At 39.7% G+C, this 140,732-nt stretch overlaps 6 protein-coding genes and 2 long non-coding RNA genes across 9 annotated transcripts; 4 read left to right on the top strand and 4 right to left on the bottom strand.

The window, feature by feature from the left end:
• The first annotated feature begins 19,692 nt into the window (after positions 1-19,692).
• Positions 19,693-41,953, top strand: LOC124269595. The gene is made up of 5 exons (XM_046704617.1): positions 19,693-21,049; positions 40,585-40,670; positions 41,168-41,258; positions 41,438-41,663; positions 41,882-41,953. The coding sequence occupies exons 1-5, from the start codon at positions 19,693-19,695 to the stop codon at positions 41,907-41,909; spliced, it is 1,788 nt and encodes a 595-aa protein (XP_046560573.1). The 3' UTR covers positions 41,910-41,953.
• Positions 41,954-46,679: 4,726 nt separating this feature from the next.
• Positions 46,680-51,496, top strand: LOC124269591. Its single transcript, XR_006896548.1, has 3 exons — positions 46,680-46,784; positions 48,136-48,138; positions 51,485-51,496. It is a non-coding gene; the product is annotated as an uncharacterized LOC124269591 (long non-coding RNA).
• A 10,773-nt stretch (positions 51,497-62,269) lies between these two features.
• Positions 62,270-69,038, bottom strand: LOC124269594 (uncharacterized serine-rich protein C215.13-like). Its single transcript, XM_046704616.1, has 6 exons — positions 68,966-69,038; positions 68,663-68,695; positions 67,834-68,160; positions 63,838-64,365; positions 63,383-63,458; positions 62,270-62,444 (listed from the first exon to the last, which is right to left on the bottom strand). Exons 1-6 carry the CDS (start codon positions 69,036-69,038, stop codon positions 62,270-62,272), a joined length of 1,212 nt encoding a protein of 403 aa, XP_046560572.1.
• Positions 69,039-73,591: 4,553 nt separating this feature from the next.
• LOC124269597 (perlucin-like protein) lies at positions 73,592-83,292 on the bottom strand. 2 transcript variants are annotated; one of them, XM_046704625.1, is made up of 8 exons: positions 83,022-83,291; positions 80,289-80,630; positions 79,694-79,787; positions 77,600-79,071; positions 75,310-75,395; positions 74,910-75,000; positions 73,911-74,133; positions 73,592-73,733 (listed from the first exon to the last, which is right to left on the bottom strand). In XM_046704625.1, the coding sequence occupies exons 4-8, from the start codon at positions 77,727-77,729 to the stop codon at positions 73,712-73,714; spliced, it is 552 nt and encodes a 183-aa protein (XP_046560581.1). In that variant the 5' UTR covers positions 77,730-79,071; positions 79,694-79,787; positions 80,289-80,630; positions 83,022-83,291; the 3' UTR covers positions 73,592-73,711. The 2 variants fall into 2 exon arrangements, 1 of the variants encoding a protein (XP_046560581.1); XR_006896549.1 differs by lacking the exons at positions 73,592-73,733; positions 73,911-74,133; positions 74,910-75,000; positions 75,310-75,395 and adding an exon at positions 77,057-77,481 and having other exon boundaries at positions 77,513-79,071; positions 83,022-83,292.
• Positions 83,293-87,463: 4,171 nt separating this feature from the next.
• LOC124269598 (perlucin-like) lies at positions 87,464-91,721 on the bottom strand. Its single transcript, XM_046704626.1, has 5 exons — positions 91,643-91,721; positions 90,661-90,746; positions 89,889-89,979; positions 88,994-89,213; positions 87,464-87,533 (listed from the first exon to the last, which is right to left on the bottom strand). Exons 1-5 carry the CDS (start codon positions 91,713-91,715, stop codon positions 87,515-87,517), a joined length of 489 nt encoding a protein of 162 aa, XP_046560582.1. The 5' UTR covers positions 91,716-91,721; the 3' UTR covers positions 87,464-87,514.
• Positions 91,722-92,709: 988 nt separating this feature from the next.
• LOC124269593 (perlucin-like) lies at positions 92,710-95,538 on the top strand. The gene is made up of 5 exons (XM_046704615.1): positions 92,710-92,762; positions 93,333-93,339; positions 93,831-93,921; positions 94,359-94,578; positions 95,449-95,538. Exons 1-5 carry the CDS (start codon positions 92,710-92,712, stop codon positions 95,474-95,476), a joined length of 399 nt encoding a protein of 132 aa, XP_046560571.1. The 3' UTR covers positions 95,477-95,538.
• A 1,918-nt stretch (positions 95,539-97,456) lies between these two features.
• Positions 97,457-102,799, bottom strand: LOC124269592. Its single transcript, XM_046704613.1, has 8 exons — positions 102,739-102,799; positions 101,694-101,788; positions 101,330-101,386; positions 100,774-100,903; positions 100,090-100,193; positions 99,871-99,930; positions 98,896-99,193; positions 97,457-97,494 (listed from the first exon to the last, which is right to left on the bottom strand). Exons 1-8 carry the CDS (start codon positions 102,794-102,796, stop codon positions 97,457-97,459), a joined length of 840 nt encoding a protein of 279 aa, XP_046560569.1. The 5' UTR covers positions 102,797-102,799.
• Positions 102,800-105,624: 2,825 nt separating this feature from the next.
• LOC124269590 lies at positions 105,625-106,263 on the top strand. Its single transcript, XR_006896547.1, has 2 exons — positions 105,625-105,773; positions 105,948-106,263. It is a non-coding gene; the product is annotated as an uncharacterized LOC124269590 (long non-coding RNA).
• The last annotated feature ends 34,469 nt before the right edge of the window (positions 106,264-140,732 follow it).

Below are 140,732 nucleotides of genomic sequence, written 5' to 3'. Positions count from 1 at the left end.
TATGGTGCTGAATTCGAGGAAATCTAATGGGTGCTTCTAAAATGGTATGGGATTTTCAGACTTCGGCAGTTCGAAACTATGCAGTGAACTAGTTACAAGGGTTCTCTCTTACGTTGTTTTGAACTGAAAGTGTATTAGTTTCTTAAACGTATTTGGTCAGTAAAAACAATGTGTTTAAAATTACAGAATTTATAGAAAACCGCATTAAAGCGTGGGACAATTATTTCGGATTACCCAGATGGGCACGTGGTTCCTAATTTACTACAACTATGTTCATTGGTCATTTGAAATTAGCAAAGTACAAAGATTCTAAGTATCATTGGCTGGAGGTTCATTTTGAGTAATCCAAAATTAGTAATATAGAGAGAAATTTCACCTGAGAGAGACATATTTAGACTGATTATACGTTTTTAGGCGCTTCTATGCTCTCCAACCAATAAATACAAATTTTTCATATACATCGCATATTAGTTAGGGGAGGCTGGAAACTTTTGAGACAATTCCCCACGTATGTGTTAGAAATACATTCACGTTGGACAATGATAAGGGTTTGGTTCTAAAACATGTTCACAGCTGTGACTAATAGCAAACCAATCTTATTTGAGAGGCATTTTAGAACTTAGTATAGATGCACAGTATGGAAAACAGCTTCTTTATATCGTGATGCACTCTTCCACAGGGCCCAATCAACTGTATAAACCTCTCCTGCCTAAACTACCATATCCTTTGATTTGTACACCTGTGAATTTCACTAATGTTCCTTGTGTGAGCTCACTGGTTTATCAACTTACTGTCTAACCAATCATTATCCCCCGCAAACCTGCTCTTTGCTTCCGGTTTCGGTACGATGGTGTAAGCTGCAGTGTGGCATGTTGTTTTGTTAGAATACTCCAGAACGGCATAATAGGCATATAGTGGTGGTTGTTGAGATTTGTGAACTACTACTTTAGTTATATTTACGCCTCGCCCTGTCTGCCAACATCATGAGGCCTCGTGTACACTGAACCGTCAACAATCGCAAAATCAAAGTACATCTGCTTCACCGAAATATCAAGACTCTCTGGTTGAGCTAATAGCCTAGACTCTGGTGACCCAACATTTTAGACGTGTGATGCAACTGCATTGCAAAACAAACCGTACAGTCGTTCGTCTCTGCAAACCTTGTTTGGCGTGGCATTCAACATATACTTGAACATTATGCTTCTTGTTTCTGTTACATTTTTGTGTTATACCTTAGCACGATTTTAAAGGAGGACTCACAAACCTTTCATCCCAGCAATTCCCCAAACCGCAAAATCGTTACTTCCGACTTCTGACGTCTCATGCGTTTCCACGACAAACAGGTCCGACCACCTGGCCGCATTATGTGTTGGTGCTCTTTTCCGAGCGAAACTTACTGGAAACCGGTTTGTTATTTCTTCGCCACGCTCTAAGCATACATAGAGTAGGTCTGGTGATCTGGTGCCTTTAGAAGCCTTTGGATGCCTTAATGAAATATTTTGGGAAGGGCATATCCATGGCAACAAGCATGACCCCGACCGAAATTCAGTTGGTACTTTTTCCGGAGCAGAACATTCAAAACCGTTTGATACTCTCACCAAACTCTGGAACATGGGTAGCCTGTTGGTGAGCTATGGTGCTCTCTGTGGTAGTTTCAGATTTCTGAATAACATAAAACCAAGTAAGCCTACGGGCAACCAAGTTTGACCTTGGACTGAAATTACTGTTGGTGCTTCTTTCCTGAGCAGAACTTCTTCATTACAGTTCATCGTTTCTTTCACCAAACTTGGTACATATAAAGGTCTGCTGGATTTCTGAGTAAAATAACTTTTGCATTTCCATGGCAAACAAGTTTGACATTGACTGGAACTGGTGGTAGTGTTCTTTCCGGAGCAAAAGTTAAAACCTTCTCCAAACTCTCTTTCCCATTTTCTTCTTGTTTTAATTATTGTTTTACTTTTGTTCCATATCGTTATAAACATAGAAAGGCAAACTGAAGCCAGATTCCAGAAGAAACTAAGAGGCAGAGCCCCAAAAGGGTCAGATGATAAAAATCAAAATTATATAACAGAAATATGGATCACTTGAGGACATGGACGTGTCCGAAAGCACGTCCATTCTAGGGTTAATATAGCTTTGTCGCCCTTTGAACAAGGTGTGCGGGTAGATCCCCTATTAATCCGCACTTAAAAGATAGGTCTATCTAAACGTATCGTGCAGTGGAACTGTATAGGACTACGGACACAATTTAATGAAATGTCACGGCTATTAATGCAGGATTTAACACCATCAGTGTTCTGTCTGCAAGAGACGTATCTGAAACAACAGACAGACAATTTTAGCTAACGTCAGTTTGAAGCCTATAATTATTTTTCACCTTCCAGGTGATAGAGGCTACTCGAGGTTCTACTATCCTTATACGACAGGATGTTATTCTTACAGTTCTATTACACTTAACACTAATCTCCAAGTTGCATTGCGACTTCCTTACTTACTGGGTGTAGCATTTATATTATGTTTCTCTGTATATTCTGCCTTCCTCGGCATCTTCAGTAGACTGATCGCCCAATCACTCTATGATCAACTTCCAGGGAAACCATGTGTTATTATGGGTGACCCAACGGTCACAACCCACTCTGGGGCAGCTACCAACACTAACACTAAAGGCAAAATACTTGAAGATTTCATTCCAATAATGACCTGTGCATATTTAATGATGATTCAAGCACCCATCTGCAATCTGGCACTTTTTTCTTCACCGGGACGGCGTCTCTGCAGATTCCTAGCTTCCTACATAAATTCTGATTGGTTTGTTCATAATGACCTGGCACTCCATGAAGGGCCACCTCCTCGTGGTGGGTTGCTGGGTAACGCTAAGCGCTCCTTCAACCCTGGCGCTGGCCAGGTGGACCCGGGGGATATTTGGTCCACCAACCCGTTTGCCGTGGCTTGCGCCCTGTGTCGGTGGAGGAAGGGGGAGTCTCTGGTGGTTGAGGCACCGGGTTCCAGGAAAAGTGTTCCTTTGCCCAGCACACCACTTCGCCCCTCACTTCAAATCTTAGACAGCGGCATAGAACGGGCCCGGTTCTACCAATCGGCCGGGTCATGCCGAGCCCCGTGCATGTTACTTCTGTTTCGCACAACATGGATATTTCTAAAGTGCCTGCCATGGCCCTGGTCAATTCACTCTACAAGACCCGCAAATGTACATATTGATTCTACATAGAACAAAACGCACCGACTCCAGAGTCTTAATGCCCGCAGCCGCTGATGGCTCATGGCCCAATCTCGGGTGACTTATTGATCTCGAACTGATACCTCTGCCGGAGCACATCATCCCAGCATCCTTGGTGCTGCTAGTTGGATACCCAATCGCATATGCCATTGTCTTTAATGACACTCCGTGCAGGGTGGGGAGCCGGGACGATGAACCCTTATTAACTTCTACCATGATACCCAAAACAACTCAAACGCAATTTATGATGACAGCACATCTTCTCAAAAACAAATCTGACCATTGGTCTCGATTTTTGGTTATTTCTTATCCTCGGATGATGGTCCATTGAAATTAGAGGCACCCGTGAAGGGGCCACCTCCTCGTGGTGGGTGCTGCATCACGCTAAGGCCCTTCAACCCCCAGCAGCCAGGACCCGGGGATATTAGGTCCACCAACCCGTTTGCCCTGGCTTGCAAGCCTGTGTCCGGTGGAGGACGGGATTCTGGTGGTTGAGGGCAGCGGGCTCCAGGAACATGCCTTCGCTGCTTTATCACCACTTCGACCCTTACTCAATCTAGACGGGTGGATTGAATTGGCCCGGTTCAACCACTGGCTGGTCACCTCCAAGCCCTGTGCATGGAGTATATATTTATCTTTGTAATTGCACAAATTCTGATTTGGAATTGTTTCAATTTTTGGTCTTGGCTCTCGCTGTTTCATTTAATATTTTTTAGATTTTGGAAATTTGATCTTATGACCTTTGCCTAGAGTCTTATGCCCAGAAGGCGGTGGCTCATAAGGCCAATCTAGTGGATTAATTATTTATAATTCTTCTGCTGGAGTATATCATCTGAGTATCCTTTGGTGCTGCAAGTCGGAAGCCCACTTGTTTTTAGCATTGTCCTTGTGATGATACTCTATGGTGTGGTGGGAGCTCAGATGATGAACCAAATTAAACTAACTATGGACTACATAACCCCCTTTAAAAGAAACAAACGTCGAAACCTTGACAGTACTGATGATGAACCACGACTGTCCCACGTCAATCGAATATTTGCTACGATTTCTTCGTGATCGAGACTCTTGACAAGTCACCCATAAAATTAAACCTTTTTGCCGTATCAAAAGGTATAGTATGGTATCGTGCAGGTGACGTAAAGAATGTCAAAAGATTGCGTTCAGGTTCTTTCTTGTAGAATGTAACAGTGGAAACAGCAATCAACCAACCTGTTGTCAAATCGAGTTGTTTGTTGGAGTTCAGTTTCCGTTACTCCATACAGAACTTTGAATACGAGCAAGGGATTGTCGAGAGATCGAGATCGATTGTTTACTGATATGACTGAACTTGACATCGTATCAGAAATGAAAAGAGTTGTGTTAAGGCGTGACTTTCTGTTAAAAGATTTACAACCCGGATTCACTTTGAAACAAAACCTGCACTAACACGCATCTCTTCCACTTTTCTTCTCCAGTCATTCCAAGATCAGTTAAGAGCAGGATATTGCAATATTAGTGTTGATACCTATATTCCAAATCCATTGAGATGTTTTCAAGTGCCAACAGTACGGCCAGGGTAAATAATACCTGCACAAACGCTGTAACATGTGCCCATTGTAGTGAGAAAACCCATGTTACTGAGGACTGCACTACCAACATTAAAATGCACGAACTGCTCTTGGAACACATTCATCTTTTCTAAACAATGTTGCTCTGGAAGCAACAAATGGAAATTAACAACATTAAATTCACAGAATATCAGTTTTGCTGATGCTAAGAAACTTGTTGTTCCAATAACAGGACCCAACTGCATCGTATGCCTCAGTTACGAGAACACCCTCTGTACTCAGCCACAAAGCAACTAATACTGTGTCCACGTCATCAATACTGTGCCAAACTGCTCTAACATGGGTGGATACAGCTAACCCTGAAGTATACTCCCAACCAGTCCACACTCAGACTGCTGAATCACCCCTCAAGTTCAGTCTCAATCATCTACACAGGAACAATCATCATCGTTGCAGCAGACTCCTACAGTCCATACCAAAATCATCAATGTCAAAAAAATGGGAAACATCAGTCCAAAGGTAAAATCAAAACTAGTAATGATTCGCACAAATGCCAAAGTGACAGAGCCCAAAGGTTCGAAATGACAAAAAACCAACTGTTTAACAAGTTTGGATCATTAGAGACATAGATGTGTCCGAAAACATCCAAATTAGCACACCTGGCTCGTCTGCTTATCAAAGGAAAGCAAAGGGTAGATCCCCGATAAAACCCACCGAAGAAATAGGTTCTTCACATATTATTCAGTGGAACTGCAGATATCTCGAAGACCAATCTTCATGAACTCCAGCTATTAGTCCAGGATTTAACGCCATCAGCATTCTGTCTGCAAGAGACGTATCTGAAACAGACAGATAATTTTAACTTCACGTCAGTTTGGAAGCCTATAATTATTTTTTCCTCCTCCAGGTGATAGACTGACTGACTGACTGAGTTTAGGCTTCTTTACGCCGCTTTTAGCAATATTCCAGCAATATCACGGCGGGGACACCAGAAATGGGCTTAACACATTGTGCCCATGTGGGGAATCGAACCCGGGTCTTCGGTGTGACGAGCCAACGCTTTAACCACTAGGCTACCCCACCGCCATCCAGGTGATAGAGAGCCACTGAGGTTCTACTATCCTTATACGACAGAATGTTATTCACAAGCCCTGTTACTCTTTAACACTAATCTCCAAGCTGTTGCAGTGCGACTTACTCTGGGTAGCATTTACGTTATGCTCTCTGTATATTCCGCCGTCATCGACACTCCATCTGACTGATCTTCAATCACTCTATGATCAACTCCTGAAGCCATGTGTTATCATGGGTGACCTAAACAGTCACAATCCACTCTGGGGCAGTACTAACATTAATACTAAAGGTAAATAATTGAAGACTTCTTTATTTCCAATAATGACCTGTGCATATTTAATGATGATTCAAGCACCTATCACCATCCTGCAACTGGCACTTTATTCCTCTCTGGATTTGTTCTTGTAGATTCTAACCTCCTGAATGAATTTTGATCCATTACAATGTAAAATGTTCTCGTCACGATATGGCTGAAATATTGCCGATGTGACGTTACATATTAACTCACTCACTCACTCATAATGATCTTAGTGGAAGTGACCACTTCCCAACTATCCTTTCAGAAATAACTCTATCTGATTCTCCTTCGTACACAAGATGGAACTTTCGAAGGCTAACTGGTCTTCATTTCAAACTAACTGTAAATCGAAACTGCGACCTGATTGTTTCAGTGAATATAACTGATCCTATTCAAACCTTTTTCTGATGTTTTAAATGAAATAGCTGATGAGTGTATACCCAAGTCCTCTACGACTCCACATGTACGACAACCATGGTTTAATACAGATTGTGACAAGCCAGAAAGCGAGGAAAAGGCAGAACGTTATTTCCGCCATCATCCAACTGTCCACTAACTTAAATGGAAATTTAAAATACTCAATGCAAAGGCGCGTCGTACCTTTAAACAAAAAACAAACAACAATCTTGGAGAAATTATGTCTCCAAAATTAATTCGCGCACGCCAATGTCTAAGGTTTGGGAACATGGTTCAGCCGAATAAAAGGCAAAGGTTCAAATCAGCTGCACACCATCTTAAAGATGGTGATAACTTTTCTGATAACTGATAAATCTGACATTGCAAATAAAATTGGCGAAACCCTTGCCAAAAATTCATCATCGGCAAATTATGTCCCTGAGTTTCAGAGATATCGCAAAACAAAAGGAAAAGACAAAACTTAATTTCGAATCAAATAACGGTGAAGATTATAATGAAGTGTTTTAATTACATGAGCTACATACTGCTCTTGAGCAAAGCTCTCATGACACTGCAACGCAAGCGATAACAATATCACATTACCAGCTACTGAAACACTTACCGGAACCATGTCTGATGACACTTTTAGATATATTTGAACCAAATAGGGACGTCTGAGAATTTCCCTTCATGGCGTAATGCCATTTGTAGTCCCAATACCAAAACCCGGCAAGGACCTACAAGATCCCGGTCCAATAACAAGAACGATCTCTCTTTAACTAGCTGTGTTTGTAAAACCATGGAACGTATGGTGAATAATAGACTAACTTGGTATCTTGAAACCAATAACCCTATAAACCAATATTCAATGTGGTTTCAGGAAAAATCGTAGTACCATTGATCATTTGGTACGCTTCTTGGAACTTTGTTAAGAATCGCTATAGTAAGTAAACAACATGCCACATCAATTTTCTTTGATCTTGAGAAAGCTTATGATACGACCTGGAAGCATGGCATTTTGAGGATTTATACGACTTTGGTTTGAGAGGCCGTTTGCTTCTTTTATATCACGAAGCTTTTGAAAGACAGACAATTTCAAGTCCGAGTGGGTTCAACCCTGTCTGATCATTACAATCAAGATCAGGGTGTCCCTCAAGGCATTATTTTGTCTGTCACTTATATAGTATCAAGATTTCAACAGTTTATCCAAGGTTTTGGGAACGATTCCATTGATGGATCACTTTTGTGGATGATTTTAATATTTCTTTGTCGGTAAAAATATGCATTACTATTGAACGGCCATTGCAGTTGTGTTTAAATAAAATAAATAAATGGTGTCTTGAAAACGGTTTTAAATTTTCCAAATCCAAAACTAATTGTCTACACTTTTGTACAAAATATAAACCGCATAAAGATCCTGAACTATCTTTAAATGGCACTCCCATCAAAGTTGTTAAGGAGGGTCTAATCTTCGACTCCCATTTAACCTTTTTGCCGCATATTAAATCATTTAAAGCCAAATGCCTGAAGGCACTTGATTTGTTGAAAGTTGTTTCCAACTCAAAGTGGGAAGGGGATCAAGCTACCCTGCTCCACCTATATCGATCATTGGTCCGCTCGAAGCTTGATTATGGCTCCATCGTATATGGTGGAGCTCTGCAGCAACTTAAAACTTCTTGATTCTGTCCACCACCAAGGCCTAAGACTTTGTCTTGGGACCTTTAGAACCTCTCCTATTGATAGTCTATATGTTGAAACAGATGAGCTCTTCTTACACAACGTCGGATGTAGATTTTCTCTCTTACAATACATTGCGAAACTATATTCTAGCGAGTCTAACCGCTTCATTTAACTGTGTCTTTCATCCCGTCTATGATGATTTATACAATAAAAACCTTCTCTTTGTTCCGCCTTCTTGGGCACAGAATTAAGCCATTCCTGTCCGCTGCCGGCTTTGAGCTGGGAAATATAGCTCCTTCCCCGACTTCTTTTCTTCTCCTCCTTGGCAACTGGTTAGGCCTGAAGTTGACCTTATCACTTTGACACAGTTTAAGAAATCTGGAAACTAATGAATTACAATATAAACAAGAATATAATCAACTAAAAAGCTAAATATAATACACACAAATCCTTATTTACAGATGGGTCCAAGGACGGTGGTGTGGTGTCATGTGCCACGCCTATTGGATCTGTGAACAATATCTTTCTAGAATACCAGATAACAGCTCCATTTTTTACAGCAGAAGCAAACACCATATTAACGGCTCTTAAATATATTCAAAGACATCCCAAACATAAACAATATATCATCTTTCTGACTCTCTTTTCTTGTCTTCAGGCTATTAAAAATCTTTCTTTGTAAGCATCCACTTTTGTTAGAAATTATTGAATTGTATATGAACCTTGCTACTGGCCAATGCGACATCGTCTTTGTTGGTTACCCAGCCACGTTGGCATTTCTGGGAACACAATGGCTGATCTTGCTGCTAAGGCAGCACTCAACAAATCTGTGACACCACTTCTTATCCCTTACTCTGATTACAAAAGCTTGCATTGGAACTTACATCCGTGATCTGATGCAGAAGAAGTGGGACGCTCAAGTAGGTATTAATAAACTACATGAAATAAAACCTTATATTGGTTACACTCACTTGGGTTGTCAGTCCAGATTTGAAGAGGTCATTATGCGACGATGTCAAATTGGCCATACAAGTATACTTCACAACTACTTGTTGAAGGTGAAGATCCTCCGTTTAGTATCCCTTGTGATGAGAAAGTCACAGTCAAGCATCTCCCGCTTGACTGTGTTCGAATTCTCCCATCATAAGGGATAAATATTTTAATTTTAAAACTGTTAAGGATCTTTTTAACACTGTTCATGTTCATTTAATTCTTGGTTTTAAAAGTTGATTTGATCACTGATTTTTTGATTAATATGCTCTGTAAGTAGATGTATTTTAATGATTGGTAGTTTAGATTGTTAACTTAGATTGTTAGTGGCTGTGCCCTCAAAGGGGAGTTGACGTAGCGTAAAATCATTGTCCTCCTGAGAGGGTACGTAAGTCCCAAAACATTTCAAGTAAATTTCAGCCTACCAGGTAGTACCATCGTAGTATTTTTGTCATTTTAATGTATGGCTAAATCTCAGTATAAACGCCAATGGCTGAAGGGATGGTGTAAATCGAGCTAGGGTCCATGCAGGTAGCAAAAGTAATGTAAGCCCCCATGGGCCTTAGTATGGTGATCTACCTTCAGTTGTTGGCGATCTATATCCCATTTTTACATTGTATTGTCTTCTTTAATTGGAATATTTTAGCTTTGTTCGCTAGTTTTATATTGATATCTGTGATTATCTAGTATTTTGACTGTCCTTCGTCGGCAGGTTTTTATAATAACTATATATATTCTATTACAATGTCAAATGTTCTCGTCACGATATGGCTGAAATATTGCCGATGTGACGTTAAATAATAACTCACTCACTCACTCATTGAAATTGAATCCGTTTGCTCTATCAAAAGCGATTTATGGTATCGCTGGTGATGTTGTGTCTATGAAAAGGATGCGATCTGGCTGTATCTTACTAGAATGTAAATCAGCCTTTCAATCAGCTACACTATTGGCTGTCAAACATCTTGTTTCCGTTTCAGTTACTGTGTCACCACACAAAACTCTCAATAGTTCCAAGGAGGCATTGTCAGAGATAGAGAACGTTGTCTTGCAGACATGTCTGAGGATGAGATAGCTTCTGAACTGAACGACTAGGGTGTAACGTTTGTAAAACGTTTTACAAGCAGGCAGAATGGTCAAACTATTAAGTTGAATACTTATCTGTTTACCTTTGCTGTTCCAGTTCCACCACCATCCATCAAAGCAGGTTACTGTAATATCGGTGTAGACAAGTACATACCAAACCCACTTCGGTGTTACTCATGTCAAAAGTTTGGTCATAGTGCCCAATCATGTACCAATAGCAAGAAATGTCACCGTTGTGGAGAACCTGCGCATGACACTTTAGACTGCCCAAACAGTCCTAAATGTGCTAATTGTTCTGGGGACCACGCTGCTTCATCAAAATCCTGCCCAATCTGGCAACTACAACATTAGATTGTTAAACTGAAGCATGAAAAAAAGAGGCTAAAGGCTTGGTAACATCTGCTAACACTCAAACGGCATCTGTATCATACTCTGCAGTAGTTAACCGTCAGCCTACTAAGACTGTTAAATCAGTAGAGTGCCAGACCGATATCACCTGGGTGAAGACTGAGAAATATTCAATACGTGAAACGCAAACTGTTGCATCTACGCAAACAAAATCACCATCGCGTCAACAATCTCGTTCACCATCACCTGTAATAGTAAATGCCAGCAAGTCAGACAACTATTCCAAAAATCGATCGAGTACCGAAAGGTCAACGGGATCCGGTACAAATATTCAACAAATATCAACTTCTGGAGGATATGGATGTAACTCCACACCACCGTGTGCGTCACAATAGTCATTCGCCACGGCCCAGGAACAGATCCCCTGTACTACCACCTAATATAACATGAGTCAGGGTAATACACTTATCCAGTGGAACTGCAGAGGACTTAGATCCAATTCAACTGAGCTACAATTACTAGTACAAGATTTTCAGCCATCAATTTTCTGTCTCCAAGAAACATACCTTAAACAGACAGATACATTTGACTTACGTCAATACAATTGTCATCATTCCTTTTCACCCCCGGTTGGCACAGCCAATGGAGGCTCCTCTGTCTTAGTGAGGCAGGGCATAATACACAGCCCTGTTCAACTTACTACGAATCTTCAGGCTGTTGCAGTCCGACTAACCTTACACATTGCATTTACTGTATGCTCTTTGTATATCCCTCCATCTTCAAACCCCCAGAAATCTGAACTTCAGCCTCTATATGACCAGCTCCCTCAGCCCTGCATACTCATGGGAGATTTGAATGGACATAATCCTTTATGGGGAGGTAATGGTATTAATACCAAGGGTAAAGTATTGGAGGATTTCATTTCTGACAATAGTTTTTGCATTTTTAATGATGGTACTCATACATATTTACACCCTGCAACGGGTAGCTATTCTGCCTTGGACCTTACACTCACAGATGCGACCCTTCTACATGAATTTTCGTGGTCAGTTCATGATGATTTATGGAAGTGACCACTCACCTACATTTCTAACAGTAAATAACCCGCCTGACGTTCCACCCTTATCAAGGTGGATTTTTCAAAGGCTAACTGGTCTCACTTCAGTTCATTATGTACTGAGAAATTGAAACATGAAAAGTTCCAGAATATTGCTGACCCCATTCAGTTGTTTTCAGATGAACTGAACGCTATAGCTACCGATTCCATTCCTAAGTCCTCTGCAAATCCACACATTCGTAAGCCATGGTTTGATGGCGACTGCAAACGGGCTAGAAAAGCGGAAAAAGGCAGAGCGTATTTCCGCAAGCATCCAACTGTACACAATTTGAATAACGTTAAGGTAACCAGAGATAAAGCTCGTCGTACCTTTAAACAAAATAAACGTCAATCTTGGAGAACCTATGTCTCCAAAATTAATTCCCGCACACCTATGTCTAAGGTGTGGAATATGGTCCAAAGGATCAAAGGCAAAGGTTCTAAACAGAGTGTTAAACATATTAAGGATGGTGATCACTTTCTAACTGATAAATCTGATATTGCAAACAAACTTGGCGAAACCCTTGCTCAACATTCATCTTCATCAAACTATCTTCCCGAATTTCAGAAATATCAGAAAACTGAGGAAAAGACAAAACATAATTTCCAATCAAATAACGGTGAAGATTATAACGAAGTATTTTTCAATACATGAGCTACAAGCTTGCTCTTGGGCAGGCTCATGCTACTGCAAATAGGTGATGATAATATACATATCAGCTCCTGAAACATTTACCTGCATCATGTCTTGATGTGCTTTTTAGATATTTTTGATGAAATTTGGACTTCAGGAAATTCCCTCCTTCTTGGCGAAATGCCATTGTTGTTCCTATACCAAAGCCTGGCAAATATCATTCAGATCCGTCTAATTATCGACCGATATCTCTAACTAGCTGTGCCTGTAAAACTATGGAACGTATGGTAAATAATAGATTAACTTGGTATCTTGAAACCAATAACTCATTACTAATATTCGATGTGGTTTCAGGAAAAATCGAAGTACCATTGATCATTTGGTACGTTTAGAATCCTTTGTTAAAAATGTTATAGTAAATAAACGACATGCTGTATCAATTTTTTTTTATCTTTAGAAAGCTTATTATGATACGACCTGGAAGCATGGCATTTTGAAGGATTTACATGATTTTGGTTTGAGAGACCGTTTGCCTCTTTATATATCACAGTTTATAAAGACAGACAATTTCAAGTCAGAGTGGGTTCAACCCTGTCTGATCATTGCAATCAGGATCAGGGTGTCCAACAAGGCAGTATTTAATCTGTCACACTGTTTAGCACCAAGATCAATAGTTTATTAACGGTTTTAAATGATTCCATTGATGGATCATTATTTGTGGATGATTTTAATATTTCTTGTCGTGGTAAATATATGCACGGCACTGCAGTTGTGTTTAATATATGCACACTACAAAATAAATAAATGGTGTCTTGAAAACGGCTTTAAATTTTCTAAATCCAAAACTAATTGTATACATTTTTGTAGAAAATATAAGCCTCGTAAGGACCCAGAACTATCTTTAAATGGCCACTCCCATCAAAGTTGTCAAGGATACCAGAGTTGTTTCGATTTTCGATTCCCATTTAACATTCCTGACACATATTAAATCCCTAAAAGCTAAATGCCTGAAGGCACTCGATTTGTTAAAGGTTGTCTCCAATTCAAAGTGGGGATCAAACTACCCTCCTTCACTTATATAGATCATTGGTGCGATCTAAACTTGATTATGGCTCGATCGTACATGGCGGAGCCTGCAAAAGCAACCTTAAACTACTTGATTCTGTTCACCACAAAGTCTAAGACTTTGTCTTGGATCATTTAGAACTTCTCCTGGTGATAGTCTCTATGTCGAAGCAACGCCGTATAAAATTATCTTTACAATATAATACCAACCTATATATATTCTAACAAGTCTAACCCTGCATTTAACTGTGTCTTCAGTCCTCTTTATGAGGATTTGTATAACAAAAAGTCGTCTCTTGGTCCGCCTCTTGTACGCAGAATTAAACCATTTCTTTCTGCTGCCGGCATTGAGCTGGAGAATATATTTCCTTCTCGTCTTCTTTCTTCTCCTAAGACACATAGCTTGTCACCCTCAATGAAGGTAAGGGGTAGATCTCCTGTCCATCCGCCAAAGAAATAATGTCTTCAACCATAATGCAAAGGAACTGTAGAGGACTCCGGAATAATTGAAACGATTTAAAGTTATTAAACCAAGATTTTAAACCGTCAGCGTTCTGCATCCAAGAAACCTACCTGAATCAGACAGATAACTTTGGCTTGCGTCAGTTCCATACATATCACAGTTTTCTCCTCCAGGTGATAGAGGTTCTGGTGGATAATCAATCCTGGTGAGGAACAATATTATCCATAGCTTAGTTCCACTTAAAACAAATCTTCAAGTCGTTGCAGTTCGACTTGCATTACAGGTTGCTTTTACTGTATGCTCTTTGTATATTTCGCCTTCATTGGCTGACCAACTAACTGGTCTGCAAGCTCTTTATGATCAACTACCTAAACCCTGTATAATCATGGGTGATTTAAATGGCCATAACCCGCTCTGGGGTGGCATTAATACAAACACCAAAGGTAAATTACTTGAGGAGTTTATTTATGGCATTTATAATGACGGCTCAAATACGTATTTACATCCTGACACAGGAACATATCCAGCTCTTGATTTGTCTATTACTGACTCCAACCTATTGAGTGAATTTGAATGGTCAGTCCACCATGATCTCTGTGGTAGTGACCATTTCCCAACAATACTAAATCCCGTGAATCCATCTGATGTTCCTCTATCATCGAGATGAAATTCTAAAAAGGCTAACTGGCCTTTATATAAAATTCTCTGTGCTGACAAACTAAAACCTGAAGCTTTTAATGATATTCCCGATGCTGTAAGGATCTGGTTTGATTTATTATTTCAAGTGATCCCATTTGGGCGCAGAGCATTTAAAACTAAAGGGCAGATAATTACAGGTGATTAAAGGGCAGATAATTACAGGTGCTTTGTCACATGTTTCGAAGGTCTCGTGGCGACATGCATGGTCGCCAGGCAAGTTAGTATGTTCGTCTTCGCGAGAGCGCATATAAAACGGTAAGAAAACATTATGAATTGATATGTTTGCAATGATTTGGTAATCATATAAGTTATTGTAAGTAAATGAATGAAAACTATGCAGTCCGTAATACGTTATGACTAAGTTATGTACTGTTGTAAACAACTGGCATTACTGCTGTATGTGAATCTAAGTTAGTTTTGTTTATTGTTACAGTCAATCACATTTCAAGTCAACACAATCAACCAATCTTCTAAGAATAAAGATATGACGTCGCTCTCTCATAATCATCGTTCGTTCGTTCGTTCGTTAGTTATAATACATTGACGTTTTATGCATCGCTGGATAACACCACTTCGCTCGTGTTGCACGTGCTACAGTTCGACCGCCTGTGAGAGACGTTCTCTACCCACCTCGTCTGTTGCTGTTACCCCCAACTACATCGCAACCGCATTAGTATATGCACTTTAATTAAAGTTGTGTTGGATATTGTGACTTTGATTTGAGTTTTGTGTCAATTTGACTTTGCAAGTATGTCTGAGAGGGACAATTAGTCACATTGGAGTACACATACTGTAGATTCAAGAGTTAGGACAATGACTAATAAAGGACTTTTGTATACATTGGATACCAAGACTAAAAACTTAAAAGTTTTGAAATCGCAATTGCTGAAGACACAAAGTAAAATTGTTTCTTCCATGTCAGACATTACTAATTATGAAGGAGTTAGAACGCAGTACACTCAGTGGATGATAAACCTTGAAGATTTCATGAAGCAAAATGATGACTTTAGTGGTTGTGCTTATTCATCTATGGAGGTTCCCTCACAATATCTAGACATGCTTACAGACTTTAATGATGATGTTAAGGCATTTCAGCTGTTTAAGGAGACAGTTGATGGTTGGATTCAGGGTAGTGAAGAACAACGTCAGAAGAATGCTAAAGAAAGTGACAAATGCATGAGTAAGTCAAATAAAAGTTCATCTCGTTCTTCATCAACCAAATCGTCAGTGTCTGCTGCAAGACTAAAGGAGCAACAGTTAAAGGCCGAGTTACTTGCCAAGGCTGCTGTATTGGAACAGAAAGAAGCTTTGGAAAAGGAAAAATTAAAGTTGAAAATGAAAGAAGAAAGGTTAGCCCTGCATACAGAAATGGCTATTTCTGATGCAAGAAGTAAAGCACTTGCTGATTTCGAAAAGGAGTTTTGTGCTTCTTCTCGTGCTACAAATGTGACAGACATTAAAGAGGATATTGATGATAAAGTTGCTGATAGCAGTCCTCTTATGACACATGATGCAAAGAAGGAACTACTTGAAGATTTTCTCAATGATTCCCAGGGATTTGAAACCCAGACACAAGATGTGAAGAAGGTCGTTCTTGACTTCATTAATGATTCTCAGGCAGTTGATAATACTGCTGCCTTGCATGGAGGAATTAGAAAGAACAGTTCCATTCGGCGCAAGGAGAGAGATACAAGAAGTGATATACTTACCCTTGGTGAATCTCGGGTTGCTGGTGGGGACAGGCCCATGCGTTACCCGGACAATAGAAAGAGTGATAATGTTTCTGACATTCTTACTTCTGTTGTACATCACTTAAGTAAACCTGTGCCAGCGATTAGTGTCTTTAATGGCAATCCCATGGACTATCAAAAGTTTATTAGACAATTCAAGACCAAAGTTCTGAACAATACATCTGATCCTGATGAATGTATGACTTATTTAGAGCAATTTACATCCGGTGAAGCCAAGAAAATTGTGAGCAGCTATATGTGTTTAGATGCCCATAAAGGGTTTCCAGCTGCCATGCATGATCTAGAGGAAAAGTATGGTGATGAAAATGTTGTAGTTAACTCCTTTATAAGCAAAGCACTTAATTGGCCTGTTATCAGAGCAGATTGTCCCAAGGGTTTAGAGGATTATGCTGTGTTTTTTGAATGAATGCAACAATGCGGTGGGTACTTCTGGTGTTTTGAACAATATTGATAACATTAGAAGGATCATTGCTAAAGTACCTTACACATACCAAGAAAGGTTCAGGTCTCATGCTCAGACATTGAGTGATTCTGGTAAGTCACTAGGGTTTAAGGATGTAGTTTATTTCATGAGAAAGGAAGCTAGAAAAGCCAATGACCCAGTATTTGGGAAGGAAGCTCTGAATAGTTTGCAGCCTAGACCCCCACACAAGCAAGGGAAGGGTAAGGGTACTTTGTCAAAGTTAAGCTTTGCTACAGATGTTCGGTCATCAGCCAAGACTGATACTGAGGGGCCAATCAAAGGGAAGTGTTTCTATTGTGAAGGTAAAGGTCATCGTGTGATAAACTGTGAGAAATTTGCCGCATTGTCTTATCCTAGTAAGTGGGCATTGGTTATGGATAAAAGGTTGTGTTTCAGATGTTTAGAGCCTGGTCACGTGAGCAAGGACTGCCGTGGTAATATTGTTTGTTCTGTGTGTCAAGGTCGTCACAACACTAACTTCCATATGGAGCATCCTCCATCCCAAAGTCAACAGTTCATTCAAAGTGTTACAAGTGCATCAAACTCCTGCTTTTCGTTGGATACAGGGGTCGGTCAGAAATCTGAAGTGTGCACAATGGTAATTGTCCCAGTCCAAGTGAAGATGAGAAACAGTTCTCACTGTGTGGAGACATACGCATTTTTGGATCCTGGTAGTAGCTCCACTTTCTGCACTGAATCTCTAATGATGAAATTGGGAGTCTCTGGTAAGCACATGAAAGTGAACATTACAAGTATGGGAGAACCTCGTACTATTAACACGTGTGCATTAACTGGTCTACAGGTGTTTAATCTCGCTATGGACAATAATGTTGACTTACCCAAAGTGTTTACTGTGGACAGGTTACCAGTTAGCAAGGTACATATACCAACTGCTGCTGATACTGCGAAATGGTCTCACCTTAAGGATTTATATATTCCTGAAATAAATGCAGACATTGAACTTTTGATCGGCAACAACGTTGCAGATGCATATTCTCCCATGGAGGTGATCGTGGGACCACAGCATACACCACATGCTACGAAGACAAGACTTGGATGGGCTGTTTGGAACCTCACTCGTCCAGGTAATCCTTCCTGTAGTGAAGCTCAAGAGTGCATGATGAACAGAACAGAAGTGACTGCTCTACAAGAATTTGAAAGCTTATATGAACTGAATCGAATGGTGAGACATTCTTTCAACGCAGACTTCCCCGAGAGATTAATTGATGATGAAAGACAGTACTCTCAAGAGGACAAACTTTTCATGAAGAAAATTGATGCCTCAATAACACTTCAGGATGGACATTACAATATTGCTTTACCATTTAGGAATTCGGAAGTTGTTTTCCCAAACAACTATAGTTCAGCTCACCGCCTCCTGCTGAGATTGAAGAAAAGATTGGAAGCTGATGACAAGTTCAAGAAAGAATATACCGATTTTATGGAAAACCTTTTCCAGCAAGGTTATGCAGAAACCATTCCAAGTGAAGAGGAAGAACCAGACGATGGCTCTGTATGGTATATTCCACATCATGGAGTCTTCCACCCTCAAAAAAACAAGATAAGAGTTGTCTTCAATTGTGCATTTGTGTACAATGGTGTCAGTTTGAATCAGCAATTACTCTCTGGGCCTGACCTGACAAATAGTTTACTTGGAGTTCTAATGAAGTTTAGGCAAGAACAATGTCCAGTTATGGGAGACATAGTAAGCATGTTTTATCAAGTTCGAGTGATGAAGAGGCACTGGAATTACCAACGTTTCCTGTGGTGGCCACACGGAGACTGCACCCAAGAGCCTATCAAGTGTCGCATGAAAGTTCACATGTTTGGAGCCACATCCTCCCCAAGCTGTGCTAATGCTGCACTGCTCCAGACAGCGAAGGATAATGAAGCAGACTTCAGCCCAAGCGTTTCTGATGCCATTAGAAACAACTTCTATGTGGATGACTGCCTCTCATCTCTACCCACTGTTGTAGAAGCTGCAGAACAAGTTCATGAAGTGACTGAAATGTGTAACAAAGGAGGATTCAACTTGAAAAAGTGGATTTCTAATCGCAGTGATGTCTTGGATGATGTACCCCTCCAAAATAGAGGTGAAGCAGCTAAGGACTTCAACCTGGAAGAAATAAAGGGTGAACGTGTCATGGAGAGGGCCTTGGGTGTTAAGTGGAAAGTTCAGGAGGATATGCTAGGATTTCAAGTGAAAATCAAGAACCAGGGACTTACAAGGAGGATGGTTTTGTCAGTGGTTAGTTCTGTATATGATCCGCTGGGACTTGGATCTCCATTTATCCTTAAAGCAAAGATTCTACTCCAGGACATATGTCGTTGTGGTATCGGATGGGATGAAGAGATCACAGGAACTCAACTCAAGTCATGGCAACAGTGGTTAACGGATCTTCCTCGATTGGAGAATCTATGTATTCCAAGATGTTACAAGTCAGATGACTTTGGAACAGTACAGGATTGTCAACTTCATGTGTTTGCAGACGCCAGTGAACTGGGATATGGTGTTGTTGCATACTTCAGACTTGTAAATGAAAAGGGAGACATCCACTGTGCTTTCGTTTTGTCTAAAGCTAGGGTTACACCACTGAAGAAGATCTCCATTCCAAGACTAGAACTAACTGCAGCATGTGTTGCTGTACGTCTCTCTCTCATGATACAGAAACAGGTCCAGTACAAAATAGATCAGGTGATCTATTGGACAGACAGCATGACAGTTCTCCGATACCTGGCCAATGAAAAAAACACGCTTCAAGACCTTTGTAGCAAATAGGATTGCTGTAATCCGAGACGGCTCAGACATAGACCATTGGAATTATTTATCTATCAAAGAGAATCCTGCAGATCCAGCTTCTAGAGGAATGGATATGAAAGACTTTCTGGATTATACACCTACCTGGTTTCAAGGACCTTCCTTTTTATCGAAACCTGAAACAGAGTGGCCAGACGTTGAAGTTGAAGAACTACCAGAAGATGACCCTGAAATAAAAACTGTGAACACAACTTTATTGCAAAACCCTGTGGAAAGTCCTCTGAGCAAGCTCATCAGCTATTGCTCTTCATGGATAAAGTTGAAAAAGTTTGTTGGATACTACCTTCTCTTCTTCAGTTATCTGAAAGTGAAAACAAGTCAAAAGAAGTTGACTGAGACAGAGGTTATTCGTGAAACAAAGCTTGATGTACAGATTTTACAGAAATCTGAAAAGGTGATACTTACCCAAGTTCAACATTCTTGCTTTCAAGAATTGTTTGATGCCCTGGAAAACCAACGTCCAACATGTGTAAGCAAACCCATTAGGAAGCTTGATCCGATCATTGTTGACGGTTTGATCCGTGTTGGCGGAAGACTAAGTCGGTCAAGTCTGGACTTTGAAGCAAAGTACCCTGTACTCCTACCTAAAGAGTCTCGTGTCACTGACCTCATCGTGCGGGATGCTCATGAAGCTGTTGGTCATTTAGGAAAGGCTGCTATGACAACAAATCTGAGACAGAAGTACTGGATCTTAGGACTTGGTTACCTTATCAAGAACATTACTTCAAAGTGTGTTATCTGCAGATCGTACATGGCACAGCAAAGGGATCAAAAGATGGCTGACCTGCCATTGGACAGAGTATCTTGTGATGAAGCACCATTCATGAGAGTCGGAGTGGACTTCTTTGGTCCATTTGCAGCTAAACGAGGACGTAGCAATGTCAAACGTTATGGAGTGGTTTTTACCTGTTTGGCATCAAGAGCCATTCATCTTGAAGTTGCATCTCAGCTCGACACATCATCATGCATCAATGCAATTCGTCGGTTTATTGCAAGACGTGGGTGTCCCAAAAAGATCTGGTCTGACAATGGTACCAACTTTATCGGAAGCAAACGAGAACTTAATGAAGCGGTAGAGTCTTGGAATCTTCATCAAATACAACAGGAGATGCTACAGAAGGGCATAATGTGGGAGTTTAATCCGCCCATGGGTTCTCACTTCGGAGGAGCTTGGGAAAGAATGATAAGAACTGTCAGGAAGATCATGTACTCCCTGCTTCGTTCACAAGTTATTAAGTTGGATGATGAAGGAATTCATACACTCTTCTGTGAAATTGAATCTATTGTGAACAACAGACCAATCACAACAGTTTCAAGTGACATCAATGACTTGTCTCCTCTGACGCCCAACCACATTCTCCTACTTCGTAGTGGAGAAAAACTGCCTCCAGGACTGTACTCGGAGAGTGACTGCTACACACGCCGAAGGTGGAGACAGATACAGTACATCGCGAATGTTTTCTGGAAAAGATGGTCACAAGAGTATCTAACATCCTTGCAAGAACGTCAGAAATGGTTAAGTCCTCGTCGCAATGTTGCTGTTAACGACATCGTCTTGATTAAAGACAATCTACCAAGAAATTCATGGAGTCTTGGACGTGTTATCAATGTACTTGCAGACAAGAGAGGGTTTGTGCGTACAGTGGAAGTAAAAACGACAACTTCTACATTGACAAGACCCATAGATAAGTTGTGTGTCATCCTCGAGGCTGGGAATGAGTTTGAGTGAACTGGATATTGAGTAGGTATATATCTAGTCAGAAGTGAAAGTTGGTAAATAGTGCTCAATAGTTGTTAAAGGAGGTTCGTTATCCTTTACAGGAAATATAGTTTAGTTTTGGTTTGGTAATTGTTTCATTTATTTCCACAATTAAGGGGTCGGAATGTAAGGATCTGGTTTGATTTATTATTTCAAGTGATCTCATTTGGGCGCAGAGCATTTAAAACTAAAGGGCAGATAATTACAGGTGATTAAAGGGCAGATAATTACAGGTGCTTTGTCACATGTTTCGAAGGTCTCGTGGCGACATGCATGGTCGCCAGGCAAGTTAGTATGTTCGTCTTCGTGAGAGCGCATATAAAACGGTAAGAAAACATTATGAATTGATATGTTTGCAATGATTTGGTAATCATATAAGTTATTGTAAGTAAATGAATGAAAACTATGCAGTCCGTAATACGTTATGACTAAGTTATGTACTGTTGTAAACAATTGGCATTACTGCTGTATGTGAATCTAAGTTAGTTTTGTTTATTGTTACAGTCAATCACATTTCAAGTCAACACAATCAACCAATCTTCTAAGAATAAAGATATGACGTCGCTCTCTCATAATCATCGTTCGTTCGTTCGTTCGTTAGTTATAATAGATGCCCTGAATCATGTTTAGAGACGGTCTTACATATGTTTTATGACATTTGGACATCTGGAAAATTTCCTTCCTCATGGCGTGATGCTATTATTGTTCCCATACCTAAACCTGGACGGGAGCATACAGATCCCTCAAATTTTAGACCAATTTCACTGACTACCTGCGTTTGCAAAACCATGGAACGCATGATCAACAATCGACTAGTTTGGTACTTGGAAACCAATAACCTTATAACTACTATACAATGTGGTTTCCGTAGTACCATCGATCATTTAGTGCGTTTAGAATCTTTTGTGAAAAATGCCATAATTAATAAACAGCATGCAGTGTCGATCTTTTTCGATTTAGAAAAAGCATACGATACGACATGGAAACATGGGATTTTAAAAGATTAACATGCCTTTGGATTACGAGGCCGTTTGCCCCAATTTATATCCAACTTTTTAAATGACAGGCAATTTCAAGTCCGAGTGGGTTCAACCCTGTCTGACCATTACAATCAGGATCAGGGTGTCTGTAACATTGTTTAGTATCAAGATCAACAGTTTATTAAACGTTTCACATGATTCAATTGATGGATCACTTTTTGTGGATGATTTTAATATTTCTTGTCGTGGTACAAATATGCATACCATTGAACGGCAAATGCAGATGTGTTTAAACAAAATAAATAAATGGTGTCTTGAAAACGGCTTTAAATTTTCTAAATCCAAAACTAATTGTATACGTTTCCGCCGTAAATACAAACCGCATAAAGACCCTGAACTATCTCTAAATGGCACACCCATCAAAGTTGTGAAGGAGGCCAAGTTCTTGGGTGTTATTTTCGATTCACATTTCACCTTTCTGCCTCATATTAAATCCCTTAAAGCTAAATGCCTAAAGGCACTTGATCTGTGCAAAGTTGTTTCCAACTCAAAGTGGGGAGAGGACGAAACTACTCTCCTACACTTATACAGATCACTCATCCGTTCTAAACTAGATTACGGCTCCATCGTATATGGTGGAGCCTGCAAAGGCAACCTAAAACTATTAGATTCTGTGCACCACCAAGGTCTAAGGCTTTGTCTTGGGCCTTTCAGAACTTCGCCTGTTGACAGTCGCTATGTTGAGGCCGATGAGCCATCTCTTAACCAACGACGTATCAAATTATCTTTACAGTATCTCACTAAACTATACCCAAATAAGTCTAACCCTAAATATAATTGTGTCTTCAATCCTCTCTATGAGGATTTGTACAACAAAAAGCCACCTCTTGGGCTAAGTATTTATACCATTCATTTATGCTGCCGGCATTGGGCTCGAAAATATAGCTCCTTCCCGCTTTCTTTTTTCTCCACCTTGGCAATTGGTAAGACCAGAAGTTGACCTAACACTGACAACGTTTAAAAAACCCGAAAAAGTAAATATGATACATACAAATCCTTATTTACCGATGGGTCCAAGGATGGTGGCGCAGTGGCTTGTGCCACTGTCATTTGGTCCAGAACTATCTCTTGAAGATTACCAGGCGACAGTTCTATTTTCACAGCTGAAGCAAAGCCATATTAACAGCGCTTGAATATATTTATAAACATCCTAAATATAAACAACATATCATTTTTTCAGATTCTCTTTCTTGTCTTCAGGCTATAAAAAATCTTTCTTGTAAACATCTACCTGTATTAGAAATTATTGAATTATATAATGATCTTGCTACTGGCCAATGCGACATCGTCGTTTGTTGGTTACCCAGCCACGTTGGCATTTCTGGGAACACAATGGCCGATCTTGCTGCCAGGGCAGCACTCAATAAATCTGTGACACCACTTCTTATCCCGTATTCAGATTACAAAGCTAGCATTAGGACTTACATCTGTGATCTGATGCAGAAGAAGTGGGACACCCAAGTAGGTATCAATAAATTACGTGAAATAAAACCCTATATTGGTTACACCTGCTTGGGTTGTCAGTCCAGATTTCAAGAGGTCATCATGAGTAGTTGTGATGAAAGAATCACAGCCAAGCATGTCCTGCTTGACTGTATTGATTTTTCCATTACAAGGGATAAGTATTTCAATGTCAAAACAGTTAAGGATCTTTTTAATGTCAATTATCATTTAATCATTGAATTTTTAAAGGATATAGAATTATTAGATAAATTTTGATAAATGGTCTGTAAATAGATAAATATTTTATTATTGGTAGTTTAGATTAATAACTGCGATTGTTAGTGTCTGTACTATCAAAGTATTGTAAAACTATTGTCCTCCTGAGAGGGTAAGTAAGTCCCAAAACATCCAATGTAAGTTTATATCTACTTTATAATCGTAGAATATATGTTCTTGTGGCTTGAGTATCCAAATTGCTAATAGCTGAAGGGATGGTGTAATTCCAACTAAGGTCCATGCAGGAAGCAAATATACTCTAAGTCCCCATGGTCCCTAGTATGGTGATCTACCTTCAGTCGTTGGCAATCTATAGCCCGTTTTTATATTGTATTGTCAACTATAGTTAAACAGCTGTTTAAGATTTAATTACTAGTTTTAATTTCGTCTCTGTGATTAGCTAGCTATGTTACTGTCCTTCGTAGACAGGTTTTTTATTACTTACTATGTATACCAATTAATTGTTCTCGTCACAATATGGCTGCAATATTGCCGATGTGACGATAAATTTTAACTCTCTCACTCTTTCTTCTCCTCCTTGGCAATTGATCAGACCAGCAGTTGACTTAACATTTACCACTGAGAAACTAATGAGAAACTAATGAGTTACAGTATAAACAAGAATTTATTCAATTGAGAAATAAATAAAATACATATAAATCATTATTTACAGATGGGTCAAAGGATGGTGGCGCAGTGGCTTGTGCCACTGTCATTGGATCCAGAACAATATCTTCTCGATTACCAGATAACAGCTATATTTTTACAGCAGAAGCAAACGCCATTTTAACAGCCTTAAAATATATTCAAAAACACCCTAAATACAAACAATATATAATCCATTCAGATTCTCTTTCTTGCCTTCAGGCTATTAAAAATCTTTCTTGTAAACATCCACTTTTAATTCAAATTGTTGAATTATATAATGATTTTGCTACTGGCCAATGCGACATCGTCATTTGTTGGTTACCCAGCCACTTTGGCATTTCTGGGAACACAATGGCCGATCTTGCTGCCAAGGCAGCACTCAATAAATCTGTGACACCACTTCGTATTCCATACTCTGATTACAAAGCTAGTATTATAACCTACATCCGTGATCTGATGCAAAAGAAGTGGGACACCCAAGTAGGTATCAATAAATGAAATAAACCCTATATCGGTTACACCTACTTGGGTTGTCAGTCCAGATTTGAAGAGGTCATCATACGACGAGGTCGTATTGGCCACACAAGATATACTCATGCATACCTATTGGAAGGCGAGGATCCTCCGTTTTGTATCCCATGTGATGAGAGAACCACGGTGAAGCATGTCTTGCCGGACTGTGTTGAAGTCTCCATCATAAAGGATAAATATTTCAATATCAAAACAGTAAAGGACCTTTTCAATAATGTTAATTATCATTTAATCTTTGATTTTTTAAAAGAGATAGATTTGTTAAATGAATTTTGATATATGCTTTGTTAAAATGAATTTTGATACATGTTATTTTAAATTTCGGCTGAATCTTCCGACCATCGCCAGTGGCTTAAGGGATGGTGTAAATCGAACTAGGGTCCGTGCAGGTAGCAAAAGTAATGTAAGTCCCCATCACCACACAAAATGATTGTATTACCCAAATTTACTAACGTCAGGAAATACTGGTTTCATCCGGCCGCCACATGAACAACGTTTGAAATCTACGTATCATCGGGCCGCCAGAGTTACACACGTTTAAAGGGGGGTTAAATTGAACGAACATTCAACTCTGCATTTACATGTATTTCACAGGTGTGTAAATCTGGCCATTGTTTTCATGTGTTTCATGTAACATATATAAATGCTGTGATTGTAGGACATGCATTTCAATACCTTTGAAAACTCGTATGACCAGGGCTAGGCTTGTCATATATTTAGTACATGCGTAAATGGTTGGAAATGGGTAAATATAGTGTTACAAGATTAGAACTGCTTTAACATATATTTCAATGGTGCTGTAATGTAACCGTCACACAGGGTTTGTTAGCGCGTCCGACCACGCCATAATGTACTGAGATAATGAGAAACACATGGTGAAGTGATACCCATGACTGAGCACCACTAACAACATGCGTGTCTTTATTGACACAGACATGGTGTCTGTTTAAAAGGTTCAAATATCGAGTTTATGGGCCAGAGCGATATGTATGTTAGGGACTGTGTATGTGTGCGAGGGAGAGGGTGTGGCATGGGGTAGGCCTAGGGTGGGTCGGTGGTGTTGGGGTACTGATAAGTCTTTCTGACCAGTAGGTAATATGGTTTATACTTTTTGTAATGGAAATTACATAACAGTTTAAGTAACTGACCTTAGGTACACTTCTTATATATGCTATACAAGGAGACACTGCTAATTACAATAAAGCACAGACAGATGTGTTCACACAGACATGAACCGGTAGGTCCCTAATTTTAGTGCTCACTTGTATGATTTATCCGACTATTCATTATTGAACAAATTTCATTATCTATACTTTCATAAAAGATGATTACAATGTATTAATGATTCCCGGTGTAAATTACTGTTGTAAATGTGTGAACATGGACATACTTGGTATGACCTCTTTTTGATTCGGAATACAGGTATTATCCCATACGGACGTTTTCTCAAATTTCAGTTACCCGACGGAATATACTGTAGACATATTTTGTTTCCATCTCTTGGGTAGACTATAGAAAATTGTAGTGATTGCAATTAGATCATAATTTTCATAATAGACCTTTTTTGTTCCATCTCTTGGGTAGACTATAGAAAATTGTAGTGATTGCAATTAGCTCATAACTAAGCAGTTTCGATAATTATTGAAATCTTACTACCTGACAGCATTATGTTGCTCATGCGTTTTCTTTTTAGCTTTTGCTTTTGGATGTCTAATTTGTTATACATTTGGGTATCTTAATATCATGGAATATAATGTGTACTTATTATGAAATCTATCAAAGTACCGAAACGTATTATCTGTATGCTTTACTGTTAATGGGTGAAACTGTTAAAAGTACATGCGTACAGAATATCCACGAAATAGAAACTGAAAATTACTAAATAAATGGAAAAGTAAATTGATATTCCTCTATTTATTTATATTCCTCTTTTCAAATTATCAGTGTGCAGATCACGTCACTAACATAAAAACTGAAGGGTATATAGAAACAAAACTGGGGTCAATCTTGAATGTGTAATAAATGTACCAATGTATATTCTTTAACAGTATCAAGGAATGATGGGGGTACGCTCGTGCTAAAAATGTTCGCCTGTCAGGTCAAAAACCGGTGTTTGATTCCTGACATAGGCACATTAAGACTGAAAATATATTATTTTGATAAAAGGCAAACATCTTAATTTCAACTGAAAAAAGAGGCGAAGTAATTTGGAAGATTTACAGACTAACAACATCTATATTGGGGCTACAGGTGCAGGAAGCATCTTCAATTATAAAATCACATTTCACAAACATCAGATAAAGGTTTAAATGACAAGCATATTTATTGGTATCTTGCCCAGCTCTGTCCTCCCTCAATGCAGTATAACCAGAGTGCTGTGGTCACTACCTCAGGTGGCCAAATTCAGCCATCCCCTTACTTTCCAGTATTTTCTTACAGACATATATATGGGAAACACGTGCAAAGTATCATTCAGCTGAGATTATCCTTCCAAAACATCATATGTACAACAATCACTTATCGTTATGTGTAACCAAAGCATTACAAAAAGGCAATATTTCTAGACAGCATAACATCAGCTTTGGCCGGAGTTCCAAATAATTTGACGCCGAAAGCCTGTCAGTTAACGCAAAGGAAATAACCCATGTGTTTTAAAATGATGCCTTATTCATAGTCACAATGAAGTGTAGGTTGTCGTGCATTTTCTAGTCTGTCTCACAGTCCCTGAACCTCATTATTTCCCCTACTGCCAAGCCCTCTCTGCAATGCTAAAGCCTTAATTGAAGCAAGTCTAGATCTCCTCAGGTCCAGGGTCTGTTAACATCTGCAAGAAACTTTCGGGGTCGGGTTACAAAGTAAACATATCTAACTGCCACGGCTAGCCGGACTTAATCTCGTGTCTCCCTGAGGCTCCTTTTCAATTTAAATGGGTTTGTTTGTTACGATCAAAATAATATATATTCAGACACTAAGCGTTAGTCTATGTATTTTCCAATATGATTGAAATACTAATATTTACCAAATAAAATTCTAAAGGAGCCTTTCTTCAAACAGTGACTTAATGCCATACATAGCTAGACTTGCTTGGATGATAGACTTCATATAAGGCATCATCGATATTTCACAAACATGGTACAGGACCCTTAGCCTCATTAGCTTATTGCCTCACCACTTGCGAATTAAGCGTTGGCAGATGTAAATGTTACTGGAGATGTTGGTCCCGCCAGCTGTGAGTGTTTGGTATGGCACTTCATAACCCGAACCCTGCAGTGAGTTTTTCTAAAGACGGAAGGGGAAAAATATATTTAAGTGACTATGATACAGACTGGGAAAAGATATGGAAAACCAAAAATGTGGACAACAAACCATTGTTTTGGTCTTTTAATTGTAAATATGATTCAAATAGCTTAACCTAGATTTCGCTTTCCTCCGAATGTACGTTTGGTGGAAATTATTCATTTAACCCGAGACAAGGACGAATGTTTATATATAATTTAAAAAAATGTAACAGGACTAGTATCCATTTTGTCTTTTGTCTTCAACCCGTCAGAACTAGATTAACAACTATTCGTTGATATGAACATATTTTACAGAATAAAAGTTCAAAATAAAAAAATATATAATATAATGAAAAGGAGCCCTGAGACTTTCTCCTGAAGCTGTGGAAATCTAGACTTGCCACATTTTGTAGACTTGCGTGGGCTTGGATATAGTTGCTTCAGGGTCTGTATGCGAGACAACGCCCCAACATACGCTCAGTCACATGTGTCTCCGGGTCACGGAGAATCAGTGGTTTGAGGCCCGTATTGCAATTCTCGTGCGTTTGCCAGGCGCGTAGCAAACCATTGTTTTTCGACTTATATTTAGGTGGTATTGAGGGCATGCCCAACTTTCATTTTTTTATGAGGCCTGAAGAGTTATCGTTTGACGTTTGATGATTTTAATAGCTTCAAAATATTGTGGAAAAACTTCCGCCTGGATCCCCTGTTAAATTTCATTTTAGTCAAATCATATCACCTGAATATATAATCCTCATCTGATAAGGACGAGTTTTAACTTGTTTTGTTAGACATTATCTACTTCTAAAAGTGCCACTCAAAGAAAGTTTTCCTCATCATTAAAATTTAGGGGGGGGGGGGGGTTACGGACGGATGTCTTACCACCATGGAAATTGAAATGTGATTTCCTCATATACAAATATGTTTGGACATCGTTTACACATGTCTGATACAATACCATACATCGAGTATTTGGTGTTTTTTTTCTAAAATAAATGATTAACAAATGAAAAATAAACAACTGCATTTCAGTGATGATTCACATATAATCATGACTGTAACAAAACATCCTCATACATGTCGATGGAAAAACAATCATCACTGAAAGTTATGATGTGAAGAATAACCTGTTTACTGTACATGGTAATGCTTTAATCAAAGAATACTTTAGTCAGTACGATTCGTAGAGGTATTTCTATTTTTTTAGTGGAACGTGTTTGCAGGTATTTTTGGCAAAAATTAGAAGAAAAAATATATTTTAGCAAAGATCATGTGTAAGCTCGAGCTGTTTTTTTATAATTGTAGCTACGCCCCTGATTGCATGTGTGTTGTAGACGCGGCATGGACGCCTTGTAACATCACTGTTTGATTATGATTCACAAACATATGCCCATGATATGGTTGGAATCGTGCCACGGATTAGCATATATTTATCATGAAAACAGGTTTTTATGTAAGGATCTTGAAACTCGCTTTTACAAAGGCCTATAGGTTTGATCACAATACATTTCGTGTTACAGCTTCTCTTTTAAATAACATGCTCATGTCAAAACTGATTTAAATTATAATAGCAGATTAAAGAATAACACAATAAATAGTATGCCAAATTATCGTTACCATGACAACCCTGTGATATTTCACCTTATCTAAGAGAGTAATGCAGATGATACTGTCGGCCGTAAATTTTGATAAGTTGCTTCATCGCTGTCAATAAACACTGGTTATTTATACAATTATATGTGTGATCAAAGGCCATATGATAGATTATGTGGTCTCTGGAGTGATGGAGGAGAACTTGCGTCGCTAGTTTTCCAGATAATCTGAACACATGTATGTACCGTGAAACAGGCAGATACCTTTAGAAGAAAGTGTTTGCCCTACCTGTAACAACGATGTCCCATGTCTATAAAAGGGATACAATGAGGGGATGAATGCCATGTACTTTTATCTTGGCCCGTTTATGATGATACGTACTGCGATCTTTCACAATAATCCCTCTGGCTATCAGATTGAAGGTACGTTTTAAACATAACCGGTATTTCTATTAATGTATTTATAAAGTTCTTCGAACGTTCCCCATATACGTCCGTCATATACATCGCGCACGACCCTTTTCTCTTTTGATCTCCTCAAACGACTGTTACAAGTTCGAAGAATCCTGGTCAAAGTAGAAACGTCTTAAGACTATTCCATACATTTCTGTAACTTACACATTGTACCCTAAATGGGTAGAGCTTTCGTTCGGGGTAATATCAGAAGGAAAACAATACAGTTATTTCCAATGTTGTAGAAAGATCTCCACTTACTTAGGAAAACACTGAGATATTGATATTTTCAGCCCCAGTCAGATCTGAACTTGAACATGCGATGTCTGCGTTTGTGTCAGACTAAAGGCCTATAAGATGTTTAGCAACACTGGGGCGTAATAGCCATAGATCTTCTCCAAACAAGGGAATATACATCTTGTGAGAATGACTTCTCCGACAGGAAAATTTACAGCAATGCGACATCACAATTACTTACGTGATATTTACTCGCAATCTGAGTTATGGATCGTCAATTTAAACAGGACAATATGGACGAATTTCAGAAAAGGCACGGAGATCCAACATGCCTATGATATACTCAGAGAACTCACGCGCCTGTCCTATCCGGTCATAATCGCTACTCGATAAAACAATTTTTCATTTCATATCTCACAGAAAATATAATTTGATATGGCATTGTTTGTTATCGTATACTTTCGCGTTAGTGAAACAAACTTTGAAGTTTATGTATGGCGTTATTACAGCAAAGGCTGAGCGAATGGAGAAATAACATTGTTCAGGCACTGTGAGACTATTAAGAAGGTCACACGCAGTGCAATAAGATTCCAGTTATGTACTGCCAAAAAATATTTTACTGTAGCTGAACAGACTTACGAAATTACGAGTTGGTTCGTGTAGCATATTTGGCTGTGCCCCAAGAGAGACAAAGTGCTATTCTATTGGGGCAGCTAGTGACACTTGCGAGGACAAAGGAACAACGCATCGCCCTTTGTTCACCACTGAACCTTTCAATCCCTCGAAACATGTACCTCACAAGATTTGCCAACTCCACAGACATGGCGTAACTGATACTGGTAGCAAGAGCGAGTGCAGCTTAATAAGGCGCGTTAGCTTGCGTAATACTGCTTTCTTTGTCAGGCTCGTTGGTGATAAGAATATTGAGGTCATGTGAACGTTGATTTCAAACGTACTAAAATGTGTGAAAGTGAAATTACATGAACCAAGTAGTTCACATGATGGAAACATATGATCATCTTGCTTGAGTACAGGTAACATGAAGGTGTATGAACCTTTCATATACATACCCCTGAAATCCGGTATGATACATACATATCTAAGGTGTGTAAACATTTGCAAATTTGAAAATTTACATGTGTTTCCCCACCTAAGTAAATTCACATGTTTCCAACCCGAAGAAACTTAGAACGAAATCGGAAATTTCAGCACCCATTGAAATTCAAAGGAATGCATTGGAAATACTGTATGATCATGTATTTACCGGGGTATCTGTTTTGCAATTCATATTTGGAAATCCCTGACAATCCGGTCAGGGCATACATGAACGAGGTACTTGTGCATACGAAAATGTACGATGAGCATATGTTTCAAAGGTATAGATTCATATGAAATGTATGCCCGAAGATAGAAAAAATCTGAAAACATACGTAAATCCGGTCATGGCATGTATTTTCTACTGTATTTACGTTTATTTCAATGGTTTACTATCCGGTTTTTGGTGCTGCGCATGGTTCCTAGTATGGTGATCTATCTTCAGTTGTTGGCGATCTATAGCCTGTGTTTTATACTGTATTGTCTTCTTTAATTGGAATGTTTTAGCTTTATATTCATATCTGTGATTCTCTAGTATTTTTACTGTCCATCGTCGACAGGTTTTATCTTCAAAATGTTTTACCTTTTCACTGTATAAATTGTTTTCGACACGATATGGCTGAGATATTGCCGATGTAACGTTAAATCTTAACTCAATCACTCACTTTGTTCCATTTAGTATATATTTTTCTCCACCTTATGTTACATTCTTCCTTGACAATGGTACAAGAATCTGTATCGCTGTACTCACGAAATAAAGAAAGTATCCATAAAGTTTGTCTCTAAAGCGTTATTCTTCGTACATATAAACCCAAGTTCCTCAATGCCAAAACAGCAAATAAGCAAAGCTATCAATATTTAAATACTCAGCTAGTGGAGAAGATTGTAGCAAACTATTATCAATCCATGAGCGTTATTTTGCTCTCATGATACAGTTGTGGTGTAGTGCGCTAGGGCGTCCGCCCGGAGAATGGAAGGTCGCGGGTTCGATCCCCGGCTGCGTCATACCAAAAGGCGTTAAAATATGGTACTTGTTGGTCACTGCCTGGCGCTTGGCATTAATGGGTACAACAAGGACTGGTCGGTGCGGAGTCAGTATGATATCTCTGAGTGGGGTATTCATGCTTAACTGCGGCGTGGTGTCTCAGTGAGCTATGACTATAAAACCAGCTTAAGTCTGGGCGATTACAAGCAGCCACAGATGCACACGCATGCACGTCGTCATATGAGCGAAATATTCTTAAGTACGAGGTTAAGCCCCATTTCACCTCCTCACATCATGATGCAGTTATACTTAAATGATCAGCTGCTCACAGACGTATGGCACCCATGAAGGGCCACCTCCTCGTGGTGGGTGCTGGGTCACGCTAAGCGCCCTTCAACCCCCGTTGTGGACCCGGGGGGATATTAGGTCCACCAACCTGTTGGCCGTGGGTTGTGCCCCTGTGTCGGTGGAGGACGGGAGGCTGGTGGTTGAGGGCACTGGGGCCAGGAACAGTGTTCCTTTGCCCAACACACCACTTCGCCCCTTACTTCACCTAGACGGATGGTTGAACTGGCCCGGTTCAACCAATCGGCTGGTCACGCCAAGCCCTGTGTGTACTACAATTGTGAATTGTAACACAAAATGTTGGGATTTATGTAATGATATTTTTAAGTCTTGGCCAATTTTTGATCTCATAATTTCAAATACACTATTTCATGTATGTTTTTGCCTAGAGTCGTATGCCCAGAAGGCGGTGGCTCATGGGCCAATCTGGTGGAGGAATAAATCTTTTACTTCCTTCTGCTGGAGTATATCATCCGAGTATCCTTGGTGCTGCAAGTTGGAAACCCACTTGTTTTAGCATTGTCTTCATGATACTCCATGGTGGGTGGGGAGCTCGGATGATGAACCCTTAAACACTAACCATGGCTACCGAAACCCCTATTACCAAAAAGAAACGTCCTCTTGACACAGATCCTGAGGTTAATGACCAACGGCCGACCACGTCTATTGAATACTGGCCACGTTTTATAGTGCTTGAGACTGTTGACAAGACTCCTTTAAAACTGAACCCTTTTGCTGTTTCAAAAGGCATACAAGGCATTGCAGGTGATGTCAAACAGGTCAAACGTTTACGGGCAGGTTCTCTACTTGTTGAATGCAGTAAGAGACATCAGGCAAACAACCTTCTGTCAACTAAATCTTTTGTCGGCATTCCCGTATCAGTCTCGGCTCACCGCACGCTTAACACCAGCAAGGGTATTGTGAGAGACCGAGACCGACTGTTTGCTGATATGCTAGAAATTGACATTGCATCAGAGATGAAGGAACAAGGTGTGCTCTACGTGAAACGTTTCACTGTCCGAAAAAACAATGAGATCCAACAAACGAACACCTATTTGTTTTCATTCTCCACTCCAACCGCTCCTACTTCCATAAAGGCTGGTTACTGTCAAATCAAAGTGGATACGTACATTCCGAATCCACTGAGATGTTTCAAGTGCCAGAAATATGGCCATGGTGTCAATACTTGCACATTGTCTGTTGTGTGTGCTCACTGTGGTGAGAAGACACACACGACAGAAGATTGTGCAAGTAATTATAAGAAATGCACAAATTGTTCTGGAGACCATTCCTCTTTCTCTAAAGAGTGCCCAATTTGGAAGCTACAGATGGAGATCAATAAGATCAAATTCACTCAAAATATTAGTTTTGCCGAAGCCAAACAGCTTGTCCAAAGATCTGAATTAAAAGAAACGTATGCCTCCAAAACCAGGACTCCATCTGAGGCAACACTTAAAGTAACTACATCATCATCAAGCTGCCAAACAAATTTGACTTGGGTGAAAACCACTTCTCCACAGATTCTCTCCACTGCAGTATCAATTCAAACAGTAGAATCACTTCCTGACAGGTCCGACAGTCAACCAGAGCCAGGGCCAGATCATGATCATGGTACATCGTCTCAGTCTACCACTCACTCTCAATCGCAAGCTCATGTACATCACATTGCTAAAGGGAAGAATAAATCTAAGCCTGATTATTCGAAAAAACAAAGTGGCAGAACCCCAAAAGGGTCTGAAAACAAAATTAACCTTTACAACAAATATGGATCACTTGAGGACATGGACGTGTCCGAAAATGTCCATTCTAGGGCACAAAGCTTGTCGCCCTCCAAAACAGTGCGGGGTAGATCCCCAATAAATCCCCCCAAAAGATAGTTTATTCGAACAACATCGTACAGTGGAATTGCAGAGGACTACGGCATAATTATAATGAATTACTGTTATTAGTCCAGGATTGTATGCCGTCAGCATTCTGTTTGCAGGAGACTTATTTAAAGCAGACAGATCCTTTTGACCTACGTTATTTCAATGCTTATCATTCTTTCTCACCTCCGGGTGACAGGGCCACTGGAGGTTCTTCAATCCTAGTCAAACAGAATGTTATCCATAGCCCTATTACACTTACTTCTAATCTTCAAGCAGTTGCAGTGCGACTCACTTTACACGTTGCATTCACATTATGTTCTTTGTATATCTCACCATCTTCAGTCATTCAGAAGACTGATCTTCAAAATTTATATGACCAACTCCCAAAACCGTGTATCATTATGGGAGATTTAAATGGCCACAACCCGCTCTGGGGTGGTACAACAACTAATGCTAAAGGTAAACTATTAGAAGACTTTTGTTCAGACAATGATTTATGCATATATAATGACGCTTCTAGCACATATTTACATCCTTATTCAGGAACTTATTCAGCTCTTGATTTATCGATTACTACCTCAGACTTACTGAATGAATTAGAGAGGTCAGTCCACGACGACCTGTGTGGAAGTGACCATTTCCCAACAATTCTAAAACCCGTGAATTCATCTGATGTTCCTCCATCATCAAGATGGAACTTTAAGAAGGCTAACTGGCCTTTATATGAAACTTTCTGTGCTGACATACTCAAACCAGAACTTTTTCATGATCTTCCTGATGCCATCAACTGTTTTTCAGATGAGCTCAGACACATAGCTGACAAGTGTATCCCCAAATCCTCTGCAGTTCCTCATGTACGTAAACCATGGTTTAACGCTGAATGCAAACAAGCTCGCAAGGCACGAAAGAAAGCTGAACATTATTTCCGTCGCCATCCTATGGTCCACAATTTAAACAAATTTAGAATTTTAAACGCCAAAGCACGGCGTACTTTTAAACAAAATAAACGCCAATCTAAACTATGTCTCAAACATCAATTCGCGCACGCCAATATCAAAGGTGTGGAACATGATTCAGAAAATAAAAGGTAAGGGCTCTAAATCTAGCATTAAGCATCTAAAAAGTGGAGATGAATTATTAACTGATACATCTGACATAGGAAATAAACTTGGAGAAACTTTGGCCAAACATTCTTCCTCCTCTAACTATGTACCTGAATTCCAGAAATATCAAAGACAGCAGGAATTTTTTTTATTTATTTCAATTCAGACAATGGGGAAGACTACAATGAAACGTTTTCGATACATGAGCTTCATACTGCTCTTGACCAAGCTCACGATACTGCTTCAGGAGCTGATGGTATACATTATCAACTCCTGAAGCACTTGCCTGAATCATGTTTAGAGACGCTCCTATCTATTTTTGATGACATTTGGACATCTGGACAATTTCCTTCGTCGTGGCGCGATGCTATAATTGTGCCCATCCCTAAACCTGGACGTGATCATACTGATCCTTCCAATTATAGGCCAATTTCATTAACTAGCTGTGTTTGCAAGACCATGGAACGCATGATAAATAATCGACTTGTTTGGTACTTGGAAACCAATAACCTTCTTACTAATATCCAATGTGGTTTCCGTAAAAACCGTAGTACCATCGATCATTTAGTGCGCTTAGAATCTTTTGTGAAAAATGCCATCATCAATAAACAACATGCAGTGTCGATCTTTTTCGATTTAGAAAAAGCATACGACACAACATGGAAACATGGGATTTTAAAAGATTTACATGACTTTGGATTACGAGGCCGTTTGCCTCAATTTATATCCAACTTTTTAAATGACAGGCAATTTCAAGTCCGAGTGGGTTCAACCCTGTCTGACCATTATAATCAGGATCAGGGAGTCCCGCAAGGCAGTATTTTGTCTGTAACACTGTTTAGCATCAAGATTAACAGTTTATCCAAAGTTTTAAACGATTCAATTGATGGATCACTTTTTGTGGATGATTTTAATATTTCTTGTCGCGGTAAGAATATGCATACTATTGAACGGCAAATGCAGCTGTGTTTAAATAAAATACATAAATGGTGTCTTGAAAACGGCTTTAAATTTTCTAAATCCAAAACTAATTGTATACATTTTTGTAGAAAATATAAACCGCATAAAGACCCGGAACTGTTTCTCAATGGCACTCCCATCAAAGTTGTAAAGGAGGCCAAGTTCTTGGGTTTAATTTTTGACTCGCATCTAACGTTTCTTCCCCATATCAATTCCCTAAAAACTAAATGCTTGAAGGCACTTGACTTGTTGAAAGTCGTTTCCAATTCTAAGTGGGGAGGGGATCAAGCTACCCTTCTACTATTATATCGATCATTGGTACGTTCCAAACTTGATTATGGCTCCATCGTTTATGGTGGAGCCTGCAACAGTAATCTCAAACTTTTAGATTCTGTCGACCACCAAGGTCTAAGACTATGTCTTGGTTCCTTTAGAACTTCACCTGTTGACAGCCTCTACGTCGAGGCTGATGAGCCATCTCTTACACAACGCCGTATAAAATTAACTTTACAGTATATTACAAAACTTTATTCCAATGAGTCAAACCCTGCATATAACTGTGTCTTTAATCCACTATATGAAGATCTGTATAACAAGAAGCCTTCTCTTGTTCCGCCTCTTGGTATAAGAGTGAAACCTTTTCTTTCTGCTGCTGGCATTGAGCTAGAACATATAGCTCCTTCCCGTTTTCTTTCTTCTCCGCCTTGGCAATTGGTTTGAGCCACAAGCTGACCTAACATTAACTACATTTAAAAAATCAAAACAAATGAATTACAGTATAAACAAGAATTTAGTCAATTAAGAAATAAATATACTACATACAAATCCTTATTTACAGATGGGTCCAAGGATGGTGGCGCAGTGGCATGTGCCACTGTCGTTGATCCCGAACAATATCTTCTAGAATACCGGATAACAGCTCTATATTTACAGCAGAAGCAAACGCCATCTTAACAGCTCTTAAATATATTAATAAACACCGTAAATATAAACAATATATCATCTTTTCAGATTCTCTTTCGTGTCTTCAGGCTATTAAAAATCTTTCTTGCAAACATCCACTTTTATTAGAAATTATTGAATTGTACAATGAACTTGCTACTGGCCAATGCGACATCGTCTTTTGTTCGTTACCCAGCCACGTTGGAATTTCTGGGAACACGATGGCTGATATTGCTGCTAAGGCAGCCCTCAACAAATCTGTGACACCACTTCTTATCCCATACTCTGATTATAAAGCCAGCATTAGAACATACATCCGCGATCTAATGCAAAAGAAGTGGGACACCCAAGTAGGTATTAATAAATTACATGCAATAAAACCCTACATTGGTTACACCTACTTGGGTTGTCAGTCCAGATTTGAGGAGGTCATTATGCGATGATGTCGCATTGGCCATACCAGATATACTCATGAATATTTATTGAAAGGCGAAGATCCTCCGTTTTGTATCCCTTGTGATGAAAGGATCACAGTCAAGCATGTCTTGCTTGACTGCATTGAATATTCCATCACAAGGGATATCTATTTCACATCCAAAATTCTGAAGGATCTTTTTAATAATGTCAGTCCTCATTTAATTATTGCATTTTAAAAAAAAATAGATTTGTTGACTGATTTGTAAATAGTGAAATATTTTATTATTGGTAGTTTATATTAGTAACTGAGATTGTTAGTGGCTGTACCCTCAAAGGGGGTTGACGTAGCGTAAAATTATTGTCCTCCTGAGGGGGTACGTAAGTCCCAAAACTTTCAAAGTCAATTTAAGAGTACCAGGTTTTTAATCGTAGCATTCTTGTAATTGTAATTGTAGCTAACTTTCCTTACAATCGCCAGCGGCTGAAGGGATGGTGTAAATCCAACTAGGGTCCGTGCAGGTAGCCAAGGTACTGTAAGTCCCCATGGTCCCTAGTTTGGTGATCTACCTTCTGGTGTTGGCGATCTATAGCCCATTTTTACATTGTATTGTCTTCTTTCATTGGAATATTTTAGCTTTGTTTGCTAGTTTTATATTTTCATATCTGTGATTATCTAGTATTTTTACTGTCCTTCGTCGGCAGGTTTTTATAATATCTATATATATATTCTATTTCTTACTGTCAAATGTTCTCGTCACGATATGGCTGAAATATTGCCGATGTGACGTTAAATATTAACTCACTCACTCACTCTCACTCACTCACAGACGTAACCTTTACCGAACCTTACTTTGAAACTTTTCTGCTAATGTGTTGGTGAATATGGATATGATGTACTTTCCATTCTTCCTTGTGTGATATTGTAGTTGTTTCAAAACATGACGTTCTTGAAAGGCACCTCGTGAAGGAGTACGAATTAGCTCTGAAATGACGTATAAAGAATAAAAAGAAGTTGTTATCCATAAAAACGTGTCATGTATTCATGTACCAAAACATGAAAGTGATTATACCCATCCCTCAAATTATCGACCCTTGTCAAAACCAAATACATGAACATGATAAAGGTAATCGCAAACATTCAGTGTCTGTTTCGTAAACATTAAAGTATGCAACAAACAATTTATTCTTCACACCACGTTTCAGAGCTAATGATTATTGTCTTCGTCTTACACTGATACACCGATAATCCCATAAGCTTCGTATTTACATTGTTACCTCTGTACATTAATCCTATTCAATTGGATTCGTGATTATATTATTATCTTTGTACATGTCAAGGTTTGAAGCAGTCATTCTGTCATAATGGCGTATTGGCCACACATGTATATTTACTTAAAAGTTCATCACCAGAAACAGAAGCAAAAGAAGCATCTCCTGTCTGACTAGCATTCGTAGAGTCCCCAAGGTCTAGCTTTTGTTGTTGATCGTTACCCGATGTTGATAATGCCTTCTTAGAAAATGTCATGAGTATTCTTACAAAATAGTGTTAACAATTAGGTATAATTCATGTAGTTTATTGACAGGTTTGATAACCCAAATTTGTGTAGCATGCTATTATGACTGGTATGACTTGTGTCATTTCGATAATGGCTGAAATACCGCTCATGTGCCTATAGATCTTTACTCATTTGCTAGAAAGCTAGCCTGGCCTATTTAAGAAGCTGAGCCAGACAATGCTGTTTTACTTTCTTAGTACTTCTGATCTATCAAACTAATTAATGTTATGATAGAACTGTAATTTGTATAATATTTTAGAGTTGTTTGATCCGTGTGTTTTAACTGATGTTTGTTTGTTTTTGCGATTTCTGTTGTTAGTTGTTAGTAATTAGTTCAATGTGGATATAAACACGAAACAATAGTGTAAGGCTGATATTGGTCACGCTATGCATTGAATATGCTTTATTCTCAGGCAACTGTTGTCCAAATGCATGGATCCGATATGGTAATTCTTGTTACATGTTTATTGGCACCAAGGAGACATGGATGGAGGCATCTGTGAGTATCATGATCCGTTTTACTTGTACAATTTTTGTACACAAACAAGAACAAGAACAAAAATAAACATTTTTAATACCTGATTACCTAAAGATAGAATATATGTTCTAGAAACTATGGTTTATGAATGTGAGAAAAAATATCTTAAATGTTGATCATTTGAGGTTATCTCATGGGTTTTAAATGTTCCCGGCCAAAAGGGACGAAGTTTGACTTGATATCCATGACATATAATTTAACTAACTAAAACTGTGGTTATGCGTCATGGATTGTTGCCATTCTTACAAACACGTTTCGCATTAATGGTTGAACGTAGTTGTTATGTGCCGCCTAGTGTAGTTTGTGGATTGTGAGCACAACAACCTGACGAAATATACTGTGTACTGCGAACCGCTAAGGAGATCCTATTCATGACGCACAGTGAGTGTTGCATTCTTTAAGTCGTATATATCAAAATATAGTTGTGCGATTTGTATTAAAAGATTCATTCATTTCAGCAACAATGTGTCGTGCGTGGAGCTCATCTTGCAACTATTGAGACGGCCGACGAAAACGCTTTCATAACTGGTTATCTGAAGGTGTTTGGCGGTAATAATAAACGAGCACATACATACATGTAAAAACAATATTTTAAGTTAGCATTTCTTAGATGAGACTGACTGCATATTCAAGCCCAATTTCAATCACACAAACTGCTGTAATCTATTATTTCAAACTAATACCAACGGTTCAATGTTTACCTGATGGATTTCTTTTGACACACGCAGATATTGGTGCTTACATGGTTACCTGGGTAGGTGGCAACGACATGGAGATAGAGGGGATATGGAAGTGGTCCGCGAGTGGGGAACGTGTGACATACACCGACTGGGAACCCAAGGAGCCAGAAGGCTGCGCAACCTGTGGGGACTGTATGGTCATATGGCCCAACTACAACTATAAATGGGGAGATTATCCATGCCACAATCAAGCAAATTTCATCTGCGAAAAACAGTATGATTTATCAAGATACTTCTCTTTCTGAGATTGTTGTGACAAAACACACTAATTTTAATTATTTGGTATGCATGGACTTTCAGATAGCATGGGATATATGTTAAAGATGAGTCCTGATATTTCTTTTTGCTAAAACCCTTTATCTGCACAAGATATATATTGTAGAGACTTAAATTCACAGTCATATAATTACTTATTATACCTTTCATTTTCAGAATAACAGACGGAAGCCTTGTTGGATAAGCAAAATATATCTAAAATAAATAAAAGCAAATATTCCAAAAGTGCCAATTTGTTTGTTGGATCTAACATAAAAACCATCTATCAAATGTTGTGACAGTGACCATACTTTGAAATATTTCGCGGTGACAAAATGACACATGGCATACACATTTGGATGCAAGACACAGATGAAAAGAAACTGTGCAGAAATGCATTCAATACCTCAGTAAGAATTTCCTGAAAAACCCCACCTACCGATAATTACGCAATGTCAATATAACGTACAACTGGCGGAATTATTGAAACAGATCATGAACACCAAGACCATACAGAATACAGAATACAGAATACAAAATTTTATTTCAGTAACAGGCCTCCGGCCCAAAATACATGTACATAAATTGATGATAAGTGGAGCACATATATATTTCATTTAGATTTGTGTTTCTTGTCAACAAAGTATAAAAATAGACATACATCCTTGATAATATTAACGTTTTTACTCTGTAATATTGATATAAAATTAATAATTGATGGACATTTACTAAAATATTTTGATATGTACTTATTTCTGATATGAGAATATGCATCACAGATATAAAACACATGCCATTCATCTTCAACAACGAAGATACCATTTAATTTACAAAACAGGCAATGCCTTTCATTATATGCAACATCAGTGTATCTGCCCGTTTCAACTGCTAGTTTAAAATTACAGCACCGAAATCGGGCATAAATAGTTTTTAAATATTGAGGGATATCATTATTTATCAAGTAGCTCTCAACATTTAACAAAGATTTGAATTGCTTATAGTAAAGACATTTAAAGTAACTGTCCAAAGATGAATGCCAAGATTGAAATAAATTATCATGTAGTCTCTGTTTAAATGATTCCATAAATATTTTGTGATCACCAATTTTCTGACTTATCCAAACAAATCAAAACCAAATTGAAAAAGAATATTTTTAATTCTAGTTGCCCATGAATTTCGTCCTACCCTGTCTAAAGATAATAGCATAAAATAACATTGTTTTGGTAATCTATAGTCAGGCATGTTTAGAAGTCTGCACCAGTATTTCACTGCATTGGTTGTATAAGTAAACTGTAAAGGCACTCTTCCACATTCACCCAAGACCATATTGTTACTTGTGGATTTTCCAAGTTTCAAGACATATTTACAGAATTTAATATGGACAGATTCAATAGTATTACAGTAGGATGTGCCCCAGATTTCAGACCCATAACAGAGAATGGGTGATATCATACAATCAAAGATTTTAAATAAATCTGTGCAATTAATGATGCCAAGTTTCCTTTGGAAATTTTTAACCGAGAATATTGCCTTACTAGCTTGTGATGCAAGGCAAGATGTAGCTTTACTCCAGGATAATTTATAAAATTAGGAGTGAACATAATTCCAAGGTACTTGTAAAAGGATACAGTTTCAATAACATTGCCATTATATAACCAATTTTCATATGAGGCAGGGGACCACCATTTCTAAAAACAATAATTTTAGTTTTCTTTAGATTCACGCTCATACCAGTTTGCTCACAAAATTTACCAAGTAGATTGATATTTTTTAGCAGCTGTGCACAGGCGTCAGCTATTGCTGACACATCATCAGCAAACATGAGAGAGCAGAGATTGCTAACAGAAGAAGAAACTGTAATACCTTGACCTCCTTCTAACTCCATAAGACTGCATAGCTTATTTATGAAGATTATAAAAATCTGAGGGCTCGAAACACAGGCTTGGCGAGTACCGATTTTACAATAAAAACTATTTGATACACCCTTAGATGTCCTGACTGAAGCCGATAAAGAACTATACATAGAAGTTAAAAGCATAAGAAATTTACCTCGTATACCAGCTTCATAAAGTGACTTTAGAAGAACATCATGCCTTAGAGTATCAAAAGCCTTGTCAAAATCTACAAAGAGACAATAAAATCTACCCCCTTTTTTGCTAATATATTTTTGAATTAACGACTGCAATGAAAAAATTTGGTCAATTGTTGAATAATCAGCCCTGAAACCAGACTGTGATTCACTGATAATATCATGAACTCACACCATCGCTGGAGGCAGCAATTAAGAATTGACATAAACACTTTACTAGTAGAATCTATGAGAGAAATTCCTCTGTAATTATTAGTATCATCTCTACAACCAGACTTGTGAACAGGACAAATAATGCTTTTACCCCAACAAGATGGAAATTTACCACTATCAAGAATATGATTAAAAAGCTGAGTAAGATATGGCACAATGAGATGACTAGAAGCCTTTAAGAATTCAGCAGCAACACCATCTGACCCTGGAGATTTATTATTAGCAGAATTAACTATCTGACGTGAAACCTCCTGTTGAGTAATAGGACCATCAAGCCCTTCTGATCTCCAAGACCATACATACAGTTATATACTTTAACATAACGTTTCTAATACTAGTTATGTCATAAAAAGATTTGGGAATATATTACAACCTGTCGTGATGCTTGATAGAATATTATATGACGTCCAGCGATCTTACAGGAACAATTTCACACATTTTCGACAATATTTTGACCTATATTATACATATTGGGGAATATGCACTCAATTTAGCTTCCACCTGCTGCAATAAAAGACTTATTATCCATTACGACTTGCCTGAAATCGATAATTGAAACTTCGAGGCAAACAGATTCTACTCAAAGAACACTTACCATGTATGGATTGTAAACAATTCCTCCGAACATCGAAAGCTATCGCACGCGGTGTTGTGGGTGTTTCCCAAACTGGTTTTCGTCACAAGTTGCGCGTATGTTTTTGCACCAGACAGTAGCGTCACTTTGTCTTGACTCCAAAGGAGTTATAGGATATTCGTAAAGAGCGCTGCAAGGGTTTCGCTTGAAATAATTTCAGCGGGTAGTGGGGCGCGAGAATGCAACGTTGCATTTATTCATTCGAACTGTTTAATTTAATATTTTAATCCGCATATGTATCTTGTAAAATAAATTATGTGGTAGCTTTCCTTATGACCGATAGTCAGTACTATTGAGAGAAATGCATTATTTTACAGAAGTGTGGTGTGAAGTAGTGCCTTTAAATTACCATGAGTGGGTGGATGGGGTTCGGGTGGGTAAAATGATGAGGACAGTTGAGATTAAAATCTGGCAAACATTCATCCATTCTACAAGGCATAGTGTGTATAGGTTCCCCAATGGTGATTTGAGGTACTATTTCCTATTTCTGCTGTCGCATGTTCAGCCAAAGAAGTTTGCGTCCCATGACGTTGACGCGCACGTCTTCCTTATATGGTAGACACGTGTACGTCTCTCAAGGAAGACTAACTTCAGTCAGGACTGAAACATAATAAGCCAAAATGTCCCAAATTTAGGGTTTGTGTGTACCATTATCGTCTGTTGGAAAAAGGTCGAGTTGTAGCCGGCAGCACAAATATGGTCGGAGAACATTCAGATGAAGTGCGTGAAGACAACGCCCAGCTGTCGGGATCCCAATATTCGAAACGATCTTGTTAGGAAAGAACCGTTTTCGAAACTGTCTCAAATCTATCGGAGATCGTACAAAGCTGTGATGTCTGTTATACAAATGAGACCAACACTAGTTGTCATGTTAATACCAGTCCATTATATGGAAACTTAAAAGGTTATTGTGAAGAAAATAGTTCTTTGATGATACGTTTAAAAATTAATCAATTATCGTTCACATCCTCAATAAAGGAAACTGAATGTTGGACAATGTTAACTCCTGTCGACACTTTTAACTCAAACGAGTATGGGAACCCGTACCTTCACTTGAAAATGAGTTAAGCATACGCTCAGCACAAACATACTGACACATGTGTGTCCTTGTTCAATGAATAACACACGTACACATACACGGCCAGGTTCACGGAGTCTGAATTGAGATATTCTGAATTGAGATGTTCTGAGCTATAAAATATCACGGTCGCTATTACAGCCTGCCAATAGCTTCCGCCTTTTTTTCCTTCCCAAAATAACGTAAACGCTTATTCAGGAAGAGATTCAGACAGAAAGTATGCTTCAAGTTATCGACTTCATAGTTCATCGTTATCGCGATATCAACATTTCTCTTGTGAATCGTCTATCCCAAATATTGATTTTGAAAAACACAAACTTTAAAGAAAAAATATGATTTGCCAGTTGAGCTCCAGTTTTCTTGAGTATCACAATCTGATACAATACCTACAGCACAAACAGTGGCAACACACTGAGTCATTTCATCCTCAAATATTGCTTGCAACAACTATTTACCAAGAGTCATTTGTGAAATGGACATGTACTGAATGCATAAATGCTTAGTCAGCCTTCTAATACATAAAATCGAATTATCGTTTATGTCACCTCACCATGAAACGCCCACGAACGATAAATGTATGGCCAAATTCCTCGGCACACAGCCACCCGCAACGGCCATTGCTGACTTTAGGCGCTTCACATCGACTGGTGGGCGGTCTGTTTCATTTCGTCATGATAAAATCAGTTTTTAAAAAATTGATTAATATTTTCTTGTTTTCTAAACTTTCGGTGTAATTGGTTTTGAACAAAAACATTATAAATGTTACATCACCGACAGGGTAAATCGGAACTATTATGGCAAGGGCGGAAAACTAACAACTCTACATGCATTGTGAAGCCGAAAAGCTATTGCAATCTTATTTGTATAATTATATTACTGAATTCGCCGGAACTGACTATATGGTACGATTACATAACTTACGATTACATAATCCTTAGAAAATAGTAATTGTCATATTTATTATTCCCCCGCCACGAAGTGAGGGGGATACAGGTTTGAGCTCCTCTGTCCGTCCGAGATGATGGGGACAGATTTTCTCAGAAACTGTTATAGACAGGGAAACCAAGTTTGGCATGTGTTTTCAGGATACACAAACCTTTAACAGAGTTTGAAAACGATAACCGTCTTACGATTCTTTGTTCAGTGCTGGGATCAAGAAATAGACCTCGACTAAATGAATTCACTCAAAATAAGTATATATTTTGGACATTAAAACAACACATCATTTGTTTTACAAATAAGAGCAAAATTGAAGAGCTTTCAAACCTTTCCTTGTACCAATTGTTTTACATCGTTTGACGTATGCCAACCGGAGACACTTAACCGATGTGGAACAGAATGGACATCAACTCTGACAGTCAACCATCGATAGATTTTACACTTATATCTGATATCACAGGGTACAGAACTTATAATATTCATGCTTCCTGTTTAACTTATTATACTTGTTACCATTATAAGATTGTACCTATGACTGTCATATTACTGAGAATATTTCTGTGTAAATGTTCATTACAAGGTAAAAGTGCCGCATATTTTTCTATTTTCCATAGTTTTTCCATGATATTTTCGCACTGAAAGTACTGTTACCTTGCGCCTGGAGAGCCTAAGGTCGCGGTTCGATCCCCGACCGCGTCATACCAAAAGACGTTAAAATATGGTACTTGTTTGTCCCTGCCTGGCGCTCGGAATTAATGGGTACAACAAGGACTGGTCGGCTCGGAGTCAGTATAATGTGTCTGAGTGGGTATTCATGCTTCACTGCGGCCTGGTATCTCAGTGGGCTAGCACTATAAAACCAGCTTCAGTCTGGGCTAGTGCTAGCAGCCGCACATACACATACACGCACACGCACATTCTCAAGCACGACGTTAAACCCAATTTCACCTCACCTCACCTGTTACTTTGCATAAGCACGTTTTGTTCTCTACATACCATCACCTCATCCATGTTCGTTTAGCTATGCCGCTTCCATTAGTTGTCGTAAAACATCTCATTAAGTAACACTAGTGACGCCACGCCTTCGGATAGCTATATGGTTGCACAGAATACTCATATCCTCTTTTTATATTTATAGTTTCGTTTATCATTTATATTAGATAATTCCAATAATATTTTCTCTCTTGACAGACACCGTCATTAGACACATCCTCCGTAGAAGGTTCAACGGAACACCTCATAGTGATGTGTTTTACCCATACTAGTATGCACAGATTAAATGCACCCATCTGTGAGACAAGAAGAAGATAATTAAGTAATTATGGAGTGACAACACTCAAAACTCGATTTTTTTATTCATGATTTCACATTTGGTTTTAATCTTTGAGTCTTCAGTCTCATGGGATTCTATACTCCCTTTTGGTCTGTACACACATTGAATCCACACCCAACTTGTGAACCTCAGTTGTCACTAAAAGACGGTGAGTCATGGATGTCAGCGTCTTTATTTTGGGGGACACGATGTTTTGTAGTATCTTCGTTCTCCTTCATCCGGTGAATGAATCGAATAAGAGGCAGATACGAGTTCGTATGCAACAACAACAACAACACTGATAAGATAACATCAATGGAAGCCGGTGTAGTTCATTGCGTTGCTCGGTAATGACTGATTGGTGCATATCTAGAACATATCAACAACATTATATTTCATCACATATGGTGTGGTTTTCAGAAGAGTCCCCTGGGACTTTATGTATTACAGATGAAAATTACAATTGAACCAGGTGTGGACGCGTAAATATATTTTTGAGAATAATTTGCAGTTCGTCAATTGGCCCATAAAATGTGAACTACAGAATTCTTTCCACAATGATGGCCCTTCCCGATCCATTTGATCATATAGAGACCCATCTTGAAATACAACATTTGTCTCTCCCAAATGTAGCCATCGTCTCCTGTAAATCAAGGTTTGAATCAGTTTGCACCTAACTGAGAATGTGTGTGTGTGTTTGTTTGTTTTTTGTGTGTGTGTGAGGGAGAGAGAGAGAGAGAGAGAGAGAGAGAGAGAGAGATTTACGGTTGAAATTCTTATTCGGCAAAATTCTATTTAAATGTATGTGTTGTACACATTTTCAGAATCCTGAAAGAAGGGTTTGATTAATATCTGGTTTCGCTCAATACGTCACTTGAGCGCGTCTACGTTAGATTTACTTCCAGTTTTGTATTCATAATTGTGATATTCTAGCTGTTTTGCTATCCTTCGTTGACGGGCTTTTTATGATTTATTACATGTATAAGTAGTGAATTTAAAACATGTTTTAGTCACGATATGGCTGAAATACTGCCCATGTCACTGAAAAGTTGAACTCACTCATTCACACACAATGATCAAATCGATGAGTGTCCGATGATTTTGTAAGTTAAGCCCCAGGAGCTTATTTCACGTGATACAAAACCTATGAATTCAGCCCAGGTGTCAAGGCTTATATTCTCTATAATAGAGGTTATACCACCTAGTAATGTCACATGTTTCCAAATGAATCATTAAACTGTTTAGATTATAATGCATCAACCCATGACGATCCGGGTTAGAATTGGTCTTCAGCAACACATGCTTGTCATTAGAGGCTACCGTGATTGGGTGGTCAGTCTCGCAGACTTGCAGTTGGTTGACACAATCGTTTCATCGTATCCGAATTGCGAAGATTGCCTCGCATGATTTTGATCACTCGAAAATTTACATACCCTTATCATACAGCAGTACTGCTGGTGAGTGCGGTGTTAAACAACAAACATGCAAACCCTATGCATCAAAATACCTTTGCATAGAAATTATTCAAGGGCATTTACTCGTGCAGCCCTGCTGTAGGTTTAAGCGGGTTTCCATCTGCGCGTAGTGCTTAGTGCATAGTGCATAGTGCACAACAACACTTTATAGTAAAATAGTAATTGCCGTTTCCATGCGTTTCCATATCACGCAGCTATACGGAGGCCGGAAGTACTGACTCCCAAGGGGTTTTCCTAATATCACGTGGTTTTCATTGCACACAGTTGCAAAATGCCAAAGAATTCGTTACACGAGATACTTCTTGAACAATTAATTGAAGTGTTCTCCTGAGTCTCAGGAGTTCATGCACCCACTACCGGTCATTTCGTTTTTTTTGTTTGTTTTGGCTTATTTTTTATTTATTTTATTTTTTTTGGGTGGGGGTGGTTCAAATAACAGTACAGTATGCCTGTAATACTCACATCCTATTCTTCCTCTGTTATGTCTGTTAGTTCGCTTGCTTTTTTCAAGAAACATGGTGGCATTGTAGACAGCAGTTGTGATCAGTACGAAACGGAATAGAAAGGTGAGTGAGTGAGTTAACATTTTGTGTCACATCGGCAGCATGTCAGCCATATCGTGACTAAATCAAGTTACATACTAATAATAATTATGGGTAAAGTATAAAAAGTCTGTCAACAAAGGACAGTGAAACAACTAGAATATCACATATATAAATGTAAAACTAGTGATTAAATCTAAAACATTTTAACTATAGAGGACAACACAATGTAAAAATGGGCTATAGATCGCTAACAACTGAAGGTAGATCACCACACTAGGGACCATGGGGACTTACGGTACATTTGCTTCCTGCATGGGCCCAGGCTGGATTTACATCATCCCTTCAGACGTTAGCAATGTACATGTAGACAAATCTAGCCATACATTTAAAGCGACACATATTCTACGATTAAAATAGTGGAGAGTTTGAATGTTTATGGACTTACGTGAACCCCCTCAGGAGGACAATATTTTTACAGTACTTTAACCTCCTTTGAGGCTACAGCCACTAACAATCTGAGTTATTAATTTAAACTTCCATGAAATATTTATCTATTTACATATCATTTAACAAATCTAATTCTTTTTAAAATGCAATAATTAAATGAGAACTTATATCATTGAAAAGGTCCTTCATAGTTCGTGATTTGAAATGGGTATCCCTTGTGATGGAATATTCAACACAGTCAAGGAAATAGAAGGGTGATTATATATATACACGTACACGTCGAATTGGACGCTAAGCACACGTAATACGTCCTACGCATCATGCTATTAAGCAGACAATACATACACATGGAAACCTAGCTGTAATTGTAATTTATGTTACAGTAGTGTCTAGGATTGATCTAGATTGAGGATAACGCACTGACAAGTGCCATGGATTCTGTGTATTTTGGTGTACATGTCATTTATGTACAGGATGCAAACAAGAGAGCGGCAAACATTCTAAACAGGGATTTTGGTTTGGAATGGAACAAAATACGCTTCAAGTTTAGGGGTTTCTTTTTGTTTTTTGTTGTTGTTTTTTCTGTTATCTACATGTATATGTATTTTCTACATGTCTCATTTTGTTGTAGAGACATCTGTTGGCTTGGATACTTTTTATAGCGGTATATGCACTGATCATTGTTGAATACGCCTGAAACGAACTTGATGTCGTCAACCCCCTCTCCTTTTATATAGTGCTAAGACCCCGACAGTGACAATAATAAACCTCGATGCCATTTTTGTGTTATAAGAACTCGTGACCAGGTGAAAGTTGGTGTCACGTGACCAAGAACCAGGACAATCGATAAGCTGTTTATAGATTTCGTTTCATTCGCCGGGGCAAAATGAGATTGTGCTTCTTATTTCTCATTGTGCTGGTGTCCACCACTGTCCAAAGTGATGGCAAGTGCTGGGATGTGGGAGGATATATTGGTTAAAGGATCAACTGACAAAGACGAAACTTAAGTGACTTGAAATTTGTCAACAATACACATGAATGTATCTAGTATGTATATTCATTATCTCTATTGTATTATCTAGTGTAGTGGTTAGAGCGTCCGTCCGGAGAGCGGATCCCCGACCGCGTCATACCAAATGACGTTAAAATATTGTACTTGTTGGTCCCTGCCTGGCGCTCGGCATTAATGGGTACAACAAGGTCTGGTCGGCTCGGAGTCAGTATAATATGTCTGAGTGGGGTATTCAGGCTTCACTGCGGCATGGTATCTCAGTGGGCTAGCACTATAAAACCAGCTTAAGTCTGGGCTAGTACAAGCAGCCGCACATACACATGCATCCACGTCGTCATATGAGCGAAATATTCTCAAGCACGACGTTAAACCCAATTTCACCCCACCTCACCTAATGCATTATCTAGACCTCACCTCACCTAATGTATTATCTATCTATCTCGCCATACTAACCTGATTAGGACATATTTTGTGTAAAATATTTTGTTCATATATTTGTTCTGTTTTGGATGTAGAAACAGATGTACTGGCATAATCAAGGCAATCATGATCTCTTGAGGAAATGCTTTCGCGTAGAAATGATGAAAGGTTACTATGTATTATTTTACATGCACCGTCAGAATTGCAGCCACCCGTTCCATTGTCAGTTTAGAAATAGATGTATTCACACAATCAAAACAACTATCTATTTTCTCCTGAATGCGTATGGCTGCTGAAACGTTACCATCATCAACTTGTTTGAATGAGAGTATGCTTGTACATTGCACCGTCAAAACTGCAGCCGATGGGTACTGAGAAACAATTGCCATAAAACTGGAGAAGCGAAACATGCACACAAAAATTATATGTAGTACGTATCGAAGTGAGATCATCAATCGCTTACCCTTTTCCTGTGTCTAGTATCTATCCTAATATGCTAAGCTGTTTCACAAAAAGACACAGGGTCGCCATATTATCCATTTCATGGTTACTTAATTTCATAACTCATTTTCCCCAGGATGTTTTTCAGACGGATGGATCCAGTATAGCAATTCCTGCTACTTTTTTTGTCGCAGCCAAAGCAACGTGGCAGAGGGCATCTATAGGTATAGCATGATAACCATAGAAAACAGAGTAATAACAGTCGATCTATGCATACGGTACGCATGCGATTACTACTATTGTCCTTGTTGTCAGCAAATTAGCAATATTCCAACTATACTACGGTGGTACATAATCAAAGCAGTGGTTGACAGCAATAAAACGACAATTGCAGAAACACAATCATAGGTTTCACACAATGTATTCTCGAAATCCTCACCAGGGGACTCTTACCCCATACAGGGGAAAAGAATGTTTGCGCAGGGGGCACAATTGCAAGAATCCCCAACTTGGATGTTCCCATAGATCATGACGTAAAATACATCACATTATGTGTAACTGACGGCACTGAGTTCCGTAGGCACATGGAAATCCTCACACAATTATTAATCCATTTCAGCAAATGTGTGCAGCACATGGTGCATTGTTAGCAGCTATTGACACTGCCACTGAGAATACATTCAGAAGAGGCTTCCTATGGATGTTCGTAGGTGAATAACCAGTCCTTAACAATAAAATATTAGAAAAGATAACAAACCGCAATTTACAGTTCACAGGCGTATCTTGCAGTCACAAAAGCGCCCCACGTATACGAAAGTATTGCCATTTAATATGTGTCGTTAATTTGAAGGGGATTGCAATCAAGCTTGATGAACATGTTCTTGGGATGTGTGTCATATCCAACCTGGATCGGGGGGTACAGATGCGCAGGTGGAAGGAATGTGGAGATGGTATCCCAGTGGAGAAACGATGACCTATTCTGACTGGGACTTGGGCGAGCCGGCTGGTTGACCTGCCTGTGGTGACTGCCTGGTTATATGGCCCGGCTACAAATATCGCAGGGGAAATTACCCTTGTGAACAGCAGGAGAACGAAGGTGACTATATGAGTGATTGAGTTTAGTTTTACGCTGCACTATTCCAGCTATATGGCGGCGGTCTGTAAATAATCGAGACTGGACCAGACAATCTAGTGATCAACATCATGAGCAATGCATGCATATATACCTTTTTAAAAAAGACTTTCTGAACCATTGCCAAACACCGACGTTTTATTACAAGCATGTTCTTCAAACTCTAAACGCCACTATGACTTCCCTCAACTTCCCTTTTCATAGTTTTACCTTCGTACTACTGGATATTTGTATGTCTGGACAGTTCTGAAGTAAATGAAAATAATGACATTAATACCCGCTGAATTACATTTGGCAACATCATCGGATAAATCCTCAAAGACAAACGCAAATGGGACAGCATCCTTGTCCATCGATAGTTATCAGTGTTAGTTATTTAGCTTCTGTTTGATATATCTACCAAGTCTTGTAGGAAGATATTGAACGGTTTCCGAGTTGTGCTCGGAAAACGAAGCTCACCCCTCTCTTTTGAGACTAAGACTAACCACGAGGCTACCCCTCCGCCCCAGACTTAAACAGCCTTTATATGGCACAAATGTGTACTTGCAGCCATGTACCTACTGAACTGAAAATATAACATATGACTTCCAAAATACACAGGTACAGATGTTCTTGATTTCAAACAATACAGGGTACTTGATACCACCCTCACATACTGTCTAAGAAATGAACGTGTATTACAAACACGATGGTTAGACACGCAAACTCGTGACACATGTTTCAACATTTTGTAAATAAGTAAAGTTAAATTTTATCGTCAATATGTTTTCTCTGAACTTACGAGATATATAACTCCAGCAAGGTGGCTGTATAAAGCTTCATGACGATAGATGCATTCGTAAAATGTACAATAACTAACCAGCATCCGGGTTAGACAACGGGACCCATCTCATTCTCTCTGTCTCAAACAACCACATAACATTCCATAAGCCCTACAGCCCAGTACCCCTACAATTAGTTATCAAACAACGTTTGACTCTCGGAGAATATTACCCATGAAATATCGATAGCTTTAAGTCCTTATGTATATGAATGAAGAGCTGCAAGCCAATCGTTTGATCAGGATAGTTGAGTAATTGATAGAATTTGCTGAAACAGTCGATGCCAAAATAGTTCTACAGAAATTAGCACTTGGCAAATAGAATTAAAATCATTTTTTTCTTAAGTTTGTAAATACCTCCATTTTTTATTCATTTTCAGAACACATTGTGTACAGTGTGAGCATGTTCTTGTGAAAAGTATTACTGCATAATGCATTTGACAGTCTTTATCTACACTTAATTATTGTATTACTCTTGATCTCCTTTCAAAGAAAGTAATTTCGGCTCTCTGCAACTCATGGCCCGGGAATTAAATCGAACAGACAACGTGTAAATACGACACATATCAGACACATATCAGTTATTTTATTGTACCACTGTATGGATATTTACTCTGAGACGTCACCATTCAGATACAGAAGCCATCATATGGTTTCGATTATGCACTAACCAGAACATATCCTGAAAAACTCCATTTGAATTTGTAATAATTTCGATGAAAACGACAACAAATGAATCTTTCTGCATTTTACGCTTCGAAATATAAACAGTATCACAAATATATTGTTCACACTCCGTGAAAAGTCTAGGCAATGTCCTCGTTTGAGTTCATATTTAGATGCTGTTCAACTAACCAGAAACCATACACAGTGTTGGCCTGACAAACGGAAATAGCCTTCCTTGCAATGTTAGATCTTTGGTGTTTTCCCATCTCACATCTCAGGTCACTGCACGAATTACATAATCACTGTTAGATGTGATATTAAATGTTATGTTCTTCAGTAAGTTCTCTCCAACACAGTCAGTGCACATGGACATCTAAAATTATTAAAATGATTCCTTTCTTGTGTATTCTTCCTTGGAAAAGATTTTTTGATTCAGGAGTAAAGCGTCAATCTCGTCCTTGAGAAGTCTGTGTGGCATGCTACAAATTAGTAATTCCATGGTCGTTCATATTGCTGTGGGCGATTGATAGTTTCCTCACTCGTCTTTGTTTCCTAAAACATTGGCATATCATAACAAGCGACGTGCAATTCACCCAGTACACCTTACGTATCATAACTGATTATGCTAAATCGTAATGTAAATACAAACAAACAACAATAAACAAACAAATTTCGATGAGAATGAGTTGCTGCTGTGAAAACAAATTTTGAATACAATGCAAGCCACTCATATAGGAGTGTTCTATGGAATTCATCAGCCTTGTGACCAAGAACACAAATTATTGTAAACTGTGTGAATGCATATGTTAACAAGTATCATTAAAGTTTTCCTGGCAAATTTTGCATGACTACTTTTTATCGATTTTATTCTGTACTTATTACAATTCTCCAGGGTCCCTAGTATGGTGATATACCTTCAGTTGTTGGCAATCTATAGCCGGTTTTTATATTGTATTGTCATATAAAAGTAACATATTTTAGATTTAATTACTAGTTTTACATACATCTGTGATATTCTAGTTGTTTTACTGTCCTTCGTCGGCAGTTTTTTTTTTTAATATACATATATTTCATTTCAATATCGAATGTTCTCATCACGGTATGGCTGAAATATTGCCGATGTGTCGTTAAATATTAACTCACTCACTCACTACAAATCTCCAGATCTCTGATACATGTAAAAACAACATCTATGAGAATATATTCAATATTGTCGTTAACGGAGTTTAGACGCCGTTACCGCGACAGTAAATGCTCACACTTACCTGCAGTAAACAACAAGCGCTATAAGTATTATCGCCATCACGACAACAGCAAATATAACGACCACGATGAAGCTGACTAAAACAAAAAGCAAAGGTATTGTGTAAAATGATATGGATGCAATACAAGAAGAATATCTATACATAATTGTATAAACAGTGGACATACTGACAAGGTACTGTTGCAAATACCCGCATTTTTGGTCTTATTGACAAGCTATATAGGCTACAAAGGCAACACCCATATTTACACTTTGTGTCGTTTTAACAGACACTTCCAATATTTTGTAATGCGAGGTATAATATTTGCGCATAATTGCGGATTGTCACATAATTGTACATGATGAAGATGCCATATATAATAGTTTGTTTCAATCCCTTTCCGATATACAAATGAGAGTATTGACGCAATATCGAGTCCATAAGGAACTTCTGTAAAGAGCTGATTGTCAACAAGTTTTGATATGTTGGATTAAAATATTTTCCCAAAGGAAAAATAGTTACTCCATGGAAATTAGTTAACAATATGACTGACTGACTGACTGACGTTGGTTTATGCCGCTTTTAGCAATATTCCAGCAACATCACGGCGGGGGCTTCACACATTGTACCCATGTGGGGATTCGAACCCGGGTCTTCGGCGTGACGAGCCAACGCTTTCACCACTAGGCTACCGCACCGCCCCTATTAACAATATGAATACCAAAGAGAACTTCCACAGCTTCTTGTTTCAAAATGAGAATACCAAATAGACCTCGGTGTTGCAGGCAGAACTTCAACTATACAAACATAGCTGTCCAACAGCACATCCTGGCTCGTTGGTTGCAAGAGGAAGAGTGTATCATAATTCTTACCAACAAATCCTGATATAGCAGGGTCTTTCCTAGTATTGTCGTTGTGAGGAGCCGGTGCATCTGCTTTCAGTTTCCCTCGTGTACAGGTCAATCCCATTGATCCTAGTGGAAATGTATAATTAGTCCGTGTAATGTTCCACTGTACATATTTCTTGGACACAAATCGTATGGATAAAGAATGTGTTTCATGTGGAAGAAAACCTCACTGACAATTAGTGTTATTATGTTGCCCTCACTTGCTGCACAGTACATCATGAAAACATTCTACACAACTGGAAGAGCATGTGTTGAAGATGTTGAGTATGACGAGGAATTGAAGGATGGATGCAACCGGACGAGCAGAAAAAAATAACATGTATTTGGGAAAATATATGATAATATATAATATAATACTATATAATAATCAGCAGCAGTGGTCTGCCGAAACAGATTCACTGGGCGCAAAAGGCGAAATAGTGGAGACGATATATAAATGGACTGATGCCCATCAGTGGTGACACCAAGGAAAGCATGTGTTGCTCTATCGGACTGTTGTCTTCTTTTATTAACGTAACGTAAATGTTCCTGTCAAATGAAACTTAGTAGACGTCGACGTAGACGTTCTTGGCTGAACCAGCGATTATACGACAAACAAGGACAGCTAAACGTCTGCACATCACTGGTTTTCATTCACAATTAACTGTTCGGAAGCACAAAGAGAATGGGTGACCTCTTTGCATCTATGCCTGTTTGGATGGTTGATTTAATAGAAATCAATTCTTGAATCTTTCTGGCCTAACGTTGTTGAGTATTCAAGAAACAGTGAGTGGGTGAGTTTAGTTTTACGCAGCTTTTTGCATTATTCCAGCGGGGACAACAGAAATGGGCTATACACATTGGACCATGTGGTGTGACAAGCCAACGCTTTAACCACTATGCTACGCTACCGCCCTTATTCAAGAATCAAGCAAAGTAACTTTCAAAACAATTATACCTATCTGAAATGAATAAAAATATTTTTTTAAATAAATAATAATAATAATTTCAAAACAATGATTACAAGGACGACATTGTCCCAGATGCAGTAACATCAAGTATATGATGATGGATGACCCGAAAGTGGTTATTCTGGACGTGACTATTGGCATAGTGGTTGAGCTAGGTCATGTGTATTTTGTGATCTCACAATCATATAACCTTTAAATGAAACATACAACTTTATGGATGACAACTTCCTTTTTATTCCGTTGGGCGGCGTTTCGATGTAGATTTTTACATCGTTCTCGTTATCACTTTTAGCTTGATAACGATGTAAGAATCTATATCAAAACGTCGCTCAACGGAATAAACAAGAAGTTGGCATCCATAAAGTTGTATGTTTTATTTGTTGACTCACTAACTTCTAGAATGCCGATCAAACAACCATATTACCAACTTCAATCACATAATCTCTGTAAACTCACCGTCCGTTGTTGTTTGCACCACCATCACACAAAAGTCGGCTATAACATCAGGGGAAGGTTTAAAAAACGAAATGAAGGCTGTCTGTCCGGGTTCGATCCTCCCTGCTACGGTTGGCGGTGACTTGTCTGCACAGTTGTACATGTGATCGATCGGAGGTGAGAAATACAGGGTAGCGTCACAGGACTTGTCGACTTCGTGAACTGATAATTCGAGATCAATTGCCGCACCATGTGCCGTAAGTTGACACACACAGTTTCCTTCATACTTGAAACCTCTAGCAGTGTTCAGATAGAAGATTTCTCCACTGACAAAGTTTTTTTCACATATATGAACAACTGAAATTGAAGAAGTACTGTTAATTGAGGTGTCCACAAAACACGCGTAGATATTACATGCTGTACCATCGTATATTTCTTACCAATTTAGGGTGTCTTCCTGTCGATGATTTCTGATTTTAAAAATTGAACCCAATTTATAATTACAACTATATGATAATGATGAGTTTATGAATTATTATCGTATGGTGATGACCAGGTGATTGCCAAGAGAAGTGCGTATCCTGCCCACCTGTGGCGCCCGTCACAAACACACGTAAAGGCAGGTCAAGTGTTAACACTTAATTACTATACGAATGCGATGATATACTGCATATGAAATACATTCATGGTCATTGGACACATTCATTCACCGTTTTAACCTAATGTCATCTTCTTCGTTAAAATGTATTGCGATATTTTGCTATTTACATGTACCTGGATAATTGGGAACTATATACATACCATTCTCTTCAACTTCCGATGGACAAATATTTTCTGCAAACAACAGATAGTATTAATTTATGTCGTAAGCCTCTGTCCCACTGTATGTGTGTTCAAGCGAAGAAAGTTGTCGCTGACTAAATTTTTGAAAATAATATTTTTCCGCCCAATTTGTATTGATACCACTTGTGCACCGTGTTTGCTTAAATTTGACTGAGGTAATCCCTACTATAAATATTTTGCAATTTCGTAACATGTTTAGAAGAATTATTAGATTAACTGACACAGTGCCATCAAATGCTACTTTAATTTTCACATGTGCATACGTTTGAGGTGTTCCTATAGGTATATTTATTCGAGGACTAGTGACATGAACACATGTTATTGTCTTTATTACAGCTATATGTGCTAAACCACACAATCAAGTGATTGACTTCATGGTCATCGATCAACGGAAGGGATATACGATGATATACAGAGAATGGACAAAAGTATTGAGACAAAACGGACGTCGTATATCATTGGGTAGTGATATTCCATTGGGGCATTATTTTAGGTTCCATCGAGTACTAGTAATAATGATGTTTTCATGTCATGGTGCGATTGAAAGATGTCGCCTCGGAAGTAAACATAGCTCTCGACAGCTGATCGTAATGGGTCGCCGGAGAGAAGAATTGACGGTCAGCTTTAAATATGCCATCATGAATTTAAGCGTAACTTAGATGTTTGAAACAATAAGACATCGTCAGAAGATTGAATGTACCAAAATCAACTGTATCGCATGTGTTGAAGCGATATTTCTTACAAAAAGAAAAACATTCACCGAAATGACCTTATCGGAAAAGATGCGACTGATTAAAAGTATTCGCGAGAACAGAAGATGAGTTCCAGGTGACATGACTATAACAAAATAAATGAATATAGGAATGCTGTTGATGATGCCAAAACTAAAACTGTCAGTCGAACTTTAAAATCTGATGGCCATTCTCGACGAGTTGTAAAGCAGAAAATTGTTGTTCTGGAGATTATTCGAGAAAAAATGTGTCTCAAAGTGTTTTGCAAAAAATACATTGGACTGTTGAAACTAACTGGAAAACATTCAAATTGTCATCAGTAATGACAACAGATTTGTTGCATGGCGAAAAAGAAATGAATGGTGTGTGCCATAGTGCGTGTTTCCTCTAGCTCACATAAGGAAGGTTTGATGATGTAGAAAATTTATTGTATTTCACACTTTTGTACTGGAGCACTTGTTAGCGTGGATGACATCATGCATGTTGAGAAATATATTGACATCCTTGATGCCAATCTTATGGCCTGTTTGGGCAAGACACTTCCAAAATGTTTCAATACGACAACGCACCTGTTCATCGGACTCGGATCGTGAAAGTCTTTGTGGAAAAAGAAGGATTTCACGTCTTGGACTGACCTGGGCAAAATCCAAATCTAAATATTATCGAAAATGTCTGGGGTAAACTCAAACGTTCTGTTCATAAAGAAGGTGTCAGTTAATCAACTGTTGACGCACTGTTCCGTGCAGTTTGCATGACCTGGTAAAATTTACCTCTGGGATATGAACAAAGCCTATATTCATCGATTCCAGCCCTCTTACAAGGAAAGTCGAGAGATATATCATCAAGTATAAGGTAGGTGCAACTAACACATATAACTTAAAATCATTTTTTATTTAGAAACACTCCGAACAGAAAAATACGGCCGTAACCATTTTGGCCCAATACGTTTGTCCAGTTTTTGTACATCAACCCATATCAGCAAATTAATTCGACTTTGGGGGTCACGGAAATTCTGACCGGCATTTTCTTTGGTCAAATCAAGATATCAATACTGATTCAAAGTAAATGCATGAGGCCTAGTTTCTGCGTCGATTGCAGATATTTTAATTTCTAGCAACAGATAAACATAATCAAACTCCTTACCTTTTGTTCGATAAAAACATGGTAAACTTAAAAACAGAATGATTCCGAAGGTGTTATCCATCTTTCAGAGAAAAAGGGTGCCCTCTTTCAGTCTGGAGTGAATCTGACATTACCGGGCCATTGGATATAACATCGTGCACTGAGGATTAACCCGAGGCCATGTTCTTGCAGTTAAAGTTACATTAACATGCCTATAGCAATAAAAGCCTCAACTATTTATTACTCTTCCAGTCAGCAGTACTGAAGATGCGTGCGAGTATTATCTCTGTATTGAACAATGTCCGGAAAGCACAGATATCTTCAGACATCTACATTCAAAGATCAATGACATATGTTCAACACAATCCCACACAGTCTTTCTATGTGTAGCATATAATGTCTCCACATTTATTGACTGGGATTACTGCATGTAAGTCCAATTGATTTTCCTCATCTTACACGGTGACTTTTAATATCGATGGTATTAGGTCATTCACATGAAGCAATATGTTCAGAATAGAAGTGCATATATTTTGGCATTTTCTTTGAAATATACTAGTGTATATACATCATCGGATTTCATTGTTGGAACCACGTTAACACATACAAAGGGCAAGGTTAGTTTTATGTCCATGTGGAGCGGTGAGGTAACGATGTGGGTAAAGAGTTCGCTCATCACATCGAAGGCTCGGTCTCGGGTACAATGTGTGAAGTCCATTTCTGATGTCGTCCGCTGTGATATTGTTGGAATATTCCTCAAAATAGCGTAAACCCTAACTAATTCACCGAATATATGTCCATGTACTAAATTCCCCTCACCAGTCTCAAAGTCCATCTGTCTCAATAAGTCACGCGTGTATCGTTATGGAAACCATTTTCGACTTGTCCATCGCACTTAACTCAAACATTTATTTAGATGTTACATCATGTGTATACCGCTGGTATCCAGTTTACTAGGAAACTGTTCTGTAGCGCTGAGGAGACTATGGTAGCTGCAATCAAAACAAAACATTAGATGTCCATCAACGCTTTGAACTATAGATGTTGTCCTATACAAATGTATCTTCGGACTGGATTTAAGTCTGGGAAGTTTCCTGGAGTTTCTTATCTCAAGAGGAAGTCCACTCGATTGGTCCAGCAGCCTGAAAGGACCGACTGCCGAATGTTTTAGCCAATGTCACAACCGTCCTGACCATACACTCGTCTGATGACCTGAGACATTTTGTTGGTGGATATTTCTGGACAACATCTGCTGAGTAGACTGCTGTTTTGTTGATGAGTGCCCTGCACATCAATGCATATAGTTTGTCCTATGCGGGTAGTACAGTCTTTGATGTTGAGTTGCAATTCGTCTTGTCATATTGAGCAAATAGAATTTCTGTTTCAGTAAGTGTGCTGTCATCCAAAACTTTATGTCACTGATGACATTTGTAAGTATTTCACAAGCAGATACTGACGACGACTGAGAGGGTTTGAACGCAAGTATATGTTGGTATTGTCCGAGTACAGATGAAACTGGATACTGTTTGATCGGGCTGTTTCTCTAGTGATGTTGTAAATGGAATTGGACATAAGACAGAACCTTGTGGAACTCCATAAGGATGATAAATGCTATGCTATACATCGCATGTTACCATGCTGGCTTCAGCATATTGCTGCGTTCTGCTCATACTGGAAGACGTATTTTGATATTTAACAATCATTGAAATATATTGCTGCATTCAGCATAGTTCTTCTATGTTGCTCTTATTAGCTATACAGTAGTATGTCCATTGGGAAGATCCTGTGCCGACCGAATCTTTTCTAGTCTTGATTTATCCCTGAAAATGAAAACGACAACACAAATAAGCTTTGTGTTTGTGAATCTCAATAAAGGATTTTAAATGGATATCAAAATGTCACAGACAAATCTTGTCTGCACACCCTTTCAATATGTTAGACAATACAGTGTACATTACATCACGAGCAGTCATGTTTGAATTTCCCTTCAATGAAGTTAAAAGTGGAATTGGATCATGAATCAAGACCTGTGTGTAAGTGACACAGTAGGTGACTTTTGACCACCGGGGAATAACTAAAGTCGTTATACAGTTGTTGTGAAGTGAACGTATGCCTGTGTTTTAAGTTCAGTATTTAACGGCGTGATTGCCCATTCTTACGACATAAATACGAACCTCGGGACACGTGACATGTTATGCTATGTTCCAATTTGAATCCCTTACCTGCAGTAAGTAAAAAGTCCAAACAATATGATCACGACCACGGCTGCTGCAAAGACTCCAACAACGACAAAGCTCACTAAAATTGTAAACAGAAGAGACAAAGAGCACTTTCATAACAATGAAACCCAAAAATATCATTATTTTTCTCATGCCATAGATATATTTTGGTATTACTTAACGCCCCTGATCCAGGCCTTTCAAATACTAATAGTTGATCTCACATATAATTGGGATAATGGGATGCTTGATGGGCATTTGTTATGTTGGTATAGTGAGTTAAAATACCTGTACAAGTCAACTGAAAAACAGAACAAAAGTGTTTTCAAAGATATAGTCCCTATATGATGAGGCGTGTCGTTTTGTGTGTCAGTGAATTGTTTGTGTTGAATATATAAATGGTGAGATGTAACGTTAAGGGAAGACATGTTTCAACGGCATGAGACACCGATACGTACCTACAATAACGGACTGAGGAGTGTCCGCATTATTAGCACCTGTGCGACCAGACGATGTTATGTTTTGGTTTTCGCCTGAGGAAACTTTGCTCTCAGTCACAGTATTGTCTGGACTTTCACTAGATGCATCTTTGCTTTCAGTCGCTGTATCATCTGGACTTGCAGGGGACTGGTCTTTGCTCTCAGTCACAGAATTGTCTGGACTTTCACTAGATGCATCTTTGCTTTCAGTCGCGGTATCATCTGGACTTGCAGGGGACTGGTCTTTGCTCTCAGTCACAGTATTGTCTGGACTTTCACTAGATGCATCTTTGCTTTCAGTCACTGTATTATCTGGACTTGCAGTTGATGAACCTGTGCTTTCATTGACTATATTTTCTGGACTTGTGGTTGATGGGCCTTCGCTCACAGTAACAGACGTATCCGAAGTGGTGACTACGTTACTATTTCCGTTGCTTGTCGAGGACGTTGTTGTAGGGGAAGTGGTTGTTTCGAATGTGCCAGTGGAGCAGGCCACATTAAGGGATCCTGGTAGAAAATACATACATTTAGACTTGAAAACAGGCAGCGCTACTCACAACTTACGCTCACTGAGTACATGTTTGTCAGCTAGACATAGCGCTTATGTTATCTTGTAAATCTTGGAACGCTAGGCATGCACACCATATACTTCCAACTGCTCTCAGTTCATGAACGTTAATACCAGGAGGAAGTCATAACATGACAAAACGTATTAACGTATTCAATGGTGCGTTTTGAATACGACTAGAATGACTTTCATATTCGTCAGGTTTCATGGAGAAGTGGAGAAGTATTTTTTTGAGCCAGATGCGATATGAATGGATGGATAAAATGCGCCCTTTTCACATTCACATTAAACAAGAAGAAGAAATACTATGTTCGACTGATCAGGGCTAATCTCAAAGTCATGGTTTTATTATGGAGGTACCAACAATTATTCCACATAGTCAAAGAAAACCTTTGTTATTTGGAAAAAAGTACCCCAGTAGCGCCTTCTTTGTGACAACACTGATCAAATTATAGCACGGGTTCCTATGGAATAGGTTACAGGATACACGTGGCTACAACTCCGATAGGTTGACAAATAGTATGATACCAATGGCAATGCCTAGAGTGAGTGAGTGAGTGAGTTTAGTGTTACTCCGCACTCAGCAATATTCCAGCTATATGGTGGCAGTCTGTAAATAATCGAGTCTGGACCAGACAATCCAGTGATCAACAGCATGAGGGCAATGCCTAGAATGGATTAGAATATTCATTTCAGTACCATTTCGTTAGTCACTTTGAGTTATGCCTTAGAAATACGTATACCTATCTTATGCATAACCTGGAGAAGTAGTCATTATGTCATTGTTGCATGTTGTGGTAGGAAGTTGATCCCTTAATGTATCGTTATGAGTGGTCCATTTTGGAAATTGGAAACTTCAAAATGAATGGTCACACCGATACTGAGTAGTTCTTAGCGAGTACCCGCATTTCTTAGTTCGTACGAATAAACAAATGGATTCAACACTGTAATTATTCACATATAACCATTCAGCAAAATGTATATTGGAGACGGTCTCGTAAGTATGTCTTTTGTGCCTAATCCATTTGTTTATTCGCATTAAATGTGTTTAAATCAAAATCAAAATCAGTGTACATTTCTAGACCTCTTTCGGACATCTAAAATTTCAAAATATATACATCGTATTTGCGTTTGTGTTAATACTATATCAAAGACCTTAAGCTGTTCTCCGCATAACGTTTATAAATTTGATAATAATTGATCCAAACGTTTTCATTTCTAGTCTTCATTAACATGTCAGAGACACATCATATAGTTTAATAGATTTATATCAATCGTGCATTCAAATAGAACTCATAATTCCAAATTACGAATTAAGCAATGCAGGTTTGGGCACTTTCCAATCCAAAACGCTTTGGATCATTTCACACAGGAAGGCATATTTATAGTAATCACTATTTAAGCCCAATCTCACCATTCGTACCATAACATATCAATAACATAGATAAGACAGATTTGGAATGATATTAGATGATAATAACGTACACTCTACGAACACAAGTGTCACGAAAGTCCATTTAGTTATTACCGTGGTGACAACAAAAGTTGACTTAAAAAACGTTTCTTAAAATAATATAGCAAACCTCCATCTCCTGGATCAGGCTGGCATGGGTTCCCTGAAAATAAAACAAAAAATATTACAATATATAAGTTAAATATGGAATCAGGCTGATTGATGTTATTGCTATACCTACCCTATCACTTGCAGAATATGGTTCCATCATAGATATGCTACTTTGTGCCTTTGATTTACTTTGTTTTAACTTAATGACTCAATTGACCAGTCACTCCTCCTTTCATATGTCTACAATCGATTCAGGTTCAAAGTGATATGTTACAGTCAGATTATGAATCAGCCATTTCGCTATTGGCATAGCCTTGGAGGTGTCAATCAAATTGGATGCAAATGTGCTTGATAACGATTGCCAATGTTCGTGATGCACGAAACAAATCGCTAAAACGAATGTTGTGGCCTCGTCTCTCGGAAACACGAAACACATGTCTTAGTCGGATATATGGGAAAGATCGTGCGAAAAATCAGTATAAATTGCCTGTCCAACACTGCAATATCACTGCACATAAAGTCACAAAGAGAGAATGCCATGGTTAACCCAGGAAGAAAGATAACGAGCAGTAGGGATAGTTGAATGGCTAACCCTCTTAGCTATTTCACGAAATGACTGAAATTTTTAGTCTGTAACAGATATACAAGGTAAGCGATTTTTCACCCCGCATAGCAATATTCCATCGGCGTTCTGTAAATAATCGAGTCTGGACCAGACAACCCAGTGATCAACACCATGAGCTTCGATCTACGAAACTGGGATACGATGACAAGTGTCAAATAAGTCACCTGGCCTGATCACCCGATCCCGTTTGTCGCCTCTTACGAAAAAGCATGGGTTTACTGAAGACCAATTCTAACCGGATCTTCACGGGCGTCAAGGTAGATGTAATAACGGCCATATAATTACCTATACTCGTGGTCAGAGATGAAGTCACTGCAGGAGGAGGAGTTATTGTCGTTGTGGCAATGGTGGTGGTAGGTTTCAGCGTCCCCTGTGTGCACACTACGTTTAAAGATCCAGCTGAAACAACGACGACGTAATTACCTTTACCTTTGTAAGAATATGAATATGCGTTACTTACTAATTACCCTAATATGAACTTACAGTCTAATCTGAAAGTGGATTTTATAAGTCACCTGCACGTTTACATGCTGAGAATGCTGGAAGATTGTAAGTGAAAAATATACATATAGTTGGGGACTTTTCGTTTTAAAAACAACACGAACATGGGTTCAATGTTGATTTAATTTCAGTAGTATAGCTATAGGTCAAATAACCTCATATATAAACTCAAATATTTTCCTTTGACGTATTATAGGCAACTTCAGACAATGATACCTCTTTACATGATGATCAACGATTGTTTCGTTGTGCAAACAGATGCTATTTACTCGTACATGTGCTCCTCTGTAAATGTGCTCCCTGGTCACGGTAATTTAGAACAGGAATCAGTACGAATAACACATATAGTGACGATATGTGACAAACGTAAGCTTGTGAGGAAACTGAGTGAGTGAGTTAGTTTTACGTCGCACACAGCAATATTCCAGCTATATAGCGGCGGTCTGTAAATAATCGAGTCTGGACCAGACAATCAAGTGAACAACATTATGAGCAACGATCTATGCACTTAGGATACGATGACATATATCATCCAAGTCAGCGAGCCTGACCACCCGATCCTATTAGTCGCCTTTAAGACAAGCATGGGTTTCTGAAGATCAATTCTAACCTGGATCATCACGGGTTTTAAAAAAAAAGTCTGAACGTAATTGGTATGTGAGGAAGCCGATGGTACATTCGTCACCCAATGTATTCAGCTACGGCACAGAAGCTCACCTGTTGATGTCTGCACTAAATGAACACAGAAATCAGCCACGTCAGAATTCTTGGTGAGAGATATAAAGAGTATCTGTCCTGACCCGATCCGTCCTGTAGTTGTTGAAGGTGTTTTGTCTACACAGTTGTAGGTGTGATCAATGGGTGGGGGGACATATAGGGTAGCATCACAGTCTGTATGCACCCCTTGCACTGATAACTGGAAGTCAACAGCGCCACCCTGCGCCCTGAGTGTACATGTACAACTGCCTTGATAGTCGACGGCCTTAATAGTGTCCAGATAGATGGATGTTCCAGAGGCAAAGCTGCTCTCACACACATGCACAACTGAAGCACAATATACACAAATGAGTACTGCTTTGTCGGAACACGTCACTAAATAGTACAGTGTTCTTTTAATAACTGTGCAACAATTGTCAGCTTTCATCATCTTTTCAATAAATTAGGAACAATGTTCATTTAACACTTAATTGGTGATTAGTTTCATATTAGAGCACGTGTATTTGAAGTATTATCTGCATGAGTCAAGGTAATCAACATTATGCAATAATCTAAATTATATAATGAGTACACGTGGCAGTTATCTTGGTCATATTAATTGAAACGTATCAGTGAGGTATACGTTCAGTATGAGATGACATCACAACCTAATTTTGTTGACGTCATATTTACTACAGTCAACAGTGTATAAAGCACCACTGTATTGACAACATATGGATGGGTTATATAACGCTACACTGACACTGTGGCACTAGTCTTTATATATTAAACATATGGATTACATACATTACTTTTAATATCACGGAATATCAGGAACATGTACACTTACCTTTTTCTCCAGCTGAGGTTGGACATATGTTTTCTGCAATCCAAATGAATTATCAGGTTAGACACATTACTACGTTTATCACTTTTTATCCTACACTTCACTATTTAGATTACCAAATATTTAAACCACTGATGGAAAGTTGTTTATTCATAAGAAAACTATTGGTAGACGGGTGGTTACAGCGTTCGCTCGTCATGCAGGTCTGGGTTTGATTATCTACACAGGTACTACGTTTGAAGCCCATAAACAGGGTGTAACAACATAGATAACTGCAGCCATTACAAATGAACGCACTAAACTTACCTTGTGTCAAATATGAATTTGGCAAAATAAGCAAGATGACAATCCTGATACCGATGTTAAACCAGACGTCCATCTTTGGTTGGTAAGAGTCTTTCGCGTTCCTTTCTGATATCGAGGGTGTTCACAGTAATAGTAAATAGTAGCAGTAGTACTGGTAGCAGCAGCAGCAGCAGTAGTCGTAGTCGTAGTAGTAGTAGTAGCTATTGTTATAGCTAGTGATATCCTGGCACAGTGTATAACATAACAGTTAACATTGACATTGACACAAATATATGTCCATTGGAATGGCAATATGTCCCCTAATAAGCCATCATCCGTCAGCTAAGTACTCTACACGGCTATTGGGTTTAAGTGTCATATGCGTGGGATCGTTCAATGTACACCTTGAAGCGCGTTGACAGACAGCTGAAATGGCGTACTCATCGGTTCTAAGTTGACAATAAAAAGGCTAACAATTGCTGGATATTGACGTCTATTTGTCATTCACAAATGTTATTGACTTTTAATCATAATAACCCTTACAATGTCATCATTATGCAAGATTTTCCTAACAGTAAACTGAATGAAGACTTTTCTTCTCGAAGCTTTTGTGTACTTTTATGCGCCATATGGTAGGCGTATTGGCATTTTGTTGTAACATATAGTAGTCAATTAGCTATTATTTAGACATCATTTATATTAAAGTAATGGGATGTGGTGAGAAAAAGATTCACGCCCCTTCATAGGAAGTCATTCGTACGTTCCCAGGTAGAACACGAGATTGTGGATCGGTCAGTTCGTGACGATAAATACATATAAAGCAATGATTTGTGAGTTTAGATGGCTTATAGTATACCACCATCTCCAGGGAGATCGGAAAACCGAATCACCAAGACTTTATCCCAGTCCCAGTCACACAATGAAACTAATTTGATTCGGAAAAAACATCAGTTGCAAGGCTTTCTGAAATATATGGGCATAGTCGAAACAGTTGAGAAAGATGACTAAAACAGTTTGGCATGATGGTGGAGAGGCGAGATGGGTTTCATTGATCGTGTATTGATCCCATGATTAGCTCTGGTTATGTTACTTCAATGTTGAGACGCCCAAGACCAACATTATATTGGGATTTCCTTGCAGATGAACACAGCTTCGATGTAACTAAAATTGCCGTTAAGCGCCGAAATATAAGTCCACTCCTTAATTCACCACTGACAAACTCTAATATTATCAGAATTCTTGACGAGTTTTGATAATCTTATGTATCATATATGTATAGTATATTAAATATGGGTGGATTAGATATAACTTTTCGACAATGATAATAATTGTTAAGTGATGCATATCGTTATTTGTATTGTCGATTTGTCATATTATGTGTCGACCGCATCCTGGCCCCAGATGTCATTTCCGCATTTCCTTTCAAATTGCCCGATCAATTTATCATTGAGTAAATTAACCTTACTGTATGTATCGTATGTTCATTGACTGTGTTGACTGAATGCAGCTGTTACACCTGAGGGAAGTAATTAAAAACATATCGTCTACTATCCTCATCCACAAGGAGTCCCCAGTCTTCATTCAGAATATGTTCTTGTATCTCCACTAAATACGCGTCCTTCAGTTCCACCGTCTGTGCCGTTTATGCTTTCCCTATGCGTACCCAGGCTCTTCACATACAAGGCTTTCCCCACCTTCACACACCAGACGTCCAGAAGGCGTTATCTATCCAAACCCACAAGGCGCTCAGTATCTTTACATTCAACACTTTCCTCTATACACACGGCGTCCTTTATCTCTATTATTAAATATAATATTTCAGGTAAATGTTTCTTCGTCATGCGTAACATGTACAAATGTATTAAGTCATGTGTTTCATACAATGGTAATACCAGTGATTATTTTCATTGTTGTTTTGGTGTTAGACAAGGCGACAATCTCTCCCCATTTCTCTTTGCATTATACCTAAATGATCTGGAAGAGTATTTAGTAACCAATAATTTTAATGGCCTTGAACATTTGAATAGTAACATTCATCATGATCTTGATATCTATTTAAAACTTCTTTTGTTACTCTATGCAGATGACACAGTTTTATTTGCAGAAAACCCATACTGACCTAATCAAATGTTTATTGTTATTTGATGAGTATTGTAAAAGATGGAAATTAACTGTAAATGTTTCTAAAACAAAGATAATAATTTTGGGGAGGAGGCCTGACAAAATACACCATGTGTTCAAGCTACAACAGCAAAATATTGAATCGGTCTCAGAATATGTATATCTTGGTATTTTATTTACTCGCACTGGTAGATTCTGTAAAGCTCAAAAGAGAATTGTCGAACAAGCCTCAAGAGCAATGTATGCGATTTTTAGAAAATTACGTTTGTTAGATATTCCCATTAATTGCCAACTTAAACTCTTCGATAACCTTGTGCAGCCGATTTTGTTATACTGCTCAGAAGTCTCGCGCTTAGAAAGGGTTCATTTACAATTTTGTAAATATATATTAAAAGTTAAGCAATCAACACTAGATTATATGATATACGGTGAACTGGGAAGATATCCAACCGATATACTTATAAAGGTTAGAATCATTTCATATTGGCACGTATGCTCCCATGAAACAAATCTGTACATTTGTATTTTTCTTTATGTCACTATTGCGTGATCTTCATGAGAATAAACCATTCATTCATTCATACCACCGAGGCTTTATCTATCCACGCCCTCAAGACGTTCAGTAACTTTACAATTAACACATTCCTCTTTACACACGGCGTCCTTTATCTCTACCACCAAGGCTTTATCTATCCAAGCCCTCAAGACGTTCAGTATCTTTACATTCAACACATTCCTCTATACACAAGTCGTCCTTTATCTCTACCACCAAGGATTTATCTATCCACGCCTACAAGACGTTCAGTATCTTTACATTCAACACATTCCTCTATACACACGGCGTCCTTTATCTCTACCACCAAGGCTTTATCTATCCATGTCTACAAGACGTTCAGTATCTTTACATTCAATACATTCCTCTATACACACGGTGTCCTTTATCTCTACCACCAAGGCTTTATCTATCTACGCCTACAAGACGTTCAGTATCTTTACATTCAACACATTCCTCTATACACACGATGCCCTTTATCTCTACCACCAAGGCTTTATCTATCCACGCCTACAAGACGTTCAGTATCGTTACATTCAACACATTCCTCTATACACACGGCGTCCTTTATCTCTAGCAACAAGGCTTTATCTTTCTACGCCTACAAGACGTTCAGTATCTTTACATTCAACACATTCCTCTATACACACGATGCCCTGTATCTCTACCACAAATGCTTTATCTATCCACGCCTACAAGACGTTCAGTATCGTTACATTCAACACATTCCTCTATACACAAGACGTCCTTTGTCTCTACCACCAAGGCTTTATCTATCTACGCCTACAAGACGTTCAGTATCTTTACATTCAACACATTCCTCTATACACACGATGCCCTGTATCTCTACCACAAATGCTTTATCTATCCACGCCCACAAGACGTTCAGTATCGTTACATTCAACACATTCCTCTATACACAAGACGTCCTTTGTCTCTACCACCAAGGCTTTATCTATCCACGCCCACAAGACGTCAGCATCTTTATATTCAACACATTCCTCTATACACGATGGCCTTTATCTCTACCACCAAGGCTTTATATATCCACGCCCACAAGACGTTCAGTATCTTTACATTCAACACATTCCTTACTTTATTTCTACCATGTATCCACTCCCGAAAGACAATCCATATGTTCACACCAAATGTGTCCCCTTCGTACTGTGAAGGCTCTCCTCATTTCTTTACCTCCCCACAAACAATACACAATTCAGTATTAGATGTACCTGTTGCAAAGAAAATCAGTTATTATACACCTGTACCTGTATCTTGGTGTCATGCTGGTACGATTGTCATACCTCACTCAACTGTGGACATGAGGACATACTGAGTGAACGAAAACAGATTCACTTCAACCATCACGTTGATTTCTGAATGTGTTTTTCTGAGTGTTCGGTTGGCATGATATAACACACAGTTACAACATATTGTGTGTAACACCCCCGAACTCACGGCGTAACTCTTTTACACATGGTACAGACCTTAATATATAATATTCAGGTTCCCCAGAGCGAATTTAGCAGTGATTCTAATATACTTTAACATAGGCTTACGAGAGCCTCAGCGCAAGGTGGAACATAACTTTACTCCCACATGTATTTCTTTGAAAGATCCTGGGTAGAATTTGCCTTCAGCAGTCCAAGCTTGTAAAGGTACCTCCCGGGATCGGGGTGGTCAGGCTCGCTGGCTGATGCACGTCCTCATTTCCTAAATGCGTAGAGCAATGATGATGACTGATCACTGGGTAATGAGATACATCATGACCGCCGTCAGTTTGCTGGAATAATTCTGCGATAGTGCGGTGATAAGGAACTAACTACAAGCAAAAATTCTTTGAAAGGAAGGTGCGCGTTACCAAAAAACCATCCATCCACGTCGGGGCTTATGCTACCAGAAAGTTGTCAAGAAGTCAAGACACACGAAGTTATTAAATTGAGATAAACTCTGTGATACAAACAGAAATACACCAATTCACAGTATCAGTTTATTTGCCGGGATAAAGCGATGTAATGGTCGTAATCTGTTATTGATGGACAGTTCCCCATAGAGACAGCCTAACCCACAAAGACTTGTGATTACTCCAGCGTTGCTCAGTTGGTACATCCGACAAAACTATAAGCAATAAAAGAATTTTATTAAAATCAAATAAATGCACTCACCAGTCCATGCACTGCTAACGTGTAAACAACAGCGAAATAATATCCTACATATCTTGAAATTAAATAATATCCTATATATGTATATAATGTGCAATATGAACGACAGAATGCAGATCACATCATGACTTACTCTTTCTCGCAAAGAGATGCAAGATCCGGTCTGTCGCAGTAGTGGTCAGCCCATTGGTAGTTTCCTCTCTTCCAGACGGACAGACAGTCCTGCTCACCAGCAGATGACTGGTCAGGTTCTGCTGGGTTCCAGTTGGTGTAGTTAAAGGGCTCCTCCGACTTGTCCCACACCCAGTAGCCCTCCGCCATCAAGTCGTTTCCTCCCAGCCACACTCCGTTTTTCACTGACGAAGCACATGTCAAAGACAAACGATTCTCAAAACTGTCAGGTCCTATGCCAATGTTAAAGACAGTACACTTCTTAGGGAACATGCATTTTAATAATCATGCTATGCCATGTTAAAATGTCTTTATGACATATATAAGGCCGCATTGTGATAGTGCATTGTTAGAGATAAATAGTGATACAAAAAGTATAAGTTAGCAATGAACAATATACTTGCGAAGGGAATATGTTACCTTGAACACAGTGACAAATTGGTATGCATGCATCAAGGGACATTGTCGTCGAAAGGTGTGACGATGTAATAGACACGCCGAGGTCCGGGGAATTACGTTTGCATTTTGTCGCAATATCCAAAAGTATATACATCGTTAAAAAGTATACGGACACACGCATACAAAGACGGCGTAAACATATGCATGATATTATTGGAAATCAATACCAGACATTTTACAAAATATATCGTGGTTGTATAGGTGAGGTTGCATTCGTCGTGGATTGATCAATGAAATACTACCTTAAAAGTGCGTAATCATAGGTTGACGAAGCTATCATTTACAATTACATGTACATACTTTGAATGGCGCATGTATCATTTTACATTTACTTTACTGGTTGATCTGTATACAACCAGAGCTCATGGTCAAATCATGGATCACTTATACACACACCTATACTTACCTTCATGCTTTCTTACAGACTACTGTAATGGTTAAGAACTGTATACAACAGCAACAGCTTGCATCGCGAAATCAAAGGCAAAACGCTTATACATACCTATATGCTCGTTTAGGAAATTGGTCACAAAGTTTGACTCCTTTTCGGACTCTATTTCTACCAGGTAGCCTCCCAACTCCTTACAGAAACTCTAAAAGGAGTAAGAAACGTAATAAATGGCGTGTGTGCTTAGATGTCACACTGACGCCCCGATGCCATTTTCCGATTTTATGGATTTGGTAACATTTGAGCACCATTACGATTGGGGAACACACATAAGGTACACATGGTACAGTGTGGACGGACATCGAGTCACTGGTGTTTCAGCCAGAGACTGTTCTCAGCATTTTGCCTTTTTTTAGTACAAATAAAAACACGAAACTATTAACAAAATATCAACATAGCAAGTTAACCAGCGCTAAATATTTTAAAATGTTGCACTATTGTCGGTGTGACTTACCGAAGCATGAATAAATGTACGGTCAAGGCTGCTGTACACGTAGCAGGAACCGTCAAACCGGATCCATCCATTTGGACATCCTATCCCTAAAACAAGGTTATGTATGTATATAGGATATTTATATAGCGCACATATCCAGGCAACTAGTGCATGCTCAAGGCGCTAGTAATTTTTCTCTCGATCAATTGGGTGTCAATCTCCACTCCCTGAGGAGCATACTACTTTTGCCGCCACTAGGCGCACCGAGTTATTGTGGCGTTCTCATCCTAACGAGGTACCCATTCACACCTGGGTGGAGTGGGACACATAGTCACAGTACTTTGTCCAATTTCACTGCACGTTGCTGTACCCGCAACTAGGTGTCTGCACGTATTAATGTGGCCACCATCTGGTCATATACCAACGGATTTGTGGGTTCTTTTAAGTGCACAGGGTTGTGTAATGTGCACTAGGGGTTGTGACAACACGGAAAGATTCTGCACACAAAGTTGACCCAATGTTTTTACTCCCGGTCACAGGTGGCCTCGATCCCGACACTTCAACCTCGCTGGATCACTAGCATTGCGCCTTAGTCAGCTCGCCAACCGCGCCCCAGGTCAGTATCCGTCGGTGTCATGTGATCCGTGATTCATTTCCCATTTATTATCCGGTTGCTCGTCTATAGTGTACATCGCCTAACTGTTCATTGTTAGATTTGGAGACACATGCCACATTACATCTACAGTGCTTATCTCATAGAAACAGATGTTAGATATTTTGGTGCTGCTAACTTCTGACAACAGTATGACAAAATAAAAAATCGTCCAATGGTTTTATTAGACACGACTAGGCCTGTATGTCGTGTGTCTGATAGGATTTCTTTGTGTCAAACACACACACTGTCTAACAGATCGAAACCGCGCCACAGGCTATCGTGTGTTTTGCACAACCTACGATTACCGTGTATGTTCATATTTTGGTAACTTAGAGCCAAACTCTTAGGCCACAAACACGAGCGTCACAAAAAGTCAAGACTATCAATCTGTACTTGCATTTGTGTCGCAGAGTAAACAGGAATAAAATTGATGGATGTTGCGTTAAGTCATCTGTGTTTGATCTTAATATTACGGTGTAACTGAGAGGTACTCTAAATATAGCGCGGAGTGTCGGGTTTCGTTTTGTAGAGGATGATGTCCCAACAATGATTCCACATACTTTATTTTGTGCATATATATCCCATGTTAGTTACACTGGACTAGGATGTGCATACAATTTACTTGACCATAGACGTGCTATCTTCCCCTGTGTTTGCCGTGTTTGTAGACTCAATTTCAAGGACTGAAATCTACTCCTGACTAGTGAGTGACTCCATCCACACCACACCCATGAAGTTTAGTAATTGTAAAAGTAACGAGTCAACTTCATTGATGACACGCAGGTTTTAGATTTGTTACACTTTGTGCCGACAAACCAAGAATCACCATTTTCAGGATCCTGCAATTGGATTCATCCCATACGCTTTCTTTGAAACACGAGCAAGCATCGTTCTCTATCTGTTGACGGCTTTTGCAACATGGATTCCTCGCCATCCCAGACAAAAACGTATGTATAACCAACCAAAACTATCGATATTATATTCTGAAGAAGTGTGGCTGACTAAATGCAAACATTTCGACACTTTGCGAACACTAAATGTTTACACACGAACGACGGAACACGTTCATTGTACTGGGTTAATTCGCAAGTAACATATAAGACAACATTTACAAATTTATTAAAATTTATTTTAACATAAGGCGAATAGTGATGTGTATAACAAACCTTCACTCCAAATTTTACAGTGAGTGTTTGAGTTAAAGTGAAGCGTTTCTTCGCTTTACCATGCAAACTAAAGTATCCATCAAACAATCAGGGTTAACCAAAGATTCAGCTGAGACTTTTGTTCCCGTTGGGACTAAGACGGGTTTAAACAACCGGTACTCTATTGCTCAAAGTAACAAGCGATTAAACAGCATCGGATGGTCAGATGATAGCCCTTTATCAATTCTTAATGAGCTGTCATTCTACATGTCATTACAAACTCACCGACCCAAACTCCATATTACATGCCGTCATGAAATATCGCTGTATTACTGATCAATCAGGATGTTTCACCATTGTACAGGGGGGAAGGTACACAACCTAACCATTAGGCTACCCCACCGCCCCTGATCATTTGACCAACAGGAAGGTACCACTCCCACCTGACTATCAGGTTATGTATAGGCGATTGTCAGACATTTAAGGGTTCATAATTTCCTTTACCACTTACCTGCAACTGTCGTGACTAATAAGAGAAATGAAAGTATTACAAGAATGTATATCGTCACCATTTTGCTGCCTGACCGTGGCAAAAATGTCAGCGTGTCTCTGTTATCTGTTGACCTGTACTCAACTGTCATGTGTTAGCCTCTATTTTTATATCCAATACAAGAGCAATCAGATAAAGGCAACTATTACAAAATTTATTTCTCTTTTTCCCTTCCATTCCCATCATATAAATACCTGAAACAGATCATCTTCTTCACATAGAAGTGTTACAATGATTCTGTGGTCTTACTCTTTCCGTAATGTAAGTCTTTCACCGCAGCAATTAATAAATACAATTATAATAGGAATTGCTTAATGGATAGTTACGGATTGAATGCTGTTGATTCAGTACTGTTGATTACATATAAGTATTACAATGTGTACGCCCAAAGAGAAAAAGTTGCTTTCACGTGTAACTCTTTCTTTGACTGGTGGGGCTTAATTGTTAAAGCGTCCGCTCGTCACTCTGAAGACCATGGGTACAATGCGTGAAGCCCATTTCTGGTGTCCCCCGCTTTTGTGTTACAGTAATATTGCTAAAAGCGGCGTAAAACCACACTCACTCACTCACCCTTCGACCGATGTAATATGTCATTCTCTGATGACATTAAAACACTCGCTGAAGACAGAGATGACATTTGTAGACTAGAGACGGCAACAATAGCTATATGCGCTGATAACAGAGACGTGAATTGCCACATTCCGGACAATTCCTCTTGTTACATTCAAGCGGTGAACAAACTGAGCACGACGTTTCATACGGATCACGCAATTATTTCGTTTTAGGAGAAAATCGAGTGTTTTAAACACTGAACAGCACCGAATTTAACGTTGTCCTTTTTTTCTGCTACCTATTGAAGTAACTCTATTAATCCGTATGCTTCCAAATGGAAACGTCGATATGAACGAGGTAAAACGATAGCGTTACGCAGTTATATTCATTTCAGTAAAGTTCGGAAACTTTCCTAAGAAATATCACACTCGTCCTGAGAGCAAGAGTCCGGACTAACGCGGTTAAATTCAAGATCAGATGGAATTCATTTCTGTGACTTTTGCATAGCAACATCATACTGGTTGTGTAGGACCTTTGACTTCTGCGGCTTGACACTCAGATGATTGTATAGGTTACTTCCTGACCTGGCTCTCTCGCCATCCGCTTTCTCCTGCTGACAGACTGGCATAGCACATGCTGCGGAGTCATAGTGTACCCCCAGTCCCCCATCGACCCCCCGGGGCACGACCCCCAAGTGATCATATCCTCCCACAACTGGCTTTGGATCCGGTCCTCTTCCTCCGTGTATATCCTCAATAGTGGCGTACTCATAACTGGCGGTCTGACGAGGAAGTGGCTGTGAGCCCATCACTTCATGGTAGAGAGGCGCTAGGGCAGTGTTCAACCTTCTTCTGTTCTGTTGGGGTGACTGTTTGCTTCGCCTGGAAAATATATTGAATGACTTAGTAAGGGTTCTTTTGAACCAGCATGCATTTTGAAGAATTCCAACTATATGACGGAAGCATTAAATGAGTGAGTAAGTGAGTTTAGTTTTACGCCGCACTCAGCAATATTCCTGCTATATGGCGGCGGTCTGTAAATAATCGAGTCTGGACCAGACAATCCAGTGATCAACATCATGAGCATCGATCTGCGCAATTAGGAACCAATCAACCAAGTCAGCAAGTCTGACCACCCGATCCCGTTAGTTGCCTCTTACGACAAGCATGGGTTATTGAAGGCACATTCTAACCCGGACCTTCACGTGTCCGGATGCATTAAAACAATCAAATCGTTATTTGCAGCATGTAGCATGGGTACTGGGGGACAATTATCCCACAAGTAGATGTATGTTAATTCTTCTGCTTATTTTTCTTTTCACCGGTTTTGTATTAATTACAGATTTTATTACAAATATTATAAACTATGAAGTGAGTGAGTGAGTGAGCAATATTCCAACAACCTCACATCTACCGTGGACTTGTACTGATTAAACGTGATGGATAATGAATGTTAGCATCGTTTATCGTATAAAGCCGTGGATGGAATAACATAGAAAAGTACCTTTTTAAATAGCACAGGATGACGATTAAGATTCCATAAATGGTGACCACTGCAACAGCGATGCCAACGCCGACAGCAATTCCTGTGGTTTCGCCTTCAAAGGAAATCACAAAAGGTAGGAAGAAAGTCAGCATGAGCCATTCAAACGGCTTCAGTCTCAAACTTTAGCCTTTCATTCTTTTTAAAAATTGTATTTTCGCCAAGTTCTCGAATATACACCTGAACAAAATAATGGATGTATTTTCCAACAGATTATGGAAAGTTTCTTTCAATTAAAATGTTTTTACCATTAAAACAAGAGATAGACAATGACGTTATGGAATAAAAGTCATCAGTTCTCGTATTAACTGTTTACGAGACCTGTAGATTAGAAAATGTTCCATGTTCACTTTGGCTGCCCTGAAAACAGCATGCTGAATGGTCCTACGAAAGTTCTCACTGCTTCAGGGAACAACACGTTTTGTTTTAGTGGTATTTTGTTCTAGCTGAATGTGAATGTTTTCCTGGCATGTATAATTCTTACTTTGTAACCTTTATGAAAGAGCCTACTAGCCCCTAAACTTCCTACTCCACTCGACTGGTTAATTCAACTTACCTTGAATACATTCGTACGTAACCACAGAGAAAATTAGACTTTGGGTACGTGGAGCAGGAAACTCACAGTTCGGCTTATCAGAACAAAGAGTTTTGATAATCTCCCTATCCGTGGTGTTGAAGACATGACGATTTACATCTCCGGGTGCGAATTTGCAGCAGTTTGATAGATATGTGTCAGAGGTGCAGTTGGGCGTTATAATCGAACACTCTAATCTATCACTTTTAGCAACATAAAATGTTTCATTGATTCTAATTTTAGCATCACGATCACACTTGAGTCGATGACGGGAGCATACTTTGGTCAACTGGTGAGTAAAGCAGGATTCGCTCATTTTCAAGGCTGAAATATAACATAGAGTTGTGGGTGAGTTTGGATTTAAGTCGATATCGGTAATGTTCAAGAGAATGTCATGGCACTGGACACCAGACATAGACTTTACCCAAGCCAACCCACCTGCCCTGTCGACACTACTGGATACCCCGCCTTACAATATTACCACAACTGGTTACCCCGGTTACCAACTACAACAACTGGTTACATCTCTTACCCTACTACCACAGCTGATAACCCCACTTACCCTATTATCACTGCTGATGACCCCAGTTACCTATTATCACTGCTGATAACCCCATTTACCCTGCTACCACAGCTGGTTACCCCACTTACCCTATTACCACTGCTGATAACCCCACTTACCCTACTATCACAGCTGGTTACCCAACTTACCCTATTATCACTGCTGATGACCCCACTTACTCTACTACCACAGCTGATAACCCCACTTACTCTACTACCACAGCAGGTTACCTCACTTACCCTACTACCACAGCTGGTTACCCCACTTACCCTTTTTATCACTGCTGATAACCCCACTTACTCTACTACCACAGCTGGTTACCCTACTTACATATCACAGCTGATAATCCCACTTACTCTAATACCAGTACCTGTTACCCCAATTACTCTACTACCACAGCTGGTTACCCCACCTACCCTATTATCACTGCTGATGACCCCACTTACCCTAATACCAGTACTGGTTACTCCCCAAACTCTACTACCACAGCTGGTTACCCCACTTACCCAATCATCACTGCTGATGACCCCACTTACCCTAATATCAGTACTGGTTACCCCACCTACCCTACTACCACAAGTGGTTACCCCACTAACCCTAACACCACAAGTGGCTACCCCACTTACCCTACTACCACAAATAGTTACCCTACTACCACAACTGGTGATCAAGCTTACCCTACTACCACAATTGGTTACCACACTTACCCTATTACCACAACTGGTTACCCAATTACCACTACTGGTTAACCCACTTACCCTATTGTTAAAACTGGTTACCCCACTATCCCTACTACAACTGTTTAACCCACTAACCCTACTACTAAACATTATTACCGTACTACCACAACTGGTGACCCCACTTACCCTACTACCACAATCGGTTACCCCACTTACCCTATTACCACTGCTCGATACCCCGCTTACCACATGACAATTACAGGTTAAACTGTTTACCCTATCACCACTTTGGGTTACCTGTCAATCCTATCATCACAGGTTACCATACTTAATCTGTCACCACTATAGCCTACCCTGCATACCCTGGCACCATACTGGTTAACCCGCTTACCCTATCACACCACAGGTCATCCTGCCTGCGCCACTCACCACCACTTAACTCGTCTACCCTGGTTACATCAGGGGCTCTAATTACTATCATTGGCTTTTAAAACATAAACGTATAGATATCGATACAAATAATTGGCTTTTAAAACTCTGGGACGACAGGGGGCAAGTTAATGGGAATAAGTTAAGGACGTAAAAACTCTCTATAAAACTGCTTTTTGTACTTCAGACTATGAGAAATCACTTAATGACAGAGTAGCCCGTAGTTATTTAGCAAAATTTAGAAGTGGCACACTCCCCTTAGAAATCGAGACTGGTCGTTTCACAAAACCTAATCGTCTACGCAAGTTTTGTAATTCTAACGTTATTGAAGACAAGGTTCATTTTCTGACAACATGCAGTTTATACTCCGTCGTAAGAAGCCCCCATTTGTCTGCGAAGGATCAACTCGTATTATTAATGGAACACCAAAACCTTAACCACTCCGTCGCCGCTTTAATTAAATATATGTTTAGATTTAGACTCACTCAAAATGTGTCCTAAAACATGTTCCTGTAATTTTTCTTTTTTTAATTTTTTTTTTTAATACTGTTTGTATTTTAATGCAAGCACAACCGCTTACTTTTATTATTACCTTTTACCACCATATGGTGCTTTTATGTGTACATTTTAAGACAATTAGTGTCAAATAGGCCCAAGTTGGCCGGGCGATATTTTACATGGTATTTTATATTGTGTCTAATGCTTGTATCGCTTGACACTTAAATAAATCAGTTTTCTTCTTCTTCTTCTTCTTCTTACCCACACGCTCTGTAAACCACCATCGGCACTTCTCCCTAACCTGTACACCACCAAAAGCTACCCCACCCGTTCATTACACTACCAAAGACTTCCCCGTCCACCCCACACACAACAAAAAGCAATCCCACATTTTGCCCTAAACACAACTGCAGGCTGTCCCGCAGTCCGACAACCACATGTGCACTATTGGTATCTCGGTATCTTAACAGTTATTACAGTAAAAATGCTCCATTCGTCATAACATGCAAGACAATACTTTTAAGAGTGAGTGCGAATTCAACGTACCTTTTATGGGAACCATGACAACCAATATGATGTGGATGATACAGGTAAGAAGTCCTTGTCTGTCCATAGTAACGTGTATTCAATCTAGAGAATGTTATGAGACGTGAGGCACAACTCACGCCCCCATTATATAACACCAACACACACAATAGACGGTTCGTCCTTCCCGGGTTCATTGTTCTATTATCATACACATCATGTATGATTCACATGATGACAAGATGACAAGCGTGTTGCTACAATAGCTACATGCAGGTCTTGCAGTCAGTCGATATTCAGTTCCGTGTCTGAGTAAGCACTGAGTTGCAGTGTAATTGTGCGTGTATCACATTCTCTCTCTCTCTCTCTCTCTCTCTCTCTCTCTCTCTCTCTCTCTCTCTCTCTCTCTCTCTCTCTCACACACTCTCTCTCTCTCTCAATCTCTCTGTCTCTCTCACTCTCTCACACTCTCTCTCTCTCGCTCCGATATTCCCGTGGCTGAGTAAGCCTGAGTTGCTCGTGTATCACATCCTCTCTCTCTCGCTCTCTCTCGCTCTCTCTCTCGCTCTCTCTCTCTCACACTCTCTCCTCTCACACACAGTCTCTCCCTCACTCCTCCAATTTCTCTCTCTCACTCTCTATCTCTCTCTCGCTCGCTGCCTCGCTCTCTCACTCTCTGTCTCTCTCTCTCCCACACTCTCTCTCAATCTCCCTGATATCAATCAGTCTGTATCAGATGGGGTATATTAAACACTAGATATACACTACAGTATCACCGATGTACGACCGATGTACGGTGTTTAACATCTTGTGTACATCTCAGTTCCTCTATATCAACTGGTGAATCACTGCGAACGTTGTCGTGCGTCACAGCCGTATGTCACCCTCTTGGGAAATACATTGACAAAAGAATGTCGTTTCTTAATATATTAATATATACGCGTTATAGTCAAATTTGAACTGTAATTCAAATACCCTTTAAAGTGGAAGTCAACAAGCTGTTTGGATTAACGGCAAGTTGGTGATTAATAAGCTTATAGCGACATGCATATAAATGTGTGGATGTGTGTGAGCCTGTGTGAGTTTGTGAGTGTGTTGTGGTGCATGCTTATGAAGGCGTGTGTTCGTGAAGTGTGAATATATATGTGTGTGAGTGAGTGTCTGATTGAGTATATCAGTGTGTGTTAGCATGAGTGTGAGTGTGTGCTAGTGAGTGTGTTCGTGTTTAAGTGTGTAGATGCTTTATAACTGCAATACCAGAAATCAGTTAGTTCTCTAAAAATAAATGTAGTATGACGACAAAAAGTTTGACATTCAAGATTATTTAACTCATATTGTGTTATGCCTGCTTTGAGCAATCGAACATCGGCAATTACTTGTCCGGACGGACTATATATATGTAGCTATCCACCAGCTAGATGTGGAAGGAAATTTAGAAAAATGGTGAGGATGTTGAACTCCTTTGTTAAACATACCCTTACAAGCATGGAGATCGGGTTACACAGCATCAAAACAGGGGAAAATCTGCAATATCATCCCCACTGACTATTAGATCCTGGCATGAATAAGTCACGTAACTCCTGCGCCTCAGAACACTTGACCAGGATTTTAACGGACACAATTCAAAGAGAAACTCAACATACCGACAGCGTTGCAGGAATCTTCACTATAGAGTCAACCTTGACTCTAGAGGCTGTCTTGAGGTGTGTTTTACAAACCACATCTCAGTATGCGACTGTGATGTTTTGCGATAAGGTGTAAGTCCATGTTGAATTACATACGTACGACTATCTGTAAGAGGCATATAGTCCCATGTCTGATTATCCTTGACATAATGTCATCATTGCAATAGCTTACATTTGATTGGTTTATTGTTTACCTCCACACTCACTGGGTCAGAAAACCGAGTGATCAACAGCATGAGCATCGATCTACGTAACTTTGATACGATGACATGTGTCAAACCAAGTCATAGAGCCTGACCTCCCGATCCCGTTAGTCGACTCATGCGACAAGCATTGGTTGCTGAAGACCAATTCTAACACGATTCTTCAAGGATATCAGTTGTACATACACATATGTGATTGTTAGTATGCCACTACATGTATACTATTATGCAGTTTTCATAACTTCAAATTCAGGTTTGGTTCCAGCTGTCTATCTATCTATAACGCTTTATCCGAATAAACTAGTTTGCAGAGCCTGAGTCTCTATGCATCATACGTGATACAACTTTTATGTCGTTCAGTATTTTCTTCTCCTGGATTCACATGCTTTGTGGGGTCTTTTTCACACATTATTACTGACTCATTAAAAGGACAGACAAATTTAATGTCAGTGTGGCGTTTAGATGTTCAGCATTTTGACATGCAAAAGCAACCTCACATTTTGATATTGTAACAATGGAGAATGGCAACATAAAAACGTATACCTTTGAGCCAGGTTACATTACGCATATTAACTGATAATAAAGTAACAGATTCTGCATTTATTTATCATAATTATGTGAATGGTTTTCGCGATCTGGATGATCAAGTGTTTAGATCATACCCATAATGATATACTGAGGAAAACAAAGGGATGACATGAAAGCACAAGTGTTCCTCTATTTTTCCCATGTTTCTTCACAAGCTTTGTATCGCACAACGTGTGAAGAAATCTGGAACAAAATAAAGGAACACTTGTGCTTTCATGTGATCCCTTACATGTTGCCCTCAGTATAGATGGAACAGTATGTTTACTGTTCTTCCGTTTTATCGACAGCTGGGATGGTAAGGACATGTTTACCAGACAGCCAAGCCTCCAGAAAGGAGATATTTGATCATGATCAACAAATAATAAGATCAACGTCTGACCATATGTCTTATGTTCAACAACGCCCTTTTATATGTGTGTGTGTGTGTGAGATCCTACATCCTACGGGAAACGGTGTTACAAGAAGATACCAACAGATAATAAAGAAACATAATATATAAATATCCTCATGAGTCATCGTTTTGCATTCGCGGGGCATTGTGTTCTTAGAATATCCTCTTAACAGGGACTGCAGAGAAATTGTGCAGTGTGTCACCGGTAGAATATCTTCCCAAAGTGATTTTGACTTTTAGTTCTGTCACAGTTTAGAGAGTGAGTGAGTTAAAATTTTACATCGCGTCGGCAATATTACAGCCATATAGCGATGAAAACAAAGTAATCATTTAAAGATGTCTGTCGACAAAGGACAGTAAAATAGGTGTATATATCACAGTTTTGAAAATAAAACCAACCTGACCATAATTAAAATAAGAAGAGAGTAGATCCAATAGATGCAATCGTACCAATTAAAACTAGGCTATAAACCACCAACATATATACCGGTAATCAGGCTGACCACCTTACTGGGGATCAAGGGGACTTACAGTGCTTTCGCTTCCTACATGATTTCCCAGCAAGATTTATGCCATCCCTTTGGTTATCAGTGGCTGTAGTTTTATGCTAGCTAATATTTAAAATACTCAAGCCAATCAAAATCCTAAAACACGAGACAATATTATGCACTTTGATCAACAATGGACTTATATTTCACCAATATTTTTACATTACTTTAACCCTCCTAGTGTCACCACCATCTATTTTCTCAGTTGATCATAATATTAATCCAACTTAAAACACATGTCGATTTCAAAATTTATCTATCAGTTCAATTTCTCTTAAGAAGCCAAGAATAAAATGAGCGTTGACATTACTAAAAAGATCCATTAGACTAGTGGAATGATAATAAAGATCCCCTGTGAGAGAGAAATCGACACAATCTAGCAATACCAGTTTAGAGAAGTATATTGCTATTGAACATAATCTACACAACAAATCTTAAAGTGTTAACGTAAGGGAATGCGCAAACTAATGTACACTCAAACTTGTGATTGCAATGGAATCTTAGTCACAACCTTCATTTTTAGCCCGAAACACTAGGCTACACATGCGTTGACCTTGATGTGTTTTGTCTTTAAATTGCAAGATATTTACAAAGTCATATCATCAGAAATATGCCAGATTTCTGTCGTTATTTTATTAAAGATGTTCAGAAGACATACATAAATAAATACACAACTAAATGTAATGTAACTATAATTTGCATTGCAGCGAGTGCCTATAGCAGATGAGTTCTAAACAAAATGAAAAATGTAAACGTTGCAACTTTCAGCTTTTTTGCAATTGATCGCAATGTTAAGACAGAATTTGCGATCTATTTCCGACATACTTCAAACTTAAGCAATATGCTCTATGCCAACTTGCATGGCATCGCAACTGATTTATCGCAACGTTACGCCATACTTGCGGCATTACTTAGCAACAAATGGCTTTATGCAACGGAGCCTTAAAAGTAGACATGATGCGCTGAGAACCAAACCAATGAATTCTGGTGCAGTTGTATTAAATTACAAGAGTCGTGAATAATACATTATGACCAAAACGCATGTTTGTAAATCGCGACCTTTATTCCAGCAGTAAGACAATCATCCATTTTGTTTTACTCAGCTACATTTTGTTACCCTGAAACATAAAGTGAAAAGACAAGCTTAAATGTTTTCTATTTTAACGTAATATTAATCATTACATTCTGTATAAATGGGACGGTATGAGTGGTTAAAGCGTTCGCTCATCACTCCGAAGACTCGGGTTTCATTCCCCATATGGGTACAATGTGTGATGCTTTGATATTGCTTAAATATTGCTAAAAGCGGCGTAAAACCAAAACTCACTCAATCGTTTTATAGTTTCAAAGTATAAAGGATAACCAGATCACATGCATACACGTATTTGCTTGGCACATACATCCACGCGTTATCATATGCCCATAGCTAAGTGTAGGACCTCTTTGTGCTTTCCACGGTAACCAATAGGTCCATCTCTGGCAGTGGATGACATGTCTATTCAAACCCATTTGTCTACCGCCAGCTATGGACGACATGACTACTGCTGGCTATGGATGGTGTGTCTTATAAACCCCGTCCGCCCATTGCAGGCTATGGATATCTGCCCTTTCCTTCATTGAATCTGACTTAAATGCTAATCCTTTTTTGACTCTGGAAATGTCTGAATCACCAACACATATTCCCAGAACATGACCCCGTCCTATTTGAACATCGCGCCGTGTCCGCGCACAACAATACCTTTACTTCGGGCAATGGATGACTTGTCTAGAGAGTACTATGTGTACATCGTTGGATCTATTGATGCAGTTCCCGGTAGTCACGATATGGCTGAAATATTGCCGATGTGACTATAAATCTTAACTCACTCCCTCCCTCACTCACTCAGTTCCCAGTAAGGTCATTGTTCCAAGTGGAGTCTTTTTCTTCTTGTGTTGTGACATTTCTAGGTAAACACCTCCGACTCGTTCTCGCTATGCCTGACGTGTCTACGTTTCTTTTGTCTACAGCTGGTTATGAATGACGTGTCTTGGTTAAACCATTTGTCTACCTCTGCTACCGTTGTAGATCAAATCTTCGACTTTTGGTATGATCGAAGGAGTGAAACCCAATTGTCTTCATATAGCTATGATGACTTGAGTCTCTGTGTACTGTTTTTACTGTATATGCATGAACCCAATGTCATTTCCCATTTTTCACCTGCATTATTATCCGAATTCGCAGCCAGTTTATTCCTTTTCAGAAAATGGCTCGGGGTTAAGGACTCTCAAAGTAGTGATCGGCTCACTCATACCCCTCTAATTTCCAGCTACTCACTTTGTCATACAACCCGAATTTCAAAAAACGTACACTTTCTCACACAATGGCTCGAGGTCGGGGCTGTTACAGCAGTGATCTCCCCTCTGACACCCCTCTGAATTCAGTTATTTATGAAGTCGTACTACCTAAATTCCCAACAACTTACCTTATCTCACACCAAGGCTCCAGTTTCGGGATGTTACAGTAGTCATCTGCCTACTGTTACCCGTTTGATTTCCAGCTACCGATTCAGTCTTCATATCTAAATCCCCAACAACTTACTCTGTCTCACACAATGGCTCGAGGTCAGGGTGGTTACAGTAGTGATCTGCCCACTGATACCCCTCCGATTTCCAGCTACTCATGCAGTCCTGCTCGTCAGTCTTCTGGTTTGGCTCTCCAGGGTACCAATCCGTGTAGTTCAGTGGGTTCTCCGACTTGTCCCACACATAGTAGCCTTCAAACCGAATGTCGTTAGCTCCTAACCAGACACCATTGCTAACTGAAACAGACGTTGTGAATCAGCAAATAATTTCAAAGTTAAAAACAAGTGTGTGATTTCTATGACATGTGCGACTTTGTATTCGATAAACATTTAGGAATATTTATTCACATTCTAAATGCAGTTAGTAATCAGTAGTTTCAAATATACCTCTTACTTTATCTGTCACTCAAACGTGGCATCAGCAACATTAATGGAATGACGTTATTTGATCTCATGACTATTAGGATCAGAAAATCTTCCAACCTTTAGTCTATGGAAACAATAAATTATAAGTACGACATGCGTGTCGCCTTGCAGAATAGAACCTTTTTTCAAAGAATGTTTATCAGCCATTCAGGCCAGGGTGAAATAATGGGATTTCTTTTATATTTAACAAATACATTTCACATTCTACCAAGGTGGAAAGTCAAAATCCGGCGTTTGCTTTCGCGAACAATTGCTTGTTGGCAGAAATATCCTAGGTGTGAAACGATGACCTGTGAATAAATGTTTGAGACAAACCAGTGATTGATATTGTGACCACAGATCCACTACACAAGCAGTCATCAAACCATCAACCCTGACCACCCGATTCTTTATGAAAGTTTTGGTTGTTAGGATACACGTTTTAACACGGACCCCTCACAGGGTCACAGGTTTTAACTTTATTTACAGGTGGTAAATTTCTCTTACTAATCTTTTCCTTCAGGAATGCCTTCACAAATACACCTTCCTCTGCTGTTTCAATCTCGGTCAAATGTCCTTGGTGCTGTCGGCAATATACCTAGAAATTAAGACTACTATGAGCGAGTGAGTGAGTTTCGTTTTACGCTGCACTCAGCAATATTCCAGCTGTATAGCTGCGGTCTGTAAAATATCGAGTCTGGACCAGACAATCCAGTGATCAACAGCATGAGATCGATCTTCGCAACTGGGATACGATGACATGTGTCAACCAAGTCAGAGAGCCTATCCAACCGATCGCGTTAGTCGCCTCTTACGACAAGCATGCATATGGTTATAACCCATTAGCCCACAGGAGAATTATAATTTAAAGCATTTGCTTTGACAGTAATCCGAACATATTAAGAAGCTGCCTCGTAACTTAAATCTGTCACCTTATCATATGATCGTTCTAAAATACATCTGAACTTCCGTTACTCATTGCAACCTCATCCATGCGTTATGAACTGTTTCTGAGTCAGTTTAGATAGAACAGGGTGGATTAAGGCCCCTTAGGGATAATCATACATGATGGTGTAAGTATCCGCATTAATATTGTTTTGTTTTATTTTTTACTTCGAGTCAGTGGGTAGTGCAATATCGAATGGGGAAATTACAGTTCTAAATATTTCCCAATAGTTGCCTTCAATTAAATCAAGATGAAGGAATGTAGTGATGGAACTATTTGCCACACATAATAACAATGGAATGGTAACGTGACGTGAAGCAATGGGGAACTTGCCGATGCTTTAATGAAGGTCATCTTCTGATGGTGGTGAAAGTAGCAGGATTCCTCAAACTGGGTATAGCCATTGGGACAACCAGCACCTGCAACGGTACGATCAATCAATCGAAGGATCTATCAGTCAAACATTCAATGGATCAATGAATGGATGAATCAATCAATCAGACAACATGGTAATGACTGGCATATACACGGAGGACAATTTGCAATGTTAGTGACAATAATTATCATTTTTAAATGTTGCTTAACACATGACATATTTTTTTGTATGCAAGATAAATAGTTTTAATGTCGACTGTATGTATGCATGTATGCAGTGAGTGAGTGAGTGAGTTAAAATTTAAAGTCACATCGGCAATATTTCAGCAAAATCGTGACTAAAACTAGTTCTAAATATATAATACATACAGATAATATGTAAAACCCTGTCAACGAAGGACAGTAAAACCACTAGATTATCACAAAATGAGTTAAAACTAGCTAGCATATATCTTTAAAAGTAGAACATTATTTTTTGACAATACAATGTAAAAATGGGCCAGTAATCGCCAACAACTGAAGGTAGATCACCATACTAGGGACCATGGGGACTTACAGTATGTATGTATGTATGTATGTATGTATGTATGTATGTATGTATGTATGTATGTATGTATGTATGTATGTATGTATGTATGTATGTATGTATGTATGTATGTATGTATGTATGTATGTATGTATGTATGTATGTATGTATGTATGTATGTATGTATGTATGTATGTATGTATGTTTTGCAACGTATATATCTAGAATCGGATATTCACTTATGTTAAGGATGGTCACCTATGCATCAATATTAGGAAATGATTTAAACTCATTGTAGTAAAATACTAATGGCTTTGCATCAAGGATGTTTGCCGGAGTGGAAAAAAAGGTAAAATGTTTAGAGAAGGATGCAGGATTGCTCTTTCCTTGGCGATTAACAGACTTTTGTGTTACCTGACACTGCTGGTGCTAGTAGGAGCAATGTTCCAAGCAATACCGTGACCATCCTTCCACGGTGTGGTGACATTGATAAAGAAGGACGAAATAAAATACTTTAACACTCTATCTGACCTGAGATAAGTAAGGCATCTTATCAGCAAACGGACCGCTGACCCAAGGTTTGCAAGCAAAGAACATTGTACCAAACAATTGATGTCTCAGGTACACATGCATGTACCGTTAGGTCTATATATCACCATATCGATTTTGTGAATTGTATTAATGTCTCTACACAATGCATCAGAATATCTGACCGTGTATAGTGAAGGTAACCGTTATAATTTCACTACCAATATTGTAGTGATACTTTAACAGTGTGTTCATCTATAATTAGATGTTAATGGTCTCGTTGTAGTATCCGGTGATGTTAGAAATGTATATTGATACGAAAAGGAAACACTGTCCGTTCTGGCTAATGACTACATTGCCTTATATAGGAGCCGATTGCTATAACCTACTTGTCTCGACTTTGTGACTCCGCTGACCGACCAGATCTGAATCAATTCTAGGTCACTGTAGCAGCTGTGTAAGACTCACTCCTATACATCATGAACATGAACAACAAACACCCACGTCTATTCTCCAGCGATTTAAGATTGTATGTGACATTTAAGCATATTCCAGCCATATTAGAGCAAATTGTACCCATCTGGATTATCGAGGGTATTCTTTGACCAGATACCTGCACGAAATTCTTGTGAAACTGACCTAATTATGCTGGCGTGATTTGTTTGTTTCACATATAAACTGAAAGTCTCTGTCAAGGAATACATGTTGTTAACAGTTGGTCTCCCGACACACATCGAAATATTGTACATGGTTTATTTGCAATACGCCATATTAAAATGCAGCGTATGTGATAAAACCAGATGTCACACACGGATAGTTACATAAGGGAAGAAACTCTGCCAACACAACCAGCCTTACTGAACACAATCCACGTCCTCACAATTGACCTTAAATGATGTGGTGAAACTTCGCAAAAGAAATTGTCCTACTCTATCAGAGATCACGTGACCCAAATGAAATCTCGTCAACACTTCTATGTGGGCCGGTCTGTCATATCTCCTGAGACGTAACAGGTTGTCAGGTACCAGTCCGCTAATATGGCCGCCTTAATCAATACTTTCCTTTTGTTCGTGCTTTTTACCTTCCTTCCTGCAGCAGGTACACGTATGATTAACTGTCATATTATTTTCACTTATCAAACAGTACAAGTATAATTAATTGTCATATTATTTTCACTTATCAAACAGTACAAATATTAATCGTCATATTATTTTCTATCATCAAAACAATATTTCTACTTGCTTTTTGAATAGGAATACGAGTGTTTATGGATGATAAACTTCTTTATTGTACACGTGTCATTCCTATTGCTGACAAATTCTAGAATTCCTCTAAAACAGTTGCTTTTTAAAGTTTATAGATTAAAATACGTAGATTCCATAATCAATGTCTGAGCGAATATTACATGAAGGAGGCTCATTGACATCCATCACTATGTAACTTTGTTACGATATCAAAGATGACGACGGTATATCTTCTATTTGACAAGACTGTGTCTGTTCCTGCCCCGACGGATGGGTCGTGTACAAGAGCTCTTGTTACAGCTTCAACACAACCTGGCAACCATATGACACAGCGCTAAGGTATGCCTGTGTATTCAAGTGCAGTCAACGGTTGTAATTCTACTTCAATAGGACTCTTCAACCCTAAAGCACTACCGCTTTAATAAATATCCTTGACAAAGGCTGCTTACGCTTCGCACGACAGGTGCAAATGTTAAACGTGAGCGCAGTGTATTATTGGAGCTTCTGTAAATATTAAATGATGAATGTGAATAAATATAAATGGATTTTTCAGAACGATGCAATGTGAGTGAATCCGTCAATATGTGTCTTTCTGCATGCGTGTGTGTGTGTGTTTGCGTGTGTGTGCGCGCGCGGCGCGTATTGTTGAAGATGGATATAACAACTTTTGCCACAGTGGTGCGCTACGCGCTGATACGAGTCGGGATTGCAGTCAAAGTGTTTAGCAACGATTGAAAAATATCGGTTAGTAATTGGAGGGTAACTTAATCTATAAAAGAATGAACGGATTCCTGGTTATATATTATGGTGAAGGACATGTTTTACAACAGGCTATCTGCAAGACCTACAACTCCTACTTGGTCAGAATAGAAGACAGGGACGAGAACAACTTCATCAGTAATTTCATACTGAATTTTAAATGTAAGTTTCGTTATTTGAATTAAGTGATCACATGAAATGCCCATAAAACAGTATACATCATAAAAGTAATGCTTAGGATATATTCTCATCGGAGTTCAATTATGAAGCATAAATGCTAAATACATTAGAGTTGATATAAAATTATATACTGGAAAACCCTGTTGCACTGTTGCAATGTATTGCTGTCCTCATTGTCATATGTTATACATGAAATATGACTAATGGTTGATCATTGACGTGGGGCGGTGGAGTAGCCAAGTGGTTAAGGCGTTTGCTCGTAACACCGAAGACCCGGATTTGATTCCCCACATGGTACAATGTGTGAAGCCCATTTCTGGTGTGACCCGCCGTTATATTGCTGGAATATTGCTAAAAGCGGCGTAGAACTAAACTCACTCACTCACTCACCATTGACGTGTATTACATGGTATCAACAGCTGACTTTGTGGCGTGGTTCGGAGCAAATGACAAAATCCAGGAGGGCAACTGGGTTTGGGGTGATAGCGGGGTCAAGCTGACCTACTCAAACTGGGGAAATGGACAGCCTGGCTCTGAGAGCGGCAACGAGGACTGTGGGTTACTGCAGAACTACGGCTCGACGTTCATGTGGTATGACGCCAGGTGCATTGATAACGCTGGCCACATATGTGAAAAGTCGTAAGTTGATTCCTTCTTATAAGCCATGACTATATATAGTCTATCTATCCTTTGTCCTCCGCAGTGATATTGCTGGAATATTCTTTCAGCAGCGTAAAACCTAACTCACATACTCATTTACACTACGACAGCGTGTAGGGGTTGTCTCCTTGATGATGAACAAGTCCATTGCGACTTTTTAGGCAATGTATGTTACAAATATATGGTCAATTCATCTTGGCTCACCGACGTGCACATCTTTGAAGTCCAATAACACTTCTTTGTTCCAATCAATTTGGCTATTCTATCTGTTTACATATGTAAACGATCTTGTCAGAAAATGAAAACCTGTCATGACACATTTCATGTATGTAACTTGGACTCTCACTTTTTAAAAACCCTTTAATAGCATCTGTCATTTCTGGTGGGCAAGCACTCCCATGTTAGATAGTAATGCTCCGTAAGGAGTATCTGAGAGACTGCGCAGGACCATTTACCTGCCAGCTGATGTCCCGAACGAATTTTCACCTAAATCGTTATGCCTCTTTGATAATTTCTATTGTTTCGAGAGGAGCCAAAGTGCATATACACTAAAGTAATGTCCGTTTATGAGTGAGTGAGTGAGTGAGTGAGTGAGTGAGTTTATTTTCACGCCGTTTATAAACATTTGACATTTTAAACAGTACCGACTGGGAAAAACGAGTGTTGTCCTGATGATGTTTAGCAGCAACACCTACAGAATGATAGCACCAGTTAACAACACCAAATTTACTTTTAATAACTGTATCAAGAATAATTTAGGATCTCCAAACCCTCCCGCAGGAAGCAATTATGGTAGTCATGGAAAGATTGTTTACAAACCGTGGATATATTTTAATCCTTTTGTTACAGCGCATCTGGTGACAATCTCGTTGGATAAGCCTCATTATGCTTTCCTTGTTTTGAATGTAATACAGGAACTGTATAGCTTACTGAATAAACTTAAGAGAAAACAAGGCGTTTGCTGTATGCCAAACGTGCTCCTGTGTGAATATCTCTGTGTATGTGCACGTATATATGTGATTATATGTATCTATATATTCAAATGTGTGCGCGTGTGTGTGTGTGCGTGCGTACGTACGTGAGTATGTGTGTGTCATATATCTGGTCACAAGTGTGCGCGCGTGTGTGTACATGTGCTTGACAATAACAAATGGGTTTCTTTGATTTTACTGCTTGTGTGTGTGTGTTATGTATCTGGTCACAAATGTGAGCGCGTGTGTGTACATGTGTTTGACAATTACAAAATAAACCTCAAAAGAGTCAAAGAGGTTTATGCCAACAGTACGACAACATACTCAGGCGAACCCCAAATACTGAAGCTGTACAATACAATTTAGTTTTTCGGGAGTGTAAGGGCGATGGCTACACTTAGTCGAACAGGAAACACTAGCAAGGGACCAAAGTCGGTAACTAACTCAGAAAGACTCAATTATCAACAGCAGGGATGTAAATATTGATCGGACTATCGACTATCACAAGTACTGATAGACATAGTGCAGTTCGTGCGTGTGTTCGGTTTAACCAGGATATGAGTATATATTTCGCGACATGTGATGCACTTTAGGAGGGAAAGACAACACACGTAGTGCAAAAGAGCTGCAGAACATAGCTATGTGACACTTGATAAAACCGTACGTCCAAGTATGTTGCTGAAAACATACAACTGTATCCATATGTAATCTGGGATTGAAATCCACAAACGTTGGTATCTCGCACATCTAAGGGACGCAACTCCAAACAGTCAATTTCGGCGCATAAGCCGACGATGTCGCCAAAACAGCACGTAATAGCACAATAATTTCATTAATCATCTCTTCCCGTCAGTCATTGAAGCATACCACCCCCTCTGTATTCAGTGACACGAACATATTGCCAAGTCATTCCACAACAGCGGCGACGCCAGAGATACACACTATGCGCTGTTACAACAATTGTATTGTCATTGGGCGGGTGGGTTAAACATAAGTGTACATTCAAGAACACATTTACTATCACAATTGAAACACAGAGGGAGGGCCCCTGTTACTATAAATATAGATCCACAAAACTAGGTCCTGGTGCATGATGACGAACGATACCTAATATGGGATACAGGACACAAGTCATGATTTTCCAGGGATTGTATAACAGAGATAACATGATCTCCGGTTTGACAGAATGAGTAGGAGGAAGTCGTGTGACTGTATCGGGGACTCGTGACTGACATCTATAGATGCATGATTCATTGTTTTCACAGTTACAGAACTATGACTGTAATTCAAAATGATACGCTTATGGTATAGAAAACACGCGTATGCTTGCTGCAACAGGATGTTAAGAATGACAATAATCAGGGTTGTGGATGTTTTTTTATGTATTTGATGGTATTTAGTTTTATCTGATTATCGGCCAGGTAAAACCTGGCGTGTACATCAGTATATCCAATGAATAATGCATTGGAAACACGTTTTAATTCATGGGAGATATCATTCTGGCTAGGCGACTAGGGCACACACACACACACACACACACACACACAGAGAGAGAGAGAGAGAGAGAGAGAGAGAGAGAGAGAGAGAGAGAGAACAAACAAGAAACACACAAAAACACACACGCAAACACACACACATACATATAATATAATATATAGCTTGAGATTGAGAACGATTGAGAACGCTAGGGTTGATATAGGTTGTACCATAAAGCAGAGACAAGGATGATGGATAATGTTTGGGCTAAAACATGCAGACCCCGAGAACGACGGGGTAAATGGATAAAAATGGTCACAGCCACCGAAACAGGAAAAGGGCCATAATCTGTTTAACACTATATTTAGTTGCATATAAATTATAGGTAGGAGAATTCATTTTCACCAGCGCTATGCTCTCCAGATGTTGAAGTCAATCACATGCTGGACTAGTGAGAGTACATCTTATCGAGTATAAAAGTGTGCACAACACAATCGTGACTAGAGCACAGTAATGATCAATGGGTGTAATCAGCCGATCACAGTGTAACTTGATCACACCTGACCTGGTTGAAGACCTTACCTATTTCTGGTCCTGATACAAAGACGTTGGGTGTTGTCGATGAGGCTGCAGATGTTGTTGTCGCAGGAACTGCTGTAGCCTTATGTGTATGTGGTACAGGTGAAGTTTGAGGCGTCGGCTTGTGCGTCGTGTGTTTTTGATGTATTTGTGTTGTTTGGGATTGTGTTGCGTGTTTGGTTGGTACATGTGTCGTTTGTTTATTTGTTGAATGTGTTGTATGTTTATTCGGTTCCTGCGTCGTGTGCTTAGTTGATGATAATGTTGTAGTTGGCTCGCCACGCGTCGGAATTGATGAAGAAGACACAGCGGTTGCTGTTGTTGTAGGGGCTGCGAAACGTAGAGCAGTAGAGTATTAACAAAACGTTTAAGACGTTAATGGGGTGCATAACATGGATTTGACGGAGTGTTACATTGTTACATATACGTTTGCCTTTACACAACTTCAGTCTTCATTGAGCAAAGCTGTACCAACGCACACTAGGTCACATGAATGATAATTAGCACTTCGTACTACATGTATTTCTGCAGTATAAACAGATCATGATCCAATACCGTATTGATTTATCAGTGTAGTTATGGTTGTTTGTTTGTTTGTTTGTTTGTTTAGCGCCACTCTCAACACTGTTCCAGCTATATGGCGGCGATATAAGAGAAATGAAGATTCCTGTAGATTCATGGTATAACTATTACCACTGTCATCGATACAGCCGTTACGAAATGCTATTTTTGTAAGTGGATGTCAATCAATTCTGCCTTTTGGTTTTATATTTAGAAAGGGGTTTGCACTGGAGTATATATAGGTAGATCACCATACTAGGGACCCCAGGGACAGTACCTTTGCGACCTGCATGGACCCTAGCTGGATTTACACCATCCCAACAGCAGCGGGCGATTGAAGGAAAATTTACCCAAAATAAAACTCACAAACATACTACGTTTGATATATCCTGGTAAGTTTAAAGTTACTTCGAAAGTATTGGGACTTACGTACCGCTACACGATGACAATAATTGTATAAAACTCCAAACCCCTGTGAAGATACAGCCACTAACCATCTAAGTGGCTAACTATCCATAATAAAATATATATCTATATACATATTATAAACCAAATTTATCAATTAATTCTATTTCTTTTCAAAATGACAAATAACATTGCTAAAAAGATCCTGCATTGTTTTGGTACTGAAATATGTATCCCTTGTGATGGAAAAATCAATAAGTCAAGCAAAATGTCAGACGAAGAAACATATGGACTAAACACTTACCTTTACAAATACCGCACGACAGCGGACAGAATTCAACGGATATGTCAGGGTCTGAACAAGCCGCTCCAACAGCTCTGTGACAAGGGAACAGAGACTGGTCACGGCATGAGGACGGTGGAGCAAACGTCAACGTTGCTGAAGTACCTGCGACGCTGGTGCTTGTCGGTGAAGTTGTAGGGAGTTGCTTTATGCCAAATGCATAGTCAAGACAAGTCTGATCGTTGCAACAATATACACACTCTTTGTGCCCTTTGTCTTGAGTGCAGTCTGTTGGATACAGATTGGGTGGATGGATGCACTAGAACAGAGAGTGAATACATGGATGCTGAGAAAATAGACGCTACAAAACCCTTTTCACATCAATAAGACATTTTTGCTAAAAACAGAGTGGATTGTACAATTGTGACTATATCATGAGTATATATTTGTTTCAGCAGTATTACAGCTGTTCGATGTTGTTTGTAAACCAATCGAGTCTGGTCTAGACAATCAAGTGATTGTCAACATGCGATATGACACATCATGTGTTTATGAATCACAATGAAATAGTGATGACACCAGGTGATAGCAAAAAGGTGAGCGTATCGTGCCACGTAGGTGGCGCACCGTCATAAACATATGTTGAGTCTACTCAGTCGTTGGCCTGAAATAATTTGCTGTAAGTCAAAAGAGGGAATTGCATTGGACATCATTCTTGTTACTGATGCATCAAATTTGGAAATTTCCTCCATATGTCTATCATAAAAGATGTAACCTTGATCAAACAACTTCCGAGCAAGAGTGGTATGACGCTCTTTGAAATCCTGATAAAAAGAGCACATTATAACCCAACTAAACTGAATAATCCTTTGGAGTGCATACCCAATTATCCTTTATAACTATACCTATCATAAACATACATCATCAACAATCCATAGGCACCCATACTGGAAAAACAACAACCAGGAACACTTTTCCTGTACACAAAATACTTACCGACGAGTTGTGGGAACATGTAGCTGACCATTTCCCATCAGCGTTCTTAATTTCACATGTCTGAAAGGAAAGTATTATATTTGTATATCACTAAAGCCTAAAACAAACAAATTCGTTTCTTTTTAAATTACTGTAAAATTTTACTACCACACCTCATCAGACAATTAAGGAAGTATCGATAAATGTACGTGAGAAGTTTCTTTATAAAAATGTACTCACTTTGTGGTGAGATTCACAGGGTATGATATTGTCCAAGCATCTTTGAGGGTCGTGTTCGTTATCACAAACTGGGCAATGGATCACACCAGGCACCGTATCTAACCCTGAACAAATTTGCACATTGGATGAGGATGACAATACATGTATGAAAATGGCGGCAACGGCATGTCAGGATGAAAGACTAGTTTTGGTGTTTTCACAAGGGGAATATGTACATATGCACTTATCGATTTGCAAGGTATAGTCCCAGTGACACCAAATAGCTTGGGGATGTTCTTGCAAATATTATCAAATTTAAGTTTCAACCGAACACATTAAAGAATTGAGACATAAGAACAACCATGAACATCTGCTATCGATGCCCCATAGCACATTGGTAAGAAATCAAGTATGTTAATTATATGTAATATAGAATCTCACTTAGGAGTATATCCATCACTTAAAATTACCATAAATATATGAATAGTCCTTGACTTTTTTGGGGCGGTGGGGTAGTCTGTTGGTTAAGGCGTTCGCTCGTCATGCCAAACAAAGATACCATTCACCACATGAGTACAATGTGTGAAGCCCATGGCTGGTGTCCCCTGTCGTGATATTGCTGGAATATTGCTAAAAGCGGCATAAAAGTAAATTCACTCATCCACTCGTTGAGTACTCACATGCTGGACCATGAAATATTCTTACCGTGTTGTATGTGTGTCATCCTGGACTGGCAGATGTCCCCAGTACAGCACACCGTGCACCTGTCCCTGGGTCCAAATGGGTGTGTCCCTCTACAGTCAGTCGTGTCTTGTAGGTCATCATAATCGCATCTCTACAGTCGGTGGCATGACATATTTTCAAATAAGGGGATTATATATGCTACAAAGACCGTGGTATAAGTTTTACATAAATGAATGCACATTTACGATGTGACACATTTCACAAAAGTTACGTGTACACACTTTGGACTTTATAATATACATCAGACTTTGTTATTGTTGATGAAGAACAGACAGCAAGGTTTGTTTTTCGTTGCATGTTATATTTTTTCGTATCCTCGTAATAAACGTACTTATTAACAAAATTATTATCATCCGATGACAAAGTCTTCAAAGATCGTCACATTAAACATCTGTACGATATCCACCGGAGACCACAAAAAGATCAGTGACTATTAGGATGTAACAAAGTTTCAACCCTTGGTCTCATACATAAAAAAGGGACTGTGCTAAATACTTTCATTAATGTGCCTGTTTACCTTTATGGTGCCACAGCCCATGGTCACGTGCCATTCATTCAAAACCCCGATACACACCTTGGAAAAGATACATGCATTGTTATAGATGAGAAGGTGATATAACACTGATCAACTCGCGGGTTGGTAGAATTCATAATTATTGTAAGAACATGAATTATATATTGGGGACACACAGACACTAAGACTCTCTCTCTCACACACACACACAGACACAAACACAGAGAGAGAGAGAGAGAGGGGGGGAGGTTATAGATATGATGTATATTGCTCAACTTTCATGTCAACTGATAATCTAATTATGTTGTAAGGAAACCAATAAGTCTGTGGTTTACTTAACAAAATGCAATGAATTCCGACTACGTACTTCTTGGTAGATGCTGCAGTTCTCTGTTCGTATCCGACACTGGTTCACATTCTGCACCCGGTGGCAACTCGGACATTGCAGAGCCAACACAGCGACTGTCAACATTATGTAATGAACAACAAAATTAACATGTGATATAAAAACATGGAATTTTAACGCATAGCATGCTTTATCAAAAGGAGACGCAATAGAAGCGACAAAACCCTTTCCACGTCCATAAGAAATCGATAGTACAATTGTGACTTTATCACGAGTATATGTTTGTTTCAGTAGTGTTAGTACAGCTGCACGATGTTGTTTGTAAACAAATCGAGTCTGGACCAGACAATCCAGTGATGCAAAGCATAAATGAAAGCCCATTTACTTTCGAGGAATATGTTTTGAGGGTAATATTTGATTTTAAGTGCATGTCATGACGCAGGATTATGTTTTCTGGGTAGTAAACAAAGCATGGTTACTTCAGACAAACAGATGGTCTTAACTGATACGGAGTTAGGAGAAACCTGCGACCAACCAGTGGTATCTGGCTACTTGCGCCTGGATCAAACTATTTAACATCATTCCCCAGTATTTGTCCTGACCACTCATGTCATGCATGCTGGTATTCGAAATGTATTCTATTTTTGTCTGGAACATACAGTACCACACAAAAAATTCTGGAGTTCGTGAAAAGAGGCACATAAACCAGGATTTCAATATACTACAATAATATGTTACTTAACAAAATGGCACATGGTATTACTGGAAAGTGATCTGGTGTACATTACATTTAGTGTTTAACAAACAATGTCTTACCAGAATTCAATATTCTACAACAACATACCATTCTAATGATATATACTACAATAATATGTCACTTAACTAGATGGCACATAGTATAACTAGGAAGTCATCGGGGGTATAATACGTATGGTGTTTAACAGACTATGTCTTACTGGAGCTCGATATTCTACCAAGAAAATGTCATTCTAATGAATGGCACATGGTATTACTGGGAAGTGATCTAGTGTACATTACATTTAGTGTTTAACAGACAATATCCTACCAGAGCTTGAGCACACGACCACGGCAAAGTAAACCAGAAGAATATCAGAGTGATCCATTGCCTTCGATTTGTTCCATTGACCTTTAGATCACACAATCTACTTATGTATCTACCACATGTGGGAAGAGGTGATCAGAAAACATGTGTTGACCTTTACAATGTGAAAAGATCCGATTTCATGGTGTGAAACTCCGACCTTCAAGGCATTACTATTTTAATGATTACAAACACTCATATGTGTTCATGAACATATCGCGTGGTCCAAATATGAAATGTCATACAGATTAGGAAAAACCTGATTAGAAACTTCTGTAACATATTGACGTAGATTTGGACAAAGACTTCTTCTAGCACAGCCAAAAACGTACATCGATATTTGGATTACTATACAAAGGCGAGTATGTTGGTATTGCAAATGTGAATATGTGCACAATATTGACACATGATTATATATTTGCTGGGATACATACCTACAATATTTAAGTATGCATTCACATATTAAAGTCATATTAAAGGGTGCAAGTGAGATTACAATATCGACATATACATAAGGCACTATTACCCAACTGACGTACAAGATCGGGTGTTCAAGCTAGCCGACTTGTTAATGCCACCTAATCCAAAATGTTCATGATGTCAGTCACTGGATGGTCTGGTGATGGTTTGATTATTTACAGACCGACGTCATACAGCGCAAATATGTTTATGTGCAGCGTTAAACAATAAACAATCGTTGGCTGCAAAGACATGCGTTTATACAGTTAAAGAAGCTTTCAAATGCACGGGTATTCAATTCCAGATACACTCCAGTTCTTCACTACCGGCAAAATAGATTTAGGTCTAATGTGTTGCCTTTTTAACTATTCATTGCACTTTTTACGTCGCCTTTGCCAGGGATGTATATTTGAGAACGTACAAACAGAGTCTTGACGTATCTTCCTGGTTGACCCCTGGACGATGAACAAACATCTTCATTTTGACCTTTTCGCAATTCATTAAGGTAAGCACAATTACACACCATAATACCTGACATAAGGAGTGAGCGAGTGAGTTTAGTTTTATGCCGAACTCACCAATATTCCAGCTACATGGCGGTCCTGACATAAGGAAGTGAAATAAAGTATCATCGGGTTTCTATTAAAAAAGAAGAGAACAGTAGGGGTGACTATTGAGGCCTAAGGAACTATTGCGATATCGATAGACTATTGCATGCTACTACTGCGATAACTATTGCGATAGTTCAGACAAAAATTCAAATTTAAGATAAATTGCCATTTTCTACAAACTTATTTTACATTAAACTGATTAAAGCATAAAATGTGTTCAGTTGTTTATTCCTTATAACTTTCAGGTCAGTATTGGTCAAGTTGTCATGATGACTTCTTCATAAACATGACTTAGTATTAAAACATTCCACAACAAGGCAACGCATTCACAGAGGATTTAATACTATTTAATCCAAAACTGTGGTTTGCAGACTCTTTGATCCCCACAACTTTGTATGTAAAATAACATACAAAATAAAGAATAAATACTGGCTCTGTGGCTCTGTCACAGTTTTGACAAATGGTCACCTTTCAGTTTCAATAGAAAACACTTACTGTGTGTAAAGTTTGGAAATTAAACAGTCCACAGGTAGATATTTTTTAGTTTTAACAACATGAAGATGAAAAAATATATCCAATGCACAGAACAGTCAACAGATTCAACAGATTTAAAGAAGACAATAATCTTTTGTCACTATGAAAGTATCAAGAAATCTTACAAATAAACATGTCAGCAGATAACTTGGTGACTCAAGGTGAAAAATAGGTTAACATAATTGGCAAATGGCAATATTTCACATTAACTCTGATTTTACTCAAATAGTGTGATGAAGGCAGATAATAATTCATATTTATCTTGGTTTCCAACTTTCCAATTCTTCTTTAGAAACAATAGTCTGTCCACATGTGCAGATGTACGAGTCTGCTAGTCCATCCATCAGTTGTGAGTGAAACATTCTCAGACCTCAGTTTTAACAGTCTCATGCAACATGGGCAAAGCAGAATATGAGAAATACTGTCGGGACGGGATTGTGTAACTTGGTTCCAAAACTCTGAACATGTTTCTAAACCCGTCATTTTGGACAACACTAAATGGCCGCAAATCCTTAACAATAAATTCTAGAATGGCTGCCGAAATATCTCTTGCTCGTTTTGACGACGAAAGTAGAGTAGTTGTTCTCTATGCGTTGACCAGTCACATTGCTTGCTATTGGATGAATGTGTGTGCACTGCCGGGGCACGATAACCTGCGCGGTGTATAAAGTAACCCGAGCGTTGCCGTACGGTATTGTCTACACGTGTTTGTATGTGGCTACATGACTCTGAGTGACGTTTTCAACAAGGATGTTTATTACAGATGACATCACATGCCCTACGAACTTCCTGGTGGACGGACTCTAAATGGAGAAATGAATGTGTGTGCGACGAACATGATCTATTGGACTTTTACTGTCTGTTTGTGCTGCATTCCTCTGGTGGTCCTCTGTGAAACTAAATGTCAGTATGATCAAGGTATGTACATGTTTGCTATGACCCATCAAAATATGTGACACTGCTGAAATCTACCTGGGAAGTCTAAGCCAAAGTGTGGTACAACATGAGTCATGCATATTTAAGTAAAGATAGGAAAAGTAAACGTACTGTACCACGTGTTTGGAGTCACACCAAAGTGTGAGTGAGTTTAATTTAAGCCACGTGGGCAGTATTTCGGCCTTATTGTGACTTTATCAAGTTTTACAGCGAAATCGACAAAAGTACCGACGTAGACAACTATGATCATTTCTCTAGGGCACCCGTAGCTTCAGAAACTCGTCGTCACTTATGACAAAGCAGGAAATATGTGAGACTTTTGTAGTGATCATTCATTTGATACATCAATGCAATAGAATGCCCATAAAGGTATTTCTTTATGTTTAACAATGGTGATTTCTTTTGGGCAACCGTTGCTTCGGAAACTCTTTTCACACCTTATGACACTGCAGAAAATATGTGAGACTATTGTAGTGACTATTCCTTTGCTAAGGAAATGCAATAGGCATGCCCGTAAACGTATTGTCTTCATATTTAACTATGATAATTACTCTGGGGCAACCGTCAGCCACGGAAACTCTTAAAGCTTGGTTCACCTTATGACACTGTAGGAAATATGTGAGACTAATGTAGTGACCATTATTTTGCTAAGGCAATGCGATAGACATGTCCGTAAACGTATTTTCTCTATGTGGAAACGGAACATAGTTATGCAATTACCGTCGTAGATATATATGACCACCAAATAGATGAAAACGATAAAAGTTTTCACATCCTTAAGAAGTTTCAGTTGCAGGTTCCCAGCTTCCAACGGAGCGTGTATTTATGAATTAATATCAGATAATGACTATACCAAGGGTCCTCGATGAGGTGAGGGAATCCTGCCCTACCGGTGGCATCCGCCATAAACAAATGCACCTGAAAAAGCACTTGAATGTGTGGTATGAGTGTACATAGGCAGTTGCATAATACATCATTTTTGCCAGTGATGCATCAGATTTGGAAATGTCCTCCAGATGAATTAAATGGCGACGGTTGGTAATGAAACTTCCAATAGATAACAATTTTAGTCGTAAGGAAACACATAAAATTTATGGTATGCCTCAGTGCGTGTGTATATATCGCAAGACCCGAGAAGATCAGGGTTAAAACTGGTCTTCAGCAACCCATGCTTGTCGTAAGAGGCGACTAACGGGATCGGGTGGTGAGGCTCGCTGACACATGTCATCGTATCCCAGTTGCGTAGATCGATGCTCATGTTGTTAATCACTGGACTGTCTGGTCCAGATTAGTTTATTTACAGACCGCCGCCATAAAGTTGGAATACTCCTGAGTGCGGCGTTGCACAACAAACAAACAAAAGCATATATTGCAAAGATTCCAAACGAAATGTTGAGATGTGCCACCTCCTTCCCTGGGCTGCTGAAAAATTCATAACTGATGGATGTTTAGTTTCTTTTCTACATTGCAATATGTTATGCCTTTGGTTATATATCAGCAATAACCGTCTGTAAACAATGAACATATAAAATATGAATATGAAAAAAAAGTATCAATCGATTATTTGAATAGATTTGTTATCAAGGTAAGGTTACAAGTTTATATGGAAATCTGTGTTTTTTTCCGAATTGGGAAGAAGTTCTTTGATCTGTAGAAAAGAACTTTACACTCAAATTAATAGGTCGTTAAGCTTACCATGTAACGTTGAACTGATACATATCCTGTTCGAAGGACATTACAAAGGTGATACGACCAGGTTCGCTGACACACACAAGATCACCCAAACACGTGTCATTATGTGCGGAAGGCAGATGTAATTTCATACCGAAGGGGACCCGTGAAGATCCGAGTTAGAATTGGTCTTCAGTAACCCATGCTTGTCATAAGAGTTGACTGACGGGATCGGGCGGTCAGGCTGGCTGACTTAGTTGACACATGTTATCGTATCCCAATTACATAGATCGATGCTCATGCTGTTGATCAGTGGATTGTCTGGTCCAGATTATATTGTTTACAGACCGCCGCCATATAGCTGGAATATTGCTGAGTGCGGCGTTAAAAAACAAACCAGTCAATCCTACCAAATGGGACATCAGCCCTGAAGTACTTCCTCCATTTTCAAATTTCTACGGCCGTATACCACCTTAAATGTATGACTGAGCCCTAAATGTAATTCCCCGAAATCAGGGGCAGTCAACAGCTGTAATTTCATATCAGTGGGGCACTTCAAACTCGAAGTACTTCCTCATATCAAACTTCTATAGCTCTCGACGAAGGTATCTGCATGTTAAACACCACACAGACAGCTTTGCGGTAAAATCGTCCCTTAACATCAAATGCATTCAAGAGCTGTAATATACACCTGCCATAGCAATAACACTGAAGTACTTCCTCTGATTTGTATATGCCATACCTGAGTTGTAAATGCTGAAAAAGTAAGAGGAAGAGATATGGTTAGTAATAGTTTAACTAAGGGGATAGCTTTGTCCGAGTTATCTGAGAAGGAGGATGTAGTATCTTCAAACACTATCCAGTAAGGTAATATTTTAAAATTCAAGCACACACACAATATTCAAAATTTAATACTGATTGTGCATGGATATACACGAATTAAGATACGTTACTATTGGGGTCTTTCGATATTCGTATAAATACTCGGCACCCGTGAAGAGCCACCACCTCGTTGGGTAACGCTAAGCGCTTCTTCATCGGATGATGAAACAATTACTAACTCAATATGGCTTACCAAACTCCCTCGAAAAAGACCAAACGACAACTAGACAATGACAATGAAGAGAATGAATCCACACTAACAGAAAATTGGCCACGTTTCGTTGTTCTTGACACTGTTGACAAGACTCCACTCAAGTTGAACCCTTTTATTATTTCTAAGGGGGATATATGGCATTGCAGGCGACGTTAAGAACATCAAACGCTTACGTTCAGGCTCTCTACTGATTGAGTGCAGTAGAAAACAGCAGGCATCTAACCTATTGACAATGTAAAATTTTGCTGGCATCCCTGTTTCAGTCACTGCCCATAGAACCTTGAACACCTGCAAAGGCATTATAAGAGACAGAGACCGTTTGTTAGCTGACATGTCAGAACTGGACATTGTATCGGAAATGAAAGATCAGGGTGTGACATATGTCAAACGATTTACCACCCGCAAAAACAACGAACTGATTGCGACAAACACATACCTATTTTCATTCTCAACTCCAAGTCTCCCTGAGTCTGTTAAGTGGGTTACTGTAGTATCACAGTTGCAGTCTACATCCCAAATCCATTGAGGTGTTTTCGATGCCAAAATATGGTCATGGTGTTAACACCTGTACCCAGCCAGTGACGTGTGCTCACTGTAGCGAGAGGTCTCATGTGACGGAAGACTCATGTGACGGAAAACGAGTGGCGGACCACCCAAGGGTTCAGAAAATCCAATAAACTTATTCAATAAATATGGTTCACTCGAGGAGATGGATGTGTCAGAAAACATCCATCCCAGGGCACATAACTTGTCGCCATCCAAAAAAGGTTAGGGATAGGTCCCCTATCAATCCACCTAAAAGATAGGTCATTTTACTAATATCGTGCAGTGGAACTGTAGAGGACTACGGACAAATTTTAATGAACTACAGCTATTAGTCCAGGATTTAACACCATCAGCATTCTGTTTGCAAGATACATATCTGAAACAGACAGATACTTTTACTTTACGTCAGTTCAATGCCTATCATTATTTTTCTCCTCTGGGTGATAGGGCCACTGGAGGATCTTCTATTCTTGTGCGACAGATGTTATTCACAGTCCTGTTGTCCTTAAAACTAATCTCCAAGCTGTTGCAGTGAGACTTACTCTGGGTGTAGCATTCACATTATGCTCTCTGTACATTTCACCTTCCTCTGCACTTCAGCAGACTGAACTTCAGTCACTCTATGATCAACTTCCGAAGCCCTGTGTTATTATGGGTGACCTTAACGGTCACAACCCCCTCTGGGGTAGTAACAACACTAATACTAAAGGTAAAAAACTAGAAGATTTCATTTCTAATAATGACTTGTGCATATATAATGATGATTCAAATACTTATCTACATCCTGCAACTGGCACTTACTCTTCTCTGGATTTGTCTCTTGCAGATTCTAACATATTCAATCAGTTTGATTGGTCTGTCCACAATGACCTTTGTGGAAGCGATCATTTTCCAACTATCCTTTCAGAAATAACTCCATCTGATTCTCCATCGTATACAAGATGGAATTCAGTTATCTAGGCCTGAATAACCTTACTGTCGATGTCCAGATTCCAACGACAGTTATCTAGGCCTATAACAACCCCACTGTCGATGTCCTGATCCCAACTACAGGTATGTAGACGTTAACAACCTCATTGTCGATGTCCTGATCCCAACAACAGGTATGTATGCCTTAACAACCTCATTGTCCATGTCCTGATCCCAACAACAGGTATGTATGCCTTTACAACCTCACTGTCGATGTCCTGATCCAAACACAAGGTATGTGGGCCTTAACAACCTTACTGTCGATGTCCTGATTCCAACAACAGGTATGTAGGCCATAACAGCCTCACTGGTGATGCCCTGGTCCCAACAACAGTTATCTAGACCTTAACAACCTCACTGTCGATGTCCTGATCCCAACAACAGTTATCTAGGCCTTAACAACCTTAATGTCGATGTCCTGATTCCAACAACAGTTATCTAGGGCCTTTACAACATCACTGATAAATGCCCTGATACCAACACCAGGTATGTAGGCCTTAACAACCTCACTGGTGATGTCCTGATCCCAACAACAGTTATCTAGGCCTTAACAACCTCACTGTCGATGTCCTGATCCCAACAACAGTTATCTAGGCCTTAACAACCTTACTGTCGATGTCCAGATTCCAACGACAGTTATCTAGGCCTTAACAACCCCACTGTCGATGTTCTGATCCCAACAACAGGTATGTAGGCCTTAACAACCTCACTGTCGATGTCCTGATCCCAACAACAAGTATGTATGCCTTAACAACCTCATGCACGTAATCAAGCTACCACGCTCTTCAGGTGGCGAGAGGCGTGATGGGGTAGCCAAGTGATTTAAGCGTTCGTTCCTCATCCAGAATACCTGGGTTCGATTCCCAACGTGGGTACAATGTGTGGAGCCTGTTTCTGGTGTGCCCCTCCGTGATATTGCTGGAACATTTCGTAAGCCATACTGACTCACTCAGTACAAGTGACGAAAACTATTGTCTTCTGTGTGAACCACAGGTAGAAAAGAGGAGGAAAATGTACTTGGCTGATTGTTCTATGATGGTGATAATGAGACCTTTTACCCCATTGGTTATGTGTAGCCTTTGCTTATTCCAACGAATAGTACATAACACTAACATTTGTCTGTTTCGGAACGTGTTCCTTTTCCTACTACATAAGGAAGTGACATAGTAATTATTACGGAAATATTATTCTCTGGAAATTGAAACTCTTCCTAATATATTTAAGCATCTCATTTAAACAGAAGGAATGACGTTAAATGATCCAGATCCAACCATGACACAACCATGACACAACCATGGTGCTTACATAATGTGACAGGTATTTTACTGGCACTGATATCGATACACACAGATTTGAAAAGAGTCACATTTTGATTGTATTTATATTTTCTGAAAATCATCGTATCCTTTAAAGGCTATTCAGCTGTTCAAATAATCAACACTACAACAATCAATTTCAACGGAAAATGACGATCACCAAGGTGTTCCGTCTTTTATTCACTTTAAGATATAGATGATAGCTGTCAGCGCCAAGAAGAAAACCAAATCTGAGACTGATATAAATGAGTCAATTTGATTTTACAAGTTGAAACATTTTTTATTCCAATTAATGCTTCCCCGTCATTTACGAAATATGATCTTGATTATCTGTCGCTGATTATCTGACCATTACACAATGTAATACAGCAGACAATTGAAGGACAGATGCCACTTAATGAAACCAGGTGTCCACTAAAACATTGTCAGCATCACATGCCTGCAGCAATGAACGCATTCAACATTTTGCATACATTTTAGGGACCATATTGAGCACAAATCATGATATATTTTTGCATAACAGTTATGAATTATTACGAGTGGCCCTTTCTTCGTTTTGCTGGTGCACTAAAGAAGAACGTCGAGCACTTTATAAGGATCAGGATGTATTTTCTCATAACGCTTTGCTTGTAACTTGTTGCACCAAACGAGTTTGTCTATCTGGATGTTGATGTCGATGTTACTCGATAACATATTCTATTTCTTCTGCCTACCATGCCACTGCTTCTCTGGTTTTGAAAAATAATTGTCAGTTCTAGATAAAATTAATGAGAAATTGTGTCCTTTTATTTTTCTTAATATTGTAGCATGTTAATGAGGGGACACAATAACAAGCGTCTGATTTCACGGTTTGTTTAGCCGCCATCGAATGAATCTGTAATTTGGATCGGAAAATTACTCATAACTTATTACTCATTACTTTTTACTTCAGACGTATCCACTGCGCTGGTATAAGAACAGACTATTATTATTGTTACGGTTAATGATTTGCCGTGACAAAAGGTATAATAGTCCCTTTGAACCAGCAAAATAGAACACAGACAAGTATAAAATATTCGATAATATGTTCAACAAACAATGAGCAAACTACAATGAATGAAAATACAGATTTCTAGTACAATGCAATTTTAGTCACAAATCTAAAATATTAGGTCATAAATATAAGATATAACTCACCAGAGTATTGATGTTTATAGTGAGAGCAGATATACAGGTTGAAGGTTGTTTACAATGATAGCAGTCAGGCACGCACGATGATGGCAGACAGATGTGTATAACTCCAGTCATGTGAAACGTCCCGTGTAATTCCGTGTGTGTGTCAACACAACAACCAGCCTTTATAAATACTGACACAGTGTCTAGAGCATTCTTTATCCACTCAGAATATTCGCAAAACCTCCACAGCGAGAGGCGGAAGTCAACAAAATAAACTAAAGATTGCCAAGGGCAGGTAATTCTGAAGCACTAACAAATAGGCGTGCCGCTACAAAATACTACTGCCATAGAACATATATAATGCAAGATGTGAGCCAAAACCAACACTCAAAACTTTAAACACTGTGACCATAATAACCATTACTTAATCAATGTTCATACAAATTACAAAACCACACTCTCATAAAATCATACAAAATGTATATCAGATGAATATATTGCCTTTCTCTCAGAGTGTGGGTTCGAACCCCGGACAAAAATCAAGCACAAACGTATTTTAATTTGACCCTTACTAAACAAAAGTAGACCCAAACATAACGTTAATCGGATTCCGCAATGTCTAAACGGCATTTTGTATTCATCAGTGAGATATTTCACAAGTGCACTCACTTAACCTATTGGGATGACCATGTTCACGATCACTTCCTTTTACTAGTAATGAACTTCCGTGATATTAGCACATACCGTGCTCCTGTCTCAGATACCTGCTCAACGTATTCATAAATTATGACGATGATTTTACATTTCCTGCATGTTGTGGTATAAACATTTTAAACCTGTAATTGCTTCCATTCTGGACAATGGAAAGATGACTATTTACTTGCCAGGAAGCGTGCTGGCCTCTAGGTATGTAGGCCTTAACAACCTCACTGTCGATGTCCTGATTCCAACAATAGTTGTCTAGGCCTTAACAACCTCGCTGTCGATGTCCAGATTCCAACAACAGTTATCTAGGCCTTAACAACCTCACTGTCGATGTCCTGATCCCAACAACAGTTATGTAGGCCTTAACAACCTCACTGTCGATGTCCTGATCCCAACAACAGGTATGTAGGCCTTAACAACCTTTCGTCGATGTCCTGATTCCAACAACAGGTATGTATGCCTTAACAACCTCACTGGTGATGTCCTGATCCCAACAACAGTTATCTATGCCTTAACAACCTCACTGTCGTTGTCCTGATCCCAACAACAGTTATCTAGGCCTTAACAACCTTACTGTCGATATCCTCATTCCAACAACAGTTATCTAGGCCTTAACAACCTCACTGGCGATGTCCTGATCCCAACAACAGTTATGTAGGCCTTTACAACATCACTGATAAATGCCCTGATTCCAACACCAGGTATGTAGGCCTTAACAACCTCACTGTCGATGTCCTGATCCCAACACCAGGTATGTAGGCCTTAACAACCTTACTGTCGATGTCCTGATTCCAACACCAGGTATGTATGCCTTAACAACCTCACTGGTGATGCCCTGGTCCCAACAACACTTATCTAGCCCTTCACAACCTCACTGTCGATGTCCTGATCCCAAGAACAGTTATCTAGGCATTAACAACCTTACTGTCGATGTCCTGATCCCAACAACAGTTATGTAGGCCTTTACAACATCACTGATAAATGCCCTGATACCAACACCAGGTATGTAGGCCTTAACAACCTCACTGTCGATGTCCTGATCCCAACAACAGGTATGTAGGCCTTAACAACCTCACTGGTGATGTCCTGATCCCAACAACAGTTATCTAGGCCTTACCAACCTCACTGTCGATGTCCTGATCCCAACAACAGTTATCTAGGCCTGAATAACCTTACTGTCGATGTCCAGATTCCAACGACAGTTATCTAGGCCTTAACAACCCCACTGTCGATGTCCTGATCCCAACAACAGGTATGTAGACGTTAACAACCTCATTGTCGATGTCCTGATCCCAACAACAGGTATGTATGCCTTAACAACCTCATTGTCCATGTCCTGATCCCAACAACAGGTATGTATGCCTTTACAACCTCACTGTCGATGTCCTGATCCAAACACAAGGTATGTAGGCCTTAACAACCTTACTGTCGATGTCCTGATTCCAACAACAGGTATGTAGGCCTTAACAACCTCACTGGTGATGCCCTGGTCCCAACAACAGTTATCTAGACCTTAACAACCTCACTGTCGATGTCCTGATCCCAACAACAGTTATCTAGGCCTTAACAACCTCACTGTCGATGTCCTGATCCCAACAACAGTTATCTAGGCCTTTACAACATCACTGATAAATGCCCTGATACCAACACCAGGTATGTAGGCCTTAACAACCTCACTGGCGATGTCCTGATCCCAACAACAGTTATCTAGGCCTTAACAACCTCACTGTCGATGTCCTGATCCCAACAACAGTTATGTAGGCCTTAACAACCTCACTGTCGATGTTCTGATCCCAACAACAGGTATGTATGCCTTAACAACCTCACTGTCGATGTCCTGATCCCAACAACAAGTATGTATGCCTTAACAACCTCATGCACGTAATCAAGCTACCACGCTCTTCAGGTGGCGAGAGGCGTGATGGGGTAGCCAAGTGATTTAAGCGTTCGTTCCTCATCCAGAATACCTGGGTTCGATTCCCAACGTGGGTACAATGTGTGGAGCCTGTTTCTGGTGTGCCCCTCCGTGATATTGCTGGAACATTTCGTAAGCCATACTGACTCACTCAGTACAAGTGACGAAAACTATTGTCTTCTGTGTGAACCACAGGTAGAAAAGAGGAGGAAAAATGTACTTGGCTGATTGTTCGATGATGTTGATAATGAGACCTTTATACCCCATTGGTTATGTGTAGCCTTTGCTTATTCCAACGAATAGTACATATGTCGGAACGATTCACTCAAGATGATTTGCAAAAGACTAACTGTATTGAGTGAGTGAGTGAGTGAGTTAAGATTTAAAGTCGCATCAGCAATATTTCAGCCATATCGTGACTAAAGCTTGTTCTAAATTTATAATGCATACATATAATATATAAAACTCTGTCAACGAAGGACAGTAAAACCACTAGATTATCACAGATTGAGTTAAAACTAGCTAGCATATATCTTTAAAAGTAGAAACATATTTCTGGACAATACAATGTAAAATGGGCTATAGATCGCCAACAACTGAAGGTAGATCACCATACTAGGGACCATGGGGACTTACAGTGCCTTTGCTACCTGCATGGACACTAACTGTATTGAAACTGAAGGTCCATCTTTCAGGTATCAAATCGTAGCTTCCCCCAAAGTATCAACCATTGTAACAACAGCAACAAACTCGCGAGCACACATGCGCACAGTGTTTCAATGAGTATTTGGTGTCCTTATTTACAAGGAAAACACCTGCGTTCCCGAAACAGATCAATGTTGATGAGAGTGTTATCTTGACCTCTTTTCCTGGTGTTGAGGATTTGTGTACTTCATATGAATATATTTCCGGGGAAATTAACGGGTTTTGATATATGTTACCGCTGTATATATACTGTGTAGTTTATGAGACCGAAAATACAGTCGTGACGAAGTACAATGATTTGTATGGTCCTTTCATACCAACAGCAGACATATTAACACACATTTATCTGAGTGAATGAGTGAATTTGGTTTTACGCCGTTTTTAGCATTGTTCCAGCAACATCATGGCGGGGGACACCAGAAATGGGCTTCACACATAGTACCCATGTGGGGTATCGAACACGGGTCTTCACCGAGACGAACGAACGCTTTAACAACTAGGCCACCCCACCGTCCAAAATGTATGTTAGAAATGTTGCCATGGTGAGACATTAAGTTAGTAATTAACCCCAGTGAGTTAAAGTGAGTTAAAGTCACCCCGACAGTATGTCAGCCATGTCGTGAATAGCAAAGTTCTGCATTCATAATCAGCACGTGTATTTAATGTAAACTCTTGTCATCAAAGGATAGACCAATAACTAGAATATCAAAGAAGTTTTTTCAAACTAGTTTGTAACCATAAACATATATCTCCATACTTAACAATAGGGCCTTTAAGTCTCGCGAGGCGCTACTTCCGGTACTTAGCTGGTTCCCGGCTCCCTATGCACGCGCTTACTTGCGCTATGCGAAACAGGGCCCAACGTACTTCCGGTACGAGATTTCCGGTGACAAGCATATATTCAAGTACCAGTTTTGGTTCCAGATAGCGCAACCGCCAAATATGACTTTACAAGACCGGACCAAGTGTACGTTGTTTGTCGCCGGGAGTACTAAGGTCTCGCGAAGTAACGTGTCCTACTTAAGGGTCCTCTGTAATATAAAAGCCAGTTATAGAGCGCCAAAGTATTTCAATTCTTGAGTTTTGGACCCGGCCCCACACCATTATAATCTAGCTTGTTATGATACAACTTGTTATACGATTGTGCAGTACCAGATGTTGTTACAGCACTCAGATTGTTTCAGACAAGCATGGCTTGAGATTATCACTCGTATTTTCAGTTGCAACGACCGTGGAAGGACACTTGCCCACCACTGCCACTCACGATAGGCCTTCTTCTACAGGTGATGTATGATGATACGTAATGTAGATATTGATAACAAAGATCATAACGCCGTTTGCAGACAACTACGAAGGTAATTTATATTGTTTACGTTTCATAGACGGAGCAACACATGCACGTTTTAATCAGGGTTATTTTCGTACGGAAAGTAATGATTCTTTACTGGCTGGTCGGAAACGCGCACTTGAACAAAAACATAACCAAATACTTCCACAAACCAAATTAGTTGAAAGATTACAGCAAAATTAGTTTTCCATGCATAGTTGTTTCATGTTATTTTCACATCTGATGCTGCCGTTTGTTTCAGTGAAGTCGCCTTCTGATGTTCCCAAGGTGTACGTTATAGCTGGGTCCTGTGTCGGGCTTGTCATCGTCATCGTCATTGCCGTTATCGCTGTTGTTTGATGAAACATAAATGCAAGAAACATAATGCAGGTACGCGGAAGAATTTAAATATTTAGGATTTGATGCCGTGTTACAGAACTCTGTCTCGCCATCTAACTTGCAGCCCGCTGTGTAGAGGTTAATCACTTGCAGTCCGCTGTATAGAGGTTAATCACTTGCAGCCCGCTGTAGAGAGGTTAATAACTTGCCGTCCGCTATAGAGAGGTTAATAACTTGCAGTCCGCTGTAGAGAGGTTAATCACTTGCAGTCCGCTGTATAGAGGTTAATCACTTGCAGTCCGAGTATAGAGGTTAATCACTTCCAGTCCGCTGTGTAGAGGTTACTCACTTACAGTCCGCTGTATAGAGGTTAATCACTTGTAGTCCGCTGTAGAGAGGTTAATCACTTGCAGTCCGAATATAGAGGTTAATCAATTGCAGTCCGCTGTATAGATGTTAATCACTTGCAGCCCGCTGTAGAGAGGTTAATAACTTGTAGTCCGCTATAGAGAGGTTAAAAACTTGCAGTCCGCTGTAGAGGGGTTAATCACTTGCAGTCCGCTGTATAGAGGTTAATCACTTGCAGCCCGCTGTATAGAGGTTAATAACTTGCAGCCCGTTGTATAGAGGTTAATCACTTGCAGTCCGCTGTGTAGAGGTTAATCACTTAGGCTTTGAAACATCGATCACACGAACACTCTTATACAGGACAGTTCATGTTTTGCATTAGTTTGGACAATTTTGAGTGACACATACATTCATGTCTCAAAGGCAGTTGCATAAAAACATTCAAGATTCAAGAATCAATATTCCGAATAGAAGGCCTCCAGCTCAGAGTACATGTGTACCAAAATTTGTTTAAGTGTATTCCATGTCATAACGTATGTACAAGAAGACAATGCTTGATGAAAACAAAATACAAAATGCAATTTGCAAACTACGTGATATCAGAGTTAATTCAAACATCATGCACAATTTTATGACAGCATAGATTACCTCCTTTGCAAAATGAAGTTTAAAAACAAACGGCAATAATGTAAACCCAAGGTACTAATATTTAGCACTCAGAAGATGGCTCGTAAGTAAGATAGCACAAGTATTAAGGTGTTCAGCAGCTGCATGATTTACCGTTAGAAGTGTTTTAATAAGTGACACGTGGTTGTCTCCCCTTAACAGTTAATGTATAATTGCCTGGCATGTATTAATTTCAAGATATAGAAATCTACGGATTCTGAATGTTACAGTAAGTCATTATTTTCACAAACCTGTCCACACTACATACATTGCTTGAATATAAACCTTTAATAGCGTTTTTCTGAGCCGCCTTTCCAGTGAGTGAGTAAGTGACGTTTTACGCCGCACTCAGCAGTATTTCAGCTATATGGCGGCGGTCGGTAAATAATCCAGTCTGGACCAGACAATCCAGTGATCAACAGCATGAGCATCGATCTGCGCAAGTGGAAACCGATGACAAGTGTCAACAAAGCCAGCGAGCCTGACCACCCGATCCCGTTCGTCGCCTCTTACGACAAGCATGGGTTACTGAAGGTTCAGTCTAACCCGGGCCTTCACGGGTTGAGCCGCCTTTACAACTGACAAGATATAATACAGTGTTCCTCATCCTTCAAAACTGAAACATTAAGGTTATCAAATCAGTATTTACAAATTGTCTTCTCTTGCAAATCCTTGCCATCGCCATCGCCATGGGTTTCCACAGCCAGTTTGCGATTGACTCATCTGAACCCGGACAATGCAATTTCTCAGATTTCTACTTTCGTTGTACTCATGTTTTCCCTGTTCCAACACACATTCAGTGGTTTCCTCCTCTCACTTGCTCTTTGTAACCAAGTTTGCCTCCAGCAGTCATGTAGGCTTTCTTTAGAAATGCCGAGGAAGTTGGAACATCTCCAACTCCTTGTTCTAACCAAACGAAATTTATTTAACAAATAGTTCACATATGTTGCCCATGTAGATCTAACAACTTAGTGAAGATGGTGCAGCATCAAATAGCAGACTTTTGGGGTATCTAATGGTGGGCATGTATTCAACTTTTAACCAATATTTTATGACTGTACATATATGATATATAGAGGATATATTTATGACTCAAAACTGCAGAAGGTATGTTTGCATTCACATGGAGGACTTTTCTTACAAATTTACGATGTACGTTTTACTTACCTGGATACGTTCAACACCTCGCACACCTGACGCATAACACAAGACTGGGGCAACTTTTCTATCAACTGGAAGCACAGGCTCTGTGGCGTTAAGCCTTGATTTCTCAGCAAAATGCCCATAGCTTTCTCTGCTTGCTGTGCTGGCTTGTGTCTAGCCGGACTCCATGATGTAAAGAAAACATCAAGATATTTATGTGCCGAAACTATTATTACATTTTTTCATTTTTTTTCATTTTCAAAAGCATGACTCGCGGGTGGGGTGGGCGGGTTGTTTTTAAATGAACTACCATCCTATATTGGCTACAAAACAATGCTAAGCAGTCTACCTCATGTCTGAGTCTCCAACAGTCGCTATATCACCCTTTAAACAATAATGAATTAATGTTTTCATCAGACTCATTGGCAAATATCCCGTACCAGTTGTTATTTATACAACTATCTACAAGTCCATTCAAAAACAAAGATAATAATATTGAACTAATAATGCACCATCTGACCAATCTGACCAATCTGATCATGACATTGAATGTTTATAAACTAAAACACAAGATTTCAATTGCCTTTACAAGGATGTAATACCTTTGAAAAAAGTATTTATCCCGGAAAGAGCAAGAATCTTCTTCTTGACAATGTATATAATGTTTTGTTTCAGTGGGGAAATTTAAAGACACAGGACGGTGAGTACATTTTTATACAGAACAAAGGGGATGTTGGGCCTATGTAATGTTTTACAGACTATTCTACATATTTACCTTAATATGCCAATGTGCAAACGCCTCTACGTTACATTTGCAGAGGGAATAGTGTTCACAAAACTGAAGAATCGGAAACCGTTACAATTTAATTTTCTTTCATATTTACAATGACAGCTGTAGCTGTCCAGTCATAAGTAATAATAATGTCCTGCTTTACCTGTTCATAAATGTCATAATTTTGGAGGTCAATTTTCCTTAATAACATACACTTGACCCAGGTTCATAGACAGTCCTTTCACTGAGTTAAATCCATCCTAATTGTAAATTCAATTTTTCCTTCAGTAATGGTGGACAACGTTTGTTATGCTGGCCTGGAAGAAGATAAAGCTGACATAACTACAGAGGGAGCTTCACTGCAAGACAACGTGCCAGGTAGTACCGCCATCCTGCAATGGGCAGATGTAACAGTAAGAGGGAGCTTCACTGCAAGACAACATGCCAGGTAGTACCGCCATCCTGCAATGGGGGGCGCGGTGGGCGAGCTGGCTAAGACGCCAGGCTAGTGATCCAGCGAGGTTGAGGAGCCGGGATCGAGCCCACCTGTGCCCTGGTGTAAAAACCTTGGAGTCAACTTTGTGTGCAGACTCTTTCTGTGTTGTCACAACCCCTAGTGTACAGTACACAACCCTGTGCACTTAAAAGAACCCACGAATCCGTTGGTATATGACCAGATGGTGGCCACATGAATACGTGCAAACACCTAGTTGCGGGTACAGCAACGTGCAGTGAACTTGGACAAAGTACTGTGACTATGTGTCCCAGTCCACCCAGCTGTGAATGGGTACCTCGTTAGGATGAGAAAGCCAAAATAACTCGGTGTGCCTAGTGGCTGCAAGAGTTGTATACTCCCCAGGGAGTTGAGATTGATAATACGATGTGCCGTTGAGATTGACATCCAATGATCGAGGGAAAAATACCAGCGCCTTGAGCATGCACTAGTTGCCTGGATATGTGCGCTATATAAATATCCTATAATAAAAAAAAAAAAATGGGCAGATGTAACAGTAAGATGGACACGGAGGAAGGGGAGGGCAAACACAGAGATAACAATTCAGAGTTCATGAACATGATAATGGCAAAGGATTGCACCTCTGCATCATAAAACTTTGGTGGACCAGGACAGCCTTACCCTTTTTCGCAAACCCTTGGTTATAAAACTATTTTAGCTTACCTTAACACCAAATGGAATCTCTTTCTGAGAACAGTGAGGACGTAGCTTTGCTTATTTGGCACGGACAATTTGCTTTCCTTATTTGACACTGGATATCTTTAGATTTCCTTATTTGGGACCGTGTATCATTTGTTTTCCTTATTTGGCACCTTGTATTACTTGTTCTCCTATTTTGCTTCCCATAGCTTTGATTTCCCTTTACGTCTTGTTTCTTCTGTGTGTGGGTTTGTTCAAACTTATTTGTCCTGTAAAGATGAAATATGAAGATACGTCATAATTCTGGTTGAAGAGAATTAATTGTAGATATGATCGTTGGTTCTGTTTGAATGTTTCTTCGTTTGTCAAAGTGCTACACTTTGCGTGAGTATATTGATGTGACTGAATATCATTTAAAGCTACCCTAAGCAAACCGTCACTCTAGTGTTTGTGTTCGTCACGATTTGCATTCGACATTTGCAATGAAAAACATTTCAAAAACACTAATGCAGTCAAGTTTGGGAATGGACTTCACGCATTGTACCCAATTTGGGAATCAAACCCATGTCCTCCGAGTGAAAGGCGAACGCTTTAACACTAATCTTCGTCACCGTCCTACTGCCGTTGTAGCCATATCGGTTCTCTTGATCAATCGTCTTGTTTAAAGACTGCAGCTTCCTTTTCAAGAGGTAACACCAATAACTGGAGCACACCATCAATGCTCTCCATACAGGCAGACAATCATAGTTAGGATCATTAACTACTACGTTCATCACACGTATGACGTCGTTGTAACCGTCTACTGTTTGCTGTTGTTTCAGGTACAGAACTGCAGAACACAAAGGCCTTTAATCCTGAACCAAGTTCTTCAGTTTTCATACTCGAGAACACCAGGTCAGATATCAGCAAGGGATATGCCAGTGTTGACATTGTTTTCGAAACCACTGGGCCAGATGTGGACAACAAATATATCAAGACGGACGCGATCATAGATACCACTGGATCACAAGTGAACGTCGAATATACCAGTATTGATGATGCCGCCGAAGCAACAGGATCAGATGTGAACAACGCAAATACCATGACAGATGTGAGGGCAGAAACTACAAAATCAGAGGGGATAAACGTATATACCAGTATTAATGAAGTCACCGAAACCACGGTCGCAACTGTGGACAACATATATAACAGTACAGACGTAATCCCAGATAATACAAGGTCAGATATGAATGGTACAACGATTGAATCAGAGGTGAAAAACATGTATACCAGCATCGACGACGTCACAGAAACTACACGGTCAGATGTGAACAACGAATATACGAATACAGACGTGATGACTAAAACCGTTGGGTCAGTTGGAAACAAGGAAAATGCCAGTCCTGAAGTGGCAACAGAACCCTCTGGGCAAGTTGGAAACAAGGAATATACCAGTCCTGAAGTGATCCCCAAACCACTGGGTCAGTTGGAAACAGGGAATATACCAGTCCTGATGCGACCTCCAAACCGCTGGTCAGTTGGAAACAGGGAATATGCCAGTCCTGCAGTGATCGCCCAAACCGCTGGGTCAGTTGGAAACAAGGAATATGCCAGTCCTGCAGTGATCCCCAAACCGCTGGGTCAGTTGGAAACAGGGAATATGCCAGTCTGATGCGATCCCCCAAACCGCTTTGGAAACAAGGAATATACCTGTCCTGAAGTGATCCCCGAAACCGCTTGGTCAGAAACAAGGAATATAATTAATCTAAGGTGACGCCAGAACCCTCTGGGTCAGTTTGAAACAGGGAATATACAAGTCCTGATGCGATCCCCAAAGCCTCTGGGTCCGTTGGAAACAAGGAATATACGAGTCCTGAGGTGACGACAGAACCCTCTGGGTCAGTTGGAAACAGGGAATATACAAGTCCTGAACTGATAACTGAAACCTCTGGGCCACATTTGACCGACATATATTCCATTCAAGATGTTCCATGCGACGACGAATGTCAAAACACTGTGATCAATGAATTCGATCGATCCCTGTGTGCAGACACTGGCAAGACAGTCAACCCGTACACAGAACCAGTACCGGACAGTGACATCACTGATAGTGTGTAGGAGAGTTAAGATTGTCCACATTTATCAGTTGATCGAATGCATACATTCACGGTGCACCTCCTCCTAACAATTGTGTGATGTGACTACACACAAGGCTGAAAACAGTTGCCTTTATCAGTTCTACGGGACGAAACTGAACTCATTTTATCATAGGTAATCTAGTGTTACTGTTTATTTCAAATATTGGATCTTTAATTGGTGATGCATGTCGCCATTGCGCGAGTCAATGTCATATGTTATGATGTGCGTTTCTTTAGACATATATCACCCGTGTACATCCTACTAAGTAATGTTTAAAGCTGAAAACAAAAATAGAAAAAAAAAAGAAGTAAATAATTAAGATTTTCTTAAAGATTATGTATGGCACGGTGTTTTTCATTACAGACGTCACAAAAATACAGATGGATATATCGCCGAACATATCATTTGATTCTTTTCTAATATGAATTTCAAAACGAGACTTTTACACGACCATTGACTTACATAGTGCTTGAAAAAAATCAACTGAACAGACAAAGCGTCGATTGACTTGCAATGTATATAGTTTCCTGTTAACCAGATGAGGGTTACCACATAAAGCTAGAATCAAATTTTCCATACAAACATAACTCAGGTTACAAGTACACAGTCAAAATGCATACAATAGCAGACATCATGAATTTTGTGATTTTCATATTCATGATCCATGCAGGTATGTGGTAGGCATCCCCGGAGCAGAATCAGCGATTGACAACACTGTGATCGAAACTGATGGATTGAGACTGGATGACCAGGTTCACAGATGAAAAATGATGAATGTAGACAGCTGGAGACTATTAAAATATGAATATCAAAAGGCCATAAGTACATCGCTAAACGGTTTTCAGTCACCAATTCATATTCTTTTCATTTCTTATCATTTCAGCGAACGCTCGTGTTGTATAATGATATGAAAATGTTAGCACATGCTGTATGAATACAGAAGAATGCATTAAGATCTGCCACACTGTAACAAAACTATGAAGACCCTGATTGTTTGATGAGCAAAATTTCCTCATAAATTATAACATGTATATTACAGAATAAACTTTCTTATAAATGATTTCCGTATGGTTTTTAAAACGTTTTAGTTTATATTTAGGTCTTACATTTCAAAGCCCATTAATGATAATGCAGCATGATCCTCGGACATAGAACATCATGTGCAGTAACCAAATCCACACTACCAAGAAAAGGTATCAAGATAACTTTCTGTTTCATGTCCTTTCCTCTTGTAATAAGGTCCAATGCATAATATTGCTTGAATATTGCTGAAAGAAGTGTAAAACTATACTCACTGTTTGAAACAACTTGTAAGATAAAGAGTACCTTCTGTCATTAAGAATATGTTATATGAGGCCGAAAGGCCAAGTTGTAGTAGAATGATGGTTCTGCCGCACGTGCAGCTTATAGGTTTATTGATGTCTGAATGCTGTCCTATGGCAGGGTGAAAATGGGTGGATGGGTTGTGTGAGCATCGTGGGATGAGTCCTTTATTTGCAGAGTTTACTTGATATATGTATGCATGTAGGTAGGGGATTAGTTGGATTGGGACTTTATAAGAATCTCTTTTTCGCTAGGGCAATCCTTTTTTTCAGCAACCACAAACCCCATTTTTGACATGATACCATGACAGGTATGAAAAAACTGGCAAGAAGGTTGCTCGAACTTCCACTTAGACATATAGAGTTGCTGCAGTATACAGGATACACTCCGACAACAACTATGGCAAAGCAAATCGCAGCAACTTTCCAAGAAATGGGCATTTAGTGCAGCAAAACCATCGCACACCACCTCCTACTGGAAAACACGCACGACAACAACCTTGTGTCTGATATTTCACCGGTAGACTATCTCGACGGGAACCTCGGGGAAACCCACCTGCAACCACTTTCCGGTCTTCCAGCCTTTGTCGACCACCTCTGCGTTTGGCTATCTATCTCGCAAAGATATCATGCAGCACAAGGAGAGCGTCCAGTGTACGATGGGAGAGCACAGTCACGCAAAAACAATTTTTGGATTACTGCACTGAATAGTACGCACCACTTACAAAGAGTATAACAAAGCAACCAAAATGTTTGCGACACTTCTCTACATGGTACAAAAGACGAGTGCAGGAGTTATTGCCAGCACGATCCAAACTATCGAAAGCGAAACCCAGCAGAAATCACCATGAGCATGGAAAGCCCAAACCGACTCAAAAACCCCTTTTGCAGTCTTCGTAGCCAAAGTGGACGTCTCCGAAATCGTGATCGACCGACTCCAAGAGAAATTGTCCAATCTAGAAACAAAACTACATCGCAACTGACTAGGGATCTACAGCATCGACTACACCTGAGACTATTCCGGCGTCCTAGACCGCAAACAACTTGTGCAATTCCTCTGTAGACAACATGGATTTGTCGAATAAGCTGATCTCGTGGAAGCTGGACAACACCATGTTTGCACGTGGGTAGAGACAACAAAGTCGGGCAAAACTGCGCGCATCAAGCTGTACAACAAAGTCGTTTGCAGCTTCAAAGCCGGAAAAGTCCGAGAACTGATTGGCAGCCATCTTCTAGACTACATGGATTGTCCAAACAAGCATCTCCGCAAAACCTTTCTCCACCTTGACATACAACAACGAGGTTGCACTCGCATAGAAGTGTCGCTATATGCCTGCCAACACACTGACATGTCCACCAACAGAGAAGAAAACATTTTGCAAGACGTGTTGGAGCGGGTTTCACCAGCAGGCGACTGTCTATTTGTAGTACAACCACCAGCAACGCAGTGGCTTCGTCACACAGAAAAGTTAGACCGCTGTTTGGACATAGCCGACCATCCACAACAATCGATCTTTGTCGGATCGCGTGCCTGGAGTACACATTCGTCCAAACAACACAGAATCCAGGGAAGAAAAACATCGACTGGGCCATAGGAGACTTCGGTTTTCGAAGGGTCCCAATATTCCACGTGGACATCCTGTCGGCAGAAGGAGATACAGTGGAACTAGACCCACTCTGATGCTATGCCAAAGGCGAGGACACCAAGACGGTGCTGGCTGCCAGCAAGAAGCCAACAGCTCTACATCCATCCAGCATGGATCCAGGCATATTTCTCCCAACAACTCCACACATCGAATCGCAAAATTTCTACTCTGAAATTGCAGGAGCAACTGGAGTCCAAGAAGGCAGAAAATTGGCAACGAAGTGCCGAAAAAGCACTACAAAAGGAAATACAAATCCGGGAAGAATGAGCAGAACTATGCAAAAAGGAGATGAAGCTCTGCAAGACAGTTTCGCAGAAGCCACAGCATACATCCCAAAATGAAGACAATCCTAACTGCTTGTGGAAAATGCTCTCCACAATATGGATACAAACAAAGTAGGGGCAATAGCCGGCTGATACAGCATTCTCGGCTTCTGAACCACCAACCATTCCACACGCATCGTTCTCAAATTGCCAACAGGCAAACCGAGCACTGTTTGGACTACAGCGGGCCTAGAAAGAGTACTACGACAACACGACACCTACTTCAAAAGAACGAAGACAGATTGTTTCGAGCGACAAACGTATTGGTTGGTAGAAAACCAAGTGTATGAACACACCCTGCAAATCGAGATCGAATCCTCCGAAAGATCGTTCTTGGACAAAACCAACAAATATATTCATTGGAAGAAAATACAGGTAGTGGCATCTCCTATTTGAGATGAGTATCTGGACAAGCGCAAGAAGGTAGAGGTAATAGGAAACATGTCTGAATACAAAGAATATCTATAACTACAAAAGACTATGAAATCCATCGCCCAGGTGTCGCTGCCAAAAACCTGCGCCAAAAGACGATGTAGACATTCCCGTAAATGGACATTGGATTGACAGTGCCGTAGCGGATATAGATCTGTCGACAAAGCAAAGCCCAGCTCTATGTAGCACAACGCCAAACAAAAAAATGGCTAGAATCGTATGAATAGAAACTACAACACAACACCATCTCTAGAATTACAAGTCCACAGACTGTTTCCATAGCCGACAGCAAATAGTCTACTCTTGCCCTAATTGTATAGTTTTCTAGACAGACCCTCTGACAGCATGCCTAGTATTTTTGCAGATGCACAATCGCGGGCTTGGGGTTGCAAAGGAGGAATGGAGTCATACAGTTGTCTAGGCCCGTTTTCGTATTCCAACAACTTTTCGTGGAATTTGTGGTGCGGAAAGTAGGGCGCACGCCCGGACGAAAAAAAACGAACGCATGGTTTGTATACCCTACTACAATACTTTTTTTTCCAAATAGGCTGCATTCCACACGTCAACTTCTCTACTGCATATAGTGTGGGTGTCCGAAGGGGACCATGGAAACTGGTTTGGATGTCTTCTCATCGGCCTCTCTGTCGTCTGGTATGTCGGTCAGTGTGCTGTGCTGTGCTTCCAGGTCTTGTGCACGACCTTCCAGAGAAACTCGGCGACAATAAAAATCTAGGTACACTTTTGGGCCGATTCTAGCATCTGCCGCACCTTCTGGACATCCACACGCATCTCTTCTTGTTACTCCTCTATTTTATCCTGGAGTTCTTTGTCGTCGTCGTCGTCCAGCCTAGACAAGATGTCGACAAACATTCGCAGTTTGCTCCACACGAGATGACAACATTGTCACGGTTTGCTCCACACGAGTCTCGAGCCTCACCAAGCGGTGGTAGAAGTCCTGGAAGGTCGGATTTCGAGGGAGCAAGTGGGTCGACGGTTCTGCAGCAGCAATAGGGCTGTGCTGGAGGGCGACCTCGGATTTGGAGCTATCTCGCCGGCGGCCTAGAGGGCGTTGGTAGACGGTACTGCGGCTGGCAATATAGATGTGCTGGAGTTCGGATTTGCAGGTATCTCCCTAGCGGGGGAGGAGGAAATGTGGTTTGTAGCTATATAGCTATAGCTAAATCTCCTTCTGTATTCCATATTTTGCGTAGTCGATTGGAACAGATTCCAAATCGTTGTTTCGAGATTTTTCCACGCATCTTGCGAATCTCTTCCACTTGATCTTGCGATAGTTGTCTTTTCGGATGCATTTTGTTTGTACTATATATCTGCATCGCACAATTGTCTATATGGAAAACTAGGCAGAACCTAGGCAGACTAGGCAAACTAGGCAAACTAGGCTCATTTATCCTACATGAACGGTTCACTAATATCGGACATTATTTAATGGAAAAAATACTCAACATGTACCTCCCGGTCTACACGCTCTCCAGTAGAGCGTTGCTAGGTTGGGCTTAGTACCGGCGATCCTACCAGGACCGCCGTTTCCAAGCTGGCAGCCATGTTGTTTAGCTCAGTAACGGCGGTCCTGGTAGGGCCGCCGATGTTAGGTTGGGTATCCATGTTGTTTAACTTAGTAACGGCGGTCCTTGTAGGGCCGCCGTTGTTAGCTTGGGTAGCCATGTTGTTTAACTTAGCAACGCATCCAAGTTCAAGTCCCAATCAAAACCAATCCCCTACCTGCATGCATACATATATCAAGTATACTCTTCAAATAAAGGACGCATCCCACGATGCTCACACAACCCATCCACCCATTTGTACCTTACCATAGGACAGCATTCTGACATCAATAAATCTATAAGCTGCATGTGAGGCAGAACCATCATTCTACGACTACTGGCCAAATGATGACGGAAAATATTACCCATTGGCTTCATTCACAAGTTTAATATAGTACAGATTGCTGGAATATTGCTAAATGCGGTGTACAACCATACTCACTCACTCTCTCAAAATGTTTATTCTTGTGACTTGACATTCTGTATACCCATGTTTTGTAACGGCGGTGTAGCCTAATGGAACTGATTATGGCACTTTCAGTGTATCGAGTACATCACACAGATCTCAGCAGTGAAATAATAACAATTTAACCATCTTACCATCTCTTGTTCTTTTATAGTGCCCTGAAGAAAGAATGTGAAGTTTCTTTTTTGACTCAGTATATTATAGATCAATAAAGTAAGGCATTAAAAAACCTGTTGACAAAGAACAGTAAAACTACTAGAGTATCACAGATATCAATTTAAAACTAGCAATTAAATCTAAAATATTGGAACTATAAATGACACTACATTATAAAAAACAGGCTATAGATTGCCAACGACTGAAGGTAGATCACCATACTAGGGACCATGGGGACTTACAGTAAATTTGCTTCCTGCATGGACCCTAACTGGATTTACACCTTCCCTCAGCCGTTATCAACGTAGACAAATCTAGCCATACATTTAAAAACACACATTTTCTACGATTAAAAACAGCAGAGAGTTTCAATTTACTTTGAATGTGTGTGGACTTACGTATCCTCTCAGGAGGACAATAATTTTACAGTACTTTAACCCCCCTTGAGGATACAGCCACTAACAATCTGAGTTATTAATTCAAACTTCCAATCATAAAATATTTATTTATTTACAAATCAGTTAACAAATCTAATTCTTTTAAAAATGCAATAATTAAATGAGAAATTGCACTAATAAAAAGATCCTTCCTAGCTTGTGATTTGAAATATATCCTTGTGGTGGAATATTCAACACAGTCAAGCAAGACATGCTTGACCGTGATTCTTTCATCACAAGGGATACAAAACGGAGGATCCTCACCGTTGAATAGGTACTCATGAGTATATCTTGTGTGGCCAATACGATATCGTCGAATGATGACCTCTTCAAATCTGGACTGACAACCCAAGTATGTGTAACCGATAGTTGTTTTTTTACTGATAGTTGGTTTTATTGCTTGTAATTTATTGATACCTACTTGGGTGTCCCACTTCTTTTGCATCAGATCACGGATGTAAGTTCTAATGCAAGGTTTGTAATCAGAGTACGGGATCAGAAGTAGTGTCACACATTTGTTGAGTGCTGCCTTAGCAGCAAGATCTGCCATTGTGTTCCCAGAAATGCCAACATGGCTGGGTAACCAACAAAAGACGATGTGATATTGGCCAGTAGCAAGCTCATTATACAATTCAATAATTTCTAATAAAAGTAGATGTTTACAAGAAAGATTTTTAATAGCCTGAAGACACGACAGAAAATCGGAAAAGATTATGTATTGTTTATATTTACGGTGTTTATTAATATATCTAAGAGCCGTTAATATGGCGTTAGCTTCTGCTGTGAAAATAGAGCTGTTGTTTGGAAGTCGGGAAGATATTGTTCGGGATCCAATGACAGTGGCACATGCCACCGCGCCACCATCCTTGGACCCATCTGTAAATACGGACTTGTATGTATTGTATTTATTTTTAATTGATTATATTCTTATTCATTAGTTTCAGATTTCTTGTACTTGTACATTGATGTCCAAGATATTTTTATGGATTAAAGTACTTTTTAATTTCTCCCACGACGTTTCGAGACCATTCCAGGTCCCTTCATCAGGTGAACTGGCAGTGAGGACTATGACGTCGTCACTATGACGTCATAACTGAGTTATGACGTCACAATGCAAGTGACACCACAGTACACTAGGGAGAGTTCTTTTCATCACGAATTTGGTCCGGCAACACACGATAAGTCCGACAAAACGGAATCATTCCATAAAAATATCTTGGACTCTCAACAAGTCAAGTGCCTTCAGGCATTTAGTTTTAATTGATTTAATATGTGGTAGAAACGTTAAGTGTGAGTCAAAAATAATACCCAAGAACTTGGCCTCCCTCACAACTTTGATGGGTGTGACATTTAGAGATAGTTTAGGGTCTTTATGTGGTTTGTATTTACGGCAGAAATGTATACAATTAGTTTTGGATTTAGAAAATTTAAAGCCATTTTCAAGACACCATTTATTTATTTTGTTTAAACACAACCGCAGTTGCCGTTCAATAGTATGCATATTTTTACCACGACAGGAAATGTTAAAATCATCCACAAAAAGTGATCCATCTATTGAATCATTTAAAACCTTGGATAAACTGTTGATCTTGATACTAAACAAAGTCACAGACAAAATACTGCCTTGTGGGACACCCTGATCCTGATTGTAATGATCAGACAGGGTAGAACCCACGCGGACTTGAAATTGTCTGTCATTTAAAAAGTTAGCTATAAATTGAGGCAAACGGCCTCGCAATCAGAAACCATATAAACAAAGATAGACACAGCCAAGATAAAGAATGATAGACACAGCGTGTTGTTTATTAATTAAAGCATTTTTAACAAATGATTCCAAACGCACTAGGTGATCGACAGTACTTCTGTTTTTACGGTAACCACATCGTATATCTGTTATAAGGTTATTTGTTTCCAAGTACCAAACTAGTCGATTATTTATCATGCGTTCCATGGTCTTACAAACGCAGCTAGTTAGTGAAATTGGCCAATAATTGGAAGGATCAGTATGATTACATCCAGGTTTAGGGATATGTTCCTGTGCCATACGTATTTGAGCCGTCATTATAAATACATAAATCATTGTTTGAAATAAAATCCTCAAGTAATTTACTTTTGGTGTTTGTATCGGTGCTACCCCAGAGTGGGTTGTCGCCATTTAAATCCCCCATGATTAAACAGGGTTTAGGTAGTTGATCATAAAGAGCTTGCAGATCGGCTAGTTGGACAGACGATGAAGGCGGAATGTACAAAGAACATAAAGTAAAAGCAACCTGTAATACAAGTCGAACTGCAACGACTTGAAGATTTGTTTTAAGTGGAACTGAGCTATGGATAACATTGTTCCTCACCAGGATGGATGATCCACCTGAAGGTTCAAAATCCTGGTTTAATTACTGTAAATCGTTTAAACCAGGCCGCAGTCCTCTACAATTCCATTGAATCATAGTTGAAGACATTATTTCCTCGGCAGATGTACAGGAGATCTACCCCTCACCTTCCTTGAGGGTGACAAGCTATGAGTGCGACCTTGGCTATGGTCGGACACATCCATGTCCTCAAGTGATCCCAACTTATTATACAGTTGGATCTGGTCATTTGACCCATTCGGAGGTCTGTTGCTCTGATTTTTCTTATTGACTTCATTGCTCGGTCTGGATGTAGTTTTCACATTTGATCTCACATGTGAGTCTGATTTAGATGCTTGTTTCTGAGAAGCAGATGAATCCTTCTCAGAAGATGCCTTGGTCTGAACAATGGTTTGTACACTGGAAGTTACTTTTCGAGTTTTCGCCTGAATTTCACCAGACAGCAACGTGGGCGCTGATGTTCTAGCCCACTTATAATCCGCTTGACAACCGACTGAACTGCATGCAACGTGTTTTGGTTTAGAACCTGAACAGAAGCAGAAACAACGGTAGCATAACTCGGGCTGACTGTTCTTGTGCTAGAACAATCTGTTTTGCTTCAAAGAACGAAACGTTTTGCTCATGCTTCACTCGTAAAATCTTTGATTGTAACTTCCAGGAAGGACATTCCTTCGATGAGGTAGGATGGCAACCAGAGCAGTTGACACATACAGGTGTTTTATCACAAAGGGTACTGTCTTGGCACGATCCAGCACATCGTTGGCATGCAGCTGGATTGTGGCAAGACTTTGACCCGTGATCATACTTTTGGCAGTTATAACAGCTTAAGGGGTTGAGGATAAAAGCATCAACCCTTAAGTTGCAATATCCTGCTTTCAGAGATTTTAGATGCATCGAGAGACAAAATGTAAACAGGTAAGTGCTTGTCTTGAAGACATCATTTTTAACGTTTTTACTGTAAATCGTTTAACATGAGAAACGTAGTTCAGTAATGATGTCAGTTTCACTCATGTCTGACAGGCAACGTCCAGTATCACGGACGATGCCCTTGCTGGTATTTAATGTCCTGTGAGGGGACACCTCCACAGGAACATTTGCTAAAGACTTTGTTTTGAGCAGAATTTTGGACTGTATTTCTTTCCTGCATTCGATTAGCAGGGAACCAGATCTCAACTTTTTGATGTCTTTCACCTCCCCAGCCAAACCTTCAATGCCCTTTGACACAGCAAAGGGATTTAGCTTGAGAGGGCCACCGTCAGGGGCACACATCACAATGAAACGAGGGCAATTACATGGGTTATTGACAGTTGTTTGCGCTACATCATCTGAAGACAACGAAACATCAGATTCACCCTCCTAGCTCCCCACCCACCATGGAGTGCCAACACGGACGATGCCTTATGTCTGTGGATCTCCAGCAGACGGCACCAAGGATACTAGGAGGGTATACTCAAGCAGAAAAAATCTTGAAAAGATAAATCCCACCAGATTGGCCCATGAGCCACCGCCTTCTGGGCATTAAGACTCTAGGCAAAGTTCATGATAAACATATTACAAAATCAATTAGTGTAAATGAACAAAGGGTGCCAAGACCAAAATTTCAACAATTCCAAATCAAATTTTGTGCAATTACATATAATCAATGCACAGAGCTTGGCGTGACCAGCTGATTGATAGAACCTGGCCAGTTCTACCACCCGTCTAGGTGAAGCTAGGGCCGAAGTGGTGTGTTGGGCAAAGGAACACTGTTCCTGGAACCAGTGCCCTCAACCACCAGAATCCCTTCCTCCACCGACACAGGCGCGCAACCCATGGCAAACGGGTTGGTGGACCAAATATACCCCGGACCCACAAAGAGGGGTTGAAGAGTGCTTAGCGTTGCCCAGCACCCACCACGAGGAAGGGGCTCTTCGCGGGTGCCTGTCCTTTCTCTGAACTCGGTGGACAGGAGGGAGGGGAGGACACCAGTGATGGCAGCAGCACAACAAGGACACAAGGAAGTAGTGGAACTACTGGTAAGGAATAAAACTATTCTCTCACTCAGAGATGAAGACGGTAAAAACATTGTTGACTTCAGGAAGGATATTTGGAGGTGGTACAATATGTCATGACACAGGGAATGTTGAACCACCAACGCTGAGAGACAAAGAGTCAGTAACCAGTAAAGATACTATTGGACATCCTTGTGTCACATGGTGCTTACATGTTACAGGTGCATTGTTACATCATGTACTTTGAAGATATTGTGTCAGGGTATAAGACCTCACTATAGTTGCAGAAGTACTGTAGAAGTAGTAGTAGTAGTAGTAATAGTAGTAAAGGAAACTGTAGTAGTAGTAGCAGTAAATGAAAGTGTAGCAGTAGTAGTAAAGAACAACGACGTAGTAGTAACTGTAGTAGTAGCAGTAGTAGCAGCAGTAAAGGAAACTGTAGTAGTAGTAGTAGTAGTAGCAGCAGCAGTAAAGAAAAACGTAGTAGTAGAAACAGTAGTAAAGGAAACTGTAGTAGTAGTAGCAGTAGTAAAGAAAAACGTAGTAGTAGTAGTAGTAGTAGTAGTAAAGGAAACTGTAGTAGTAGAAGTAAAGGAAACTGTAGTAGTAGTAGTAGTAGTAGTAGTTTTAGTAGTAGTAGTAGTAGTAGTACTAGTAGTAGTAGTAGTAGCAGTAGTAGTAAAGGTGTTACGGCTAACGAATTGTCGTGACAACAGGTTTAAGAATCCCCATTGAAACAGCAAAATATAACACAGACAAGTGTAAAATATTCAGTAATATATTGGGCTAACAATGAGCAAGCTACAATGAATCACAATACAGATTTCTAGTACAATGCAAATTGAGTCACATTTCTAAAGTTATGGGCCACATATATGAAATATTAACTCACCAGAGTGTTGGTAATCACAGTGAGATCAGTTATTCTAAATGGAGCTTGTTTACAGATGAGAGCAGTCAGGCACGAAGTGTCAGGGTCAGATGATGGCGATGGAGGCGAAGGACGACAACGAGAGGCAACTCCAGTGATATCGAAAGTCCAGTGTAATTCCGTATGTTAGATTCCTGAACTTTCCAACAAAGCGTGGCTGTATCATTATTCCCTCAGAATCTTTGAGATATCGCTGGGAGACTCCGCGACATGACGACGTCAACATAAACATCCGGTCAAGGGAGGTAACTCTGGAGCACTATCCCAAAAGGCATGCCGCTAAAATAGTATCGTCATTGAACATACATGACGAAATGTTACCCACAACCCATGTGACTCAAAACTTTAAACATTGTGACTTATAATTATTATCACCTCGGGATAAAGTTCGGGATGTAACGTTTTAGAAGTATCTCAAATCGAGATATTTAAAATTGGAAGTCGTGTTTTGGACAATATCATGTCCTCCTAAATACTGACAGTAGCAGATGCCCTCGACAAGATGAACACCGTCTAGGCAGCTGTCGTTCACATCCCGATAAATGCCAGTATGTCACCTGATTACATTGTCAATTGATTAGAGTGTTACAACACTGTATAGTTTGGAAGTTTTATTTCTAAAACTATTATCATTATGTTTTACAGATTAAGATGAAAAATGCAGCAGAGAGGGTTCGGGTTATCCTGGCACAGTCAGACTGGTAAGGCTCATCATCAGCTCAGGGTCCTTGCCCCCTCTACACGCAGCCCAGACAGCGAATGGGACTTCTCCAAGGAAACGCTGTCGAACCCACCAAGAACTTTCCCGAGAATATGCAGACTCTCCAACACTGCAGCCTTCTGCATTACCCAGAGTGCCAGTACGGCTGTTCTCTTGGTGGAGAACACAGGCACACTCCTGATCTGCGCCAAGCGATCAGGAGGTACCAAACCAAGGGCAACAAGAACAATGGGGAGCCTGACATCACTGTACTTAGGATGCGAACGAGACATTTCAAAGGCAAGATATGCATACTTATCATGCTTTTCCTGACTCTTGCCAATCACGTTGCTGTCAAAAGGGACAGAAAATTCAATGATATAAATCAATTCACTGGCTTTATCAAAAAAGTACAAGATCAGGTTTGTTGGATGGAATACTTCTCAGGCTGTATATGGGCCTATTCCACTGAAGTTTGAAAGCATCATTTTCCATGACGCACTGGACATGTTCAGGGTTGTACCATGGATGGACCTCAGAGTCAAAACCACAGGCATGGCGAAGACGACAGTAGAAACAACGAAGCATGCCATCATGTCGTTTAAGGTATGCTGTTTGTGCCAAGGAAGGACACCCACTGACAAGGTGTTGGACAGTCTCTGTAAATTATTATTATTATCATTACTATCTAAGATATGTGCACAATATGTGCTGTGCAAGGCGGCGTGTTGCGTCGCCGACAGCACTATTTCCGTAGCATACACGTTTAACAAGTACGAGCGCCAGAACAACAGCTCCAATGTCACGCGGACACAGAGATATCGTTGTAAACAAGGAGCGATGAATCACTCACATAAACCGGTTAGTTATACTTGGAAACCAGTTTGTAAAACCAATTTAGGTTTTAGGTGTGACATCATCAAATCCGATTGGTTGGATTGATTTAAGGGGAATCCTCACTGGATTTTGCCCGAACGCGTCGGATTTTCACGTCAGCATTTACTTGGATACTTTGTCAAGGGAAGCACCAGTCTCCGAGGTAGGTTAATCTTACATAGTAAACATTGTACCTGCATCATGTCTAGTACAACACTGGTGGCTAGCGTTTAGTTTCTTTGATCGTAACGATTACAATTTCAACTTGACCATAGTAACCTGCGCAGTCAGAACGACTTGTGGAGTGACAAGGTCGTGTCCTGGCCCTTATTCCGTCATAGGAATGAGTTAGCATTAATACAGGGACATCTCGTCGTGTAAGGTTATTTGTGTTGTGCGTGCGTGCGTGCGTGCGTGTGTTTTGTGCGTTGGAGATTGGTGGGGATGCAATTATAGTTTATGTTGGCCACCTTATTTCACCATCTTTACCAATAATCCTTTCCTGTAATAATCAAGGGGCGGTGGGGTAGCCTAGTGGTCAAAGTGTTGGCTCGTTCGAATCCCCACATGGGTACAATGTGTGAAGCCCATTTATGGTGTCCCCCCGCCGTGATGTTGCTGGAATTTTGCTAAAAGCGGCGTAAAACCAAACTCAGTCAGCCATTCTAATAATCAAACACGTGGTTCGGGTAGGGCTAGGGTTAGGGTTAGATTGGGGTTAGCGTGGCGAACATACTTAGTATCCTATAGCGGCTCCAGATCCACTCGGGGCGGTGGGGTAGCCTAGTGGTTAAAGCGTTGGCTCGTCACGGGTTCGATTCCCCACATGGGCACAATGTGTTAAGCCCATTTCTGGTGTCCCCCCGCCGTGATATTGCTGGAATATTGCTAAAAGCGGCGTAAAACTAAACTCAGTCAGTCAGTCAGTCCAGATCCACTCGACAAACTGTCGTTTAAATCCATTTAACTAACCAGCGATCCCTTCATAGATTGCTCGTCAATCCATAGTTTATTTTTTGTCACGCTCGCTAACTTGTGTGAAAAATAAGAGATAATCTACTTGTTTTACTGTCCTACAGGTTTTCATAAAGTATTGTAAGATTTATTCTTAATTCATTAATTTCTATCGTCACGATATGACTGAAATATTGCCGTTGTGATGTAAACTTCTGACTCACTCAATCTCTCATTTAAAGTCAGGAATCAAAGAAATTCAACATGTTTCTATAACAGCAACGGATATCTTGCAACACCACGCTACTGCAATAGTTATTTAGAACCTACAGAGACATCGATTGCCTACCAGGTAACACAGCTTCGAGTCGAGTTATAGTTACTTCGTCCTTGTCAACAAATATAATGTGACCTACTTTGACGAGTGACTCTCAACTGCGGTGACATAACTGGGTTTGTACCCTCAGATTTATAGGGTGTTGGTTTCGCCAGCCATTCCTGCGTATCGAGGCTCTCATTCTGCCAGTATCATAGCGGACTGGGTGTGTACTTAGATACATGTTAGAAGTTATTTTAAGTGTCTGTGTGTGTATAAGCATCAAGTACTTGTTAATCACTACTGACACAAGCCAACATTTGCTGTCAAGTTAAGGTATGGTTGACCAGCAGCAATGTTCCGACAACCTTTACAGGCAAGAGATGACAAAGTCCACAGTATCAATACTTATCATGAGATATATGATCTTCATTTTTTGTGATTGTTATTGTTGTTGCTTAGGGGCGGCGGGGTAGCCTAGTAATTAAAGCGTCGTTGAAGACCAACCGTGATATTCCTGAAATAGTGCTAACAGCGGCGTAAAACCTCAGTCAGTCAGTCACTCACTCAATCACTGCTGTGTAATTTTATACGTAACGACAATTTACGCTATATTACAGGTGTATTGAGGGGACAGTGTTCTGGTAGTGACAGGTTATCGGGGTATGGAAGGGGCAGTGTACTGATAAAGACAGGTTACCGGTGTATGGAGGGGACAGTGTACTGGTAGTGACAGGTTATCGGTGTATAGAGGGGACAGTGTACTGGTAGTGACAGATTACTGGTGTACGGAGGGGCCAGTGTACTGGTAGTGACAGATTACTGGTGTACGGATAGGCCAGTTTTCTGGTAGTGACAGGTTACCGGTGTATGGAGGGGACAGTGTACTTCTAGTGACTGCTTACCTTTGTATGGAGGGGTCAGTGTATTGGTAGTGATGGGTTACCGGTGTATGGAGGTGACAGTGTACTAGTAGTGACAGGTTAACGGTTTATGAAGGAGAACAGTGAACTGATAGTGACAGGTTACCGGTGTATGGAGGGAACATTGTACTGGTAGTGACAGGTTACCGGTGTATGGAGGGGACAGTGTGCTAGTTGTGACAGGTTACCGGTGTATGGAGGGGACAGTGTGCTAGTTGTGACAGGTTACAGGTGTATGGAGGGACAGTGTACTAGTAGTGACAGGTTACCGGTGTATGGAGGGGACAGTAGGCTAGTAGTGACAGGTTACCGGTGTATGGAGGGGACAGTGTACTAGTAGTGACAGGCTACCGGTGTATTGAGGGGACAGTGTACCGGTAGTGACAGGTTACCGGTGTATGGAGGGGACAGTGTACTGGTAGTGACAGGTTACCGGTGTATGGAGGGGACAGTGTGCTAGTAGTGACAGGTTACCGGTGTATGGAGGGGACAGTGTACTAGTAGTGACAGGTTACCGGTGTATTGAGGGGACACTGTACTAGTAGTGACAGGTTCCCGGTGTATGGAGGGGACAGTGTGCTAGTTGTGACAGGTTTCCGGTGTATGGAAGGGGCAGTGTACTGATAAAGACAGGTTACCGGTGTATGGAGGGGACAGTAGGCTAGTAGTGACAGGTTACCGGTGTATTGAGGGGACAGTGTACCGGTAGTGACAGGTTACCGGTGTATTGAGGGGGCAGTGTACTAGTAGTGACAGGTTACCGGAGTATGGAGGGGACAGTGTGCTGTTCGTGACAGGTTTCAGGTGTATGGAAGGTTACCGGTGTAGTGTACTGATAAAGACAGGTTACCGGTGTATTGAAGGGGCAGTGTACTGATAAAGACAGGTTACCGGTGTATGGAGGGGACAGTAGGCTAGGTACCGGTGTATGGAGGGGACAGTGTGCTGTTCGTGACAAGTTACCGGTGTATGGAGGGGACAGTGTACTGGTATTGACAGGATATCGTTGTATGGAGGGGAGAGTGTACAGGAAACGACAGGTTACCTGTGTATGGAGGGGACAGTGTACTGGTAGTAACAGGTCACCGGTGTATGGACGAAACAGTGTACTGGCAGTAACAGGTTGAGAGGACCCACAATCCTGCGTCGCATAGATAGCTATAGTTAGCACATGTTCTTCGTGTACATTGCAGATTGTCGCTAGTGTGGTTTGGCAACATATTTCCTAAAGGTCGGAGCAATCAGTAAGTAAAGACTGATTTAGACATGTTGGTTATCTTCACTATATCACAACTAAATGTCGGCTTATCTCGAGAACGTCTGGGACAGTGTGTATTGTACATAATATAGAGTGAAGGTGACTGTGATAACGAAATTAGCAATAATGTCGGGTAGAGCAGCCAGAAGTAGGTGTGTCACAGAAAGGTAAACATCAGGGTAGAACAGCCAGAAGTAGGTGTGTCACAGAAAGGTAAACATCAGGGTAGATCAGCCAGAAGTAGGTGTGTCACAGAAAGGTAAACACCAGCAAAAGAAATAGATGATAGGTTTGAACTGATAAATATAACGGAATGTACAATATTTAAAACAGTTTTACATGTATTTGTAATCCTTCTCACAATGTGTGCCGGTGGTGGATACAAGTGAAATCGGACCGGTCTAGTTCTGTGTTAACTGTGCTGTGTATGTCATGGCCTCATACCAAAGGGAACAGGCCGTGGTCGGTCTGTTATCTACGTGCATGAGATCAACCGACATGTTTCAACACGACTAGACTGTTGTAGCTCGTGACAGACCCTCCGGCGTCAGCATACAGAGACTTGCCATGTATAAAATTGACCAGTCAATCAATAAATGTTTTCTGAACATTCCAAACATCAGCTGGCTCTATTTTGTCATGTACTCTTTGATTGTATGTGGAGGGCTTTGGTTTGATCAGTATATAATATACCCTGAAGAATTTGATACATGAAAATGAGTGTACCTGTGTGTATATATGCATACATACACATATACTATGTGTATTTGTTTGCGTGTAGTTTAAATATTTCAAAGTATACAAATGTTCACCAC

The sequence above is a fragment of the Haliotis rubra genome, unplaced genomic scaffold (genome assembly GCF_003918875.1).
Source record: "Haliotis rubra isolate DU_JTF1 unplaced genomic scaffold, ASM391887v1 Scf1459, whole genome shotgun sequence".
Lineage (NCBI taxonomy): Eukaryota > Metazoa > Mollusca > Gastropoda > Lepetellida > Haliotidae > Haliotis > Haliotis rubra.
Note: the sequence above shows the minus strand (reverse complement) of the source record. Positions and strands in the feature narration are given on the sequence as shown.

Bases quoted from the DNA above. Each gene is read 5' to 3' on its own strand.
- LOC124269598 (XM_046704626.1), bottom strand. From the start codon at position 91,715: ATGTCACCACACCGTGGAAGGATGGTCACGGTATTGCTTGGAACATTG. The intron at 90,747-91,642 runs GTAACACAAAAG...GTACCGTTGCAG, and splicing joins ACTAGCACCAGCAGTGTCAG to GTGCTGGTTGTCCCAATGGC. The intron at 89,980-90,660 runs GCAAGTTCCCCA...CTTAATTTCTAG, and splicing joins TGACCTTCATTAAAGCATCG to GTATATTGCCGACAGCACCA.
- LOC124269593 (XM_046704615.1), top strand. From the start codon at position 92,710: ATGAAATCTCGTCAACACTTCTATGTGGGCCGGTCTGTCATATCTCCT. The intron at 93,922-94,358 runs GTAAGTTTCGTT...TGGTATCAACAG, and splicing joins TTTCATACTGAATTTTAAAT to CTGACTTTGTGGCGTGGTTC. The intron at 94,579-95,448 runs GTAAGTTGATTC...CTTTTGTTACAG, and splicing joins GGCCACATATGTGAAAAGTC to CGCATCTGGTGACAATCTCG.
- LOC124269597 (XM_046704625.1), bottom strand. From the start codon at position 77,729: ATGACAGTTGAGTACAGGTCAACAGATAACAGAGACACGCTGACATTT. The intron at 75,396-77,599 runs GTAAGTGGTAAA...ACCTTGTTTTAG, and splicing joins ATTAGTCACGACAGTTGCAG to GGATAGGATGTCCAAATGGA. The intron at 75,001-75,309 runs GTAAGTCACACC...TACTCCTTTTAG, and splicing joins GTACATTTATTCATGCTTCG to AGTTTCTGTAAGGAGTTGGG.
- LOC124269595 (XM_046704617.1), top strand. From the start codon at position 19,693: ATGGATATGAAAGACTTTCTGGATTATACACCTACCTGGTTTCAAGGA. The intron at 21,050-40,584 runs GTGACTGCTACA...CTTTATTCTCAG, and splicing joins TCCAGGACTGTACTCGGAGA to GCAACTGTTGTCCAAATGCA. The intron at 40,671-41,167 runs GTGAGTATCATG...CATTCATTTCAG, and splicing joins AGACATGGATGGAGGCATCT to CAACAATGTGTCGTGCGTGG.
- LOC124269594 (XM_046704616.1), bottom strand. From the start codon at position 69,038: ATGGACGTCTGGTTTAACATCGGTATCAGGATTGTCATCTTGCTTATT. The intron at 68,161-68,662 runs GTAAGTGTACAT...ATTGTGCTTCAG, and splicing joins AACCTCAGCTGGAGAAAAAG to TTGTGCATGTGTGTGAGAGC. The intron at 63,459-63,837 runs GTACGTATCGGT...TTACAATTTTAG, and splicing joins TCCTCAGTCCGTTATTGTAG to TGAGCTTTGTCGTTGTTGGA.
- LOC124269592 (XM_046704613.1), bottom strand. From the start codon at position 102,796: ATGGATCACTCTGATATTCTTCTGGTTTACTTTGCCGTGGTCGTGTGC. The intron at 100,904-101,329 runs GTAAACAGGCAC...CACCGACTGTAG, and splicing joins TGGGCTGTGGCACCATAAAG to AGATGCGATTATGATGACCT. The intron at 99,194-99,870 runs GTAAGTATTTTG...TCTCTGTTCTAG, and splicing joins CATGTTCCCACAACTCGTCG to TGCATCCATCCACCCAATCT.